Genomic DNA, 144,179 nt, shown 5'->3' with positions numbered 1-144,179 from the left:
TCAACATGCATTATATTGTTAGCTTTGCTCTTTTTTTCCTCTTTCTCTCTGAAACACAATGTGAAAAAAAAAATCTATATCTTAAATAGAAAATGCTGACACTGTAGGTTGCATTTGGAAACTCCAAAACAATTAGAGAAGGGAAGGTACAGTTGAGATGGTCTGTTGTCCCTGCAGAATCCATTTGGAAACATGCGTGCACAGAACATGGGGGAGAAAAAAAACCCTTCTGGTTGTTTTCTGTCATTTTCCTTGTCTTTCATTTTTGTCTTGTCAACTATTTTCAATCAAAGGGAGTGTGTGAGAAGCGCATTGGCCTGGGTTCAGGAAAGAATGGAAGGATAGTTAAGAAATAAGAACAGATCTGTCATAGAAAAAGCTACTTACAATTCACTCAATATAATAAACTTACTTATTCATCATTTCGTAATTAGAATACTTTTGAATAATGTTTACATATTTTTATCTTAGAAGAGTACTGCATACCAATTATATCAAGAGTTAAAAAGGAGGTAAATCAAGGTAAAAATTACTCATAGTTCCAACATTTAGAGCCGATTGTCCTTGACATGTTGGTATCTTCTCTCTAGCTTTTATTTATTTTTTTTAAGATTTTATTTATTTATTCATGAAAGACATAGAGAAAGAGAGGCAGAGACACAGGCAGAGGGAGAAGCAGGCTCCATGCAGGGAGCCCGACGTGGGACTCAATCTCCGGTCTCCAGGATCAGGTAAAGTTGGCGCTAAATCACTGAGCCATCTGGGCTGCCCCTCTCTAGCTTTTAAAAAAGGTATTTTGCAGACTTTCTTTTTTTTTTTTTTTTTTTACATTGTTGGGATAATTTAGCATCCTTGATGTTTTATATTACAACATAAGCTTTTAAGTTTCTTATAAGATTTTCATAGAGATCAATATTTTTAGCATGGGATGCTACACTTCCCCCTTGCCTGAGGATGTTGGAATTGTGTGAGGGTGCTTTTGGCTCTACCATGGATTGGGGATCTTTATTACCAGCATTTAGTACCAGAAGTCTACAAATGCTAACCCTCCTGTAATGTGCAAGACAGTCTTGAAAAAAAAAAAAAGAATTCTCACTCCAGTGTTACCCATGCATCAGTTGAGAAACACAAACTATAAGGTACAATCATGATTGCATAACTCATTCATGATTAGTTGCGATGCAAAATGACACAGCACTTTGGAAGATGGTCTGTCACAGGCTTCTGAAAGCTAAACATGATCCTACCATGCAATAAAGCAATTGCACTCCTAGGTATTTACCCAACTGATTTAAAAACTTACATTGACACAAAAGCCAGTGGATGAATGTTTATAGCAGCTTTGTCAATAATCACCAAAAACTGGAAACAACCAACATGTCCCTCAGTAGGAAAGTGTATAAATGAGCAGTGGTTCATCCAGATACACAATACTAGTCAGCTGTAAAAAACAAAACAAAACAAAACAAAACAAAACAAAGCAAAACAAAACTATCCAGCCACACAAAGATACAAATGAGCCTTGAATTCATACTTCTACGTAAAGAAGCCAATGTGAAGAGGCTACAGAGTGTATAATTACATTTATTTGATATTCTGGAGAAGGAGAACTCTAGGGACAGTGAAAAGAACAATGGTTTCCAAGTTGAAAGGTGAAGCACATGAAAATTTCTCAGGGGGGGAACTATTCTGCATGATATGCTAATGGTAGAGAACACCATGCCTTTGTCAAAAGCTATTGAAATTTATAGCACAAAGAGTAGACTTTAATGTAAACAAATTAAAAAAAATACTTAGCAGAATGAGGGATCCAGGGATAGAATGTGAACTTTGGTCTAGTAACATAACTATATTACAAACAAATGAGATAACCTTAACTAAAGGGGTTGGGGAAATGTGTGGACTGGCACTTTGGAAATGAGTAGTGTCTGTAAGGCTAAAAGCACAGGGAAGTATGCTTTGTTTTGTTTTGATTTGACTCATTCATTTGAGAGAGAGAGAGCACAGGTAGTGGGAAGAGGCAGAAGGAGAAGCAGACTCCCCACCGAGCTGGGAGCCCTACACAGAGCTTGATCACAGAGAACTATATAGAAAAGCACTGTGGGGACACCTGGGTGACTCAGTGGTTGAGCGTCTGCCTTTGGCTCTGGTCCTGATCCGGGGATCCTGGGATGGAGCCTGCTTCTCCCTCTACCTATGTCTCTGCTCCTCTCTGTGTGTCTTTCATGAATAAATAAATAAAGTCTTTAAAAAAATAAATAAAAGTACTGTATTCTAGTTGATAAAATTGTTTTCACTGGTACAAATGAACAATTCTGATGCCACTGCACATACATATTAGAATTGAATGAGCCTACAGCATCCTGTGGCCTCAGAAAGTAAGGAAGTGCTAAGATGAAGAAAGGGGAGGAAGAGAAGGAGAAAGAGGAAGGGAAGAAGGAGAGGGAGGAGGAGGAAGAGGAGGGGAAGGAGGAGGAGGAGAAGAGGAAAGAGGAGAAGAGGGAGAAAAAGAAAAAGGTATTTTTTCATGATGTTAATATGCAATATATAATGCATTTATTGCATATATTGAGGGAGATTGTAAATCCTTGTCTTTGGAAGTTTACTAAGACTTATTTACTATAGTGAAAAATCATGTAACCCCAAATCTCTGCTACTGAAATTTTCATGTCTTATACAAAACACAGAAGTTTGTCGCTGTCACACACGCAGCGATTCTACAAATATGCACAAGTAACTCATAATAGTCTCTTAGGGTAGTTGTTTCTCAGTATTTACGTCTTGAAACATCTATTATCTTATTACAAGTTTCTTTTATTTCTCCATTCTGTTGCATGAAAGAGTTCTATTTGCTTTTCGAAAATTTGTGTGTAGGTAGATTATGTAATTTATGAATATATTTCCAGATGGTAGAGAAAGCATTCAACTATTTGTTATAAAACAGGGACATTTGGATCTGACAGGGTTGAGAACCACGGATACTGTAAATAGACCTTGGATGGAATCTCTGATAGACACAACTAATTGTCTATCAAAAATTTGAGCCGCCTTTCCATACATACAGTTGTTTCTGGAAAGTTGGCCCCCAGCCTGGAACTACATTTTGAAAACTTCTTGCCTCTACCTGAGACTATGTGACCAGTTTTAAGCACTGGCATATTGCGAGGCAGGTAAATTTCCTCCATCTCCCCCCTTCCCTGGTTAGAACCAGGGGCCTCCACAGACACAAGGGATAGATCAGCTACAAACCAGAAAGGGTGAAATCTCAGAATTAAGATAATGAAGAATTTCTGACCACCAGAAACACCCACATTAGCCTGTTCAGGAGGGATAATTAACTGTGATGTCATTGAAATTTGGGGATTTTTGTTATAATAGCTAGCATAACTAATACACACAGACTACCAGTTTCATCACTCATTCATTTAAATGAGCCATTTACCAAGAATAGGTCTTTTTAAAAAAATTCTTTAAAAATATGCTAAATATAACAATAGTCAGGGTTGTTGTGAGATTTATGTGGGATCACACTTAGAAAAAGCACTTGTAGTTTCTAAGCCCCGATTAAATCCCTTTGTCCATTGCTGTCCTTACTCCAACATGTCCATCTATCTACCTGCCTTTTAATTTGTAACATCCGCTAATAAACTCCTAGACCTCAATGCATAACTATGGTAGATCACGATTAGGGCTCTGAAGCAGTTCTTTCTACTCCAGAATCTTCCTAGCTGTATCCTCCTCCTCTTCCTTTGTATGAGATGTGTCATTGGAAAATTGTACAGCCATGACTTTCTTTCTGAATCAAGTTCACATACCAGGAACTCTGTTGGATTGTTTTCTTATTTCATTCATCAGAAAAAAAAAGCAGTGTTTATTTCTTGAGGAACACTGAAATTATTGCTAACACGTATCACATTTTCCCTAACTCTGGAAAGCTTGCAAATTCATGCAGTGTGGATGGAGAAGAAGTTCAATGTTCAAATCCTGTGTAAACCCCTTGCAAACTTGCGTAAGTTCCCAGGGGGCCCTTTGGGCTTCAGATTTTTGCCCTTGATAAAAGTACTAGCATTTGTTTAAAAATCCTGTAGAAGCTATGAATATGTAAATATGCAGAGGTTAATGCCAGTGGATGCGTCAGCCATTCAATGTTCCATTTAGGGCCGTGGCCCATGGCCCACAGACCTAAAGCCTATGTGACAAACTTTTTTCCCAAATGCCATTCTTCCTGTAGGCAAGAGTTGCCAATCTTTTCAAATAGAGTACTTTGTTTCCAAATAATACCTTTTCAGTATTTCCCAGATTACCCATTTCTGGAGAAATAGAGAAGTTGCCAAAATTTAAGGAGTCTTGAGTATCTAGTCAAAAATCTTTCCTTTCTTGTAGTTTATCACAAAGAGTATCTTTCTGCACATCATGAAAACAATAACTGAATTTATGCATATTAATTACATGGGAGCAAATGGTTTCAGAGCATGTTAAGAATTTCTAAAGCACTGACTTGATCATTTCCCCTTCATCTTAATGATCCACAATGGTACATTGTTGCCTAAAGAAATGGTCTCAAAATATGTTGAGTCAAGAATGTCTTTGAAAAGCTCACCAGAGTATTGTCTCTTTCCCCCAAACTGCGCATAGAGAAAATATGTGACATTTTAGTTGCCTCATGGACATCTAACATCAGCATGTGGACCCAAGCTTAAGATCTTCTGGCTCTTAGCATAAAGGTCAATCTGCTCAGACTGTCAAACTCTTACCTACCCTTAACTTGGTCTCCAAGGCCCTTCTCACTCTGATCTTTCCTATGCCCCCTTGACATCAGCAGCACCACACTCTGTCAGGCTCCTTAACACACCCAGCACTTTCAAGCATCTGGGCCTTTGCACATCCTACTCTCCTTAACCTTGAGAAGCCACTACCTCTGCACCAGGCATCTGATTCACCTGTTATTCTTCAAAATGTTAGTTCAGATTTCCTCCCCTCTAGGAAATCGGGTTTTCCAGGTACATTTTCTTCCTACCTTCTCTGTACCCTGATAGTCTGGGCGCCTCTGTAACAGCATCCATCACTCTATGTTATATTCATTCTGCCTCTCCCTGGGGAGGGCATGATGAAATGAAGAAATGAATGGCCTTCTTTATATTTTAAAGGCAGAGAAGACTAAGCTTCAATTTGGACAACTGAAACAACCACTTCCAGCATCAAGAGCAAGGTGTCAGCACACTTTACCAACCAACAGTGACTGCTGAGCTAATTTAATTAGTTTATTTCAGATCAGTCAGAGGCTGGGTCAAGAGATGAGAACATGAACAAAGTGCCTATGCTAGATTAAAACATAGTGGCCAATAAAATTGTCAGGTGAAAAATGAATAGCAATTTTAATGGCTTTCAACAAGATTTTATGAGACAAAAACGTGCTACAGGCAAACTTGTTAGAAAAACAAACAAACAGGCACACACACGCACACACACACAAACCTAATAAGCAGGAAGGCTGAGTTGAGGTCCCAGGGAAGGAGTGGGTTGTTGTCCTCACTGGGGTGTAGAAGTTGGATAATAGCACATATTCTTCACAGATCTACCTCTCTTACTGACAAGAGGGTGAGAATATAAAGGAAGATCAGTTTCCTCAGCTGTATGCCCCTCTCCTCTCTCATGCCTCCCACCCCTGGGCCTGGTGCACGTCTAGCTTTCTAGCCCATGACTCCCACTTCAAAGGCTGATGAAGAGAGTTGGCGAGCACTAGACAAGAAATCAGAGGGCCCGAGTTCTGGTGTACTCTGCTGTTTCCTTGCTGTGGGACCCTGGGTAGGCTGCACATACTTGTAATCCTGCATTTCTTCATCCGACAAGCTGGGCCATTCATGCCCTCCTCACTGAAGAGGGGAAGAGAACAGGAAGCTCTTTGCACAGCAGGTGGCACTCTGAGCATCTATTGTATGCAGTTGGTTGAATCCATGGGTGCTTCTTCCATGAAAATAGGAGCTCCTTGAAGGATCTTACTCATATTTACTTTCTGAGAGCCTAGAATATCATAGGCAATTAGTTCTCTCTCTATATATATATTTATGTTTATATTATATATACTTTATATATAGTATTTATATATTTATATTTATATAAATTTGTATAAATGTATAAATTTTATTATATAAAATATATTTTATATTTATATAAAAATTTATATATACATATATAAATGTAAAAATATATATAAATTTAATAATATATAAATTCATAATATTTAAAATTCATAATATATAAAAATATTATCTTATATTTATATAATATAAAAATATATATTAATAATATATAAAATGTATTTATATATTTTATATAAAATGTATTTATATATTCTATATATAAACATGATTATATATACACATTACATGTGTGTATATATGTGTACATGTGTGTATACATTTAGTGTGTGTGTGTATATATATATATATATATATATATATATATATTTAGTGCAGTTTTACACTAAAAAGAATTCTTTACTATGATAGTTCCTGGAGAATAAACTATGAAAAATAGAGAATAAGCCATGGTTTATGGGTGCCTAAGAACACTGGCATCGGACAGCCTGGGTGGCTTAGTGGTTTAGCGCCTGCCTTTGGCCCAGGGCGTGATCCTAGAGTCCTGGGATCGAGTCTCACGTCGGGCTCCCTGCATGGAGCCTGCTTCTCCCTCTGCCTGTGTTTCTGCCTCTCTCTCTCTCTGTGTCTCTCATGAATAAATAAATAAAATCCTTAAAAAAAAGAACACTGACATCTATCTATGTAGATAAGACATAGGCTGCATGTATAGCCTTAGCAAGCAATATAAGATGATAGGTCAGTTAGTTCTCATAATATAGAGCAGGAGATATTTGTAATAGTAATAGAACAAAGTGAAATTCAGGCCCCTGTTCACACAGTTTTTCACACATCTTTTTCAGTAAATGAAGAATATCTTCCAATGACAAAAAAATTCCTATATTTATCACACTTGTTATTCTTTCACTTCATCAGGCAAACTATATGAATTTGACTTTAATCCACTGGATAGAAGTTCTTTGAATTCCAAACACAAATACAGAAGCCTAGTTATTAGTTTAGCTGAAACATCTGTTTCCAACTTCCTGAAAGGAAAAGGAGAGGTTGCCAATGTATATACATATTTGAAACAGGGCTTGTACTGCACACATGGATACAATATGCATTTGTAAAAATTTTCCAAGTGGTCTAATGTCCCATTTGGTCAGGAGAAATAAGATGATGGAAGCATGTGATATAGGAAAACCTCCCCCGAGCAATTCTGGTCCCTAAGAGACAGCACCGAGGTCACCTCTTAATGGCCAGCACCAACCAGATTCTGGTCATTTGATCTGACGTTGACCTGTGGGTAATGTATACCTCCGTGTGGATGTTATCTCTCAGAAAGGAAGAAAAGGGTCTAGTTAGAGTGTGTGTGTTCTTGTGTGTGTGTGTGTGTTTGTGTGTGTACGGGAGGCAGGGGGGGTGAGTTTAGATATAAGGCTTCATAATTCTGAGTTCTGGCCCATTTTTCTTTTACTAATTTTCTCTCTGACTTTGGAAAAGACACTTCATTATTCCATCACGCAGGATCTCAATGATTTCATCTGTAAAATGAATCTGTAAAGCCGACAGGAAATGGGTCAAAGCTTCTGGACTCCAGATTTCTTGAAATAATAATATTCTTTAAGCCAACCAACAAACAAGCCCATAGCAGTGAGATTGCAATTCGAATTTCCAAAACAATATCCTAATTGTTTTAACAGGTTTATTAGCTGGCACTTGATACATCCCAAGCTTCTCCTCGCTCCAGGCAGAGGGATGCGGTTTATCTCAGAAGTTGATGAAAACAATCACACTCTCTTCTAGGCTCCGGCCTGACACCAAAGCCCCAAAATCCTGTGTGCTGAATAGGAAGGAAGATAAGCTGAGAACCCAAATTGGCCAGGTGTGATGCTCCCCCAAGAGAGATGTTCTGGATGGGGAGTCATCAGTGCAATGACAAGGGAAAGCTACCTTTGGGGGAAAATAAAGCCCAACAAAATACAAAGTGAGACTGTCCTAAGAAATCTTGTTGGAACTTTTTAAATCTGGTCAAATCAATCCACTGAGCAACAGGACAGTGAAAAAGATCTTTGTCTTGCCCTCTGCCACGCTTCTCAGCCGCTGTATCGTAGAGAGCACTGCTAAAGGAAGAGTAATTAATACGGGGACATGTTACCTAACATCTCTGAGCTTTCATTTTCTTTCTTTTTTTTTGAAGGATGTGATAGGTTTATGTTTCGAGTTGTTACATTTTGAGTTGACATAAAAAAACTGGTTAAACATAACAATGATTCTAATTATGTAATTACATTGCATAGAATCTGGGAAGGCTATCACCGAAGTATGAAGGTAGTTCTATCTGCCAACAGGCAGTGTGACATTCTTATTTATTTATTTATTTATTTATTTATTTATTTTATTGGAGTTCAATTTGTCAACGTATAGCATAACAGCCAGTGCTCATCCCATCAAGGGCTCCCCTCAGTGCCCGTCACCCAGTCACCCCCACCCCGCCCACCTCCCTTTCCACCACCCTTTGTTCATTTCCCAGAGGGGAAAGGAGAAAAAAATGAGTGGGAAATATCAGAAAGGGAGACAGAACATGAGAGCTTTCATTTTCTTATCTAGCATAAAGAGAGAACAACAGTTACCTTAGTGGTAGGTGTTAAATAAAACCAGTAAATGAAAGATCTAGCAAGGTGCTTATATTATATAATGGATTAGAAACCGTTAGCTTCCCCAAAATTAATAATACACCATGTGTTAACTAACTTGAATTTCAATAAAACAAAAAAATTTTGTTAGCTTTACTCTCCTACAGAATCATCCTAGCAAAACAATCCTTTTGAACGAAACGTCATCTAGTAACAGTCTGCTTTTTCCAGACCTCGGCTGCCTTTTCTTGCTGTGCTGCTTGTCCGCATCCGGCACGTAGGTGTGCCTGGCCTCTGCTAAGTCATATTTTAAAATTCAAAAACGATATCCTTAAACATGGAATCCTGAGATCTATTTCATTGTGTTTATCTGGCCCTGGGGTTACCCACTTAGGAGCATCAGATTTTCTCTCGGTCCACTGCTATCATCCAGGGAAGGAAACATTTCAGATGAGAACATTGAGATGAGGAAGTGTGGCAAGAAGAGTCACAGAGAAAAGGTACAGACCCTCCTGCTGCATAGGTGACCCCGCAGGGCGAGCAGAGATGGAACCTGGCCAGCTGACTCAGAGAGGGTGGGGAGTCACCGAGATGCCCCGGGTGGGTGCAGGGGGGTCACAAAACTGGGGGTGAGGAAGCTTCAGGAATCTCTTCAAAGCCCTGGGACCCACAGAAAATACCAGCAAATAGAACCTTCTAGGATTTCCTCTGTCTCTTTACAGAAGTGTTTGTCAAGTATTCAAAGTAACTCATGGCTTGCAATCGATCCAAAGAGGAGGCTCATAATATTATGAATTCTCTACTAATTTTGATAGACATTTGAATGAAATGGGACACAAACATATTCTGGAAGCCTTCCGGTACTGAAAGAAAAAAAACCAACAGTGAATGAGTGGAGGTTTGGGAGAGAATAATTTCGGATGAATCTAACAGTTTCAGAGACAACACATAGTCTGACAATGGGGTGGGTCATTTTAAAAGATATTAAACTCAGTGTCATTGCTCCTTTAGTCAGGGAGCCAACAAATTCAAATATCAGGCGAAAGTTGAAATAGATGCTTTAATTGGTTCTTGGCAACTTAGGGTTTTTAACGTTCTTGGCTCTTCCTAAAAATGAATATACAATATCATAGAGAGTTGTGAGGAGACTTTGTTGGGTCTCGCATTCTTTTCGAGTGATACATATTTTCAGGATATCAGCTACCACCAGATCTGACGTGTAGGTTGCCCCTGAATTTCAGCCCTGTCTATCCCAAGCTTGCTGGGCTTCTCCACGAAGGTGTCCCACAAGCAATTCAAACAACATGTCCAATGTTACCATGTGACCGATGGCTCTTACTATTCCCACGTCCTTCGAGCAGGGCTAGCAAACCCACTGACTGCATTTCCCAGACTTTCTTACAACCACAATCACAGATGTGAGACTAGAGCAAACATTGCATTCGGCAATGCATGTTATTTCCAGAGAGACAAGCTAAAAGACGTCTTTTTCTGATGTAGGAAGTGGACCTATGATGCCTCAGCTCAGGGCCAGCCTCTTCTAGAAACAGTACAAGAACCTTTATTAAATCCTTTATTTTTTTTTTAGCTAGAAAGCAGGGATTCTATTTTCTTTGTCCAAACCCTGACTAATGGGATATTAAGATAGTATTTCTACACTGCACCTATTTCTTCTCATGTATTCCTTGCCTTGCCAAATGGCACCACCAACCATATACACCCAGCCATCTGATTGGGATATTGCCTTTCAAGACTCAAATTTAACTCCATCTCCCCATGAAGACCTTTCCTGACTGCTCTCCAGTGTAGACGTGACTGTTCCTTTCTTTGGGCCAACTGTCCAGACATGGAGACATGGACCATAGTTTGTTAATCACCTCTAGTGGCTCCCATTTCACTATGAGGTAGCAAGGAGTGACCATGATGGTAAACTGAATAAAACAAATTTTCAGAGTAAAATGATGTCATTACTTGCCACAGCAGGCCACATACTTGGTGAAATCATACAAAGAGGGTATATCGGCCTGAAGAAATCCTCTCACTGTGCACCCTCATTACAGTCCTGTTTACAACCTTGCTCATATGTCATTCTGTCTGTCCATAGACAGAAGTTTAGCCCCTTGAGGCAAGGATCAGGTGTTCATTCCTGCATTCTGAGCATCTAACAGAGGCTTTGCCAAAAAACATATGTATTTGAATGAATATACAAAAGTATATGTACTTGAATGAAGAAACAATTTCTCTCCCAAACCACATACATTCATTCATCAATCAAAGTGCTCTTGAGAGAATTTATGAGGTTTGAATTACAAAAATCAATGTAATATGAGTATATTTGTGGTGGGCAGATTCTGACGTGGCTCCCAATGATCTCCCAACTCCCGCTGTTCACACTCTTGTGTAATCACCTCCCCTTCACGCTGGGCTGAATGCAATGACTTGCTGTGAGAAGAGAGTGCGGCACAGAGATGAGGTGACACTCCATGGTCAGGTTATAAAAGATCGTGACTTCCCTCCCTGGCCCCTGAACATGATGACTCTGGTGCATAGAGCCACCTGGCCAGGAAGTGAGCTCCAGTTCAACAGCCAGCATGGAAATGAGGCCCTCAAACCCACAGCCCTAGAGGAACTGAATCCTGCCAACAACCACTGAGTCAGCTGGGAAGCAGATCCTGCTCCAGTTGAACCTTGGGATGGCTATGGTCCTTGAGTGCAGCTTTGTAAGAGGCCCTGGTGCAGAGGCCCCAGCTAAGCCAGCTCCCCAACAGCAGAACTGATGAAAAAATAATTAAGCATTGTTGTAAGTCACTAATTTGGAAGTAATTTGTTTAGCAATAGATAACTAATGAAGTGTCCACATATTTTGATGTAATCAAAAGTAATAAAAAGAAAACATTAGAAAAAACTATTATCATGATAGATTTTGGTTTTGTTATGACAGGCTAATCATTACACATGGGTTCAGTGCTTGTGGACATGTATATAATAGCAGTAGGGCATAGTGGAAAGAATTGATTTTTTTTTTTTTTTTTTTTTTTTTTTAGAGTGAGTGGGGCGGGGGGAGGCTTTGTGCAGATTTAAGCTCTGCTGGTAATGGTCTATTTGAATTTTGACAAATTTCCAAATTGGTTCATACAAATATTCTTTCTCTCCCTGCTCTAAGGATCAGTGGGAGGAAGAGGGTGACAATAGCTCTTGAGTCATAGACTTAAAAAGTGTCAGAGCTTGAGGAAATATTGGCTTGATAACCTGAGGTCAAAGGACCCCTCAAAATCACTGCAAAATGTTGTGTCCATGATGCATACATTTTGTGAAAAGAAAGTCGCAGACATAAACCAAAAACACCTTCATAAATAAACACCTAATATAATGTTAGTGGTAATTTGTCATCTGGCCATCTCACATGTAGCTGTTCCCCTCCTTGCGATCAGGGTTACCACTTATTCCTCTGACCCTGAAGAAAGGAACAGCCTTTCCACCAGGGGAATCCCTCTGAAATCACAGTGCTCCTAGGATAAAGTAGAATGACACAGAGCCCAGAAAAGAGCTTAAAAAATGAGCTTTTATAGGAAATGGCATTTAGAATATGAGATCTGATCCAGTAGAGTACAATTATCTCTCTGAACGGTGACCAATAAAATTTGATTTCATTGCAGTAATATTTCCACTTGCTGTCTATTTTAGGGGTTGCCATTAATCATTTGTTCAGATAATAACAATACTCCCAGAAAAGTGAAGATTCAAATATGTAAGGATGGCCTCCTGAAAATTAGCCACAGAAACAACTCTTACAAAATGTCTGCATCATGAATGTGTGCGTCATCCTTGCCCAGAGGCCAGGTAATCTACCCTGTATCATTCCAATCTTAGTATACGTTCTGTTAAAGTGAGCACTACAAAATATCTACATCAGGGAGAATGAATTCTGTTCTTTAATGACTAGATTAAAAGAAAGTAACTTTGTATTTATCAAAGTGTTCACTGGAATACAAGTATAGTTTGACCAGTTAAGATTTTTTTTTAAAGTAAAGTGATACGTGTGAAAAAGTGAATTAAGATATTAGACTTTGTGTGGCAACTATGCAAATGTTTGAATTTAATATAATTCAGACGATGAGAAGACATCATAACCAAGAAGAGTAGGAACTACAAATTCAGATGTATGGTTGGACACTGTATTAAAAATGTTATGATAAATAAGAACCAAATACCCTTAATCTCAATAAAAGTAAATTATAGACAGTCCAATAAGGTAAAATGAGGAAATCTGATATTTAGTGCTGACATAATTCTCTGTTTGTTATGGCACTGGATGACATGATATCACAGAAAATATATTGCTTATCTCGAAATTCAGTTTCCAGTGCCCAAATGACATGGAGGCAATATCCTTCAATAGACAACATCCTAAGGAACAGAGTGCAAAAATAAATAACAGTGTAAGAGGCTGTAGTCATGGGTGAAACCCATATTCAAATTGAATCATATTCAAGTTTAATACAATCAGAAATTCAGATATAAAAGAAATCAATGTGATATTTTCCCATTTTCTTATCATTCTGCTATGCACAAATTACATGTGTGAGAATATGAAACAACTTTTAATGTTTCTAAGTTTCAAATCTCTGTCCTGTGTGTGCTTACAACAACTAAAATTTCAAACTGATGTAATACAATGCATTACATTGAAATACAACATAGATGCCATAACCGGTAAAGCTATTTTATACGCTATGGTATATTCCATAATAGTGAATAGCTCTTAGTAAATCGCCAAAGAAAATGGTCCCCAATACACACAGTTTCATTTCAGGAAATACAATGCATATAAAAAGTTTACAAAATAAATTTTGTATTTATATGAAAAAATTATTTATGTCCTAGGCTCAGATAATTACAAATAGATATTTCACCTACATTACTAAACACCTGTCTAGAAGAAACGTTTCACAGTTGACTTCTGCCCTCTAAATAAAATCCATAAGTTCTTTTCTAATCATTGTGATGAGAGGCAGGAAAAATTAAAAAAAAAAAAAAAAAGAATCCTCTTCGACGGAACAGCATCCCCCCGTAGAGCCAACCATTACTCTGCAAGTTCTCACTGAATAGGTAAATAATACTCAAATCTACAGCCCCAGATCTGATCATTTTCTGAATTTCTGATCCACAAATCTTACTGACTAGATACATCTATTTACATATCTGACTAGTGTCTCAAGTTGATTATACCCCAAACAGGGTATTTTTTAACCTTATTTTGGCATGTTTTAAGTAATTCTTAGGTTTCCAGCTTCAAAAAGGCTGTCACCTTCCATCCAGTTTCTCAAACCAGCTGTCAAGGACTTGCCTTGTTTTTAATCCTCTTCCTTGCTCTTCACATTCTATCAGACCTGATTAGCCTCATTCTATTATACTTTAGCCTAAATCTCTCTCAAGCCCTCTTACCTCTCCATCCACTTGTCCGTTATCAAAGTTCAAGCTATTATTTTAAATGATAACTTTAAAAGCCTCCAAATTTCTCTCCCTTCTCCTGGTTTTGCTCCATCTGTCCCCATACTGATGCATTTTTTTTTTTTTCTCTTGCTTCTGGATGGATACTTTTTCTAACAAAAATCTCCCATCTAACTATATTCCTATTGGTTAGCAAGCCATGCAGTGGTATTTAAATGCCTCTCAGATAAAGGAGGAATGCGACCTTCCTATATGCATTTGTATAATTTCTCTTCCTTATACAGTTGGCCTTTGAACAACATGAATTTGAATCGTGCAGGTCCATTCCATGAAGGTTTCCTTCGCTAAATACAGTACAGCGCTATGTGCTATAAATGCACTTTCTTTTCCCTATGGTTTTTTTTTTAAATTTTATTTATTTATGATAGTCACATAGAGAGAGAGAGAGAGGCAGAGACACAGGCAGAGGGAGAAGCAGGCTCCATGCACCGGGAGCCCGACGTGGGACTCGATCCCGGGTCTCCAGGATCGCGCCCTGGGCCAAAGGCAGGCGCCAAACCGCTGCGCCACCCAGGGATCCCTGTTTTTCTTTAATAATATTTTTCTCTAGCTTACTTTACAATATATAACATACAAAATATGTACCAACTGACTATTTATGTTATAGGTAAGGCTTCCTGTCAACAGTAGGCTATTAGTAGTTACGTTTCTGGGGACTCATAAGTTATATGTTGATTTTCGACCTCATGAATGGTTGATACCCCTAATGCCCATTTGTTCAAAGGTCAATGTATTCCCTGTTTCAATCAATCTGGTCTTTTTAAAATTCCTCAATTATGGCACGGCATGGTTGTTTGCTTCCCTCAAAAGCAGATCCTGAGACAAAAAACTCACATGCATGTATTTTAATTGGGAGTTGATCTCAGGATACACCAGTACGGTAATGGAGAGCAGAGATGGAGAAGTGGGGACTGGATTATTAAGCAGAGTGCCGCTGTTGTTTATAAAAGCTAAATCTGGCTGTGGGACTCTGGCATCAAGTGTAGAATATGAGCATTGTAGTTAACCCTTCTCAGGGGCAAGCGATTCAGAATATTCATATACCAGATCCTGGGGAGGGAGGGGTATCAGCTTCTTGGCACTTCCAGCCTTTTGCACAGTAGCAGATCAGATTCAGGCAACCAAAGACAGCCTCAGGGAAAGAGCTACAGATGTAGATGCTTGAAGAAGCATAGGACACTGACATCATAAAGACTAAGGATATATTGGTGGGGGATTCTGTCTGCTACACAGGATTTTTTGTGCCTCTGGGTCTCCTTCCCTATTCCTTTTGCTTGGATAGTGTCTTGCCCATGACCCTGATGCTCAGCTAGCCTTTATTTGTTACTTTAGACATAAATATTCTTAATGCTTTCTCTGGTCCCCCAAATCTGTGATACTTACTCCTCTATGTACACCCCATCTCTACAATTTTAGAATTCATTATGTTAACAGTTAGTAAAGAGAAAAAAAACAACAACAGGTATATACAGATACAAACATATTTCCATAAGCTTATGGGAAATGGAGAGATTAATTTATGCTCAGAAGTGTCTAGGGTTTTGGTTTCTTTCTTTCTTTCTTTCTTTCTTTCTTTCTTTCTTTCTTTCTTTCTTTCTTTTCTCAGTTCTGGAAGTAGTAACATTGTCTAGAACCTAATCATATTATACACTCGTAAGGAAGGCTGAGAAATGAGGTTGATTACCTGGATAACCAAGAAAGAAGAGGAAATTGTCACCAACTATCAGTTTCATCTTCCCATGTAGGGACCAAGTTCAGCTCCTACATAAGGAAGATAATCTAAAGTCACATCCAGTCACTGCACCCAGCTCAAAATCCAGGCCTTCTGGGCATTATAGCCATTCTGTCCACCAGATATGGAGTTAGCTCCTCATATTCCAGAGACCTGTAATCTATAAAAAAGCCAAAGCAAAAAAAAAAAAAAAAAAAAAAAGCCAAAGCATCTACTATCCACTTTCAATACATATGCAAAATACAGCAGCAGAGTAAAGGCAGGATGAAAATATTATAGATTCTTATTGGAAAACGTAAGGATAAGAGAGACCTTGATTCTCAGTGATTGTGATTCTTGGTAAACAGAGGTCTCTCTCTCTGTCCGGGCAGTACAGGAAATTCCTTTTTTTGAAACCAGAAGTTCAGCAGAACTGCAGGCTCTTTGGGGAGAGTTCCCTTGTCTGTCATCTTCCTTGGTTGAAGCTAAAGTGAGTACTGGGGAGAAGGCTCTCCTTACAGACTGATCCTATTTTATAGCTTCTTTCCAGCATATGCAAGTTTGAAGGCCAGGGCTTATTGAAAGCTTGGAGCCAAAGGCTTTTCAGTCTCCACCTGTGAATTCTTTGAAAATTTATTTCTCTCATAAACTCTGCAAGACTTCTGATCAATTTTCTTCTAAGCAGTTCCATGTCCTTACAGCCACAGTCAAGGCCTTTCTTGGGACATAATTCTCTATTTTAATTTAATGTATATATATATATATATATATATATATATATATATTTTTTTTTTTTTTTTTTTTACTTATTTATCTTTTTTCTTTCTTTTTAAACCTCTTCTGATTCTTTTTCTCAACTGAATGGTGATTACCTTGATGCTATGTGAAATAATACGTGGGAAGGTCAAACTATTCAGGAAAGGCTGCTTCAGACTTGAGCTATTTTCTTCAACTAAGAATATTTACCTAGCTTTAGTCACTAAACATCTCCTTCAATCTTATCTGTTACTACTTCAGATCTGACAGTGGCTTGCTTTCCAAACATTGTAGAATCTTGTATCTCAATTGTCATGGACACCTCTTTGGAAAGCAGTCTATTCTTCTTTGGAAAGCAGTTAAGAATAGACTCTCTTTTTTTGTAAGACTGTGCTAAGTCAAATCAATACAATTTGATACACAATTATTCTGACTTTTTCCAATCGCTTTCTTTCGAGGTAAGGAATCAAGTAGGTTGCCTTCTAACATTAAAGGCAATCAAACATTTTGTCACAACAAAACAAAACTCTTTCTCTTCTGGTCTAATTTCTCTCTTTACTTGCCACCCAAAAACCAACCACTAAGCTGATGCCAATGTATCGATTTCTATAACAGTTGGTGGTAGCATATGCTTTTGAAACAAATAAACCCCCACACTTCAGTAGCTTAACATTATAGGTTTTCATTTTTTAGTCACATAAAATCCAATAATGTACTCAGTGGTGGTTTTCCAATAGTAAGTCAGAGACCTATCTGGGGATCTTTACTTAGTCTTTCCACTGTCTCCGAGGATAATAAGTGCTATGTGCCAGTGGACAAAGGAGGGAGACTGGGGCACAATATATAGGAAGCTTTTATAATGCAGGCCTTGATGTGGTGTATGTCAAGTTCACCTGCATTTTCTTCTAGAATTGAGTCACTAATGGTCATATGTAACCATTAAGGAAGGCTGGGAAATATTATCTAGCAATAGGTTCAGGGGTAAGAGGAAATCTGTTTGTGAATACCCAAACTCTACTATATTTATCAAAACTAACTAACTAACAACTAACTAACTAACTAACTAACTACTTCATCTATCAAAGGGGGAGAAAAATAGAACTTTACAGAAAATCCATTAGTCACCTCTCTTTCTCGTTCTCCCCCTCTCCTCCCCTGGGGCCTCTTCTTAGAACCTGATGAGCTGAATTAAGCAGGGGGCTTTGGGGTCTGGCCTGGGAAGTCTAGAGAAGTAGGACCAAGTGTGCTTTAAGGCTGGTTTCAAGAACAGAGAAGAAATTGAAACCATGTTGATCATCCTATCAAGGCTTAATTAAAACTGGCTGGGAGGAGATATAAAAAGCAATTTTAAAAGTCAGAGAGATTCTTAAGGATATTAAAGATCAAAATACAAGGGTTTAGAATGAGAGAGCCAAGTGGGGAAGGGTGTCTGAGGTGTTGCCATGAAGTCAAAGCCATTTTCCTAAGGATCCTCTAGTTTCTGTGGGAGAAGGAAGAAGCCATTCAGAACTCCAAGCTGATCAGGAGAATGCCAAGTGTAAGTGACAGACTTTTGAGTTCCTCTTTGTAAATATGTAATAGAGTTTCAACATCTAAGGGGGAAAATGTTCCTGAGGCCTAACATTGCCTTTGCTGTCACATTTTTCCTGGCTTTGCAGAGGTTAAAGGATTATGACATAGCAGCTTCCAAGCATGGAAAAAAGAGGTAATCAAATTGGCACACATCCCAGGGAAACTGTGAGGTCTTACTGAGCAGGAGTGCCAGTGGAAAGAAGCATTTTGAAATGCAAACTTCAGGGGAAAAAAATCCAGATAGTCTCTGTGACCAGGAGCTATCTTTAGGAAGCTGCTTTAGCCACAAAGTTTCCACCCAACTCACAAAGGTTGCTCTGCTCTCTCCTTCAAGTCAGATAGAAAATAGGGCCTCTTCCCTCACACTGTATCTTCATCCTAAGTTTGCCAGCCATCCAGACAAGATTTAAGAAACTCAGGAGGAGCAGAGTAACTTCCTGGGCATAAGCCATGGAGCAGCATAGATGGGAAAGAGGGCCACCACGATAGGAATTGGAGGATCTGAGCTGAACTCCAGGCCCACCGGTGTTTGCCCAGTGGCCATCGCTTGATCTTGCTGAGCTTCAGCTGTTCCATCTCTAAGATGTTCACAGGGAATTCCTCAAGAGCAGGGATCGTATTGCCCTGTATGTGTCCTCAGACACCGAACGAGTACTCAATAAATAATTTTTGAAATAATAAACAAATAACTATCCAGATCACAGATTTGTTAATGTTCAAATTACAATAAAATTATCAGGGATCCCTGGGTGGCGCAGCGGTTTGGCGCCTGCCTTCGGCCCAGGGCGCGATCCCGGAGACCCGGGATCGAATCCCACGTCGGGCTCCCGGTGCATGGAGCCTGCTTCTCCCTCTGCCTGTGTCTCTGCCTCTCTCTCAATCTCTCTGTGACTATCATAAATAAATAAAAATTAAAAAAAAATTATCAATAAAACTTTTTAAAAAGTCATCATATGTATATTTTGACTATGAATCTGTACCTGGTGGCACTTGTTCCTTAGAGAGGCAGATTCCATGGTAAATACCTATTTCCTCAGTTGTGCATTCCCATCCAGATCTTCTCTGTCCACAGAATGTTTTGAATTAAACCAATTACCTCTGGCTCTATGGCAGGTCTTAGGGCCAGGCACTCCAAGAAGGGTCACCTCATACAGGATTTGGAGCTTCTACCTGGAGGCTAAGCCACTGGCAGAGCATGACAAATCCTTTTCTGCCTGACAAGTTCTTCTGTCCTTTTTGGTGGGCTACACAGCTTTGGGACTGACACTCAAGGGTGAAGGAAGAAGAATTCTGATAGGATTCTCTTGCCCCTACAATCAAGAATGCATCAGACTCCCAATCACATTGCTCTTGCAAACTATATAATTAAAACATAGGCTCAAAGGATGCCTGGGTGGCTCAGTAATTGAGTGTCTGTCTTCGGGTGAGGTCATGATCCTGGGGTCCTGGGATGGAGTCCCACATCAGGCTCCCTGCAGGCACCCTGTTCTCCTTCTGCCTATGTCTCAGCTTCTCTTTGTGTGTCTCTCACAAATAAATAAATAAATAAAATCTTTTTTTAATAGGCTTAATTCTCAATAATTGGTGAGATCGGGATGTTCTCATGAATAGAAGTATAAACTAAGTAGTAAGGAAATGCTTATAATGATCAAGACAGGATACACATGCTATGCTTAGAAGAGGGGGCTGATAAGCCTGGAGTTGTCAGAAAATGCTTCCTAGATGCAGAGAGTCTTGATGTGGATCTTGAAGTATTCTTTGCATTGGGAAATAATGAGACTTGAAAACAATTCTGGAGGAGGGCCTTGGGCAAGGAAAAAAATGAAACATAAGTTAATGTATGATACATGCAGGATGTGCTCAGTGACTAGCAGGCAGTTATGTAAGGAGAAGGTTGACGATAAGAAAAGGCAAGTCAAATGGGATCAGAATGTGGTGCTGCTTTTTCGTGGGTGATAGGAAGCCAATGATTGATGACTTTTAAGCAGAGGAATGACATGATCAGATTAATGATTTAGAAAAAAAAATTATTCTGGTAACTGTGTTAGGAAAATGATGACATGGGAAAAGAGTGGAAATAGGAAATGAATACAGTTGTGGTGTGTTACCCACCTAAGCTCTGGAATGCATTCCTGGACCAAAACATCCTTGGGGTCAAACTGGTCAGGTCAAGGAACATGGTCAAAACATCCTGCTCATATTATACAACAGCTGCTTGGGAATCCAAATGATGAGTCAGTCATTACTGGAAGGAGTCTCAAGGGTGATGTTTAGGAAAATTGTTTGCACACAGTCTGTTTAAGGAGAATGAGAAGGGCATAATACTTGGAACAATGATGACTATGAAGTAGTCCAAAAAGTGATTATCAGGGTCTGGGTGAAAGTTCTTCTAACTCCTGAGTGAACTGCCTGGGTCCAATGATCATCTGGCAGCCAATCTGGGCTCTGGTTGACACAGAGATAAGGTGCAGTCAGTGACATCGAGAATATATGTGCTTCCCAGAAGCCTTCAGTGGGTATACAAACCCAGCCTATGCCAGTCCCTTCCTTTTCAACTTCTCGTGCAAGGTTTTGGTTCCAGGTATCGTTTGAATGAATAAACTGGGTCAGGTGAAGTGTATATTGCTACAGTCTGTGAGAGAAAAACCAATCCCAGTGCCAAGATCAGAAGAAAATTCTCCTGGGGAGTGAGCCAATGTCACCGTCTTTGCTTGGAGAAGTGTGGCCAATAATTATATTCGAACTGTGAAATAGAACGTTTTCCCCTCCTCCAGCTGGCAGAGGGATTTGGACCACATCTGTTAAATATTTATCAGTAGCGCATACTAGTTTATCTTAGTTTTACTTTCATGCCCTGATCATCAGGATTTTTATCTCATTAAGCTAGAAAATTGCTGGTGGGACCGGGTTTCTCTTACGGAGACCAGTGTGAGTTGTAGACAAGGGTTAAAGACAGAAAGTGACCTCTGGGCAGATGGAATGGTGCATATAGTGAGGAGATTATCCCTTAATTGCTATGTCAACATTTTAATTCTTTTCCTAGGCAACTGGGGTCTGAATTAGACACTTGGAGCCTTAGTTCACTCCCGAAATTTTGAGGTGACTTAAATATAAAACTTTTCTTGGAATAATTTATGCTTCATGATGTAGGGTTATGGTATTTATAACTCTTTAGAGTCGTTACTTTTGATGAGAGAAATTTGGTAGTGAGTCAAGCTCAATGAGTTCAGAATCATGCCTGCATTTTCTGATTTTTTTTTCTTCAAATTTTAAATATAGCCAGTATGGCTCTAAACTAGGTTATTTGAAACCACCATATTTATCTAACTGGTTACTCTTCAAAATCTCCACCTACTTGATTTCTGGCAAGAACATAACATGCAAAAGGAACAACAATATTTTTCCAATCTGCCTGTCTACATGATTCAGCTCATTAACTTTCCTTTCTGCCAACTTTTTTCCCCAACTGGAAGAATTTTCTAACATGGATATGTTGAGACATGATGGCAAGGGAAAGACCACTGTACAGAAGGTAGAAGAGCTAAAAATGTATTGCAGATCTGTTACATTCAACCATTTATCCCTACTGAGCCCTATGGATTCCCCTCTACGAAACTGGGACAATCACATCTGCCCTGGAGACTCCAGCAGGCTATTAGAAAGCAAAAGTAATAATGATAACTATGATGATGATACCAATAACTACAATAACATTTGATGAGCACTTTCTCCATTATAGGCGCTGTGATATAAATTGCAAACATTCATCATTTAAAGCTCATAAGGACCCTATGAGGTAGCCAAGTTTCCCAGATAAAGTAGTGCCAACTTCAGAACTTTGATGCATTTGACAACTTTAACACGTTGGAAGTTTTTATAAACTACAAGCACAGAGCACTATAGTTATATAATTATAAACACAGATATGCTTACATTTATGTATACTTGAGGCTCAATATCTGTTTCATATCAATGCAAATCATCAATCATGTGTTGCATGTCTATGCAACCCAGGTCCTTGATAGAATGAGGGAAACCACACACCCAGAAAGGGCTTGGGGCCCAGGTAGGTCACAGTCAAGTTTGGGTTCCCTCTAAGCAAAGTACAACACTTTGTTCAAAAACCTTTAAAAGTCACAAATTGATGATGTTTGTGTGAATAACCACGAGCGCATACAGAGGAGGTTAATTGTAAGACCTCTAGACAAGTCTACTGCATCTGTAAAATCACCAGTAATGATTCTTATTCAGCTGGATTGCTATGCAGATCGGCCGTTCGGAAAAATGAATAGTAGTGTGTAGCAAGGGTGGCTGCTTCTGTTACACCAATGTGGAGACAGCAATGGGGACAGACATCACCCAGGATCCCAGAATAAGTGTTGGGACTAGGATCTGTTGCAGAGCTCCTGAATCAGGTCCACTTCTCACACCTGCCGTGTGCTGCCTCCTGTAGGCTTTTGATTCTGTCAACCCCACTACAGTTGGGGTTGATTCTGTCAACCCCGCTACAGTCACTTCTCTGTTCTTCTACAATATTTGTCTTCAATCCCCATTATCCCCTCGCGTGACTTACAACAAATGGCCCCCTACTCAAGACACCAATATGGCTTCGTCTCTATGTTCTTTTCCTCAGTGTAATTATGGCCGAGCTCCACTCGTAGGCTGGCGTCACATCATCCATGTCACCACCATACTTGTGTCCTTCTGTTCCCTGGACTTCAATTTCCCATACCCTCATCCCATCCACTAGCTCCCCAGATGACATCTCCGGGTATCAATATCCTTTTCCTTCTTCAGAACTGACTCCAAATACTCTTTCCTCCATCAATATCTCCTTGAGCTCAGCCACCAGATTTAATCTCCCCATCCTTTGAATTTTACTAGAATTTGCCTCTACTTCTTTCATGTGCTTATCATTATGTCTTCCATTTGTCTATTTGCTTTAACTAACATGTTACTAGTATATTAGATGGCAAGCTCCTTGAGAGGAAAGGCTATTTCCTTGTCTGTCTGTTGGCCACCTCTGTGTCCTCTGCTTCACCTCCACCTCTGGAATTCCTACAGTGTCTATCACATGCTATCTTTTTTTTTTCCCCCCAGATTTTGATATCTCTAGTAGGCTCCTAAGGTGATGAAAGACTCTTTTTTTCTTTCTATGGGTCTTTTTTTTTTTTTCAACTTTATTGAGGTATAATTGACACATAAAACTTACATAAAATTTAAATTTCTATTTTACATAAACTTATATAAAATATATTTATCTAAATATATTTAAATAAAATACATTTAAAGTGTACATCTTGATGACTTGCTACATATATACTCTGTGGAAAGATTCCTACCATTGAGCTAACATATCCTCTGTTTCTCATTTCTCATTTGCTTTTTGTTTTTTATTATGAGAACATAATTTCTACTCTCTCAGGAAATTTCAGTTACCCAGTATATAGTACTATCAAGTATAGTCACCATGTCTACTTTAGATCTTCAGACCTTATTCGCCTTTATAACCACACATTTGCATCTTTCCATTGGTCTCTCCCTATGCCTCCCCTCAACTTCCCAGGCCCTGACAACCACCATTGTGTTCCCTGTTTCTAGGAGTTTGACTTTGACTTTGTTTTTGTTTTTGTTTTTTTTGAGTCCACATCTAAGTGATGCCATACAGTATTTGCCTTTCTCTGTCTGGCTTATTTCACTTAGCATAATATTCTCCAGTTTCATCCATATTGTCAAAAATGGCAGGGTTTCCTTTTTTCTTTTACAATGTTATTACAATATTATTGACTACATTCCCTATGCTGTACTTTTCATTTCTGTGATTTATTTATTTTATAACTAGAAGTTTTTGCTTCTTAATCCCCTTCACCTACTTCACTCCCTCATCCCTCCACTCCCGTCTCTCTGGGAATCAGTAGTTTGTTCTGTGTGTTTATGAGTCTCTGTCTGCTTTTTTTGTTTGTTTGCTCAGGGATTTCTTTCTTTTTCTAAGGCTGAATAATAAGCATTGTATATGACATATGAATATTACATATTCATCATATACATATAAATATATAAATATATTGGTTCTGAAAGTTTTTGGTGGAGGGGCACCTGGGTGGCTCAGTCAGTTAGGTGTCTGACTCTTGGTCTCAGCTCAGGTCTTAATTTCAGGGTTGTGAGTTCAAGCCCCATATTATGCTCCACACTGGGCATGGAGCCTACTTAAAAAAAAAAAAAAGTTTTTGGTGGAGTCTTTAGAGTTTTATATATATAATATCACATCGTCAGCAAATAAAGATAATTTTACTTCTTCTTTTTCTATTTGGATGGCTGTTGTCTATTTTTCTTGCATAATTGCTCTCGCTAGGACTTCTAGTCCCATGATGAATAAAAGTGATGAGGGTGGGTGGGCATGCTTGTCTTATTCCTGATCTTAGAGAAAAAGCTTTTAACTTTTTACCGTTAAGTATGATGTTAGCTATGAGCTTGTGATGTAGAATCTTATTAATAGTTTTTCTCAGTGAGCATATATTGAGCTAAAAATAGAATTGGTCAGTCGGAGAAGGACAATTATTATATGGTTTCATTCATATGGGGAGTATAAAAAATAGTGAAAGGGATTATAGGGGAAAGGAGAGAATATGAGTGGGAAAAATCAGAGAGGGTGACAAAACATAAGAGACTTGTAACTCTGGGAAACAAACAAGAGGTAGTGGAAGGTGGGTGGGGGGATGGGGTGGCTGGGTGACGGGCACTGAGGGGGCACTTGATGGGATGAGCACGGGGTGTTATACTATATGTTGGTAAATTGAACTTCAATAAAAAAATAGAAAGGGAATTGGGAGTTATAGTTCTGGAGATTATGATATAATTGGTGCACAGCATACAAGTGGCACAGAGGATAAAGAGACTATTCATCTGAGGGAGAAAGAACTTCTGAAGACGTCTCCCAGAGTGAGTGGCATCTCAGTTGACTTCTGAGGTAAGAACACGAGTGTACAGAGGACAAGTAATGAGAAGACATTTCACGAAGAGCAGTTAAGTTCAATCTATCAGGCATTTATTTTGTCCTTATTATGTGGCTGGTGCAGAACTCTTTGCTGAACTTGAAATGGTTCATGAGACCAAGCTGATCACAAAGGTATCAAAACGAACCACAACAATGGGTGGTTTGATGAAGACAAGAGGATTGGAAAGCTTTTTAAATACTTTGACCACTGTTTCTCACATGTAAAATATGAATCAAGATAATGATGACAAAAATACCTAATTTTCACAGTGTTTTAAAGACGGTTGGGGATATAAAAAAGTAGGAAAGAGATCTTCAAAATTATTTATAAATACCAGTTCTTATGAGCCAGCAGAGAAGAGCTCTCATTATCACAGGACTCATAATTTCCTGTGATTGCATATATCTTTAAGAATACTCTTAAAACCTAAAGGAAAAAGTCATTGTCTGTGTAAGACATGTGGCAGGTTCTGAGGAAAGTCAGAAGGAAAATGAAATTATGAATCTAGTATAAGAAACTGAAAGATGGATGACCTGATATATTCAGAGGCTATCTTTAGCAAAGATAGGAATCTCATTTAGGTAGTAATTAATTATAGGTGTCTCAACATTTTCATTTGTTATGATTAACTTGGCTTGGGTGATCAATCTTGGTTGTCAGCTCCAGTAGATAGGTGGAATTTCCAGCCTGAGATGGAAATTATTTCAATATTAATCAATCCTTAGCAGTTCTCAGATGACAGTTTTCCCCTGTTACCTTTGAAGCTCGATTAGTAACCTAGACATTTTATGTACTTTCCCCAGTAGCAAAAGGAAAATCATGAATTATTTCAAAAAATTTTAACCAGGTGCCGAGACTAAAGCACAGCCTTCCTTCTTTGGTTTTGAGAGAGAGAGAGAGACAGAGAAAGAAAGAAGAAAAAGAAAAAAAAGAAAGAAAGCTGATGCAATAATCCTTGGCTTCTTCCCTGTGCTAGCACTCCTCTCCTTGGCTCACACTCTTCCAGAAATTTTGGCTTCCTTGGTCTTCTGCTCTTTGCGGATATATCAGGCATGCCCCTCTATTGGATAGTTTGCACTTGTTATTCCTTTTGCTTGGAATGCCCTGTGCACACACCCTTTTATCTGTGAGGTCTTTCCTTGCCAAGCTATTTAGAACAGGATGCCCCACCCCCTTTCAAGTACTTCCTGTCCTTCCCTCCTTTGTTTTTTCTCCAGAGCACTGACCACTGACATTATCTGACATTTCTCCAAAGCACTGACCACTATCTGACATTCTACATTATTTTCCTCCTTTATTGTTGATTGTCTATCTCCTTTCACCAGCACATAAGTTTGTGAAGGTGGAGGGTTCTGTCTCTGTTCCCTGATGCATCCCCAGAACTAGAGCAGTGCGTGCCACTTAGAAGGCATTGACATGTAGCCTGTGAATAAATGAATGAATTTTCATATGTAAGAGCTTTACCATGCTATTAAAAATATTTCACTGATGTAAAAATTAAGCATCTGCACGACAGTGCTGATATGCAGCTTATCTATAACTTGCCAGGTTACAAATAAACACGTAAAGGTAATTTCTAAGAGCTAATTATTTAAGTTTCAGAAGTTTCACTTTTACTTTATCTAAAATTTAGGTTTGAATTTAAAGTTAAAAATATCTCTACCCCCACCCCCACCCCTCCAAATTTGGAATTTCTGGATCAAAATCATTACCTTTTATGTCAAAATAAAAAGATAATAGAGCCAGTTTAGTCATCAGCCAATTGGTACATTTTTTGGCGCACCTACAAAGGCTTTTTTTGTTTTGTTTTGTTTTGTTTTGTTTTGCCTATGCTGGGACCTGGAGTATAGGATAAATCTAAGCTGCTTGCCCTCTAATTGCTTTGGAACAGTACTGAGCACTAAGGAAATGCTACTGGGATTAGGAAGCCTGGCCTTTAATATAGTTGGTATGAGTCAGGTACCCTCTCCTCTGTGAGCCTCAGTATCTCTCCCTATTAAACAGGGGTTGGAGATACGGATAGGCAGAGGAGCCCCACATTCCTTCCCAACAGCAAAATGCTAGATTTTAAATCAAGAGCTAGAACAGAGCCAAGCACATAGCTGGCTTTGGATAAATGCTGCTTGGCTAGCAAACCTGAAACTCTTGTTTCGTCCCAGTGAGAAATAGCTCCTGCAGCTGGCGAGAGGGATCCTCTTTCTGCTGAAGTTGAGCAGGTATGGTGTAATGAGGATAGATAAGATCAAGGTGATTTGTGGGACTAGCTTGGATGGAAGATCTAGAGAGGCTGCACTACCCCATCAGGTGCCTGAACACAAACACCCTATTCCTGGGAGTCGCCTTTAGGTGGCATTGTAGTGTGGCTCTGCCGCCACCTGGTGATTGTTATCGGAATTTCCCTGCCACTGGAAGGAGACTCGTAATAGACTCCTAGAAAACACCCCTGAAAGGCTCAGCTGATGAGTCCGTGAAATTGGAAGGATTCATTCATAGCATTAAATATGTCGTTCAGAGAACTGGAGGCAAAAAGAGAGACTATTCAGTTAGAATAAAGAGAAAGAAATGAAGAACAAGAGTATTTATGTTTTTACTCATTTGTTTTATGTTTTAAACTAACATTCACGTAACAGCCAAGACTAACCCCAGCCAACTGTATAACCAAATTGAATGAGCTGTTCTCTGCCTGGTTTAACCAGTTTAATAAGTAAAATATAATATATATTTACTGCTGGTTTTAGTTCACAACAGCAAAAGCTATGCTGCTCTTCAACTTTCATGTTTGGCGCTGTGAATGACAGGGAGAAGCACAGTACTGGGGTCCAGGCCCCAGGGAGCTCAAGGTCAGATGGACTTTGTACCCAGCAGATCAGCAAATGGCATGCAAACTGTGACAGGTGTGTGAAGTGGCATTTCTGCAAGAAGTCCCGGAATGTTCTAGAAGCACACAGGTGACTGCTAGGTATCAGGTGGAAGGCAGCATGATGCCAGAGCATGGAGGCCAGGAAGCTCGGGCTGGCCTCCAGGGGCTTGGCTGGGTGTACCTGCTGGAGAGTTCAGGAGGGCGCCTGAGAACCCTACCCCTACATCACCTTGGGCTTACTGCCCTCAGGGAGCAGGGGTCATGGGACACTGGGAATTCAAGTCGGGGGTAGAAACCCCATACAGATTCATAAAAAGGAAAAGCAGCCAGTTTTTATTTATTTATTTATTTATTTATTTATTTATTTATTTATTTATTTATTTATTATTTTTTTAGCAGCCAGTTTTAAAAAACATCTGCAACTTTAGATTTATCTCGAAACTCTGGGAATCTCCAGCTCCAGGGAAGCATATTCATCACACCCGTGCTGATGTTTTCACCTTAATGATTCTTTGGGTGGTCAGATATACTTCCCAAGCTATTAGCCCTCCTTCAGAGATCTCTGGGTATCAAAGAAGTGGGAATATACATGCTTTGTTGGGAGTAAGTCAGATGGGTGAAAGTATGGCATTTTCTAGATTTGTGGATATTTCTGACATGGTCTGTGAGTTTTTTTGTTTTTTTTTTTTTTTAGGGAAATTAATGAAGTGATTTAGGTGAGCAAAATCACAGTGCTGGCAATAAGGAGGACTGCGGGGCATCTGCTCATCACCTTAAAGTATGAACAACTTAAATGTTTCCAATGGAATGAGCGTATGTTGGATATCAGAGCAGACCTAGGAGAAATAGTAAGACTGGTTGTGTTCAGGGCCTTTGAAAGTCAACAAAATGAACAGATCAGAAAATCTTTGTCTTTTTTTAGATATTGGTCATCTTTGTCAATAATTTTTAAATGCTCTGTGAAAGTGTAGAAATAATACACATTTAAGAAATTCATTGACTGTTTAACATCTCTATGTTATGCTTATGTTTATGTTATGTAACATGCTTAGCATGTTTCCCAAATGTACTTTCTTAAAATAGATATTCTACAGAATATTCCAGATGTCCTGAATCAGGGCAGACTTTCCAAGTGAATTTTATGGACTGGTGATTCAGAGAGGCCCTTTAGTGTTGTCTTCTCAAAATCCTCATCAAGTAGCTGACAGTGATTCCTGCAGGTCAGTAAGGGACAGCTGAGAGAGATGAGTGGTCCAGGTCCTCAAAGATGGTGCTGATTGCTAGGATGCTAACCCAAGTCTATCTAGGCATCTCCAAAGTCCAAAATCACCCCAGTATTCTTCACTGTCCTTCAGCAGTGATGGTTTTATAATTAGAAGTATGGAAATGCCTCTGTAATATGTTCTTTCCACAGTTCCAAAGGCAGCATCTACACTGGACCAGTGAGTTGCAGGAAAGTTCAAGACTTGGGTCACTGACCACACTCTCACCAGGAGGGCTGGGTCACAGAGCATCAGAAGGCTCAGGGACCTGTATGATGTTGGGGTGGGGGAACTGTCTGGTTGACTGGTGATTCCCGAAGGAAAGCTCTCAGACCTTGGACTCTGGTGTTCCCCAAAGCTGATCTTCAGAGGGCTGGGAGAAGAAGGGACGAATTACTGGCCCCTCTCGAATCAGACAGCATTCATAACGCAGGCTGATCCTCTGAGGCAAGCATTCTGTGCAAACCAACTTCTTCTGAATCCCACAACAAAACTGTATGGTTCCTACTTCACAGTTATGCACTCTTCCAAATAATGTATGGAATTAATTCTGGCCCAAATTTTATCACTTCTGAGACCTACAGGGAATTAACACATCTTTTAAAGATCGAATAGAACCAAGTTAGAATAGGAATATATGTACATAAAACTAACAACATAAAATAGAAGTAAAAAGTAGTCAGGGGGGAAAGAAACTAGCAACACAGACTAGACTTTCTTAAACAAAAGAGGAGTGTATTTCCACTCTTACTTGGGCTGACTCATGTGGTCTAGCATGTCCTGAAGAGCAAATAAAAAAGTCCCTAAAGTGAATCACTCTGTATATGATGGATGGAAAATAATTTTCCTTCTCTGGTTCTGGAGAGGACACTCCCAGAGGTTTAGGACCTGAATTCTGAACAGGTGGCAGGTGACGAGGCTAGTGAATCTAATGGATTAATTTTTAAATAAAAACATGATTTTGGAAACAATCTGACAGGGTATACCTGCTCCATTCTCAAAGCAATCACATCAGTAGAACAAGGGAATAGAGAATATTTATTTTTCATTATTTGATGTTATTTGATGTTATTTGATAATATAAGTGTCCAAACTGGCTGGTTGGTCAGAAATGTGTTTCTATTTTTTTTTTTTTTTTTAGAAAATGTGCTTTAAAAAAAAAAAGGAGAATGTGCTTTTGTGGATACATGTATAGGTGTATATACATATACCGGTACACACAGGTATACATGGGTATGACTACTCTATAGTGTACTCTCCTGCAGAGTATTATACCATGCACACGATACTATATACCAGCGTATTCACCTAATTGGTATTACAGATCAAAATATTTTGGTTCTATAACTAAAGAAATCCTAATTTTGCCAGATGGATCTCATGTAGAAAATTTTATTGGATTATTTAGGCACTTGGTTATGTGCATATCAATCTAACTTCGACTCACTGCAGTTGGGGTATCAAAGAGAATGAAAACAGAGAAGAGGCAAGAGTCCAGAGAAGAGGCAAGAGTCCAGTGTGGAGGTTTCCAAGGAAACTCCCTTTTAGATAAATAATTCAGACATCACTCAGATACATAATGAGTTCTTGTTTTCTCTGTGGAAGATGGAGAGGAGGGGTGGGTGGGAGGCACAACTGGAGAAGGCCACCTCAAGATGAGAGCACCCCCCCTACCTGGCCACCCTGGCTGGCAGCACTATGATTTCCACTGATTTAGTGTGTTAGACACCCACATATTTCACCATAATAAATCCCTAGCTGTTGCACAGCACTGATGGGGATGTGGCAGGAAGTATGGACTCTACTGCCCCCCCACCCCACCCCCATGGACCTGGTGCTCACAAATGCCACTGGGTGGCAGACTTGATGGAAAGTTCTTAACCTTTCTGTATTCCCTCATCTGAAAGGTAAGATAATGGAAATTACTTCACAGGACCGTGAGGAAAATTAAAGATAATGCATGTAATACATCCAGCACGTGCCTGACACATGAGAGGCACTCAGTAGGTTCCCTCTCTCTCTCTCTCTCTCTCTCTCTCTCTCTCTCTCACACACACACACACACACACACACACACATACACACACCACAAGCCTTGTTCCAAGAAAACAACCAACTGTGACATTCATTCCCTCTTCTGGTTGTTACTACAGCTAAAATCACTGCTCCCCAGGTCAGACCACTAGGGTTAACTCAGGGATTAGGCACCTATTTCCCTGTAGCTAAGCAGATCAAGGAGTATGACTCATCTGGCAAGATAAACAGGTATGTGACATATTACTAACCCAGAGGACATTTTCAAATCATCTGCATTATCTGCTATCTTTTATCAGTGGAGATCTTAAAACTTTCATTATTTGTTCTCAGTGAAGAGGTTGGTAGGGTTGAGATTTTTTTTTTTTAACTTCTTGGCTTTTGTTTAAAAGCATTCCCTCGTGAAGACACTCGTAACGTGTTAGCATGTTGGCAAGGTATGTGACAGTTTTCAGTACGTCAGCCTTGGATTGCAGAGGGGCCTGGCACACACCAACGTCCCCTATGAGCTGCCAAGGAGGTTTCAAGCAAAGTGGTGGTAACCAGGGGTAGCCACCAAAATGGTGCCCAGATGGCTCCGGAGGTTAAGGTACTGCCTTCGGCTCAGGTCATTATCCAGGAGTCCTGGGATCGAGCCCCAAATTGGTGGGGGGGGGGCTCTATACTCAGTGCAGAGTATGCTTCTCCCTCTGCCCCCCACCATGCTCATGCTTTCTCTCTCACAAATAAAATCTTGACAACAACAACAAAACTATAAAAAAGGTAGTAACCAACCTGCAATCCCCAGTACCTATTTGGGGCTTAATTAAATGTAGTTTCATAGCCCTATTTCATTTTTCTTCTACTCTGTTGTTAGACTTATTTTCTAGAATAACCTTGTTCTGCATAGTTTAACTGGTCTCTTTGCCCTGGGTTTCTGAAGAGGTTTGCAGTCTCTCCCATCTGCCCAGAACCAGACTGTCCTTGCCATGTCCTTATTTAGCCTTGATTTCTGCATATGAAACCCCCTGCTTGTGGCTCTTGGCTGACATCCCCCCCCCACCAACACACACACACACACACACACACACAATTCCCCGGAACCTTCGTGATCTCCAATCTCTGACAGATTAACTGCTGTTTCTTCCTAGCAGCCATTCTCCAATTTCTTCCTTGCTAACAGAAACCTGATTTTGTGCAGATATCAGATGAGGAGCAGGATGTGAAAGGAAGGAAGGCGCTTCCCCTAGTCCTAATATTTATGTTTAGTATAAACCATTCACGTAACTCCAGTGTTCTTATCCAAGGATGAGCGAAGCTGACTGAATAGCGCGGTCTAAACGGTCCATGTTTTGAGTGTTCTTGGTGGATTTTCTTTCTTCTTAGAATAAAAAGTTGTAGGGAAGACGGCTGCATGCACACACACATTCTCACTGCCTCTTCCCTGTCCTCATGAAGTTGGTGTGAGCAGCTCTTGTTTGCTGCTGCACAGCCACCATTTTAGACCCATGAAGGAAGTACCAAGTGCCAGGCCACCACCAGCACCTCCCACCACGCTGGCTAACAAGCCACCCATCTCTAAGCAGCAAAACACCATCATTGGATGAGGGATTGTTATTTGTGGGATCTTGTATTGTCTTTCGCTTATACCTCAGCACCTGATGGTAAGGGTGTGCTCCATCAGCACCTGATGGAAACGGTGTGTTACCCTTTCTTGAACTACAGCCCCAGGCCACTGGATGCCTGTGGCCTGGGAGCTGATGGTCAAGGCAAGAGAAATCTGAAGTCAACGGACTGAGAATAACCTCCTGGGATGAGAAAATTCCTGAAAAAATGCTTCTCGTTTGTAACAGCACTCTGCCTTCTACCTACATCAACGATTGGCATGATTAGTCCTATTTTAGAGATGAGAAGATGGAGGATTAGAGAATTGAAGTGATTTGCCAAAGGCTTCAGCACTTGTAAGTGATGTCCGGGTTGTTTAGTTATGAGGCTCATATTTTATACGTTTTACAACTCTGTGTGATAGGAAAGCAATCTGAATACTTAACATGGCTTACATGATGTTATCTCTTATCACTCGCTCCCACTAACAATTTTTACTTAAAATTCCTCAAATATTCGAGGCTTCCTCTTCCTTCTGGGCCTTTGCTACTACTGCTCCCTCTGTCTGGAATATTTTTCCTTCTCTCCATCTGGAGGAGTCTTATTTCTCAGAACTGTGCTAAGATATCACTTTCCCTTGAAAACATTTTCTACTCTTCACATCAGTTGGGCACACTACCCACTATATTTAAGTTGAGCATTTCTGTGCCTACTTCTTGCATAAATTACCAGTACTTTGGGAGCTAAGACTTGATCTTATTCACTGCTGCATTCTCTCGGCCAAGAGCAGCCTCACTGGGTAAAGGTCCTTATTTATCCTTATTCATGGGAACACAGCCATTTTGACCTAGGCTTAAAGTCCATATAGCATGTTATGTATTCTAGGGCTTGAGGCAGAAAATGTAAAATTGCAAAAGCTCCACTGATGATTCTAATGAACATTCCTGGTGATAAATCAGAATATTACGCACCCAAAATTATTTGTTGAGTAAATGCTCTTTTCCAGTTCCTTGATAAGTAAACAGAAAACAAAAACACAGACAAAACAATAACAACAACAACAAAAAAAGTTCAATATATTCCAACTGTTGTTATATAGATCGATTCAGTTCAGTTACAATCATTGAAGCCACTGTATTGTCTAGAAATTCACAGTAAAACAAGGGAAACAAAACACAAATTATCCAGGAGTATCCACAGTATTCCAACTCCTGAGGGTCATATGGGGATGTTTCAGTATCTGTCACATACTTAAATAGTACAGAAATGAAGTAGGTCAGTTTCCACATGAATCTCCTGATCCCTGACAAAACATACAAATTAGATATTTTTATCAGAGTTTAGGAGGAATTGATGATTTAAGAAAGAAAAACAAGAGACCAGAATAAGAATGTGGATGAGCTATTTAAAAAGCTCATTTTATTCGACTTTAACTTTTCTATTTCTGATAAAATCACTTGGGCGGGGTGTGTGTGTGTGTGTGTGTGTGTGTGTGTGTTAAATTCCCTATAAACCAGAGTGTTCTGGAGAACTAGGAACTTCAGAATGGATAAAACAGGTCATTGGCAGATGTATTGCCTTGAGACAGAGAACAAAGAGCAATTCCAGATGGCATGCTGGAGATGGTACAGGAAATTCACTAATAATTATATATTAGAGGGGTAAACATTAACTCTATTGAATATCCCAGCAAAACAGAGTCCTTTAATAAACAGTCTGAGATGGTGCTGATAATTTAAAATAAAAGAATTTAGACATGCTTAAATGGAAAAAGAAAAAAGAATTGACTGGATTCACAGAGCCAGAGTTAGAAAAAGGAGGCAATATTATAAAATTTATATGAAAATGGACACAAACTCGGTTTTCCATGTCTTAAGAGGATGTTATATTCTTTTTTAAAAAGATTTATTTATTTATTCATGAGATTCACAGAGAGAGAGGCAGAGACACAGGCAGAGGGAGAAGCAGGCTCCATGTAGGGAGCCTCATGTGGGACTCGATCCCAGGACTCTGGGATCACGCCCTGAGCTGAAGGCAGACGTTCAACTGCTGAGCCACCCAGGTGTCCTGGAATGTTATATTCTTAAAAGAATCTGAGAGGATAGAAAAAAGATACTGAAACAATCATATAGCATAATCCTAAAATATCAGTGTACTATGATGGAAAGAACACATAATTTGGAGTTATTGAGACTCTAAGTTAAAGCCTGGATCTTCTATACTAACTAGGATATGATACTTAAGTCTTCATACTTTCATTTGTAATGGTAACAATTAACCTTTTTGTTCAAGTTTGAATAAGTTACCATAAGTAAACTGTCTGAGACAGAATCTCAAAAAAAAAAAGTCTTTCAAAAATCACAATTATATATTACTCTACACATAGAGACGGAAGGATGGAAAATAGTTCCCTAAATTAAAAATTGGTCTGATTAGGTGTTTGACAAAGTTACCACTGCCACAATGCTCTGGTATTTGAAAAAATAAAACATACCATCTGAGGGTTTCCCTAGTATTAGAAGGCCTTCCTCAAGAAGCAGATATTGGCATCAAAATATGCCATACAAAATGGAAATAAGACCTTGCTTGTTTATAGCATTTTAATTCTCAAAGAACTCTTCTTTGTTTAATTTGATTTTCACAGGACTGACACTCCTCCCCCCTCCCCCATAGATTCAGAAATGGATATACAGATTAAGAAGAAATGAAATTTCCAGGTCAGAAAATAGCTTAATAGACTGTCTCACTGTCATAGTTTCTGGCTTTTACCATATGTTCCAGGGTAGTGAGGCAAAATCTGGGGGTAGGATAATATTGTGGGGAGAGATTCTCTAGTGTCCAAGGCCTTTCCTGAATGCAAGACAATAAATGACCCTCTGAGCACTGGAATTAGATCCAGAAAGTGAGGTTATATCACTCTGAGATACAGCAGTTCTTCACTGCAATGGCTCTCTGAAAACTGGAAGCAGAGCAGTGGAATTAAAATAAATATTATAATGCATAGCAAGCCAAAGGGGGGAGATGAAGAGGGGAAAAAATAATCCATAGCAATTCAATAACTGTCAGGCAGAATATAGAGAGGAGCATATGTTTTCTGAGTTTAAAGCTGATGGCTGAAATGGAAGACAAAAAGAAATCTTTAGAATTTTGTTAGTAGGCAATTCCCAAAGTCAAACTGAATAGAAAATTTTAATTCTGCCTTAAAAATTTTTGAAGCAAGTTGAGAACTAAAGAAAGTTGCAACAAATCCCAGACCTAGCTTAACTGCAGATGGGATCACTCAGTCTTCATATTGGCAATCTGGCCAAAGAAGAGTCACGTCCTTCTCTGGAGGATAAATATTATTTTCATCAAGTATCTGTTGTTCTTTCACATATAACCTCTGGCATACAATTTTAAGCCAAGAGAAAGCAAAGGAGTGGGAAAATATAGCCTTAAAAAGTAGTTAATACAAACACGATCAGAGATGACTCAGATGTAAAAATTGTCAGACAATGACTCTAAAATAACAGTCATAATTATGTTAACATGTATAGTTGGAAAGAAAAACATGAGCAAAGAGGTGATTCCAGCAGATCCATGAGAATTAATAAACTGACAACACTTGAAATGGAGAGATAATCAGAAATCAAGAACTTATTTGGTGGCTAAAGAGCTGACATGACACAGAAGGAGAAAGTATCAGCAAATTTGAAGACAGGTCAATTGAAATTAACTAAGGAAATCAGGATCTCTAAAGGACAGATGAATTTCCACATTCACTAAAGAATTTTTCCCACTACTCAACATATGGATACAATCTAAATGACCATCACAGATGGATGCATAAAGTGTGATCGATCTATCTATCTATCTATCTATCTATCTATCTATCTATCTATCTTTCCAAGGATATATATATGATGCTCACATGTCCATTACACATCTCCTGTTTGGCTACAACACACACAATTTCAAAGTTCATAAAACTATTTCTGATAAAATCACTTGAGAGGTGTATGTGTGTGTGTCTGTGTGTGCATGTGTGTTAAGTTCCTTACAAACCAGAGTGCTTCTGGAGAAATAGGACCTGCTTCAGAATGGAAAGAAAAACAAACAAATGGTGTGTGTGTATGTGTATTCATGTACACATATGAAAACATATGAAAGCAAACATGAAAACAGTTTTTTTTAAGATTTTATTTATTCATTCATGAGAGACAGAGAGAGAGAGACAGAGACAGAGACAGAGAGACAGAGACAGAGAGAGAGAGAGGCAGAGACACAGGCAGAGGGAGAAGCAGGCTCCATGCACGAAGCTCAACATGGGACTGGATCCTGGGACTCCAGGATCACGCCCTGGGGCCAACGGCAGGCATTAAACCACTGAGCCACCCGGGCCGCCCTGAAAATAGGTTTTAAAAAGAAACTGCCATTTGTGATAATGTGGATGAACCTGGAGGGCATTATGTTAAGTGAAGTAAGTAAATCACAGAAGAATAGATATTGCATAATTCCAGTTATATGAGGTAACAAAATATTCAAGCAGAATACAAGCAGAGAGTAGAACTGTTGCCAGGGTTAGAGGGAGGAGAAAATGGGGATTTACTGCTCAATGGATATAAAGTTTCAGTTATATAAGATGAATAAGCTCTGGAAATCTGCTGTACAACATCGTACCTATAGTTAACAATATCATATTGTACACTTAAAAAAATGTTAAATGGGTAGATCTCACGTTGTGTGTCTCTCCCACAAAGCAAGACAGAACAACAAAAAGTGAAAAAACAAATAAAAACATCTAAAGCAGAAAATGAGAATTATTTTCATATATATGATCCAATTGGGACAAAAAGTAATGGTTTAACATATATGAAATGGGAATCTCAAGTGAAGAGCAGAAAGAGAAGAGGTTACTGGCAATATCTGAAAACATAGTGCTTAAGAAATTTCAAAATTGAAATATACCAACTTAAATATCCGAGAAGCACGGTTACCTCAAGCAACATAAATACAAGAAAATTATACCCAGCAAAAGCTTAATGATGTTGAAAAAAATTCAAGATATAGAAAAAGTCTTCAAAGCAACAAGAGAGAAAAAAGAATGCTTACACAAAAGTGCTGATAATAAGAGTTGTAAGTGCATTACCCCAAGAAACAATGATGAAGAGAAGGCAATGGAATGACTCATTTAAAAATACTGGAGGGAAAAAGGAACTTTTGGCCTAGGATTGGTAGGTAAAAATATCTTTCATAAAAACATAAAGTAACAACATTTAAAGAAGATGCTAACATAGTACATTCCGAGCAAAGCTGTGTATTAAATGAAGATATTTTGGATGTGTGTGTATATATGTATGCATACACATATCTGCATATGTATGTATACTTATTCATATATTCACGAATATGTATACACACTTCTGTAAACTTATGAATATATATGAATATATCTATATCTATCTATCTTCATACATGTAATGCAAAGGATTCATATCCAAAACATATAAAGAATTCCAATGAATTACTAATAAAAAGGAAACAGAGGCAAAAGTTTCGATTTGATAATTCACAAAAGAAGATACCTATGGTCAATAAGTACATCTAAATTTGTTCAATGCCATTAGTTATTAGGCCAAATTAAAGTAAAACCATAATAAAATGCTATTTCACATGTACTAGAAAGTTAAAATTCCAAAGACAAAGTATAATCAATTACCTGCATTTTTTTTAAAGATTATTCATTTATTTGACAGGGGAGGGGGCAGAGGGAGAGAATCTTCAAGCAAACTCCCTGGTGAACGCAGAGCAGGGCTTGATCCCACAGCCCATGAGATCATGACCTGAGCCGAAACCAAGAGTCCAGTGTTTAATCAATTAAGTCACCCAGGTGCCCCAACTGACAGCATTTTTGATGTTTGATGACAGTTTTCAAGTCCCATTACCCCCTTTCTGGTCCATATCCCAGCATACTGACAAGAAAGCCTGGGTGATCCCTTTTGGGAAACCAGCTGGAGGTTCAAACCATGCAAGCTCTTGCCTACAGGAATCTGTTCTCCAACACCACTCCTAAAAACCATAAAACCTTAAACCATCCCTTTCTACTCTCTCAGGCCATTTTTATTTATTTTTTAAAGACTTCATTTATTTATTTATTTGAGACAGAGATAGTGAGAGAGAGCATGAGTAGGTAGGAGAGGGAGAAGCAGACTCCCCAGTGAACATGGAGCCCGACATGGGGCTTGATCCAGCACTTGAGATTATGGCCTGAAGGCAGACACTTAACTGACTGAGCCATCCAGGTGTCCCCCTCAAGTCATTTTTAGATCTACTTGGAAGCCTGCTTTGTCCTCCAGAAGATGGCTCATTATATCAGTAATAAACCTTTTTATATCTTTTGGTGTGTGTTATCATCATTCTTGACGTTGAACCAGTTTTGCACTGGAGGATTCCATCCTACATCTGTCCAACTACAATACAAACAATACCAAACGTCATCAAGCTTATAGCAAATGGACACCCATACATTTCTCTTGGGTGTGTAATATATGAGGAGCAAGAGAATTTCCCAAGAGGAATGAAAACAGATACCCCAAAAAGACTTATTCAAGAATTTTCATGGCAACCTTAACCCTAATACCTCCAAACTGCAAACAACCTGAATGTTCATTGACAGCATAATAGACAAATAGTGCTATATTCATGGAATTGAGTACGAATAAAAATAAGTACATAACTACTTGGATGAGAGCTCAAAAATATGTAGAGAGCAAAACATCAAAAATACTATATAGAGAGCAAAACACCAGGCACAAAGGAATACATAAGGTACAGTTCCACTTATCTGAGCACCAAGAATAGGCAATGCTGAAAACAGAAGTTATTGACTCTTTTAGGAAGCAGGCAGCTGGAATTGTTGGAAAGGGGTCAAGGGAGTTTCTGGCATGGTGGAGGTGTTCTATATTGTGTTTCTTTGGGGGGTTGCTATGAGTATATAAAGTTACAAAACTTATTTATCTGAACACTTAAGATCTATACAGTTTGGTATATATAAATTATGCTTCAATTTTATTTATTTGAAAAATAGTCAAGTATACTATCCATTGGGATAATTAATATGATTTTTTAAAGATTTATTTATTTACATTTTTATTTACGAGTCAGAGAGAGAGCACGGGAACAGGGGGAAGAGCAGAGGGAGAGGGACAAGCAGACTCCAAGTTGCACGCAGAGCCCAATGCAGGGCTTGATCCCAAGGGATCCTGAGATCATGAGCTGAGTGGAAACTAAGAGTTGGATGCTTACTCGACTGAGCCACCCAGGTGACGGGAATAACTAACATGTTAACTTTGCAAACAGGTGCTTCTTTATGCAGCACATGTATAGTTGCTTCAAGGGCACCTTAGTGCCTGGGACATAAAGCTGTGAAGGAGGGATCCCTGGGTGGCTCAGCAATTTAGCACCTGCCTTTGGCCCAGGGCGTGATCCTGGTGATCCAGGATCGAGTCCCACATCGGGCTCCCTACATGGAGCCTGCTTCTCCCTCTGCCTGTGTCTGTGCGCCTCTCTCTGTCTCTGTGTGTCTCTTATGAATAAATAAATAAAATTAAAAAAAAAGCTGTGAAGGAATTTAATATATAGACCTGTCTGCCATATGAAGAAACTGAGTCCAGAAATGCAAATAACCTCAGTTTATATGGCTACTTAATGGGGGGAGGCTGGAAAGAGAGAATTTTGCTCCTTTAACTTGAAATCTCATGAAAGCTTCTCTTATGGGAAGTGGACCATTGGATGCTTTCTACCCGTGTCTTTTTCTCAGTACAGCTCTGAAAGCTGATGGGTAAAGGGCATGGGTTCTGTCCATAGACATTTGCATTGCACGAAGAATTCTCAATGCAAGTGACATTGCCTGGGATTTATGATTTTAAAAACTAAAGACTTTCTGGAAGTATTTTCACTGACTAGCCAGCAAGCATGAGCACTGAAGTCTAATGGCATTTTAGAGTATGAGGTAATGATTTACATGACAAGTTCCTCAAGTGTTAAAAATGCTGGCAATTCACTTCCATGAAGCCACATGCATAGAGCTTCTCTCTTCTGCCATGGATTACTGATAAAACACTTTTAATTATATTATGCAATCATCCCAAAGAAAATAGATAGCTTTCAGCTGCTGAGCTTCCTTTCAATGACCTGATTAAAATGCATCAAGGGAGATAGGACCCAGATGTTCTTGTCATTAGCTGATAAGATATTGCTAGTAATCTTTACTGATTGCTGGAATTATAGGAAAAATGCAAATAACAGGAAAAGAACAATGTCTTAAATAGCAGAATATAAACAGTGTCTCCTGCGAGCTATATCTTTGGAGGATTTATCTTTCTTTACCTTTTAATGTTCATATGTATTTTCCCTGGGGTTTGACAGCTATGCCATGCTATCTCTGTTTATTCACAGGAGAAAAAATTACAGCAGTGAGGCAGGCATGCTCTTTGAATTAAATTTATAAATAGTGTTGAATCGAGGCAAAATTGTGAGGTAAGATAACTTTACTTCTGATGCCTCACGTGTTCATAGAATAATTATTTTTATTTTGAGTTTCTTAACAGAAATAAATTCTTACTCAAATTGGTATAATACCTATTATACTTGCCTCCAATCTCTGCTTGCTTCTATTATTGAAAACACCACCACATGATATTTGTAGGACATGCAAATCACCATACCTCCAGTCTGTCCAAACACCTGTAAGCCTACAGGATAAACTCATAGAATCATACAATTCTGGAAATTGGGAATGGAGAGATACTTAGTGATTCAATATGCTCGAGGTCAGCAACCTTATTCTGCAAAGATTCAGAAAATGAAGTTTCAGGCTTCATAGGCCATATAGTCTGTGTTGTCGTAGCATCCACAGACAATGCATAAATTTATGGGCCTGGCTGTGTTCCACTGAAACTTTACTCACAAAATCAGGAAGTAGGTCAGATTTGACCCATTGGCCATACCTCTGTGACACACTCACTATGGTCTGATACAGAGTTGAACTTTTAAGATCCTGGAAAATTTATTTTCTGTTCTCCAAAAATGAATGCCAAAGTCCCTAAACTGACAAAAACAAAAAACAAAAAAACAAACAACAACAACAACAACAACAACAAAAACCCTCACAAACTTGTCCATATGACTTAAAAACAGTCAAAGAGGCACTGCTCACATGTTAGGGCATGGCTTCCATTTAGTTTGTTAGTCATCAAACTCCTCACTCCTAACTGGGCAAAATACACATTCAAACACAATTATACACAAGGACCAAGTGTTCAACCTATTTTACAAAAGAAACTTGGAAGGATGCCCCAGACAACCTTACAATTTATGGATCCAATATTAGAATGCTTACTATACTCTTTGTTGACAAAATACAGTGTCCTTACATTAGGAAAGAAGGATTCGGGGTCAGCTGTATGATCACAGCAACCTGAGCTGGCTGTTTATCACATATAATAATGATTCTGTTTCATGCTCACTGTTGAGGATGACAGCACATTTTAAATAAAAACAGGAACAACAAAGACAACGTCAATATCAAGTCACCTACCTGGATGTTTCATGGTTACTTTCAAATCAACACAGGCAAACCATAATTTTTCTCTCCCCCAATTTTTTCCTCCAATGGGTTCCCCATTCATCTGGTATAAATGTATTTATTGAACAAGTATGTGGGGAAGGGAGGAAGGCATGAATTAAAATTAGAGGGCTGCTTGCATTGGTTTATTTTATTTGAAGGAGAGGCAGTGTTCCTTGTGACATTCTAATTTTTTTTGCTAGTTTTTTTTTTTCCTCAATCAAAAGGAGACAAAATCACTTCAGAATTTTCATCAGTGAGAATGAGCATCATCAGTGTGGATAATTTACTGCTCTTGGCTCTGTGACACGAGCACAGTCCCCTGTGTCACAGAGAGCCCTGATCACAGAAGGGTGGGCTCCCTGTCAGAGATGACTTCATCAGGGATTAAGCCGCTATGAAAGATGTTTTCAAAGGTGATTCTATAATCCCCCACTTCCTTCATACTCTTTTGCAATGTGATCTAGACTCTCCCTCCATCCAGAGATGAATTCTTCCCCTCCCCTGGAATCTGATTTGACCTTGTGACTTCCTTTGTCCAGGAGAGTGCAGCAGAGCGATGTTCTGTGGCTTCAGGGCCAAGCCTTAAGAGGCCTTGAAGCTTCCATTTTCACCCATTTGGAGCCCTGTGCCATCATGCATAGATGTCCCACTATCTCACTGGAAAGACCATGTGGACAGAGAGGTGCCTGGGTATTTTAGCCATCTCAGCTGGTGTGCCATGTGATGAAGGCCATCTTGGATCACCACTCCAGCTGATCTGCAGATGATTACAACAAGAGTGAGCTCGGTGAAACCAGAAGAACAGCCCAGCTGAGCCCATTTCACACTGCAGAATCATGAGAAAACAAAGTTGTTATGTGGCAGACATAATGGATGTGGTTAATTCTCTGTGACTGGTCTGCCTGTGCATCAATAAAAGCATATTTGCAATTTCAAGGCACTAAGAAGATGATGAGTTGAGCCTCTGCTCAGCATCTTACTGAGCCGATGGTATGTACTTACCCAGCACGGATCATTCAGAGAGCTTTGTAGATACAGAAAAAGAAGTGAGCAATTACATTTTCTGGCATTTTATGATTTTCAAAGAAATTTCATGATCATTATCTAATTTCTATGAGACATGTACCAGTGAGATTCACAAGGAAGGTATCATGGCCCATATTAAATATTTGAGGGCCTGGAGGTTAATAACCATTTTCTCAATAGCACAGGTAAGAACTGGCATAGTTAAGATTTGAAGTCACATGTTCTAAGTTCAATCGCTTTGATCTTATTACTCTTCTCTAGGTATTAAGCTAGCTTTGCGTGGGAAACTAGGAGATGTATTTGTTTTTTTTTCTTTGTTTGTTTGGTTTTTTTTATGTATCAGGCATTGATTCATTGATTGATTTTTTATTGAAGTTCAATTTGCCAACATATAGTATAACATCCAGTGCTCATCCCACTAAGTGCCCTCCTCAGTGCCCATCACCCACTTACCCCAACCCCCCACCTACCTCCCCTTCTGCAACCTTTTGTTCATTTCCCAGAGTTAGGAGTCTCTCATTGTTTGTCTCCCTCTCTATTTTTTCCCCCTCAGGAGATGTATTTGAAACAGTCTACCATGCAGTCTTTGCAGTTAATGTTCTATCACCACAAATGTTTGCCAGCGTCTAGGCTGAAAAAATGACAGATGGCATAGAGGTCTGTTTTCATTGATCTGTGGGTAAATTGAAGCATATAAAGTGATGAGCATAGTGCCTGTCATGTAGTAAGTTCCAAAAAAAGTAGTGATCATTATCTTTGCTATTATTCATTCTTTACTATAATTATATATATAACCTCCGCCATTCCCTCCAGTACACATACCACATCAGAAACACAGGGCCCGAGGAACTTAGTGTTCAATCTTCAGGAATGAAATCACATTTTGGTGCAAAAAATGCACATTATTTTGTATTTTTGGCATGCTAATATTTTCTTTTTCTTTTTTTAAATTTTTATTTATTTATTTATTTATGATAGTCATAGTCACAGAGAGAGAAAGAGAGAGAGAGGCAGAGACACAGGCAGAGGGAGAAGCAGGCTCCATGCACCGGGAGCCCGACGTGGGATTCGATCCCGGGTCCCCAGGATCGCGCCCTGGGCCAAAGGCAGGCGCCAAACCACTGCGCCACCCAGGAATCCCGCATGCTAATATTTTCAAGTGAGTTTTGACTTTTACCCTTTCTGTAAATGGTATGTGAACCTCTTATAACTTGAATGCTCAAACATATGAGCAGAAATGGTTATTATACCAGGTTTAATTTTAGCAAAAAGAAATTTTTTCACTTTCATATCTATTTTTCATTTTCTATTTCATATCTATTTTTTAAAAAGTATATAATAATCCTACATAAGAGGTTATAATGAGATTTACATAAGAAGCTTGGTTTAGCTTTTATTGCTAACTCTCTTGCATTTTAGGCTTTAAAATATTTTAGTGATTATTAGTGATTGAAGGTAGATGAGCTTCCATGCTTTTTTTCACTCAGTGATTGCCTGCACTGTTCACTCCTTATGCTTAGCCATATCTCTGCTATATGCCTGACTAAATAAGGCAGTGGTTGTATAACCAAATCCTCTCACTTGCACTCGTGCTCATTTTCCATCCAATATCTGAGTTCTTTTTCCTGTCACGTAAATCTTTCCATTCTTTTCATTATGGTTTGCTTTCTAAGATATCCTGGCCCTTCTTTTAGAATTGAAATACCCTACAACTAGAACATTGAATGGCAGAGAGAGAGACAGGAGGAGGATCTGAGAGCTATTTTCAGATGAGTTTTATGATTTTCAATTTGGCCTGTACTTGGAATAGAGTTCAGGCAAACTGTGGGTGTGCTTGAGATAAGAAGTAGCATTCAGGTCCCTGTGGTCCTTTGCAAAGACAAGCTCTTTTGGGGGCTGACCTCACTTGGTCCTATTGTGGAAGGTTATTCTGACAATCCGTTTCCAGGTGAGAGGAGCTCAGAATGTGTTCTGAATATATTTTTAAAGACTCAGAGTCAAGAATTACTGAATTTCTACAGAGTCTTGTTCCTTTCTATCTGTAGGGTTTCTGCTGCAGGACAGATGTGCCTTGATGTAAACATCAGATCCCAAATGTGGAACCAAGTCTCAGAGGCCAAAGTTTCTTGATTAGATGTTTTAGTTGAGGGAAGATAAAAATACTTTTCTACAATGAAAGATATTTAAGGTCCACTCTGAGCATTTACTATAATGTATAATATTCTTTGAGGATGATATTCAAATAAATGTCATCGAATGTACTGGATAAAATTAGGCAGTTATGATCTAAGGTAGGAGAGTAGAGGCATTATTTAAGTCTGAACTCCCCAACTCAAGCTTCAATCAGTTCAAAAATCCTTAAAGTCAATAGACTGTGTAGGGATGGGAGAGAGACCCCCTTGGCATTTGGTACACTGGATACTAAATTCAATAGATAGCAGTGTGTGTGTGTGTGTGTGTGTGTGTGTGTGTGTGTGTGTGTGAGTGATTGGGTGGGGAGGCAGAGGGAGAGGGAAAACAAGGCTACCCCCATGTGTATTACCGACTACAATCCACAGAATGAGCCTCTTTGGACCTTGAAGCCAAACCAACCTGGACTTGAATCTGACACTTCCCAGCTGTGTGACCCTGGGAAGGCTGCCTATCCGTCTCCAACTCAGTGTTCCCATCTGTACAAGAGGGTTAATGAGAGAATTTTGTTTATATGGTTGTTGTGGCCATGAAATGAGTTCATTTGTTTAAGAACCTAGTGCCTGCCACATAGTAAGCTCAATTTAGATGTAGAGCTATCTTTATAATCTAAATTACACAAGATATCTGAAAGAGCACTATGAAGACCTGTTTAATGCAGAGGGTCATTACCGAATTAAATACCTGATATTTCTCCCCATTTCTTTTGAATCTCCACCCAGTGTTTCTGTTTTGAGTCTGTTTCAGATCAATCCTCCATCAGGCAGCAAAAATCATTATGCTCTTTGGGAATACTCTAGATCATTGCTCTTCTTTCAGAAACCCTAAATCATGTTCCATTTACAACCACACCCAAACTGCTAAACATGACACTCAAAGCATCCCACAATCCCATCTCAACTTAGCCTGTGTTCCAGCTTCATCTCTTATACTGCATTACTCTGTACATCTCCTCCTGCATTGATGCTCCTGAAACAACTGTTCCTCTTTGCCCTCATGTGTCATTTATGGATGTTCGCATTACACTCTTTTTTTTCCTTTGGCTTAAAACTTTCTTCTCCTAATGTTTACTTGTGGAACATAAGTAATCTTTGAAGAGATAATAAAATTAAAATATAAAAACATGTTCCCTGTTGTTGTTCAAAAGTCTATATGAAGATATATGGAAAGCATATCTGCATTTATTTCTGACTTAATTCCAATATATCAATCTGGTAAGTATGGTGTTTACTGCATTGAGTGCCCAAAAGGGGACATGTCTTCCTTCACGTCAACTCACCATTAATTCAACAATTCCTCCACTTCTAAAGCTTCTCTCTTTCTCTCCATATCTCTATTTGATACCTACATCTATTCAATAATTCCTTCTTTGCATTTCTAAAAGAGATCCTTTCTTCTCCATTGCCAGGGTCAGGGCCTCATTGTTGTAATCCTGAGCTCTGACAACTCCCCCTGCATCCAGTCATTACCCTGTGCTTTTGACAGGTCTCAGGTTAAAGAAGGAAATTGTTAAAATGTTAATTCACTTTGCCTATCTGCTGAATATCCTATAGCAGCTTCACTATCAATAGAGTACAGTGCAAACCCCTTTAACAGGTGGAGCCAGTTCCATTTTAGGAGTCTCAGTTACATCTTTGATGCCAGGCATGCATGAAGAACTGTGATGGCTAGAAGGTGAACCCTGTAGCCACCTATTGGAAAAGGGGTTTCCGGAAAAGACCAGGAGCCTAAGCATGCAAGCATGACCCTGTCACATTGTTTCCCCTCTGGAGAGAGAGGGACAGATGAGGAAGGGATAATTCTGAATGCAGCCCCGGGTCTATATTCAGAATATCATCTCATCATTTCCCCTGGAAACACAACTCAGCTTGAAAGGAAGTAGCTGCAGTAAGATAATTGCGTATTTTAAAGGTTCTTAATTAGAAGGGAAAAAGTAATCTTACAGATATTAAGAGAACAAAGTAGCAGCATATATGAGAAACTTAGGTGCCTTGACTTTTATTCAGTGTCATTACAGCTTTCTCATCTTATGGACAAAACAAGACAAGAAGTGGGATGATAAATGTCACTTACAAGCCCATGACATGATTTAGGAGAAATGAAGAGGGTTCTTCTCTTTATATTTAGTCTAATGGAAAGATCTGAGATCTCCTTCTATGCCTTTGCTATACTTTTAATGTGAGCAAGCTATTTCTCCTCCGAAGGCCTCCATCTCCTCATCTGTCAAAGAGTCTTAGAAGTTCGGATTATTTACACACTTTTTTTTTTTTTTTTTTTTGTCCAAGGAAGAGCATGGATTCTGAGTAGAATTCCAGCTATATTTTTTTTCCAGGGGTTTTGAGTACATCATTCCACATTGATGCAACTGATGCAACATTCCTCTGTGGCTCAGTCAAAGCAAGGGTAACCCTGCACGGAGCCAGCACACGAAGGGATGCTCGCACAGGTATCTCTATCACAAAGCTCCTTCCTTATTCATCACATCTTAAAATGTAAGAATCTGCTTTCTTTCAGTCAAATCCCCATCACAAGAAAATACTGGGAGGTAACAAAGTTCTTGGCTTACACAGGATGTGACATGAAGTCTGTGAATCTACTAAGATTTAAGACAAATTGTGACCAATGATTTGGAGGGAAAGTGGGAGAGAGGGAGGAAAGGGAAAGAAATATATCCCCGTAACCCTAAGTGAATCCAGTTGAAATAGAGACAAAAGAGCTGTAGCATACAAAGATATATGATTAAAATAAGGGGATCACTAACTTAGATTTAATATTGATAACCATAATCCATTCAAATAAACAGATTTTGACTTACGATTTGTCTGATCATAGACCAAAGTCTCTTTACTTAGGATCTATGAACATTGTTCTTCACAGGAATTACTCTGTATAACTTGTTGTTTATTTATATCTGCGCTCTTGCCCTTGCTTTTTGCATTTTGTGAACTTCTTTTAGTGCTTGTGGAGGAAGGAAACAAGACCTATCTGAAAGGCAGTGGACCGAGTTATTTTGCCTGGGTAAGCAGAGCAGGAATATATCCTAGAATTGGTGAAAAGGGTATGCCATGGGATAAAAGGAAAGTGAACATGGAGCCAGCCTTCGGAAGTTGTGAGCTAAAAGCCACTTTTCCAAGGAATCTCCATCCTTCCTTCAGTTCTCATCTCTGAGCAAGTATACATAGTAATTGCTCAATGAATATTACACTTTGCAACAACCACTAAAAAAAAGTGATTTTATTCCTGCTTGTTAACTTGCCTATTCTCACTCCATACTTTAGCATTTTCCAGAATGTCATATAGTTGGAATCATACCACTGATACAGATTTCGTGTCCTCAACTTTAATTAAAAGCTAGATCCATGTAAAATTGACATTCAGGCATATACCATGGATGGCAGATGTGAAACTCCCCTCAAATCACTGCCCTAGGGGATTGCCAGAACCATTTTTTTTTAGTATTTTTTTTCAAAAGTTTATAATTCTAAGGACATGGAAATTTCCAAAGAGATATCTTAATATCCAGTTAGTAATAGTTACAGAATAATAAGGCCAGTAAAGTCTTAATAATTAGTTATTGGTTATCTCTCATGGTACGGGCACTATGGGAGTAGGCTAATACTTATCATTTGAAGTATTTAGAACAATTCTGCAAATAATTATCATTTTATAAATAATAAACTGTGGCGAATTGACAGTGATACTATTATTAAGGTCACTTTATAGTTGTTCATTCACATTAAGCATTTGGTAACGTCTGATGCCTAGACCTTGTTCTTTTTCATAATGTAAGCTTCATCTTTCTTCTTAACTCAAATCAGACCTTATTTTTGTTGTCTCTGATGCTTTAAAAATGTTTGGGACCTCCTCAAGACTAGTTTTTTTTTTGTTTTATTTTTTTCTGGCTAATTATAACCTTGAATATGAAGGTCGCCAGTTGTCCTACAGGGGCCACTGAGAAAATATCTCTACATATTCTGCTCCTGTATTTATACAATAAGTAATGTATATAACATGGTCTATATCAAACCTCATTTAAAAAGATGGAGTTCCCAACAATTTACCCAGCTGGTTACCATGGTTACCATGTAACCAGCTTGGGATCAATAACACTGTATGATTAACTACATGCTCCTACTTGAAGATTATCTTCTCTGTGCAGCTATACCACCATGCTGTTATGGTGTTGATGAAGGGGCTAGGAGCTATGTTTAATGTGCAAAGTAATAAAGGACAAAACCAGGGCTGTGGCTTCAAAAACAACTACTGATTTGGCAAATATAAATGAGGAAATCAAGGTATTTTCAAAAAACCATCTGGTTTACCGCTGTATCCAAGCATGGTGGAGCATGTTTCTGCAAAAATGACTGGTTGGGGAACCTGAGAGTCTGTTTAGAGGAAGCTCAGAAAATCTTCTAGAACTTAAGAGAGTATCCAAGTTTAAAGTTTATCTCAAGGACAGTACATTGAGTTTTACAGAGAATGTATAATTTGGAAGCATTTTCTTATCTGTTTCTTAAAATTTTCCACTTCTCAGCCCCGAGGGGACTGTACTTAAATTCTGATAGTGTTGTGCTAAGGGAATAAGTAGAAGAAGATAAAAAAGCTAGAAAACTGTGAGTGCATCCTAGCACTTTCTGCAACAATTAGGAACCAACACCCTTGGCTAGACATGAGAACCCTTGCTATGGGCATCAGGAGCATAGGCACTGATATTACTGTTTATATCAACAGTGGTACTGATGTTTGGAACCAGCATGGTGGAGTTTGCCAGTTTCTTCTATTTCTGTTTGTGCTCAAAAGAAGAAGAAAATGGGTCATCAAAACAACTAGTTTAATGATGATGCAGGAGACACTTTTTTGTGACTCACATATATATTTAGGATAAAAATAACAATGATGGATGAGTGAACTGAATTTTCACAGAAAGTATGAGAGCCAAGTCAAAGGACTAATTACAGGCAAATCTGAAATAAATACCTGCAACATGTTTAGGAGGGATATTAGTAACATGTAGCATATTTTATTTTATTTTTTTATTTTATTGGAGTTCAATTTGCCAACATAGAGCTTAACACCCAGTGCTCATCCCGTCAAGTAACATATTTTAAAAAACACAGGATATAAATCAAATGTATCTTTTAATTTTTTAAAATATTTTGTTTATTTATTCATGAGAGACACAGAGAGAGGCAGAGAAAGAAGCAAGCTCCCTGTGGGGAGTCTGATGTGGGACTCGATCCCAGGGTGGCAGGAACATAACCTGAGCCAAAGACAGATGCTCAACCACTGAGCCACCCAGGCTCAAATGTATCTTTTTAAGTGTAGGGATTATTAGTAATATTGGCTTTCATTTTATTGTATATACAAAGAGAGATGAGCCCAAGATTTCAGTATCATCCTATGGTATTTACTGTTTGAACAGATTGAATTCATTTTGCAATAATTGTTTCACCTTAAAATATACAGAAAATTGATTAAGTATATATGTTAAGTGATACCAAGTGGAAGATTTTGGGTCTAGAATACTGAATATCACTAACTGGCTAAGCATAATTACTATGCCACTTTCCAGTTCATAAAATATTCTACATACATTTCACATTTTGGATTACGTGTTTTATTTCATTTTATAGAAAAAGAAATGGAGGTTCAACTGATTTTTTCCAAGTTTGAATGGCTAGTAACAAAGATTATTTTGGAGTTTGCAATCCTGCCTTCCAACTTCATAATCTTTGTTTACTGTATTACATTATGCAGGAGGTAGAATCTTGGATTAATCCTTTCTGTATCTGTTTTAATTTTTAATAATTGTGTAAGAACATAATGTAATAAAAAATTTGAGCCTGACAGTTATTAAGTATATGAAACTATGATCAAGTGTAGGAGCACTCATTATGTTCTTTTTAAGATCTTTATTTAAATTGTACTCAAGGAGGGGGAGGGGCAGAGGGTGAGAACCTCAAGCAGACTTTGCACAGAGCATGGAGCCTGACACCCCGCTTGATCCCATGGCCCTGAGATCATGACCTGAGCTTAAATCAAGAGTCAGACACTTAACCAACTGAGGTACCAAGGTGTCCCTCTTATTATGTTCTTAAATTTGCCCATATGAGCTCTCTTACAGAGATTGGTCATAAGAAAACAAACCCAAAATAGCACCAAAACATTATTTTTATTAATATTTGAGTAGCAAATACCTAAATAAATATATTTAAATATATAAGGTAGATAGCTTGAACCCAAAGCAGAGACTCCAACTAATTTTATTCTAGAACTAAAAGAAGAGAGGATGTATAAAGAGGAATATCTCCTTGATATCAGAACAAGTCTGAGCATCTTGATGGGAATACAGCTAGACTTAGGGTCCTTCCCATGGAAGTCTGAAGGGGAATCAGTTCATGAGTGTTTATCTGGTTTTGGTGGGCTTGCTCTATAGAATAGGGTCATTATGTAGGATGACATATTTAGAATCCTGGGCTATTTGGTCTTAATCATGGAAGTTCAAAATCTTATATCTACGTATCTCACTCTTCTTTTCTGAGTAATCAACTTTACATATGGCTCTTACACATGAGAAGAATATTATTCTTGTCTGGATTCATGTAGAAAGCCTGAAGTTGGTCTTGGGATACCTGAGCTTTAAGGAGGAGACATTGAGTGATGAACTAGAGAGCTAGAGAGGATATGGGGAAAAAGAGAATGGGTTTTAGAAATAATTAGGGAGTAGATGCTTTAGGTGATGTGGACAAAGATAGAGAAGTACAGAGAAAGGCCCAGGATTCTGGCTTGGGTAACTCTGAATATGAGTGTTGTTTCCTGGGGTAAGGATGATGAGACAGGAAGAATTTGAAAACTGAGATTTTATGCCCCAATGAGATATCAGTGTGAATGTATTTGGAAATAAATTGTCTGAGGAATAAATGATAGAAGTGAAGTGAACAGGTAAAATTTTGAGGCAGATCGTAGTTGTACTTATGGAACTTACTGGAATTGTCTAGTAAAACAGTACAGAATAAAGGAAGGTAACCTAGGGCAAATATCCGAGAAGTTCCAATGTTTAAAGTCAAGTGCTGAGCATGAAAATGACAAAAAGAGTGAGGAAGAATGGCCAATGGCATGAGGAATAAAACAATATCGAGTGACTTGACTGGTAAGGCAGGATGGCTTTAGAGAGGATGGCCACCCAGAGTTGGGACTTAGTGGTGGCAGCAGCCTATCCATCCCACTGCAACAGCAAGAAAAAGCTAGAAAACTTTAAGAAATCATGGTTTTAAGACTTCACAGAACTGTGGAAACAACATGGACTAGATATATTGTAGTTCAGAGGTACGTGAGGCTCACAGGCCAGCTGCCTCCTTTCCTAGGAGTATTTGCTGTCCTGGGTGTGGACTGAGAAGGAGTGTGTCCCATGTCCAGTGACTCATCCAGGGAAGGTGATCCCAAGAACCTTCAGCTGTCAACTGAGATCAACGTGACAGATTAGGAACTGAAGATCCCTGAAGGTACTCCTGAAGACTTGCTGAGTTCTGAGGCTGTGCTTGAGACTTGAGAAGGGGTGTCAAGGGGTAGTGGCTAACAGCTTTAAAAAGCCAGAGTAAATCTCCTACAGTCCTGAGATTCTTTTTTTTTTTTTAAGATTATTTATTTATTTATTCATAAGAGACCCACAGAGAGAGGCAGAGACACAGGCAAAGGGAGAAGCAGGCTCCCTGTGGGGAGCCCCATACAGGACTCAATCCCAGGACCCTGGGATCATGACCTGAGCCAAAGGCAGATGCTCAACTGCTGAGCCACCAAGGCATCCCAGTCCTGAGATTCTTGAAAGACAAAATCTGTGAGAGGGAAGTGACCTGCCTCAACACAGAGGGGTTGTCCTCCTCAAGACATTTCCAAGTGAGTGATGTTAAATCACAATATGTCAAACCTTGTGGAAGCAACTAAAACAGTACTTAGAAATGAAGGTCCAGTGTCCATAGGAATACTCTATGGAATAATATATTTTATACATAAACACACGTAAACAAGAAAAAGACAGATAATTCAATTTAAATAACAATAGACAAGAACCTTGAAAAGCTGTTCACTAAAGATAATTTTCAAGTGGCCCATATGCATATGAAAATGTGTTTAATATTATTGGTCATTTAGGAAATTAGATTTGAAAGCAAAATGAGGTAGCCCCAAGAGTATCTAACTTTAAAGTGCTAACGATACCAAGTTTTAGCAAGGATATACAAGAAGGAGAATTTTTACATATTGTAGATGGAGGGAAAAATGGCTGTCACTACTTTTGAGAACTTTTAGGCACCTTTTAAAACAAAATAAAAATAAGCTCTGCAGCTCCATGATTCCACTTCTGGAAATGTGTGCTTAGATCCACAAAAACACAACCAGAAAGAAATGCTCAGAACTCAGAAAACAGCCTATGTTTGCATCAGCTGTAGAATGGTTAAATAAATTGTTGTCTTTTCTTACCAAAAGGACACACAACTATGGAAAAATCAAGATAGATTTTGGATGCACAATTGAGTAAAAAGGCCCATGCAAAAGAAAAAATACCATACGATTTTATTTATATGAACTTCAAAACTAGAAATAACTAATCTAAAATTATAGAAGCAACTATGGGTAACTTTGGGGATATATTGTCTCGAAAGGGGTGTATGACTGATGGGATGCTGGAAATGTCCTATTTTTTAATTTATGTGGTAGTTTCATAAATGTATATGTATTTAATATTTGTTGAGTTGTTCACCTAAGAATTGAACACCTTACTGATGCTAAGTTCTCACCCCAACAAAAAAGGGGCAGAGAAAACAGTTACTTATTGAGGAGAGACCTATCAACTGATTTTAAATGCTGCCTAAAATATATATAAAGCCCGGTCAGAAAAGTCCTTTGGATTTAATAACGAAAGTTGACTTTTGATTTTTGAGAGAACAATTTGAGAAAAATTGTTCAATATGAAGGTGGATGTTTGTGGAATAGAAAGGAAGTTGAGTGAGTAAGCCTGTCTCTTGGACTTTCTGGCTAGAGAAGGGAGGAAAGAAATGAGGAACGGCCACCGAGTAATGGAGAAGAAGGTGAGGTTTTGTTTGTCTTGTGTTGGAAACAGCTGAGATGTTTTCATAACTATATGTTTGTGGGAAAAACTTGAGGGAATGAAATATGTGAATGGAGGGCTGGCTCTCCACTTCCCAGAACAGTCCTTGAGAAGGTATGAGAGACTGGAATCCATTATTAGGTCAACTAAATTGGCCTTAGAGTTGCGAAATAGGAGGGAGGGTCTGGGAGTGATGAGGAATAGAAGCAGAAAAATGTTCCCCTTTATCCTGGAAGCCCGACCTAGAACCTACATAGTTCTGATAAGGATCAAATATGTACTTGTTGCTATACTCTTAAAGGGTCTTGTGACTGCCTATATATCTCACCAATAGTTAATACTGAAGAGCTGAATGACAAGCGCCAGAGCAATCCTGTGGAAGTGGTTTCAAGAGTAGAAATTCAAAGAGAACATTTATGATCCCTGCATGTCCCGTCCCCCCCTGAGCACTGAGCATATAGCCACCAGCTTCACCCAGCAAAAGTACAGCTCTGTCTGCCCATGGGTCCTGTCCCTGTGCTCCTTAAAGACCCTTGCTCATTTGCACTGTAAAACATCTCAAGAATTCTTTCTTGATCATGACACACAATGACCCCGCAACAGGAGGAACTCCAGATTTGTGCCAGGAAAGGTTCACATACTACCTGAAATTCACAGGGGCTCACTCACTGAATGAATAGGTGTGTAAGGATGTTTAGTTAGATTTCTAAAGCTTCATTCTGTGGAATCCTGTGGATTGAGATGTGAGGTTGGGCCGGTGGAATGAAAACCAAAGGAATTAGCACTCAGAGGCTAATTATCCAATGAGAAGGGCATTATTTGAATGTATCATTTGAACAGTTAGAAAATAATTAATACCTCACAGAATTAAGAATTAAGATCCAGCAGAGATATAGGGAATTATAAAGTGAAATTGCAAACTTTTTTTTACATGGATAATGTAAAGGATAAATTTATGTAAAACAGAAGGATTATCATCAAAAGAAGAAATGATCATTGTAACAATTTAAGTAAAACAGCCCCACGCAGATACAGAACAGCTAAACTACAATGAAAATACTTTATTTTGAACAGTGAGTCAACCATTACATGTTTGTATATCTTTTTTTTGTTTCTTTATTTTATGAATTTATTTTTTATTGGTGTTCAATTTGCCAACATACAGAATAACACCCAGTGCTCATCCCATAAAGTGCCCCCCTCAGTGCCCATCACCCATTCACCCCCACCCCCCGCCCACCTCCCCTTCCACCACCGCTAGTTCATTTCCCAGAGTTAGGAGTCTCTCATGTTCTTTTTTCTTTCTTCTTTCTTCTTTTTTCTTTCTTTCTTTCTTTCTTTCTTTCTTTCTTTCTTTCTTTCTTTCTTCTTTCTTTCTTTCTTTCTTTCTTCTTTCTTTCTTTCTTTCTTCTTTCTTTTTCTTTCTTTCTTTTTCTTTTTTCTTTCTTTTTTTCTTTCTTCTTTTTTTTTGTCAGCTAAATTTGAACTTGGTTATTTTTTCCAATATATTTACATATACCTACATCTGTGGGTGCTCAGCCTGCTGAGTTTAGGAAAGACTCAGAGGAGAGGCAGCTCCAGGATTGGGGAAGAGGAGGTGATAATGATGCTCCCCGGGAGTGGATGTGATGGGTTATCAAAGACTAAGACAGGGACAGAAAGGTAAAATTTCTCACCAGATAGAGTTTCTAATTAGCCATTCTTCCCATAAGCCCCGAGTTGATCTGGAAATGTTATAAGAGCCATAGCTATTAGGAGTCATTTTCATCAAACCAGAACCGTGAATGGGAAGAGTCTACAGCATTTACCAGTTTATGTTCAGGACATTCTGTGTCTGAAACGGTGCCACAGCTCTTTCAACGTATAAACTGCTACTTAATTTTATAGCTTCTATAACAGTTATGAAGGACATTGGGAATGCTGTGCAACAGAGGCACAGCCTTCCATGCAGCAATCTATGGGTCAGTGAGGAAGATCACAAGTCAAGGAGAAACCATAATTTAACTTAATAAGAGTTTTGGTAAAAGGCATTTCCAGTTACAATGAAAACATTGAAGGGCAATGAGTCCAATTGGACATTGCGTAAGAATTCCTTGAAGAAATTTCACATAAGTCATATGATAGGAGACATCAAAACTGACAGCAGAGAAAATGGGGCAGATTGTTGGAAATCTTAACTCGAAGTACTGATGGGATGTGTGTACCCTCTACTCTGTGAACGTGAAATATTCCCTGACAAAGTTACCTCTAGCAGGTTGTAAATCTGCTAAGCAGCAGATCACCTCCAGCAAGGTCAAAGGAATGAAGGTGGCAAAGGATAAATAAACACCCACAATTTTAAAATGAGTCCTTTTTTTCTAGGAGGTAGATTTATTTAGCATTGAAAGTAAGAAGGCAGGGCTCATAGGGTTTCTAATAAGCTTACATGCTGTTGACTTGTTTGGCTTTGTTTTCTTTTTAAATTATTATTATTTGGTTGGTTGGTTGGTTGGTTGGTTGGTTGATTTTGGTTTAGGCCAAGACCATAAAAAGTCAACCATGTAAACAGGAACTGAGGGGAGCTTGATCTTGAAAGGATTCTTTAAAAATGGATTATTTTAACTCTACCTAATTAAATGAAACTCAAGAATATTTTCTCAAATATTGGCTGGTCGGGCTCCAGAATGCAGAGGCCACAGACCTGAGTGAAACCACAGCTCAGCTCTCCAGGCCTTTCCACGAGAACTTCTTCCTTCAGGGGAAGTATGTGGACAGCTTGAAAATGTTTGAACAATAAGAAGAAAAGGAAAGAATTAAGCAGTAATTCTCAAAGGGCTTAAAAAGATTCCTTTTAAAAAATGGCATTATGACTAAATTTCATATAAGCACGTTTTATGTATTTTTGTTAAATGGACGTTGGTGTCTCCTTCATCACAGACATGTGACTGGGTGTGATCAGGAAAGAAAATCTGCTTATTTATGTCAAAAGAGATTATGTGTTTATTTTCGCACTGGGAGGGAGACTAAACATGAGTAATTAATTGGTTTTGCATTGAAACAACTGAGATCTAAGTGTTATAAGAAATTTCCAGTAAGTGAGTTTAATAAAACAGCTATTCTGAAGCATGTATTTCTAAGGAATACAAGCAATACTACTAGCATATGTACTAGAACTTTTGAAATGCTGCTCAAGAATGAAACTAAAATAATTTTTCAAGAACCTCAATATCTATAATCATTAAAGATCCCATAGATCAAATTGGAACCCCTTAGAACAGATTTGGTCTTTACAGATCTAGGTTGGAGTGCAGACACCCCCACTGATAAGCCTGGCAACCTCGGACAATTTATTAACCTCTACAAATGTCTGTTTCTTAAATTGTAGGATGTGCATAATATGCACTGAAATAGTCTTCCAAAGACTACAAATAATATATGCTTTATCATCATGTTCTTGGCCCTGTTAATGTGTGCCAATATCATATTTCCCTTAGTACCCAACCTATAATAGCTCAATTTTGCCAAATCAACAGCAACTCCGGTATTTTTTTAGGGCTGACTGCCCTCAGGATCCTTGAGAATCCCTCTATTTGCTTATATTGTCTATACATCTGAAATTCTTGTTGCTTCTATGCTGCCATCTGTAAAATAATAATAATAATAATTAATAATAATAATAATAATAATAATACACTCTGACATAACGACCTTAAGAATGGACTCTGCAACCAGACTATCTAACACCAGAAAATCCCATCATTTAGTCTCAAGTCAAACTTAGCTGTGTCTTAACTAAGTGGGGTGCCAAGGCCCGGATCCCTATGCCTTATTAGCGGTGATAACGGTGATGATAGCGGTGTTACTGAGCTACTCACTCTAGCCTGGTACTCTGGTCTTCCAGGTTATTATTTATTCGGGTTTTGCTGATTCTCAGGCTGTAAGAATTCCACTACAACTACACTGCCAAGGCCCTGATCTTAGAATCTGTGTTATAATTGCAGTGTTCCCTGTGGGAGAACCACCAATATGCTTTCTGTCTACAGATCTGTCTACTCTGAAAATTTCATACTTGGAGAAATGATATAATATGTGGTTCTTTGTGATTAGCGTTTTGTTTTGTTTTGTTTTGTTCTGTTTGTTTTTTTACTTAGCAATCTGGGTGAATGTTTTCAAGGGTCATCCATATCATGGCATCGGTTACCTAATTCCTATGGTTGGCCTTATATTTAATATGATAGTCTACCCACTGGGACTCACACTGCTCAGGCACATACTTGCCAAAGTGTATCTCTATCTTCTATGATCAGAGAGGCCAGATAACATGGGAAAGCCTTGAATCACTGAACTCTACCTTTGAAACTAATAATACACTTTTTGTTAATTAATTGAGTTTAAACAAAAATATGGTGGCAAAAAAAAAATGGGAAAGCTTTAACTAGAGTTTAAAGATTATACATTGGGAAATTTGGATTCTGGTCCTGGATCTGCCTTTAACAAACAATGTGTGCTAAGCCACATTATTTTCCTTCTCTGGAGCATAGTTTTCTATTCTGTAAAAAAGAGCAGATTTAATAACATCAGTAGTTCCAAAAAAACCCTCACTTTTTTTGAATTAGTGGAATCTTGTTTTTTGTTTGTTGTTTTCTTTTTTAGTTGAACAGAACTTCTTTTGTCCCCTAACATATAAAACCTATGAACTGCTCTGGTTGAAGCCTATACTTTTTAATGAATTTCCTGCCTGTTGGCTCCAAATCTATCCTTCACGGTCTGTTCTGTGATAAGTGAGCTGGCCCCTGTAAGTGTTTTAATTCTGCATCCAGCATGACATTTGGATTTCTCAGTAACAACATCTCAGGAGGAAGGGGTTTCTCTTCCTGGTTCTGGTATACTTCTAATTTATTCTTCTCACTCACTTTCCATGGGCCAGTGGCATGTCTGGAGGAGATCCAGCAATGCTTGCTTTAGTCACATTCCAGCCACACCTTTGTGGCCTTTCCATTGAATTTCAAAATCTTCTGGCTACATTGCCAGGAAGAGTCCCAGCCATTCCAATGTTGACTTCCTGGACTGCAGCAGACCCCATCCTGCAGGGGCCTTTCCTGTGTGCCACGTCCAGCTGCAATTTCCTGGCGTCCAGCCCACCTGCAACAGGCAAGGGTATACCCTCCATGCTGCTCCGAGCTGTGGTTCCTTGTTCACCAGCCTTGGGCCAGAAGCAGTGGACCAGTCCTGGCCCAGAACAACCAAGTGAACATCATCTATTGAGTTTTGACCACAGCTTCTCCAGCAAGGTCTAAAGCTCAACCTTGATTAAGGCTTCTCACTTCCAAGTTTATTTTTCCCTTGGGTACTTTTCCTTGAATCTAAGTTATTTAGAGTTCTCTTTACTCTTTGAGGTCAATCCCTTGTTACTAGATAATAACTATCGATGTTAAACATTCCCTGTTTGTAGGTATTGTGTTGTATCTATTCCCTGAGTGGACCTGGTCTAATACAAAGCTGATATAGGAGAAGAGGCTGGAAATGCATCCATTCACTACTCCTATTTACCTGTGGGAAGACTATGAAGGATTAGCAGAGAATACATTTTGAAAACCACTGGACTGAATAGTTTTTCAATCTTCCTACCCAGACACGGTCAGGTCCATAATGATGGTAGGTATAGTGAACTCGGGTTGACAAAGGTTTTCTTATGCAGAGATTGATAGGATCCATCACCACCTCACCAGTAGCAGAAAGTCTCCTTAACTTTGAATCAGGAGATGTGGATTTACAACTTTGATCCATAACTAAGACATGTATTTAGTCAAAATATGGGATCTCTGTGAGCTGTAGTGTCCTCATTTATAATTTGGGATGTGTAACCTTGTTCTGTGATTTCACAGGATTTTTATAAAGATCATTATGATAACATACGTGGCATTTAATTATATCCCATGGTCATCAAAGATAATAATGGTTGTGATATCTCCTGCTTTGGTTATCACAATCTTTCTTATTCCTCATATTGAAAAACTGAGGCCTAGAAAAGATTTGAAATTTATCTAAGATCATATCACTGAAAGACTACTGTATGTGTCTGTCCCATATAATATGCTTTCCTCATAACAGGTTTTAATGACATATAGAAAAATCATCTGAGTATGTATGATCTAATATACAATCGTGTTTAGAATTAGTATCATTAAGGAAATATCACTTGTAAACATGTGGAAACTAATTCTCTATAATTTATTCAAATTTTATATTAAACAGTTATTTTTTATTTTTAGCAAAGATTTCTGATATTCTCATTTTCACCAGAAGAGGCCACTATGATCCAACTTAATGAGTTTATTATCACATTAATTCTTGGTTTAGAAAATTGCCAGGCACTTTAAAAGGCAATGATTAGGAATGTGGCTTGCTTTTCTCTTTACTCTCCTTTTTTTTTTTCTTTTTTTAAAATTTTCACTCAGTTTTAATTACAATCATTCATTTTAAATTCAAACAGGTGACCAAAGGTGAAGCATCTGGAATGATCTGATTACAAGCCTGATTAACTGATAACAAAGACTTCTCCACAAAATATACATAGTTTTCTATGCATTCCTGTATTTAAAATAGAGCTAAATCCACAAACTAACCTGATTAACAGATGAACATTAATTTCTAGGGCCATGTGACATAAGTAAAGGGAAATGGCTTAGTTCTTATGGATACACTAGTTTTTTTTGTTTTTAAAGATTTTTATTTATTCATGAGAGACACAGAGAGAGAAAGGGAGAAGCAAGCTCCCCTGTGGGGATGCAGGACTCGATCCCAGGACCCCAGGATCATGCCCTGAGCCAAAGGAAGGCACTCAACCACTGAGCCACCCAGGTGCCCCTGGATACACTAGATTGAGTCCGCTTCTTCATCTGTTTACAAAAATAAATATCAATATATTGTCTGATTTGTAGGTTTTCTTGCCATGTCAGTAAAATGAAGAGCTTTTCCTTACTGGTTTTTCATGCAAGTAAATCTCATGCCATTAGCCAGAAATGGGTTATACCTTAGGAAGGTTATGGCAAACTGGCCTCTCTCCAGGGGTAGACAGCAACCCCTCAGTTAAAACAAGGTGGCTAATCGGTGACATATATAGCACCATTATTATTCATCAACCCCTAGGATGCTGAGTGAGACTGTCAGGTTCCGACCAAGTAATTTCCCAGCAAATATTCTCTCATCTGTTTGGAAATTTTCCTTTGCATCTCAACCTCTCCAGGTAACAGCTCTGTTACACTCTTGACAGTCACTGTTCCTACCACTGGGGCAAAGTCTTCCAAGTCTTTACTCTCCTTTTAAGTGACAGCCACTTCTTCCATCCGAGAGTAGGGACTGTAGACACTCCCTTCTGATTCCCTCAAAGAGCCAAGGTTTTATAGGTAGACAGATATAGATTCCAATCTTGATTCAACCACCAAAACAGACTTCTAGTTATAAAGAGAAAATGACAGTATCTCCTTTGTTTGCTTTTCTACAAGAAGAGATGAGATGGTATCATTAAAGTACTGGAAACAGTACCGGTTCATGGCCTGGATTGTTGGTTCTAGGTTTGGATTGCTGGAATTTACACATTCTGCTTTTCTTATTTTTGTTCTTTGGTAGGAGCATTCATGTTTCTCTGGTAAGAAATGGAAGGGAATACCAGCCTAGGGACCTTGATCTGGCTATCAAATCTGTGCTTAAAATGAGCTGATTTGCCCATAGAAAAGCTTATTGAAAGTCAGTGTTTCTAGCCAAATATGGAAGAGTATGACAGGCTTCAAAATTCATAGTAACTTGTTTTTGATTTCGAGGAGATTCTTTAAAATTACTTTTTGAAACATCCCCTGCATGCCCAGCACTGTCTTAAATTCGGAGCAATGTGTAATCATGTATCAATTTTTTAAAAAACTATATATTCCATTTGAGTCAATCCTTTTAGTCAATCTTGGCATTTTTTCATTATCTTGGAAGGTTATGATATCTGTCATACTATAAATATTAACATTTAAGAATAAAATTAGCTCAATATTTAATTGTATTTAGTTAAATATAAAATTCTCCAGTGATTTGATACACCCAATATTAATTTGAAAATAAATGAACAAGTTCTTCCCCAACATAGAAAACTTACATTTTGTCTTCTCCTTAGAACTCATTGTTCATTTCCAATTTTTCCATAATTTCCATTCTCATGTCATCTAAGTTTAAAAATCTTTTACTAATCACTCCATCATATAATCAAAATGTATACATTAATTGGAATTTTTTATATTTCTTTTATTTCCTGAGACTTGTACATTATAAATTTCCTCTGAATTGAGCTAAATAATTATCATTGTCAATAGTACACAGTTTACCAAAATGACATAGGTGTATGACAAAACCTTATTATTGTGGAAGTAGAGATATATCTCTTACTGAAATAAAACTTTATCCGAAATTTCATTTACTAAAAAGAGGTACATAGCAAAAAACCTCTAATCATCTGACAATGATCATATTATCTTGTTTTGGAAGTAGAAAAAGTAATTATGTTTGGGGGCACCTGGGTGGCTCAGAGTTTGAGTGTGTCTGCCTTTGGCTCAGGTCATGATTCTGAGGTCCTGGGATTGAGTCCCATATCAGGCTCCTACAGGCAGCCTGCTTCTCCCTCTGCCTCTGTCTGCCTCTCTCTCTGGGTCTCTCATGAATAAATAAATAAATAATAAATAAATAAATAAATAAATATATAAATAAATAAATAAGATCTTTTAAAAAAAAGTAATTGTGTTTAAGAAAAAATAAGAGGAAAAATAACACTAATTGAACTATTTAATGGCATAATTTGATAAACTGTTTTTGACTACTTTCTTGAATAAAACACAATGAATCTAAAGATAATAACCTGCAAACTTTATCTTTGGGTATTATCCAATGTAATATACAAATTTGGTAATCCTAGAAAACATTCCAGTTGAATTTTAAGATTCTTAGGATTATATTTCTGCTTTGAAAAATCAAAGAAAAAATATTTTTTAAAATATTTTATTTATTTATTCATCAGAGACACAGAGAGAGAGAGTGAGAGAGCACTGTGTGAAGGGGGAAGGGAGGGGAGAGGAGAAGAGGGAGGGAGGGAAAGAGAGAGACAGACAGAGACAGAGACAGAGACACAGGCAGAGGGAGAAGCAGGAAGCCCGATGTGGGACTCGATCCTGGGTCTCCAGGATCAGGCCCTGGGCTGAAGGCGGCACTAAACCGCTGAGCCACCCGGGCTGCCCAGGAAAAATATTTTTAAATGATGACTGGTCCAAGGGATGAGTCTTAAGAGTAGTTGGAAATAGGAGCACAGGGGTGGCTCAGTTGTTTGGGTGCCTGACTCTTGATTTCAGCTCAGATCATGATCTCAGGATCAGGAGATAGAGCTGCACATTGGGCTCCATGCTCAGTGGAGAATCTGCTGGAAATCTCTCTCCCTCTCTCTGACCTTCCTGCCTCTTGAGAGTGCATGCTTTCTCTCTCAAATACAAACATACATATATACATACATATATGTCTTTAAAAAAAGAGTAGCTGGAAAAAATTTCTTAGGTGTAAATTAATGAAAAATTACTGTCTTAATGTGAAATAGTTCTTACAATAGGGTCCTTCTTTTGTTTTGTCTAAAGGAATATTTTCTTTGAAAAAGCTCAGGAGGGGGAACCCTGGGTGGCGCAGCGGTTTGGCGCCTACCTTTGGCCCAGGGCGCGATCCTGGAGACCCGGGATCGAATCCCACGTCGGGCTCCCGGTGCATGGAGCCTGCTTCTCCCTCTGCCTGTGTCTCTGCCTCTCTCTCTCTCTCTGTCTCTCTGTTACTATCATAAAAATAAATAAAAATTATAAAAAAAAAAAAGAAAAGGCTCAGGAGATGGAGGAAGGAAAGAACATAAATGGGTAGTATCAGTATGTCAGTAGTGTTCCATCACATATCTGAATTCAGAAGATGTGAAGATACGTTTCTATTACTAAGCTTTGCATTCCGCATTCCACTTTACCCCCAAATGCAGAAATCATAGGACCTTCCACATCCCAGGAAAAATCACCAAAGTAAAACTTATAATAGAAATGGCATATGATTTTTTTTAAAGAGGAGAAAAGACCATTTGTGAATTCAAAGATATCTACAGGAAAATCTATTGTGAGGGATTTTACCAACGAAAATTAAAGATCTGAAAAATGATTTCTTCCAGACCTAGGTTTTCAAATGAAGATCCTCCCTTTGGCACAATCTTTCTACAAATATTTAAGGTAAGTACGATACAGAACAAAGAGTAATATTTGCAAAAGAGATGAAAACCATGAGCTGAATGTTTTAAATACTCATTCTGCAGCTCCAAAATTAGTACTAGCATTTCCAGATCAGGATGGCATTAAACCTTGTCCAAATCTGAGCTGCAATGTTTGCCTCCCTTGAATATGTCACGCCTTCTTACCAGTGAGCACTTCTCTTCACGTGAGCCAGGAAGGATCGTATTCTGACAAAGGAGAGAAGTCTGAAAACTGTGTTTCTCTGAGACTCTCCGTGTGCCCTGGAAACCAATGCTCAGCCAAGTTGTACACGTGATGCTGGAATATAGATCTGAGAAGGTGTAGCCCTTGACCTCCTAAATCCACAGTACACCCATGCTGGCAGCTGGCAGACACACAAGCTGATGAAAACTATACACTGTTGTTTTTTTTTTTTTTTCTGGTTCACACTGAGCGTCACTACAAGATGCAAGGGTGCAAGGGCAGCACAGAACAGACATCTCGGTATCTCTCAGGTGTCAGGGGAGTGTCCCTCATCGCAAATTTCATTTGCTTTGATGATCTACATTGCACATTTTTCAAGAGGGTATGAGCATTCGAAATCAAGAAATGTTGCTGCAATGCTTTCTTTGATAGAGCCGTATCTCAATACGATATAATAATTTAGACTGCATACATGTAATTATTTCTTTGCTACTACCTATGCCTCTGTATTCTTTATGGAGCTTTATGCTGTGCTGAAATTTAATATTCCTTTTGAATAATTGTCATTCCTACTAATAAACTAATTTGGTGGTTCTCCTGAGGCCAACCAAGTGATTGGTTTTGTCTGACTCCCATGGAAAAAGCACATTTACTCCAATAGATGGCACTGTAATATAAATTAGTAAAGTTATGAAATTGAAAATTAAAACAAAATGTAACCACTATCTTTTTGTTCCCCTCAAGCAGATTTTATGAAGCATTAATCAATTCAGAGAAGCTAATAAAATGCTTGGAAAATGAATCCCAATGTTATTTAAATTATGCCTGTTTATCAGTAAGCAGACTAAATGTATGGGCCAGCTATTGGAGTAATCCAAAAGGCAAGCTGGTCAAAATAGATTTGACCCCTGATAATGTTTGGGGCTTTTTTTGATGCAAAGAATACATTTCAGATTTGTTATTATTTGCAGGATGAATTCCATTATTATTATTTTTTTCTTTCAAGGAATCAACTTTGACAATCCCCATGTTGAAATTGGGTAGTTTTGCAGCAACTCCTTTTGTAAATTTTAAAATCCTGCCAGCTCTTGGCCTGAGACACAGGTCTCTGATGTCAGAGGACTGTTTGTCTGCCAGAGTGAGCTAACATTTATCTTTGTTCTAAATTAGAAAAACAATAGACTGAATCAGCTTGACATGACATTTCACTGAACACCACCAGGGATGTTTTCATTGGTGAGGATGAAGAAATAGAAGGAGATGAGCCCCCAAGATGCAGTGTGGGCCACAGTCAGAAAGGCAGTGGGTGAGGTGAGGCTGGCCAGAGACCTGGGGCCTTTTTTCTGATCCTCAGAAACCCTAGATAACAAGAGTATGGGGAACATAGTGCAGAGTGTTCATGGTCAGCCTGTCTTTTGGTTCTCAGCAGCAGCATTTTAAGTCAGAAATTAGAAAGCAAAAGAGAATGACGACTACCTTGTTCTGATGAAGACATTGAGTGACACAGAAGTTGGTCTTGCTGTAGGGCACAGCCTGCATTTGAAGGAGTACTGGACACAAGTACAAATCCCACTTTGTTGTTTTTCATTGTGAGGATCTGTCAGTGATAAAAAAGAGAAAATCTTCACTTTAAGAAGTCCGCTTCTATTCAAGTTCAATGTTCTGCAATGTGGGATGAGATAAGGGTTAGAAGTTATACTCCTGTAAATGCAGCATCCCTCCTATATCACCTTCCATGCCCTGGCAAGACAACAGGATAGAGAGGGTAAGACACAAAGCTGGGGGTTAGGATGCATGGATCCCGCCACTTCATCTCTCTGGGACTAGATTTCTTCATTTAGACAACACAAGGGAAGAAAAGATTATTTCTAAAATCTCTATTAGCACTAAAAGTCTATTATTATCTCATTTTTCTAATGCTGAGCATTATAAATGATGTAAAATTTAATGACCTCATTACCACAAATGGTAAATTATATTTTAAAATAAAGGTTGAATCACTCATTAGTAAGACTGTGAACGTAGAAGTAGGTATCTAGGTTTTCCTGACATCATCAATGTTTTTGGAAGTAGGTTCATTAGAACAATTCAACTTAATTAATGGACTTTGGCTTTGTTTCCCTCCCTCCATGCTGTTCTCCATCCCCCCATTCCTTCTTTCCCCAGGTATTTATTGATTGATAACTGTATGCTAGAGACTACATGAGGCACTGGGGATAAGGCAGTTATAAGTCAAACTTAGACACTATCTTTTAGAGCTTATAGTCTAGTAGACAATCAAGTTCACAATTTGAACATAGAAAGATGTGCTGAGAGGGGTGGGAACATGGAGCACCTCATTAGGCTGCATCCATTTAAGTTGCAAGCAGAGATCTCCTTTCTGTGTCAATTTATTTCTTTGCACCTCACCTTTTCCAGGTGTGAGGATGGTGCCTTCACGTTCCTAAATACTCTTGTGCCAAGGGGCAAAATCTCTAGATACTGTCCATGCTCGTTTCCTAGGGTTCCATAACAAAATATCACAAGCTGGGTGGTTGAAGCCAAGACAATTTATTCTCTCACTGTCACAGAGGCTAGAAATTCAAAATTAAGGAGTCAGCAGGGCCATGCTCTCTCCAGAGGACCTAGGGAAGAGTCCTTCCTTGTTTCTTCTGGCTTCTGGTAGTTGCTACCAATCCCTAGAGTTTCTTGGCTTGAGGCAGCGTAGCTACAACTTCTGTCTACATTTTCATGTGATCTTCTCCCATGTTCTCCTCTGTGTCTTCAGATCTCTCTCTTTACAAGGACACCGGTCACTGAATTCCAGGCCCACCCTACTCCTGTAGGATGTCACCTAAAATTGATTAAATCAGCAAATATCCAATTTCCAGATAAGGTCACATTCACAGTTTCCAGGTGGGCTTGAATTTTTGGAGGATATATTTAACCCAGTACCAGACTTAGCAGTCTAAGGAAAAAGGAGGTATAAAAGAAGAAAATGGAAGTAGAGACTTTATTTGTTTATATATCACAGATACTTTAAATGATGATGTATATCATATGCGTTTATTAAGAGAAAATGGAATATGGTTTAGTAAAAACATATGTTTATGCATTTATAATGAATTTTTTTCCCATTTAAATGTTTACAGTACACATTGAATTCACAGAGAGCTGGGTTCTGGGCTGATTACAGGCAATTGCAATCCTGGAGTGTTTCCAAATCTCACATGGTCAGTAGCCTCATCTTCATTGCCCACCAAGCCAGACTAGAGTGCCCTTTCTGTTCCCTGGCCCATCCTTCAGAGAAGACACTAATGAGGTGGTCAAAAGAGAAAGGCCACAAGAAGATGCAAAATGCAATGTCTGAGCAATCAGAATAATTAGCCTTTGAATTATTGAGAATGTGAAGAATTCTTGACAATATAATGATTCCAGTAAATCCCTTCCAATTTTCTTCAATTCAAAATCAATTTCAAATTTACTTGTCTTACCATTAAAGATGACATATTTAATATGAGGGAGTTTAAACAATGACAACATACAATCCTTTTATGGTAGATCTGTTGCTAAGCCCTCAGACTATAAATCAAACATCTTAAGACATGATTTATGTTCTTTTGCATATTTTCAGTCCTTGGAGAATTTTCATTGAGGGAGAATTTGCTTTTGTAAAATACAAGTAAAACTCATGCTCTGAAATGTTAGGCTTTTCCCTTTGATAGGTCAGACCCCAATTGAGTGAGTATGGTCTCCATTCCATAATTTATATCTCCTCCCTTCCTTCCTTCCTTCCTTCCTCCCTCCCTTCCTTCCTTCCTTCCTTCCTTCCTTCCTTCCTTCCTTCCTTCCTTCTTTCCAACCTCCCTCCTCCCAACTCCCCTTCCTCTCCCCCTTCCTTCCTTCCCTTCTTTCTGTTTCTCTATCTCTCTGTCTATCTTTCTTGCCTTCAGGGACTACAAATAGTCTTACAGTGAGAGCTTGAAAGTCCTTCAGTGTGTGAGTCTTTTCCTAAAAGACTCCAGCACACAGAATTCAAGCTTTGCATTCTAGCTTTGCATCCAGAAAATAGTAACTATGTGAGGTGATATACATGACAATTAGCTTGATTGTGGTGATCATTTCACAACATACTCATGTATCAAAACATCAAGTTGTATACTTTAACATATGTAATTTTTATTTATCGATTATAATTCAATAAAGCTGAAAGAAGGGTAAAGCTCATTCTGTAAGTTCAAGTGCAGTGTCTAGAATCATGTGCTTAGGTTCCCAAATGGAAGGAGTAAGAAGAAGTTAAAAAAAATAGGCTTGTCCAAGATCACTCAGGGAGTTCAGGGCATACCTGAAAGTTGGGTAGAGATTCTTTCTAGCTGGATCCTTGGGTGAATTTTATAAATTTCACAGCTTGCCAATTCAAAAAGTTGCATCCTAGGTTTAGAAGCATTGCATGAGGTCCCCTCCCTCCTGTCCACGCAGGCTGAGAAAAGCTGGACTTAGTTCTTCATTTACCCCCTCAGTCGGGGATCTCCTGCAGCTACAGCTCACAAACCTACAAAGGTCAGCCCTGGGTCTGACTTTCAGGACAGACTTTCTTTTTCACTCTTCATGTTCTTTAGTTTTGCTTACTAGTCCTTACTTGCTGTGATTTCCCTGATAGAGGCAAGGCATTTTAGATGTTTGGGAAATACCAGTTGCTTATATTTATCAGTAACCATTGAGCATGTGATTATTCAGCAAGTGTCATGAAGGGACTAGGTACAAGGAGTCCATGGAGCCCAAGGGTTATTAGTGGAGACTGGCTAGGTTTGGATTTTGACTGGCGCCACCCCTTCTAGTTGTAAGACTTTAGATAAGTTATGAAAAGTTATTATTCCTCTCCAGAAAGGCAGATTTTAGCAGCCCCAAATAGGATTATATGGATTAAAAGGGTTAATACATGTAAAGATTTTTTAAGTGAAAAAAAGTGTCTGGCACACACCAAAAATTAGAATGAAGTGTAAAAGCAATAAGACACTTAGACACTCATCATAATGAACATAGCGTCTCATGAATCCTACCTTAGATATTTTGGAAATAATTATTGAGTAATCTCCAAGGATTAGTAACTGATTTTACTAATGGCACAGAGGAGAAATCAATGAGACAATGTTTGCCCCGACTAACAACTCTTTCTTCATTCATGAACACACAGTTATAATTCTTAAATCTGATTTTGGCAAGTCTAAGTTGAATATATTTGATGCTCAAGCAAAGAACGTATCCGGGGGTTTGTACACTAATTCCATTAGAAATAATATAGTATTTCATCTGCCTCCAGTGTATGTGTGTGTGTGTGTGCATGTGTATGACAGAGACAGAAGGAAGGGAAGGTGGGTAGAAGGAAGGGGGAGGGAAGAGCAAGAATGAGAGAGAGAGAGAATTTTGAAGGTCTTATTCAATTTCTCTTTTAATCTCACTTAAAGTGAATGAGAGAGGCTTCTGAATTCTTTCTCAGGGAGAAATAACTTTGACCCTGCTGATAATCTCTGTACTCAGCCCGTTAATTTTACACCTAAAAAGGTCATAAATATTTTCCAGAACTAAATCTGAGAGGATATTAGGAAGAAAAGTTTCCATTAAGATAAAAATCCAAACTCTTTTATCACTTAAAGTTTTCATTTTTTGTTTGCTTGTTTTTGGAAGTAAATACTGTGATCAGATCTATGGATATCAAGTTTCTCCCATGAAAGACTGACCTATAAATCTGCATGATTCTTGCAGAAGCTGCCAACTGCATGCCAGTATAACCGCTGAGTATCCCCCAGGGTGGAGCTCACTGCTGAGGCTCTCCACCGACCATTATTATTCTGGAAAACCTTCTAAGGCTCTGGGTCCAGCCTTCATGCCTGTGGGCTCAGAGGATCATACGGGTCAGTATGCCCAGCTCAGATTCTATCTCTATGACAGCTTTACATGGACTGACCTGAGGGCTCTCACCTATGGGCCAGAATGCTAATTTTTTCATTTGCACTAAAAAGAGAACTGTCCTGAACACGGGGAGGCTGACAACTCCATGACCTGAACTGTCCTCAACTAATGGCAAATTGTTTTGGAATGCTAAATAATCAGAAGGTGACTTGGTGGGTTTGAAATGAGAATAAAGGAAATCTCTTTCCTTACATGGAGGGTAGACTCCAAGAAATGGATTTCCTATGTCAAATGGAATGTATTTGACTAAAAGCACTGTATGAAAGGATATCTTTTCTATCCTCAATGAGCATTGAGAATCCTAATTATTATTATTATTATTATTATTATTATTATTATTATTATTTAATTCGAGAGACTGGGAGAGAGTGAGAGAATACGAGCCAGGGGAGGAGCAGAAGGAGAGAGACAAATAGGCTCCGAGTTGAGTGTGAAGCCCAAGGCAGGGCTCAATCTCAGGACCTTAAGATCATGACCTGAGCTGAAACCAAGAGTCAGATGCTTAAAAAACTGAGCCACCCAGGTGCCCCTTAATTTTTTTATCTTAAAATTGTTTTTTAAACAATTTCAACTTGTTATAACTTAAAGCAATGATATATCACAACACATCTATCATAATGGCTGAAACAATAACATGACAACACCAAATGCTGGCAAGGATGTGGAGAGACTGAATCCTCATACATAACTGGTGGGAATGTAAAGTGGTATAGTCAATCTGGAAAACAGTTTGGCAGCTTCTTATAAAACTAAACATGCAATTACCATATGACCCAGCGATTGAATTCTTGGGCATTTATCCCAGAGAAATGTCACACTGCTACTGAAATTACACACATATATTGAGTTGCAGTGATGTTGCCAGTAATTATTAATGGAAAAAACTCAATCATAGAAACTGAATAATAACAATTTCATAAAGCAAAGACAAAAAGGTGTGTAACAGATGTAGAGAAAATTGTCCAAGGGAATGTATACCAAAATATTAAGTTGTTATTGGGCAGGCAAACGGTAGGTAATTTCTTTCTGTTATTCTAAAATTGTTCTGAATTACTTAGATAAAGCAAAATAAAATTTTTTTTATGTATTTCAAAAGGAGCATTTTTTGATTATACATACATTCTAAAAATCTTTCCTAGATTATTTTAAATCATCATTAACATTAAACATCCCACTAATGTCATTATCTTTTTTCAAATTAAACTTTTTATTTTGAAATAATCATATAGTATAGTCATATGCAAATATAAGAAGTAATACTAGGGGATTTTGAGTACCTTTTACAGAATTTCCATTAGTGGTAACATCCTGCAATATTGTAGCATATCACAGCCAGGATATTGCCATTGACACAATCTGAAGATCTTATTTATTCAGATTTCCCTAGTTTTACTTCTACTTCTGTATATGTGTGGATTTCTAATTTTACTACATATAGATTCATGTGTCCACCACCCCTATTGTGCTACCCTGTTATAATCACATGCATCTTGCTCCTACCACGCCTATCATAATCTCAAAATCCTGGCAACCACTAATTTAATTCCTATTCCCATAATTTTGTCATATCAAGAACATTATATATATATGTATAACATATATAAACTATATATACTAACTATATATATATAGTTATACAACTATATATATAGTTATACACAATTGACCTTTTCAGAATGGCTTTTGTCACTCAGCACAATTCCCTAGAGACTTATAAAAGTTATTGCTTACATCAACTGTTCATTCCTTTTTTGTTGTCGAGTAATATTCCACTGAATGGATGTACCACCTTTTGTTTATCCATTCATTCGCTGAAGGACAGCTGGGCCATCACTGCTTTTTGGCTATCGTGATAAAGCTATTATGCACATTTGTATACAGGGTTTTGCATCATCATAGTTTTTTTTCAGTGAATAATTATTGGTAATGTCACTGCAACTCAATATATTTATCTCTATTGTGTAATTTTAGTAGCTGATTGAAACTGTATATATACATAATATTTCTATTGTGTATATATATCATATGTAAATTGTGTTTATATATACTATATATAAACAAATAAAGAAACATATATGTATATTATATATGTATATACAATATACACACTTTATATATATTATATACACACATATATTTATTTCTTTACAGAGGAAGAATTGGTAGGTGGAGTAAGAAACAGGTTTACAACTGGACACCGTCTGGTCTGACATTCCAGTTTGGCTATGTACTGACTGTATAATCCTGAACATGTCACTCAGCAGTTGAAGTCTCAAACTTCTTATCCACGACCTAATTACAGTGGCAAATTTGTCCTAAAGGTACATAGAATTTGGTACATAGTAGGTACTCAATCATGACTGCTGTTTTTGGAGGTCAGAACAACAAATTCATGGGTATCCACACAGCAACAGTTTTGTGTTGTGTTAAGAAGGCCATCGATTCCCAGAACAGCAGCGTTTGGCCATTGCCAGGCTGAGTCATTAGGAGATTACTAACAAATGAAAGGCCACTGAAATCTCTGTGCAGTTCTGTTCATAACCCACGGAAACGTTTATTCCCATTTTGGCAGCATGATTTAATGATTTTTTTCCAGCACGCACCACATGTAGACGCAAACAGTTTTACTTCATTCTTAGGGTAATTACTGAAGGTTGACCGCCTCCTTGGAGAAGTTCACTTCCAGACGTTTGATAGGAATTTCTGTTGATTTCTCTGGTGTCTTCCACCTCGGTTCAGGACTTCATTAAGTCTCCTGTAGAATGTTCCATCAGCCTGCTAACCTATCTCTACACTTTCCCCAGATCAGTCTGCAGCACAGCCAGGGTACAATTTCTAAAAATAAGGATTTTTCTTATTTTTATTATGCAGCTTTTGATATTTGAAACAATTATCCCAGTGAATAATGAGATGTCCTGCAGGATTATTGTTTGCAAAAAGAGGCTTGTGAGAATTGAACAGAGATGAAATTGACTTTGATGCTTACTTAGAGTGCTTTACTCCCCCATAATGCAGAGTAAAAAGGTCCAAGCCCACTTTGTAGGGGGAGGGATGAACAACAACTCAGGACATAGTGGGTTGGGGTGGGGGAATGCTTTCTGGGAAGATTGATCTCCTAAAACATCACCTTTTCCAAATCATCTCTAACTATTCTGTTGCATAGATAACTGTGATATGCTTGGTTAGTATGAAACATTGGGGGAAGACATGAAATGTAGAGCATTTCTAAGTGTGTATAAACAGGTTAGGACACTAGAGGACAACAACAAAGGACAAATACGTTTTGAATATTGACTTTGAGCAGCTGCTTTCCATATGCTGTCTCATCTAATCCTAATAGTGATTTTTTAAAATATTTTATTTATTTATTCATGAGACACACACACACACACACACACACACAGGCAGAGACACAGGCAGAGGGAGAAGCAGGCTCCATGCAGGGAGCCTGATGCGGGACTCGATCCCAGGACTCCAGGATCACGCCCTGGGCCAAAGGAAGGCACTAAACTGCTGAGCCACCCAGGGATCCCCATCATAGTGATTTTTAAAAATATTTTTATCTATTCATTGAGAGAGAGAGAGAGAGAGAGAGAGAGAGCATGAGCAGGGGAGAAGTTCAGAGGGAGAGGGAAAAGCAGACCTCTCCCTGAGCAGGGAGCCCAACACAGGGCTGGATCCCAGGATCCTCGGGATCATGACCTGAGGTGAAGCAGATGCTTAGCTGCCTGAGCCACCCAAGCAACCCTCACCCCACCCCATAGTGATCTTACAAAGCACATACTCTCATCCTTCCCGTGAAGACCAGAATGTAGAGGCTTGGAGATGCGCAGTAACCTGTCCCAGAAAATTTCCCTGGCAAACGTACAACCCAGGACTCACTTAACCCCTTGACATTATGCTTCCCTTGGCTTCTTACCTCACAGTAGTAGGCATCTAGTCCTTATATGTGTAAGTTTTCACAGTAGCTTCATCCCAATGAATATTTATTGGATGTTCATAGTCCATCCAATAGGCTTTTCCTCTCTCCAACGTTTAACGTTAAATAGACATTGCTTGCTGTTTCCCCTCCTGTATGCCTATTTTCTCAATGCAATGGTGTTAGCAGCCTGCCATGAAATGTAGGTAGGAGCAGAAGATGTGAACTTAAAATTCTAGAATGTACAGAGAGGGCAGCTGCATGGGGCATTTGAGATCATCTAGTCCAAATACTCAAACTTGAAGCAGACATTTCAATATTTTCTCCTGGGCACCATAAACAGTTAAACTAATTAGTTCCACAGTGCACATAATAATGACTAAAATACAGAACCAAATTAAGTAATATTTTTCTTTAAAGTTTCTTAGAAACGTTGAAGTTATATTCTTTCATAATGCACAAATCTGTGATCTGAGCCACAAGCATAAATTTTCATTAGTTCGACAAACTATAGAAATGACCTCATAGTTCTTTTGTTAATGACCATTTCTTTTTTTGTTTTTTGAAAAATATTATTTATTTATTTATTTATTTATTTATTTATTTATTTATTTGAGAGAGAGAGAGAGAGGAGGAGAATATGAGCGTGAACATATGCAGGGGTGAGGGGAGGGGCAAAGAGGGAGGGAGAGGTGGAGGCAAAGGATCCCAAGCAGACTCCAGCTGAGCTTGGGAGCCCAACCTGGGGCTCAGTCTCCCCACCCTGATATCATGATCTGAGCTGAAACCAAGATCAGACACTGAAACAACTGAGACACCTAGGTGCCCCTGACCATTTCTTATTTGTTGTGTGATCTTTTACTATATATGATTAATAATACAAGACAACTGGCTATAAATTTAAAGAGTATAGGAAAGATTTATGCTTATTTGCTAATAATTTTCTACCTCCCACCTAGTACCCCATACCAATATAATAAGGATCAAGCAAACAAAGAAAAACTTCTACAATATATTTAGTGATCGATCATTGTAGATCATTAATGTCCTAGGCACATAGTCAAATTCTAGTGGAAACACAGACTACTTTACCCAATAATCTCATTTTAACTGTGCAAAATGAGGGCTAGATGAACACTGAAATGTTCTGACTTATGAAGATGATTACTACTGGTTTTAATCCTCTTATTATTTTTCAGGGGGAAAAAGATACTTTGAGAGACTACATTTTGGGGTTCTTTGCTGGTAGGAAAGGAATGCTTGAACCTTTTCTGCCCTATGTACATGCACTCACACACACACAGAGTTGTAACTACTTAAAGAACAGTTTATGTTTTTCTTTCAAAAAAGCAAGGTGTGTTTCTTCCCAACACAATTTGGAAAGTGATCAAAATATGCCAACAATAAAAATCATCCTTATTTTCCTACTAATTTTATCAGTAAATTCACTTTGGGCAAAAATGATGGAAATTAAAAAAGAAAAAAAAAAGGAAAGGTCTTTTACAGTAGGTTGTAACCATACTAATATTCGCCAAAATTTCAGGCACTTTGTCAAAAAGTTATGCCTATAGTATATGCTTTTATTTAATGTTTTTACTTATATTAAACAGGATCTTTAGAAAGGGAAATAAAGCCAGTTATAATGACACAAACACCGAGTTTCAGTCTACAAATCTCTCCACTTGAGAATTAACCTCTGTGAAAGATAAGCTTCTCGTTAGTGACCTCATTCATCTGTCAAATACCCAAAGATCCACTGCACAGTCAATGCATGTTATCTTTTCAAATTAAATCCTCCTGTAGTGAGACTGATAAAGATGATTTAAGGAGTTGGGAAAACATGATTTTATCTTTGTTTCCTACATTTTATTGAAATGAATGTACTTCCTCTTCCTATTTTCTTTTTATTTTCAAGCACCATGGTTTAAAGTTGATTAAACACCATTATTAAGCTAAAGTACATGTAAATGAGAATAGATTTTCTTCTGGGTGGAAATACTTTTAATCTTCAAAGAAGTACTTTCTGCTACTCAGATCCATCTGAGAAGACTGAGAAAAATCTGGCTTCTTTCTAGGAAGTCAGAATGAGGCCCAAATTCTGCATATTCCAGGAAAGAGCTAGGACAAAGAAGCCAGTGAAATAGGTGGCCATGGTGTCATGGAGACCTGGATCTGGGGAAAAGAGGAGGTTTGGTACCGGGGAAGCCTTCTGATGGTCAGTCATTGGAATCCCTAGAAACTCCTCTTCCATTAAAAAAGTCAGCAACGGAACACTTGGGTGGCTCAGTGGTTGAGTGTCTGCCATTGGCTCAGGGCATGATCCTGGAGTCCTGGTATCGAGTCCCCCATCAGGCTTCCTACCTGGAGCCTGCTTCTCCTTCTACCTATGTCTCTGCTTCCCTTTCTCTGTATCTTTCATGAATAAATAAAATCTTAAAAAAAAAAAAAGATGGTCACCAACAAGTTATATAATCTGGTTAATTCGTTGTCATTAATTACATTAAGGCATTAGTTGTCTAATTCAAAACAAGGGAGCTTCCGTAGAGACAGAGTCTTCCATGGTTAAAGCTTATTCAGGACAACACTTTACTTATTACTAAGGGGCCAGGCAATCTTCAATCTATGGAGGAATATGTCTTTCAGAACCAAAGGTATACATGGGATTCTTGGTAGGAAGGCTAATTGCCTGGACTACAACTCACCAAGACCCAAGATTATATGAAATCTTACCCTGTCACCCTAGGTAGTGTCAGATAGCATCACCTGTTGGAGCTTGTGAAGCTGAGGTAGATTTCCCAATTGAGCTATGTGACAAGTAGGTAGGTATGATTACCACAGCCAATCTTTGAAAGAGAAGTTACCATCCTCTTTATAATTCTGAGAAAGTAGATATGGGGAGAAGCTGATAGAGCAGAGTTTTTTTTTTTTTTTAAGATTTTATTTATTTATTCATGAGAGACACAGAAAGAGAGAGGCAGAAACACAGGCAGAGGGAGAAGCAGGCTCCATGAAGGGAGCCTGATGTGGACTCGATCCTGGTTCTCCAGGATTAAGCCCTGAACCAAAGGCAGGCACTAAACAGCTGAGCCACCCAGGGATCCCAAGAGCAGAGTTTTAACTTCAGAATGAGAGCTCTGTGGGACAGGGTGACATCAAATGCTAGAGAATCAAGCCAGGCAGCAACAAAGCCAAAGGCAGAAAGTATAACCGAATTGGTTGACGTGATGTCTACTTAATCACCCTTCTCATCTCAGTAGAGGCAAAGTAACCAAAGACAGAAGTGAAGCAGAGATAGAGGAACTAAGTAGAATGAAGCTGATTCATATTTTTCTGCAAAACAAAACAAAACAAAACAAAACAAAACAAAACAAAAAACCCTCTTCTTTATAATGACTCTATAGAACAAGTGGGGGGTAGAAAGGAGAAGATAGTTCACTGTCAGCAAAGGCAGACTGCAGGAAACCACAAGCCACAAGAGAGGGGGTGACATCTTATTCCAGGTTGAATATTTGAATGAAGCATTCATTTGATCCAAGTACTGGTTGGAAATATTAAAATTTGTGTTATTCTTGTCTGAAAAACAACTGTAGGATTGCATCACTACTTAAGAATGAACTTGAAAAACTTGTATGGGATCTACTCAAACTTCCATCCCAGAATGAGAAAAAAATTATTTCCACGTAACTCAAGTTAAAGTCATGGTGGGAGATGACAAAGTGAAGTTGTGTTTTGTTGTATTTTATGAGTTTTCATTAACAACTGTTAGAAAAGGAGGAAAGGAATGAAAGGGAGAGAAGGGGAAATGAAGAGAAAGAAGGAAAGCATATAGATGAATTTTCTTTGTTCCTTATCTCACATGGATTCAAACTGAGCACCAAAGGATTGACTTGTCAAAAGTTTCAGAGTATATCTGTGAGATCTATTTTATATCCTAAATTCTATTCTATATATCTGTGGTATCCAGGATAGTGTTCACATCCTCTTAAACCTTAATCTTATTTTTCTCATTCTGATTCTATTCAGATTTTAAAGAATAATACTTTAAAGGAAGCCAGAAATAAATAACATATGGGAATTCAGACTTTCCATTTTCTTCCCCAATCTTCTCTATGACTCATAATTTTAAAACCATCCCAGTTTAAAATTCAGCTAAGCATCAATGAGCTATTAAATATACTCTAAAAGTATCGGAAACTAATTCTTCCAGCTGGCAAGAAACCTAAATATACCAAATTAATAGCTTAGTTCTTCCCAGGAATCTATGGTACATTAACAACAAAACACGCTTACCGAAAATGTAGTTTGGGGGTATTGGAGAATTATCCCAAAGAGCAGTGCTGTAATTATAATTACGAATTAAAATAACAATAGTTCCTCTGAGGACAAAAAAAACAAACAAAACAAAACCCTCTTTTCTGAGAATTTGTTATGATTTCAGTCTGAGCCTAAAAGTTTTCACCCAGAGTCAAAGAGAAGAAGAAAGGAGCAGTTTATTGATAATAAACTAGGAAATGAATTATAAGAAATGCTCAGAGCTAAAAAACCAGATGTACAATTACCAACAGAGAAATTGGGAGAGGAGGAACTTCGCATCCTCACTATGTATTTCAATCAGCATCAGATTAAGGAAGAAATTCGAGATGATAGATGGGCCAATAGGTCAAACACTAGTGGTTAGTCAAATGTTATTATTAAGGTACTACCTTATGACCAGTTCCGAGTTAGGGTACTACCCAAGGAACAGAAAGAAAAGACCTAATATTTATGCTACTGAGGAGCCTATAGGCGAGTCAGGAAAAAATGAAGCTCTATTTATAGTTTAAGTCCTTGATGAAAGGTTAGGCTGTGTGCCAATCAGATAAAATGCTGTGGGAATTTGGGGAGATAATGAGAGCTGGTTAAAGAGGCCAAGAAAGACTGACATAGTCAGAGGGGGCTGTTTGAAGTGTTGTCTGGTTTGAAGAGTGGTTACAGTAGAAGAGTAAACTACTTTGTTCAGTCAGGGGCTTGGAGGTTTTAGAGGATCTGATGTGGTCACTGCCTCACCCACACCCCTAATCTCAAAAGCACAGAGGAAAGTCCCTGATGCTGAATTCCACAGGTTCTCTTCCATTTCTACATTATCCCTGCACATCCGTGGATCAGGTTTAAACATAACAAAGCCCTTTTATAGCCACTCTTTTATTTACCCTTAGGCCAATTCTGTGTCCACTGGGTGAAGTGAGGGCCCAGGGAACATGGTATCTGGCATCGCCCAATGACTTAGGTGTCAAGATGAACTCAGTGGCGAATGTGGGGGATGGGGTTGTTCCTCGTGGCTCCAAGACCACTGAGAGAGGCGAGTTCAAGTCAGCAGCCACACACAGCACTTAGAAAGCTCTCTGTAAAGACCTGGATGCAATTGCCCTGTCCCAACACCTGCAAAAATAGTAATCCGCTGATGAGAGAGAGAGAGAGAGAGAGAGAGAGAGTGTGTGTGTGTGTGTGTGTGTTTACTTACGTGACTGGTTAATATTTGCAAAAAATGCCAGACACACATATGTATGCTCATATAAAACTGTCTCTCTAGGGTCACTTCCAATAATAGAACATACACATTTAATTAAATTATGGCAAGTCAACTGCCATTTTTTACGGTAGATGCCTCCAGGTTTTAAAAGGCTTAGGCAGGAAATCAGCCACAAGAACTTGTATGCGGATGACACAATAGAATTATTTTCTTCTTGGTAGCCACCACGCTACTTGACAAATCCCACTGCACTACCTGCTACAGCTTCTGAATGACAAACTTAGATTCCTGATAGTAAAAGTTATAGAAAAAAAAATAATTCATTCAGAGCATGGTAAGGAACTGCTTGTGCAGTACACAAAGTTATAATTTGAAGCTATTAGTGTAATTAAGATCTCCATAGCACTGTCATACATACTGAGAAATAGCCACTTGTCCAATGAGGAATATTCTCCAGCTCATTCTATGCCAGTTAGAAAGCAACTGTGTGTTCTTAATAATGAGGAAGATATGCCCATAGTTTCATACTGAAACCTATGATCCTTCTCTGCTCCTCTACACATTTCTTGCATGGGTAAGCACCCTATACTCCTGCTTTCCCACGAGCCACCCCCAGTGTCGGCATGACCTCCCCCAAGCTTGGAAGTCACTCTCTCTCTCTCTTCCATTCTTTCCCAAAGCTGTCCCTACCTCCAAATTCTTGCAAGATCAGCCCTGGCACGCCAGCCCTGCCAACTACACATCCCCTAGCTTCAATTTTCCTTCTGCGGATGTCAGTTACTTGTGTATACCTAGATGCCATCTCTCTGGCTTTCTTGGGGCTCATACCCTATATGCTTTCCTCTCTTTCAGCTCTAATCATCAAAATTCCTTTCTCTACTAGATGCTGCCTCTTTGGTGGTGCAGTGATCTGTTTTATGCTGTGTCCTGTCATGGACACTTTGCTGTGACAAGGACACAAATGTTTTTCTTTCTTTTTTGTTTAAGATTTTATTTATTCATGAGAGACACACAGAGAGATACAGAGACACAGACAGAGGGAGAAGCAGGCTCCCTGTGGGGAGCCTACTGTGGGACTCCATCCCACGACCCCAGGACTATGATCTGAGCCAAAGGCAGACGCTCAACCACTGAGCCACCCAAGTGGCCCCGGCAAGGACACAAATATATATGAGGAGTCCTATTTCTCCTTTCTCAATGTATGTGGGCCATCACTGTAGGTGATCACATCTGGTGAATTCCTTAGGGACAGTAAGTATATTTGCCCCAGGACAGTACTTCCCACAGAGCAGCTTGGACTACTCTACCTGAGTTTCTTTGCCCCTGTTCAGTCACAGCTCCTCGCTTGAATGTCTGGTTCTTTTTAGGGTCCTACTGACAACCAGGTTCACTGGTCTTCTTGCCCAACACCTCATTTCTCCACAGCACCAGATCCTTTTCCAGAACTATAATGCTGAAACATGCTCTATACCTCTTTCATGACAAGGAGTGGCCCAGCAGAGCAGGTTTCTTGAAATGCCTATGGGATTGGGTGATTCTGGTCACCACCATGAGGTTTGAGGTTCCTTTATATAAGATTCTCATAGTTGTTGTCATCACTCCCTTTGCCATTCCTATTATCACACAGGGTGACATTGTCGGGATATAGGTATCCTTCCCTCATCCACATAGTTCTTCCATTTTTAGCCTGGAACAAAAGCCTGGTTGGTCACTGCCATCACTCAACCATCATTTCTATAGTAATGACCTATGTGCTTCTAACTCTTGTGTGTTGAGTGCATCATTTTGCCTCGACACTTCTGGAACTGTGAAGAGGATTTCACTGGACAGGAACTCACCCACAGAGCCCATATCTGTAGTGGGTACCGTTCTTTAGGTGCTACCTAACTACTTCTGGCTGACTTCTGCTGGTCAGAGCCACATGGCTGGCATCTCCAATGCAGTCCCTGCAGAGCAGGGGAACAGAAGACTACACTGCGGTTGTTTCCAAGATGGTGGGAAGAAAGTCAGCAGCAACATTTTATGTGACTCTCAGGTTGACTTGCGTTCCTGTGGAACGTAAAGAAGCCAGGGGATGTGGATATTTGGGTGGGTTGTTCTATTCACCTCATGTTTATCTCCCTCTGAGAAATGTAGTCTTAGTTCCCAAAACAGTATATGCAACTACATGTGTGCCTTTTCTACCTTTATTCTATTCATATGTACTTAGGTCTTCAGTGATGCAAAGCAGTGCATATTTCTTTTGTCAGCTTTATTTTTTTTAAATCATTATTTGTATTTTTCATATATTCAGTTATAAAAGATTTAGAAAGCAGAACCTAATAATGTCAAACCAAAATGCTGTTTGCCGGGAAAACCAGAAATATGCTGGCCACTATGAAGCCACATGTGCAAAGCAGCAAGAGGTACTCAGCACATAATTATGCAATAGGTTGGCTCAAGCACACATGCATTCATTAACAAATGAAGATTTTGAGAGGTTACGTTAAACGGCCAATTACTTATTTGGATGGAATTTTTCCTGTCAATTACTTACTTGGATGGAATTTTTCCTGTGCAGAGAAGAAACACAATGGATGCAAAGTGTCATCTGACTGCCCAGAAGAGAGATAGCTGAAGATATGCCAGCATGGTTTAGTCAACAAAGATAAAATTTGGGGATTCCATTCTTCAGGGAGCAGGAGTAGAGTACAATGTTCATATGATTTAAGTCAGCTATTGACAAAAGCTAAAAATAAAATATTTCCTAAGGGGCGCCTGAGTGGCTCAGTTGGTTAAGAGTTGGTTAACTCTTGATCTCAGCTCAGTTCTTGATCTCAGGGTAGTGAGGATAAGCCCCAAGTTGAGCTCCATGCTGGCCATTGAGCCTACTAAAAAATGAAATAATGAAATGAAATGAAATGAAATGAAATGAAATGAAATGAAATGAATAAATAAAATAAAATAAAATAAAATAAAATAAAATAAATAAAATACTGTAATGTAAAATAAAATGAACAAATAAAAATAAAAAGTGTCCTGCAGAGCAGTGTATGGTCTGGAGGACAGAGGATATTGCTAGAAGGCATCCTGTCCTCAGCTCCCCATGTTATCCAGACATAGAGACATGTACCTCATAGTGCTACTCTGTGATCAAATGAAACCCAGGTATGCAATGTGTGTAGAGCATAGTAAGTGCTTTGTAAACTTTTATTTTCTCCACATCACCATGCAAAATTTTAGCATATGAGATTAGTCTGTAGCCACAAAAATGGCTGACCACCCTTCTAAAAATGTGTTTGAGGCAGTGTGGTGTAAAGGAACAGTATTTGGTTCTGTCACTAACTCTGTGACCTTGGGCATGCTGTATGTAGTCTTTCTTCTTAATTTCTTTTTCTTCAAACAGTGATTTGGATACTTACTCAGCCTCGCCACAAGAATCAGCACTGAGTAAGTCAGGTTTCTTACAGAATGTTTCCAGAACATTCTTACATTCTGTAAAAAATGCTACTAATAGTATTTAGTAAATATTAGCAGCATTTGTTATTGTTATGATTTTTTGTTTACTATTTTTGCACCAAAATGGAAGATATTCCCCTTGTCAGAGTATACCCTAGATGGCATATTTTCTGCACCCTAGAATGTTTGTAGAGAAAAGCAACTTACAAAACCTTCTAAATCATAAAATGTGGTAAGCCTGAATTATATGAAAAAAAGATGTCTAACATCACTCTAGTGGTCTCTGTTTTTCCATACCTGGGACATATCCATCTTTTGGCAGACACCAGTCCTTCCTCAAATCCTATGTCCTCCAAACCCTAACATTTTTAAAAATATTTATTTGAGAGAGAGAATGGGCAAGAGAGGCAGAGGGAGAGAATCTCTGGTAGATTCCCTGCTGAGCATGGAGCCCAACGTCGGGCTTGATCTCACCACCCTGAAATCACAACCTGGACCAAAATCAAGAGTTGGATGCACAACTGACTGCACCACCCAGACACCCTAAAACCTGAACATTTTCATTACCAGTCCTGTTAAAAATGCTTAACGTTTTCTCATGATCTGCTTCCACAGTGGGAAATGTTTTCTTTCTCCTTGGAGGGAAATATCAGTGAGATAGAAAGTGGACAGGAGACCCACAGTTCTGTTGAGATATTCTGGATCCCTGCTCCCCTTCCTCTGTCCTCATAGAGTGCCTTACTTAGGTAGGGGTGTGATACGAAACATCTTAAGTACAACCCAACCAGCCTCCGCTCAACCAGTGAGAATTTTGTCAGAAGCTCTTCCGGACCTAATGGATTTCACAGGCGTGTGTGTGTGTTCATTTGCGTGGTGTTTATTTAATGTAGATTTTAATATATTTCTTGGCCTGTTTAACTTCCGTACTGCCCCCTATTCACATTGAAGCACTTTCCCCATTTCAACACTCTCAAACAATAATTACTTTCCATAGTGTATTCACTTTATAAATCATGTTCACATCCATGAGTACATTTGATCTTCCCGGCAGCTCTATGAGTTTGGCAGGGTAACAATTATTTTCTCCTTTCGTGGAAGGAGAAACTGAAGTTCATTGGTGCTACAGATTCCTGCAAGGTTAAACAGTGAGGGAATATTTAGGCTAGATCTCAGACTTAGGTCCCTTAGCCCACATCCAGGCTTATTTATTGTAAAAAAACACAGCTTTCAAATTCTCTGTTTTTCTAACCACCTTTATTACTACTACCTGAGGAAAATTGTTTTAATTTTATTTCCTTCAGAGCAGAAATATCATTTCCTGTTTATAAATGTAATACCATAATTTATATTATGCATTCTTTAGGGCTTCATTCACTCATTAATTCAGTCAGTCAGTCTTGCACTAAATATTTATTAAGTGCATGTACAGACCTGGTATAAAGATAATCAGAAAAGACACTAATAACCTTTGAGCAAGCAACTGTATTTAAGAAGTCACTGTGTGAACTAAGGTTCTATATAAAAGAATCACTTGGCAATCTAAGCATAGCATTATATATTGATGTACAACTTGGGAGTTGCTAAATTTAAAATTCTTCTGCTTATGAAATTCACCCTCCCTGCCCATTTATTTCTTTATTGTCTATTTATATTAGAATGGACTCACACATGTTTATTTTACACCTTTGGTTTATTTTACACAAGTCAATTTATTCTTTTGTTCAGATTCTTCTACTTTGGCTTTTGGGAACCCTTTCAGTTGGCTCCTGTCTCCCTTTGACATATCCCAATAATTGTAGGATTGTGTGTGTGTGTGTGTGTGTGTGTGTGCTTTCTTACTTTTTGTCCATACAAAATGCTCCAGACTCATCATGTATATTTCCTGCTCCAGTCTTAGAATCAGTCATTTCTCTAAAGAGCCCCAGTGCCCTTTTCATTGGAGAAGGAATGGTATTAGAAACCAAGCTCTGGGTCCTAGGTATGCTCATTACTACTGAGATGTCACTGCTTTTAGGCCCTTTCAATTAACAGAGAAAGGAAATATATGTATATACGTTAATCTCTGTGTGCTTGCATAGCTATATTTTTATATGTAATTTTCTGTATCTATATTAAGCTAAACATGTTCATTTTCAGAATTCTGTCCTTTCCAGTATATCATATAATTGGAGTCATACAGTAGGTAGCTTCTCTCCTACAGACTGGCTTTTTCACTCAGCAGTATGCATTTATCCATATCTCTGTGTGGCCTGATAGCTCATTTCTTTATATCATGTGCAGATATTCATGTGGATAAGATTTTCACATAAGTTTCCTAGGGTTGTTGTAACAAAACACCACAAATTGAGTGGTTTAACAAAATAGAAATTTATTTTTTCACAGTTCTGGAGGCTAAATGCCTGAAATTAGGATGTCAGCAGTTTGATTCCTACTGGAGGCTCTGAGGGAGAATCTGTTCTCTGCTCCTCTCCTAGATTATGGTGGTCGCCATGAATCCTTGGCATACCTTGGTTTATAGACACATGATGACTCTAATCTCTGACTCTGTCTCAATATGGTATGTGACTCTCTTCTCTTCTTCTTTTAAGGGAATATATCACCTTGGATTAAGGACCCACTCTACTTGAGTAGAGTGCCCTTCCTCAAAGGGACATGTTGAAAAGACTTGGTCAGATTTTCTGAGTTTGTGTTCTGCTTTGTTCAGATAAAATAACATTTGTCTTTAATTTCTTTAGTGAATCTATAGTTGTTGTTCCATATTCTGGCCTTAACATTTACTAATTATGTGACTTTGAGTAACATAGTTAACCTTTTCTTTGCATTTCTATTTTCTCATCTGTAAAATGGAATTACTAGTAAAAGTTCTTTCCAATACTACCTATAGAAGAAACCAAGATCTGAAGGGTCATAGGCCATCAAACAAACAAACAAACAAACAAACAAACAAAAAAACAGAAACTGAAACAAAGCTACAGTAAAATAATATCTCCTTGTCTGATAAAAAGCACAGTTTTTTTCATTTGATCATAGATATGCAAAGAGAATGCAATCCCCATCCCACAGAGACTCACTCAGTTGGTGGCCTTTGCACACAGCAGGCTGTGGTAGGTCTGGAGAGCTGGCTACAGTGAACTCACCTATCTTGTCCTGCTACTTAATATTGTTGGGAAGTCCACACATATTGTGATCCTGCAAGTCACCACAGTGCTAAAAAATAACAATAAAAGTAAAAAAAATAAGTAAAAAAAATTGATTCTCATAAACCTGTGTTTTATGGAAAATGTTTATCTTCAAGACATTGCTGTTGGAAAAGGATTCCATAAATTACCTACATCAGAAGGTTGCCATGAGGTGTAAATAAAATGATGACTATAAAGCATTGTGAACCTTTTAATGCTTAGCAAATAGAATTCACCAGAATTTCTGTTTCTGAAATTAGATCTTTGTAGCTATAGGTGGAAAAAAATTAGTCATCATTGTTGCTGTTGTTCAGTCAATTCTTCTTAGGTAAACAACAACAACAACAGAATTATTATTAAAAATATTGCTTCCTGCTGTATATGCCACAATAATGCTATGCTGAATTTGTCCTTTTGGGAAAAGTAACTTCTAGATTGGGATGAGATCAAAATGTATCTATTCGTCTCTCTTATACCCAGCACTTATGACAATAGCATGATCAGCATGACACTTGCATGCATTCCTTCTGAGTAAGGCAAGTTTAGGCCATTTCTCGTGTAACCACACCCTGCCTTATCCTCCGTGTGCCTTATCAGAAGCAAGAAGTGACTCAAGAACAGAGGAAGGGAGATACAGATGTGAACCAGATGAGGGCTCCAACCTCAAGGCAGGCATTCATTTATTTATTCAGTGAACCTTATGATGTACCTGGAAGCCTAAAGTTCCTTTCCTGTGCTGAGTTTACATTTTGGCAGAGAAACCTACAGTAAAAACCATGCAAACCATACTCTCAAACAGATCGAAGTGAAATAGAATTTTGATTCTGGAATATAGAGTTGGATGTGAATAAACACTATATTGTCTCTAGTGGAACACGGGAACGTATAAGGAGCCACTCCGTTAGTCCAGGGCTGGCCTATGCTTTGCAGTTCAGACAGAAAGCTGACTTGGGAAGGAACATTTTCTGCTTTTCTCTGGTGTCCCTGCAAATGGAAAGATTTTAAGGGTTGACCCAGGGCCGTGTGTGGCACTGGGGTCTCTAGCTGTGTGAAGGAGGGGAACCCAATTATTTTCTATAGCAAAATCCAATTTCTCCTGGCTCCACTGCTCTAAAACCAAGAGTTATTTGGCTTCATTTGGGAATTTCCTTTTCTCTAGGCAAAACAAGTTTCATATTCTGAAAATGGTACTATGAGGCATAGTATTGCTATGAGGTGTGAGAATGAAAGTAATACAACTTTAAAACAGTACTATGGTTGCTATTTGATAAGAACTCAATAAATGGTAGCCAATACTGTTGCCAATCCCTCCTCCCTTTTTTTTTTTTTTTGCCTAGCACTTTTGCTTTGCCACTTCCCCCATTCAAACTGTAAATTGTATTGAGACGTAATTGGCATATACCTTTGTGTAAACTTAAGATGTACAATTTTGATTTGATACACTTATATATTGTAATACAATTGCCACCTCAGAGTTAGCTAACACATCCATCCTTTACATAAATCAAATTACACAATTATCCATCACATTACATAATTATCATTTCCCTTTTTCTATGGTAAGAAGATTCAAGATCTACTGTCTTTGCAACTTCAAAGTACATAATACAGTATTATTGACTATAATCACACTGTTGTTCATTAGATCCCTAGAATTGATTCATCTTCTCACTGGAGGTTTGTACCTTTTGACAACATGTCCCCAATTTCCTTTGCCTCTCCCAGCCCTTGACAACCACCAATTCTACTCTGCTTCTAGGAGTTCAACTTTATTGTATTATTAGATGTCCCATATGAGTGAGATCATACAGTATTTGTCTTTTCCTGTCTGACTTATGTCACTTAGCATATAATGCACTTAGGGTCCATCTGTGTTATAGCAAATGGTGGGATTTCCTTATTTGCCATGTGAATTATGCCACTTTTGCAGAAAACAGTGAAGATTAATTTCTCAATTCATGTACATATTTCTGCTCCTTTCTTGTGAAAACATTTCAAGAAATGTTCTTTTCTTCTTTGTCTCTTCTAATATTAATTGAACTAGTTCTGCTTCCTCTCTCACATAAATGTACCTTCTCATCTTCTAGGGTAAAAATTCACAAACACAAAATAATAATTTGTTAGAAAATACTTGGGAAAGGATTTACCATCTTGTGGTTGATGCAGCTCTATTGTGTCACATGATTGAACTGGATGTGCCCAGATGCATCCAGGGTTAAGCCATGTACTCTTAGTACCTTGAGTACTGAAATTGGACACTTAGTTGTCAGACATGCCATAATATTTATTGTTTCTGGGTGTTCTGGGAGAAATGTGTCTTATTTCCCAGAATTTCTTCAATATTTGAAAGACAAAACAATGACAAGTGCAAGGGTGTTTCTCTGAGACATTAAATCAAATGTGTTAGTGATGATACAAGATTCTGAAAAGGTTTCCTTGTCCCATTAAAAATTGAAATATTAGTGATATGCAAGGAAATATACTTCTATTAGCAACAGCAATGACAGATGAGCATCAGCCTGCAATAAAGATATTATACAGTGCATGTATTTTCTTTTAAGAAATAAAAGTAATTATAGAATAGCTCCTTCTAAGGTACAAAATCACTTATTATTAATTGATAATCACAATTTATAGACTGAATGAAATTCTGGAATCATTATTCAGGTCAGAAATCTGAATAAGAAAAGCATAGATTCCTTTCCTTATGCAAGAGAGAGGCTTAATAATTCCTCGGTCAATCTTTGATTTTTTAGAATTTCTGATACATTTATGTAGTCCTTTGGACGGGTAAACATTCCTTGAGAACCCAGAATTTTTAAGAGCTCTCCTTAATACAGCATGAAGCACTTCAGGTAGTTTAAGCAAATGGTAATTCTGCATAAAGCCATTAAGCTTCAGAAACTAGATAGAAAAAGGCAGATCTCTGAGCACTGGATTGGACCAGGAAATATTGGAGCTATTGGGGAAGATATCGGCTTGTCAACCTTGCCCTCTTCATTCTGGCCCCTTCTGACCTCATATGAAGCTTTTATATAGAAAAAAAATTCCTCTAAGTGGGTTGTTAAAAATAGAAAGTAAGGAGGCCCCTGGGTGGCTCAGTTGGTTAAGCGTCCAACTCTTGGTTTCAGCTCAAATCATGATCTCAGGGTTGTGAGATTGAGCCCCGAGGGTGCTCTGTCTGTGCTTAGCTCGGAGTCTGCAGGAGATTCTCTCCCTTTCTTTCACTCTGCCCCTCCCCTAGCTCACACTCACACTCCTTCTTAAAAAAAAAAAAAAAAAAAGGAAGTGGGACTTACTTTACTGATTTTTGAATCCCAAAGTTTTGAAACTGATTGAATTCACTAAGTCTAGTTATCTGTACACAACTATATTTGTCTCTAGTTTAATTGTGCACATATAATTGTACATATATAATTACATATAGGTACTAGTGTGATCACACTATACACACTGCTATTATTATCACTTTATGTTTGTTCTTTTTTTTTCACTTTGCTTAGACCTCCCCCCTCTACTTTGTTTTCCCGACTCCAAACCTGCCCTTCAGTACAACCAGATAATTAATAATTCATGTCAATAAGCTAATATATATTGTATAAAGTTATTTATATATAACAGAAGATATAAAATTACATATGATTAATAAACATAAACATATCTCTATATTTGTCCATACATTAAAGTGAATAAGAGCATCGTTCTCTGCTTGTCTTTCCTAGTGAGGCCATATTATATGAACTTTCCTGTATTTTGCTTTAATGACTACATGCTATTCAATATCTCTGTGTTGATTGCAGCATGATTTATTTTGACAATCTCCAACTGATGGACTTTCATTGGTTTTCTAATTTTTCCCTCTACAAACCAATGTATTAATATCGATTCTATCATGTGTACTCTGACATATTTGTGTTTTCATTTTGTGGAATAGATTCCCAAGAGTGAGATTTCAGGGTCAAAGGAAATGTTTAATTTCATGTTTTCATGGACGTTGCTAGACTGTTGTCTAAAAACTCTGTAACAATTCACATTTCTGTCAAAATGTATGAGGGGATCTTTTTGCAGCACTCCTGACACCACTGTGTCTTGCAGAACTTTAAAATTGTTACCAGTTTTTAAATGTAAAGCATTATGGTATTGTTACTTTGATTTGCCATGTCCCTGGATACTAGTAACTTTAATTATTTTTCATATGTGTATTGGTCATTTGCATACGCTCTCTAGTTATTGGATTTTGCTGAATCCAGAGTCTCTAAATTTTCAAAATGAGACTTATTCTTATAACTGAAAAGTAACTGGACACCTCTAAAGTAGGTCTGAAACAGCATCAGTAGGAAGAAAAGAGAAGATCTACAGATCATGTCTCAAGATGGAAGATGAAAAAAAATCTTAGCTTTTGTAACACATTTTGTCAGCATACATTTAAATACATTTAAAGAACATACAGAACATGGTGTCTGTTAGACAGGAAAATCAGCCTGTTAGAAGGAAAATTTAGTAGATCCACTGAGGGAGTACCAAGTAGCCATGTAAAATATGAAACATGAGTGCACTATTTTAGTTTTACATTTTAGTTAATTTGTCACAAGAGTGGACCCCAGAAAACTGACATGGAGCTCCTTTTTTTAAAAAAAATATTTTATTTATTTATTCATGAGAGACACACACACACACACACACACACACACAGTGGCAGAGACACAGGCAGAGAAAGAAGCAGGCCCCATGCAGGGAGCCTGACGTGGGACTTCATCCTGGGTCTCCAGGATCACACCCTGGGCTGAAGGCGGCGCTAAACCATTGAGCCACCACAGGCTGCCCTAGAGCCCCTTTTTCACCTCAAGGGAGCATTTCTAGGATCCACCAACCTCATCATGAGAGCTGTTGAAAACAAGTCAACTTAGGGCTACCCCTTTGAGATCAGAAGACTGATCACAACTCAAGCTTCTGAGTATCCCTGGTCTCAAGAGTACCCTTTTTTTTTTTTTCCATTTGATTGCGGATTCAATACCAAACTGACGTGAAAGCATTCTTGGTCAAGTCCAAATTGTCATTCTCACTAATCCTCTCTCTGGATTAACCTTTGTGGTTTGGCTGGGCTTAGTTACTGGGGTGCAAATTTGTGGTCAGGTTAACCATAAGACAGATATGATAGAACTTGGATTACTTTTATCATCACCATCAAGATGAATCATATCTATTGCTCTTTGTTCAAGAATTGATGAAAAAGCCTGTTTCAAGGGGCACCTGGGTGGCTCAGTCACTTGAGCGTCTGACTTCAGTTCAGGTCATGATCCCAGGGTCCTGGGATAGAGCCCTGCTTCAGGCTCTGGACTCAGCAAGGAGTCTGTTTCTTCTTCTCCTTCTGCCCTTCTCTTCTCTCATGCTCTCTGTCTCTCTCTCAAGTGAATACATAAAATCTTAAACAAAACAAAACAAAGCCTGTCTAGAACATGAATAATATCTTTCACAAACTTCCCTAATCAAGACCACAAGGAGAAAGAGAGCAGAGCTGTATCCCAGTTATTAAACACATGGAGAAAGCGCTCAGGAATGATGAACCTAAGGAAGGGATGAGGAGAAGTCAAGCATGCCATTAAACAAAAGCCTTCTCCTAGCTCAGTGCTCTGTGTATAGTTCCACACCACCACTTGTCTTGTGCAGAGAGTATCCCCCCTCCTTTCTGTGTTGCACTCTGCCATCATGTTCCTTCTCCTCACAGGGATCAAGGTCTAGGAGGGATAATCTGACCAGTAAGGGAACGCTTCATCCAAGTGTCATACTGACAAAGATGGTAACACAAAAGGTCTCTGTGGTAAGTCCTCCCAGAAGAAATGCTTTCACTGAATTTTGAATAATGAGTATATATCAGGCAGTGCAAGTGGGAAGAGAAGACACCTTCCTGGGTGTGCGAGGCTCTGGGTGGGAGGAGCACTGTACTGAAACACAGCCCAGGTTGTGACCTTGGGCAGCTCCCTCCATCTCTGAGGCTTGGTGTCCTCATCTGTTATGTGCATAACATGCATTTTTCTGCCAACCACTTACTGGTTGTCTAATAATCAAATAGGTTACCACGTGTGAAATCACATTTCCAAGTTTAAAGTTCTATCGATGATAGTGATGATGACTTTTATTGAGCTCTGAGTGTGGTTGCATAAAGAGTGAGGAACTAGACTGATTACTTTTGGGATCCCTGGGTGGCGCAGCGGTTTGGTGCCTGCCTTTGGCCCAGGGCGCGATCCTGGAGACCCAGGATCGAATCCCACGTCGGGCTCCCGGTGCATGGAGCCTGCTTCTCCCTCTGCCTGTGTCTCTGCGCCTCTCTCTCTCTCTCTCTCTCTGTGACTATCATAAATAAATAAAAATTAAAAAAAAAATTAGACTGATTACTTTTTAAAACCATGAGCTTAATGCTGAACGCAGAAAGAAATCCATCTCTACAAAGTAAAAATATACTTGCTGCTCTGGAAGGTGGGGAAAATGGATGAGATTACAAACACATTATAAATACATTAAAAGGGCTTTTATTTATCATTTGAACAAAGCTCATCATGGGCCTCCTCTTCTTTCCTTCACCTGGACAGCCACCTCCTCCCCATCCCCACGTCTGTTTCCTCCTCCCCCATCCTTGCTCCTCGTAGCACATCATACACATGGAGTGCTATGGATGAGGACTTGAACTAACCACTCTGAATGCACTGCATCACCACACTTCACTATAAAATAAAATGTAGAGGCTATTATTATGCACATTATTATTATTATTATGCACATATTATAGGTGAGAAAGGAGAAGTTTAGATTTGATCAGTTTACCCAAAGTCCAGGACTTTGGTTCTAGCACCGATGTGCATCCATGTTGCATTATTGGCTTCGGGTCTAGCTTATACACAATATATGTTCAGCTTTAAAATTCTTACATTTTCTGCCCTTCCAAAGGAGCACCAAATCATCTGTATAGCAATGAAGATGTCTACTATTTCCCTTTTTTGGAATTGAACACAGTGCACAGTGGTGATAGTAAGGAAAAGGTGGCATAGGGTTATTAGGTGTAACCTATCATGATACCAATCGTCCCTCCCATTTTCTGATATCAGCAATTGACATTTTCTCATATTGTGCATAGGCACCCTCAATCTCCCATCCTATCAGGTCACTGTTATTTAAACCCTCTTTCAAAGAAATTCTGCTGCTCTCACTTCCTGTTTTATCAACCTAGAAAATCAGCAGGGTATTCAAAGTAATGGTCCTCTTATTTTCTATGGTTGGACTCTGTTCACTTCATAGGGCTTTCTTAACCAAGTACCACAAACTGGGTGACTCAAACCAACAGAAGTGTATTCTCCCACAATTCTGGAGATTGCGAGTCCAAAATCAAAGTGTGATCGGGGCTATGCCCTCTCCCCTAGTCTCTTTGTTTCCAGCAACCCTTGGCATTTCTTGTGTCAGAACTGCATACCTACTGTCTCCCTCTCTCCATGGTCATAGGGCTGCCTTCCCCATGTGGCTGTGTCCTCATGCGGTGTCCTCTTTGCATGTATCTCTCACACGGAGTTTCCTCTTATAAGGATACCAATTGGATTGCATTAAGGCTGCACCCTACTCCAGTGTGATCTCATTTTAACTTAATTACACCTACAAAGACACTATTTCCAAATGAGATCACATCCACGGGTACCAGGGGTCAGAACCTCCACATATCATTTGGGGGCCACAATTCAACCCATAAGAGGAACACTAAGAAGCTGATGTTTTCCTTCTATCCTTTTATGCAGTTGCAAAAAGAGGGGTTTAGGCCAGATAATCTCTATTTCTTTCTAGTTCTAATAGATCATGACCCTGAAACCTAGGATACTGAAGGTATGTTTGCAGTCTGGAGAGTTTAGTTGAAAGGAAAAAAAAAAAAAAACTACTACTGCACAGTTATGCCTGCACACACATTCCAGGACTCGCAAAGTACAGTTTGAAGCATGCAGTGTGCTTGCCAGGCCAGAAAAGAGAGATCTTAAAACATTGAGCCCACAATGGACTGTCAGAAGCTTATATACCGCCTTGTCTCTGAGGTCACCTGCTAAAAAGCTTACAGGAATTTTGTTTGCACAAAGATTAATTTAGAGATTAACCAGGTGACTTTGCAAAATCCCCTGAAGGCTTTTCATGAAAGCTCATAAAACATATTTGTGGGTGATTGTTAATGTTTATGAGAGAGAGAGAGAGAGAGAGAGAGAGAGAGTGTGTGTGTGTGTGTGTGTGTGTGTATGCAACCTCAGGCCCAGCTCTGCAAGAATGGATTTGCATTATCCCTTAGCTTTCTTCTTCCTGAGATTTCATTATCTGAATGACTTTGTATATAGTAAAAAACAAAATATTTTAGGGGTGCAATCATCTCTTTATTGGATGTCAGATATATGGTGTATTGAACACCTGGCCATAGATAATGAAAGTTTATGATTAATGTTTCCAATGACAATAAGCCAAGGAACAATTGAAAATTGTGAGTGCTCAGAAGACATAGGAAATCCAAAGGTTTACAAAAGGGATTTTTTTTCCAATTATTGCACATTTCTCTTCATGGGGATGGTCATAGAGGCAAGGGAAAAGAAGCAGAGAGAGGAAGGAGGAGTAAAATAATCTTGTACCCATGAGGATTCAGGGAAGGCCATGGTATTTACAGTGGTTTTCACATGACAAGTGTTTGGATACCTCATCTCATCGAGACTTGTGGGTAAGCCCCTTACTGCTCCCATTTTACAGAAGAAAGCATCAAGGCCTCTGAAGTTAAGCCATTGCCTCTGATTACAAGTAGCAGAAAATGGAGCAGGGATTTGGACTAAGATCCACGAGACTCACATTGCCTAGTGGTTTTCTCTGGGCTGTGATATGTGTGCACACATGTTTATGAAGAAATCAGGGCACTATTAGTCCTCACCCTCACCCCAGGAAAACTGCTAGGATCACTTCCTAATTTGTTTCTTGCTCCACAGATTCATCTCAGGTTACTGCTTGTGAAACGTTGGAGTATTTCAAAACGCAAGTCCAATAGTGGATAAAGAGCAGCTGGAGAGTGGGTCAGAAAAGAGGTCCTTGACACCTGAACTAGGATTCTCCATAGAAACAAAACCAATAGTGTGTGTGTGTGTGTGTGTGTGTGTGTGTGTGTACATACACAGTCTGCTTTAATCAGTCTACTGGTTTAACTGTTGAGCTCATCCAAGAATACCCTCATAGAAACACTCAGAGTAATCTGTGACCACCTACTTCGCACCCCAGTCAAGTTGACATAAAATTCACCTCCACGCCACTCTAAGTCCATCTTTTTGAAAAAAAAACATTTAAATCCATTCCATTTGTAAAATGTATAAATCTTAATCCTACTTGGACCTAAGGGGAAAATAGATATAACTGGAAAACTAAGAAAAAACTTACACCATTTCTGCAACAAAGCTTTTTTTCTTCCCCTTCACATCTAATTAGAGTTCTCTGAAATTCTCTGTAAGCATCGTATCCCACTGTTTCTTCCCACTCATGCGATGTGCGAAGAAAGCCAGAATGCTCATATTCCCTGAACACCCCGTGTAGCCATGCACTCGTTCGCCCCCAAGCCTTTGAGCCTGCTGTGCACCTTGCATCACGTGACCTTTCTTGCTCCCATTCTGCACCTAGCAGAAACCCGACTTTCAAAGACTAATATATACATCACCTCCTCTGTGAAGTCTTTCCAGTCCCCTCGACCAACAACATTGACCTGTCTCCTTATTTGATCTGAGAATACTGTTCATAGCAGTAGCAAAACGTCTTCTCCTGACTATACTTGTAGGCAGTCTTGCTGTCCACGCTCCACAACCTATCGATCGACAGGAATTCAGAGGACCACTCCAGCTTATTCTACAAGAACCCCTCAGGGCTCTGTCACTCTGTTGCCAACATACTTCTTTTGACTCAAATCTCAGCCCACTCCTGAGTTTTGCTTCTGCTTATACTTTGCTTATTTTATATTGGCACTTGTTCCCACTGATTTTGGCTGCCGAAAATTCCTGAAAGGATCATGAGCACTAGCAGTATATAGCTAATCCACTATTCTGGATTGCTCTGAGGAAGACCCTCCTGGAGGGCCAGATTCCCATCAAGGACCCTCTTTATCCCCATATGTGTGGATTTTATTCACAGAGAATCATTACTCCAGGCTCAGTCTGTGCAATTATTGCTCTCCTGTTGGATGGTGAGCTCTTCTCATGTAGAAATTATATCTTATTCATCTTCGCACCTCTTATGATTTCCTTATGCCTGGAGTATTTTATATGCTTAATAAATAAGTGTGACATGAATTGGTGAATGAAATTAAACACATTCTTATCTTAAGTGTCCACTTTGCTTCTCTAAGCTTCTAAATTCTCGCTCTCCTTTTAAGTGCTAATTCTAGCCTTCTCAGACTAGCCCCAGCTGGAGGTGATTTGTTCCTCACTGGGCTCTTATTTCCCATAGAAACCAGATATTACTCATTTTACTGTGTGTGGTCATATGCTGTGTCTCTCTGCTGAGTGGGGAAGCTCCATGAGCAATCAATGTTTTGCTCTTTTCCAATGTCTGCATGCTGCTTAAGAGAGTACATGTTTTAAATAATAATTTTGTACTGAAAAATTGGTTCCAACGTGCTTTCTTTAACTCACACTCTGTGCTAGATACAGATAAGGTTATCAGCAGATAGCTGTTATCTAAACATTTGTCGCATCTGTGACAAATGTTTATAAGTCTGTTTCGCAGGCATCTGTGAGCATTTCTGAGGGTGGGACAATGGCCAATCATCACTATCCCCCAGGATTTCACATGTGCCTGGAACTGAACAGAGATTAAGTCAACGTTAGATAATGATTGGTATATTATGACAATCTCCAAATTGTCTCTTAATTACTTAACAAAAGGAAAAGGATAATTCATATTTATTGTCTATCTTGTTGAGCGCACGTTGTTTAGTACTTTATATTTCTGCTCTCCTTGAGCTATTTGGGAAGCTACTAATCCCTCCTGGCCTCAGTGTCAGTATCTATAAAGTGGGGCTGATATTAATACTAACTCTATAGATTGTAAGGATTAATTGAGTTGAATAACTTAAGACTACCAAATGGTACACTTTCAAAAGTATTTTGTGAATGATATCTTAATAAACATGTTATTAATTTTTAAAAAGTCTGAGTTTATGTGAAAATAGCCCTTTCATATGAGGGAGGAACTTAGCTTCTTGAATATGATAAAGCTCTACCTTTCAGTCACAAGATGTACATAAGTCTCATAGAAAATCAGCCCAATGGGAAAGAATGAAAGATACTAATATTAGGATTTTATCCCCATAGGATAAGCTTAGGTAGATGATCCTACAATAAAGAAATATGTTTTTTTAAAGATTTTATTTACTTATTTGAGAGAGAGGTATCTCACATCTAATATTTCAGAATACCAAGAAGATAAAGTTAAGTAAATCTCCAAAAAGCATAGTAGAAATAGGAGAAAAAAAAAAAAGAGAGAGAAGGAAATGAGAGGATCAGTATAGGAGTTGAGTATCTGAATTATCTGAGCTCTAGGAAGATAAGCCTTTAGAAAGAAAGGAAAAAATATCAAATATTTCCAGATCATTTCTCAGAAGGAAAACGATGCTGTTTCACATTAGAAATGTATAGATGGTACTTAGTTCAAAATATGAATTTAGGACCATACCAAGGGAATAAAATCATGAAATTGTAGGATAATAGGAACAATGGGGTGGCCCAACAAATTTCCAGGGAGTGGGGGAAAAACTGACTCTAACAAAATAAATAATAAGCATCAGAAATGCAGTGCGCTTCTTATTAGCAACACTGGATAATAATGCCTCTCCAACCTAAATTTCTACAACCCAACTATCTCTTAAGTGTGAGAGGAGAATAAACCCATTTTTAGGTATTTGGAATATCACAAAATTACATGACATGTACTTTTTCTAAAGAAACTTCCAGATGCTATGCCGTAACTAACAGGGAAATAAAACCAAAAAGAGAAAGCTATGAGATCCAGGAAAGAGGGCGTCAAACAAATTAGAGATGAAGAGATTCCACAGGGGAACTGTGAAGGGAGAGCCAAGGATAACAGCTGGTCCACACCAAAGTTGTTCAAAGGCTCTGGGAAACATTTCCAAAGAGGCGACGTAACAGAACACCTAATGTTTTTGGATTTAGGTAGAGAAAATTGTACATACCCAGGGATATGTTGGGGTTGGGGTAGACAGTGAACTACACAATAAGCAAGGAAAATAAATTAGAAAATTATCTCTGAAATAACATTCAAAATTTAACAAAATATTTCACAGAAAATGAATAATAATTGTAATGTACTGTGTGTCTCAGCCATGAATAGCATTTACCTCGTCATAATAACCTGGGGACTGACTATTCATCCAACACAAATCACAGCATGATTGTATTTGCAGGATTGGGAAGGGGACGCGAGGTATGCGCTCTATGTAGTGGAGTATCCTCTGGCAGAGTCTGTAGATAATGCCTCAGAATGCGAATCCACAAACAGCAATGTCTTCCTGCTATTGAGAGATGTGGAGAAAAAACTGCCAAGGAATCAACTAAAAGTCAAAGAGGCTGCCTCTGGGGATTGGGAACCTGGTCTGTGCATAGCATGATGGACTGCTGGGTGTTTCAATAAGCAGTAGAACTATTCCCTTTGTGTCTTTTGTTTCTTTGTTTTCTCTTTAAACTGGAATATAATTTGGAAAAAATTTGGATATAATTTGGAAAAAAATAATTTGGAAAAAAAAACTTCATCAAAAATTAAATGCTGTATAAATTAAATATGTATTTTAAAACAGCCCTACTCTTCATTTGCTCCAATTTGTAGATCTACCTGCATGTAGAAGCATGACTACATGACCGTATGTCTGTGACAAATTCAAGCATTCTCTATGGCCCTCCATTACCTATCAGGTTGTCAATGAGAGATCAATGAGAGTGGAAGGTGAGTATTTGCCTCTCAGATGGCTTCCTGTTTGCATCGTTCACAGATATGTCACCAGCTCATAACACTGGCACCTTTTCCAGAGATGGGGCAGAGGAGCTACCATAGATCCTTTATAATAATTGGTGGAGAGACAGTGCTCTGAGCTATGAAAGGCCAGCAGCTCTGTGCCAAATTTGCGTCATCTTCAGCAATCCAGTTCCCATTCTGGGTCAAGGGCAGGGTTTATTCTAGAGCCCTAAAAGAAACAAAAAGTACAGACACCTGCAAGGCACACAGGCATTGTGCTATTAGTCACCACTGCATTTCTTTCTTCCACTAAAGAACATTGAAATGTAAATGTCTGTATTTGAAAAACTGGGTTTGGTTTTTAATTCTTCTTCGGCTGAAAAGAGCATAGAGTTCCTCCAAACACAAAGGGAAAATTAAAGAACTCTGGGGGAAAATTAGAAATAGCAAATGCAAGATGTGTTTACAATGCCACTTCTGGCAGTTTTCATGAAAGCGGAGAATTCTCTCTCTCCTGTTTTCATCTAAAAGTGCTTTCTCTTTTTATCCAGTGACTGGGATGGGGAGGGGAAATACATACATAAGAGAATAAATTTGGTAAAATAAGAGCCTTTTGTAATATTTTAGGAGAAAAGTAGAAAAGGAAAAAGAAACCTTCATTCTCAAACCTTTTGCTGAGCTGTAAAAACAAAATATCGATGCTGGAAATTCTCAGCATCAAATGTGAATGCTTTAGGTGGCTATTTGAGTTTTCATTTGAGGAGTAGAAATGGTCAGTCAAGAGCCACAGATTTCCTTTCAACTAATGGTGAGAGTACATGCTGCTCTGAAAACGGTAAGCCCATTGGGGGTTTTAGGACAATCAAGAAAGAAAATTGCTATCATAGTACCATTTAAGTAAGTAAAACTGTTGCATTTCAATAGGAGAGATAATATTTCCTGCAATAAAAATAATAAAATAATAAGACTTTAGTAAATGGTGACCAATTGCCTTTAAAATCAGAATGTTAATATGATTATTGGATATACGTATTTAAATGTAAGAGCATGGTTTGATATTTTTATTTTTTTACTTACAAAGGGATGGAAACTAATGCTTATTAAAGGTATATACATATATGCTCTATGTATATAGAAATGTTTATACACACAAATGTGTATATATATAATATCATATGGGAGAGAAGAGGAAAGCTATGTTTATTGAAATGTTACTATAAGTCTTATTTTATATTTCTTTTATTTATTGTACATAATACAATACTCACATGAGAGAGATATTATGATTTTTGGTTTACACATGTAGATTTGAAGCATAAAAATATGGGGGCACCTGGGTGGCTCAGTCTGTTAAATGGCGGACTCTTGATTTTGGCTCAGGTCATGATCTCGGGAATATATGATCGAGCCCCACACTGGTATGTAGTGGGGAGTGAGGGGATCAGCTTCAGATCCTTTCTCTCTCCCTCTCCCTCTGCCTCTCTCCTCACTCATGCTTTCCCTCTAAATAAATAATAAAATATTTTATAAAAATATGTGAAATGACACAGTCGTAAAACTAATGTGCTTTGGAACCAAAATACAAGCCCAGGCATATCTCTCTCTGAACTCAACAAGCTCTGCTGCAGCTGGCACCTTCTGCTGTGGGACCAAGGGGAGACAGTGTATGATACAGAAGCAGACAACCCTTGAATTTTAGGAACATGTAGATCTAGGTTAGTGAGGCTATCACAAAGCCACAACTAAGAGTGATCTATATGACAATTAAAACTACAATTCTTTATTTGCAGATCGTACATCAAAAAATCACTGGTCACTTAATTTTTTTCAATTACCTAAGAATGCATAAACAGGACAGATAAGGTAGTGAATGCAGTTATGCATTTAGATTTAACAAGTATTCAGCTGAGTGTCTGTCTATGTTCCCGAGACCATGCAAGGCACTTTCATATTCATTGTTTTTATTTACATGCTCTATAAAAATATTGTCCTCACTAATGTGTTCCACAGGGAGGCACATTTGATATCAAGCATACAGTGAATTTGTGTGGCACCACGCAAGATTTTGGAATAAAAGACTTGGATTTCAATACTGGTACTGCCTTTTATTAGCTTATGAGGCCTTGGACAAGTTCATTTCTTCAAGCAGAAAGCATTAGACCATGATTGGGACTACAGAGAGGTTCATGCACTGTTTTCTGTTATGTCTTGGTCAATTAGTTCTTCATGGGCACCCAGCTCATAAGATACACTCCCTGTTTTTTCAGATGGTTAATCCTATTTTTGCATTTTAACCCTTTGCAAAAACTCAGTTCAAACAAGAAGCATGCAATTTGTACTCCATTTTACAGCCTCATTGGCCATATTTTCTCTTTGACTCTTCTTTTATCTTCTGATTTTCACACTTCCTCCCTCCCCCCCCCCCCCCCACATATCCTTCCATACTCTTGCTTTTGGTCACTAACACATTCTGCATTTTAACACCAAAAAAAAGTTACTTCCTTTGCTTGCCTATCGGTAGAATTTGGTTTCTTATCTCCCAAAAGGAGAAAAAGTAGATAATGGGGAAACAGATTTCCAGTTATTTTTAATTTATATAGCACTTGCAAATTTTGAGAAACATAAAAACGATACAGGCTCAACTGACCACAGAAATGATGTCATAACAATATTCGTTTCCCACTGGAGAGGATAAAGGGGAAACTCTCTATAGGCTCCTAATTAGGAAAGGTTGATATCTTCTCAATAGTGCTTTTTAATGAGACCATGGATCTAATAATGTTCTATACAATGTAGAGTTATAGTTATAGAGGAACTGTCCAACCTATGATTATGTTTAGTATATGTTAAAGCACTTTAAAAAATAGCTAAACATATAGTCACTGAGTAATCCCCCACTATGTGCCATATATTTGCACTTGTGTATGTGTGGTTCCCATTTAGTCCTCCAGAAGCTCTTTTATTCTTCGCTTTACAAATGAGGAAACCAAAGCTTGATGCTTTGTTAAATCGTATACACCCAGCATCTTAGGTTAGCCTCTGTGGAATCTCCCTGAGATGGAGATCTTTGTGCAGGGACTTCTTTGGAGTGTCTTCTCAGGAAGTACACAGGGAGGAAGGAAGAAAGTAGGACTGGGCAGAGGAAAAAGTTGACCCACAAGGGTTCCAAGTGAGGCTTCCACTGTTCCTAGGGGGAGATCTGGAGCTAGGATGGCCCTTCCATGATGTCCCAAATTGAGATGAAAGTGCTGGACCTAGAGGGAACATTCCTCGACATCTTAAAAGCCATCTATGAAAAGCCCACAGCAAATATCATTCTCAATGGGGAAGCACTGGGAGCCTTTCCCCTAAGATCAGGAACAAGACAGGGATGTCCACTCTCACCACTGCTATTCAACATAGTACTGGAAGTCCTAGCCTCAGCAATCAGACAACAAAAAGACATTAAAGGCATTCAAATTGGCAAAGAAGAAGTCAAACTCTCCCTCTTCGCCGATGACATGATACTCTACATAGAAAACCCAAAAGTCTCCACCCCAAGATTGCTAGAACTCATACAGCAATTCGGTAGCGTGGCAGGATACAAAATCAATGCCCAGAAGTCAGTGGCATTTCTATACACTAACAATGAGACTGAAGAAAGAGAAATTAAGGAGTCAATCCCATTTACAATTGCACCCAAAAGCATAAGATACCTAGGAATAAACCTCACCAAAGATGTAAAGGATCTATACCCTCAAAACTATAGAACACTTCTGAAAGAAATTGAGGAAGACACAAAGAGATGGAAAAATATTCCATGCTCATGGATTGGCAGAATTAATATTGTGAAAATGTCAATGTTACCCAGGGCAATATACACGTTTAATGCAATCCCTATCAAAATACCATGGACTCTCTTCAGAGAGTTAGAACAAATTATTTTAAGATTTGTGTGGAATCAGAAAAGACCCCGAATAGCCAGGGGAATTTTAAAAAAGAAAACCATATCTGGGGGCATCACAATGCCAGATTTCAGGTTGTACTACAAAGCTGTGGTCATCGAGACAGTGTGGTACTGGCACAAAAACAGACACATAGATCAGTGGAACAGAATAGAGAATCCAGAAGTGGACCCTGAACTTTATGGGCAACTAATATTCGATAAAGGAGGAAAGACTACCCATTGGAAGAAAGACAGTCTCTTCAATAAATGGTGCTGGGAAAATTGGACATCCACATGCAGAAGAATGAAACTAGACCACTCTCTTTCACCATACACAAAGATAAACTCAAAATGGATGAAAGATCTAAATGTGAGACAAGATTCCATCAAAATCCTAGAGAAGAACACAGGCAACACCCTTTTTGAACTCGGCCATAGTAACTTCTTGCAAGATACATCCACGAAGGCAAAAGAAACAAAAGCAAAAATGAACTATTGGGACTTCATCAAGATAAGAAGCTTTTGCACAGCAAGGATACAGTCAACAAAACTCAAAGACAACCTACAGAATGGGAGAAGATATTTGCAAATGACATATCAGATAAAGGGCTAGTTTCCAAGATCTATAAAGAACTTATTAAACTCAACACCAAAGAAACAAACAATCCAATCATGAAATGGGCAAAAGACATGAACAGAAATCTCACAGAGGAAGACATAGACATGGCCAACATGCACATGAGAAAATGCTCTGCATCACTTGCCATCAGGGAAATACAAATCAAAACCACAATGAGATACCACCTCACACCAGTGAGAATGGGAAAAATTAACAAGGCAGGAAACAACAAATGTTGGAGAGGATGTGGAGAAAAGGGAACCCTCTTACACTGTTGGTGGGAATGTGAACTGGTGCAGCCACTGTGGAAAACTGTGTGGAGGTTCCTCAAACAGTTAAAAATATACCTGCCCTACGACCCAGCAATTGCACTGTTGGGGATTTACCCCAAAGATACAAATGCAATGAAACGCCAGGACACCTGCACCCCGATGTTTCTAGCAGCAATGGCCACGATAGCCAAACTGTGGAAGGAGCCTCGGTGTCCAACGAAAGATGAATGGATAAAGAAGATGTGGTTTATGTATACAATGGAATATTACTCAGCTATTAGAAATGACAAATACCCACCATTTGCTTCAACGTGGATGGAACTGGAGGGTATTATGCTGAGTGAAGTAAGTCAGTCGGAGAAGGACAAACATTATATGTTCTCATTCATTTGGGGAATATAAATAATAGTGAAAGGGAAAATAAGGGAAGGGAGAAGAAATGTGTGGGAAATATCAGAAAGGGAGACAGAACATAAAGACTGCTAACTCTGGGAAACGAACTAGGGGTGGTGGAAGGGGAGGAGGGCGGGGGGTGGGAGTGAATGGGTGACGGGCACTGGGTGTTATTCTGTATGTTAGTAAATTGAACACCAATAAAAAAAAAAAAAAAAAAAAAAGAAAGTGCTGGACCTAAGTCAACACACATCAGCTTGCCACTGGCCATGGGCCACCCTATAGAGAAGACATAGCCTTGTGGGCACAGAATCTGAGTGACTGAGAGCATGGCCCAGATATGCCTAGTAACTAAAAATGTGTGCATCAGCCTGAAGAGGAGGTCAGGGGAGAGGTTCTGTGTCTACCGTATCTGTCAAGTATGAGAGTAAGGACTGGACTCCAAGTTCAAATATGTTTTCACTGTTATAGACTGGAAAACCTCATCTTAAGATCTTTGTTACTCCTCATGCAACAATACCATGTTTTATATCATGATTATCCTGGCTGCACTTCTGAGCAGACCATGGGTTTATTTTGTCCCACTGTCCACTCAGCTCCAGGTGGAATCCAGTCAGTGTTGAAGGGGATACAACCACTCCCTTTTTATAAGAGTCTCATAAACTTTGGGGATGTTCAGTTTAATAAGGTGATACACATATTCAAAATATCTTTCAGGCCACTTTTGTTTGACTTGAAGGGAATATTTGGAAGAGCCCGTAATGAAGTGATTCTCAAGAAAAAAATATGACTTTGGAATCATAGAGAGGTTGTTCTTCTAAGCTTCAAGTTCTGGTTCTTTCTTATCTCTTATATTCTCTGCTTATTGTCCTCTTGGTACTTCTGGGTGGCTTCGTCAGTTAAGTGTCCAACTCTTGATTTCAGCTCAGATCATGATCTCAGAGTCATGAGATTGAACCCTGTGTCAGGCTCCTGCTGAATGTGGAGCCTGCTTAAGATTCTCTGTCTCCTTCATCCTCTGTCCCTCTCCAACCCTGACTCACATATGCTCTCTCTCTCAAAAAAAAAAAAAAAAAGATAAAGAAAAAAGAAAGATAGGAAAGAAATCTACTCATTGTCCTCTTTAGGCATCAGATATTGAACCATTCAATGGATTAGATGGAAAGTATAACTGACCAACCAGTGGCTGAGACACATCATCAAAGTTACCTTTTAAAAACTACAAATTTATCCATTCCACAATTGAGGATTTTGATTCAGTAGCTCTTCTGGAGACTAAGAATCCATAGTTTAACTTTTTTCCCAGGTGAACCTCAGAGAGCTAACTTAGCTCAGGTGTCAGGGCCAGGTGTCCAGAACTGCTGGGCTAGTTAATCAGTAAAATCCTTTTTGTTATACAATATGGACTCCTAACGAGCAGGAAACACTCATCTACATTTAATTTTCCCCCTCTGATGTCTAGAATAGGGTTTATCATACAAATCCTACCCAATGAATATCTTTGAATGAGAAAAATAAACTCAACAAATTTGTGTCAATCTAATCAAAATTCAGGACACTGCTCTGTTTGAGAAGAAAGTACAATAGGTATAGAAACAGAAGCATACATCACCATTCAGAAAATCAGTAAAATATCATTTCAACACAAATGGATAGTACGTAATGATATTTCCTATTTAATCAATTGGCATGGTGCAATATAATAACAGATATTCTGATATTAAGTGATTCTCACATTGCCAGGAAAAATCTTTAGTTTCCCATAACTTCAATTCCTGTAAAATCTATCAATTCCTGTAGGCTTTCTAGTATTTCATTAGAATGTTTATGTTTACATTCATAGTAGAGAGTTATAGGTCGATTTTCTTACCTCAAATCCTGCATTTTTTCACTACACCCTGATTTAATTACGCGAAACGCAATAAAACAGAAAACCAGGTAATACAAACTAACATTTATGTTACCACATCCATTTTAAAATAAGACATTAAATAAGCTTACAGAAACAACACACAAGCTGAAAAGAGAAAACAAGATCACGAAAAGGAGGAAATATGTTTGCCAATATGATGTGTCAAGAAATACATTATGAGGGTTGCCTAGGTGGCTCAGTCAGTTAAGCAATCGACTCTTGGTTTTGGCTCAGGTCATGATCTCAGGGTCCTGAGATTAAGCTCTGTATCAGGCTCCACGCTTAGTGGGGGGTTTGCTTCAAGATTCCCTCTGCCCTTCCCTGCCCCCCCTTTCTTTCTCTCTCTCAAATAAATACATAAATCTTTTTGAAAAAGGATATTCATTATGACCAAGGAGGTACTTAAACGTAATCTTCATGCCTTTAGCGTAGAGAAGGTCTATTGTTCATTAAGAAGCTCTTAGTAGAATGATTGAAATGGAGAAGCTTCTCAGAGGTAGAGGTTTTGTCATTATTGATATTATTATTTTCAAAATATCCTTGACTAAATTTTGAACAAATTTTTTCCCTTCATGTGTTGTTTTACACAGAGGATGAAAACATATGTGAACAACCAAGTCTTCTCACAGATTTGCACAGTAAATGAAGAACCCGAATTCATATACACACATTTTTTTCAAATGTATCTCTCGATAAAAGTGAAGAGTCACACATATTTAAGCGTCACCCGGAAAAAGTTCTAAAAGACCCATTGCTATTTTAATCTGGATGCCAACTTCCTGGTGCCTTGGCAAATTAAAATTAGCAAGCAAAATCCTGAGAAATAAAAGACCAGAGGATAACCCAGCATGGGAGGGATGAATCAGAGTGTTCCTCTGTGAGCAAAACTGAAAGCATTAAAAAATGTCAGTGGTCTTATAAAAACACGATCTTTTCCCCAGTGTATGCCGCCTGGGCTGGGGAGACAGAATGCCTATGATCAGTATTGGATGACCATTAGTTACACACAGAAACAAGATCCTTGATGAAAATGAAGAGCCAGATAAATAATGTAACATTAAAATTATGTCATCCTTCATTTACAAGAGCCTATGAACTGCTCATATCTTAGAGGACTCAGCATGCCCCCAAAGGCTGAGACTTTAACTGGTCTCCTGTGTGATTTTAGTCACCCACAAAGATGACAACAAAAACTATAGTTGCTCAGATGACTTTGGGAATGCTTTCTACTTCTCAACACGTTCTCATTGAGCTTTCATTTTCTCCAGAATTTCTATATCATGAATAACACTTGGGTAGGTGGTATCTCATTGTGGTTTTGATTTGTATTTTCCTGATGGCAAGTGATGCGGAGCATTTCCTCATGTGCTTGTTGGCCATGTCTGTGTCTTCCTCTGTGAGATTTCTGTTCAACCACAATGGCAACCATCACTTACCATCAGGGAAATACAAATCAAAACCACAATGAGATACCACCTCACACCAGTGAGAATGGGGAAAATTAGCAAAGCAGGAAAACACAAACGTTGGAGAGGATGTGGAGAAAGGGGAACCCTCCTGCATTGTTGGTGGGAATGTGAACTGGTGCAGCCACTCTGGAAAACTGTGTGGAGGTTCCTCAGAGTTAAAAATGGATCTGCCCTACGACCCAGCAATTGCACTGCTGGGGATTTACCCCAAAGATACAGATGCAGTGAAATGCCGGGACACCTGCACTCTGATGTTTATAGCAGCAATGTCCACAATAGCCAAACTGTGGAAGGAGCCTTGGTGTCCATCAAAAGATGATCCTTTAAGGTCAAGTTGTGCTAAAACCTTTTTCTTCATCTCTTGTCACTTTGCCATACCCTTGGCATACCAAACTTTACACACCATCCTATTTCATGTCTCCACTCTTATACTCATGATCCTTCCTCACTTTAAATAACTTAGCCACTGACTCCTTCTTATGGTTAAGTCTCGTTCAACTGCCTGCCTGCCTTCTTACCTTCCTTCCCTATCTCCTTCTTCCTTTTATTTCTCCCTCCTCGCCAGCCTTCCTTCCTTTTTTCCCCATTTTGTTGTGTGAATAAATGATGTTTGAATGTATTATGTAATATATCAAAGAGCTGTTAGGAACTTGGCAATGAAGAATAAGACACAATCTTTATCCTGGAGAAGCTCTATTTAGTGGGGTAGATGGACTTTACACAGATAATTTCAAGAAGATGTGATAAGGGCCATAGTGAGGTGAATACAAAGCACTTCACATAAATTGTTTACTTCCTTATCTAGGCATCTTTAAAAAAAGAAGAAAACAATCTCAGTTGAGTGTGGGGTCTAAAAATATGTTTACCCTAGTTTCAGGGGGAAGTAAGAAGGGAGAATGTACAGAGATGACAGGTGTTTGGGGAGACTGTGAAGCAAAATGCCAGTTAAGAGCAGAGAGTTGAAGTTAAGGGGGGACGATGGCATAACTCATGATGACCAGAAGCTGCGGGCATTTGTGTTCAACCAACCAGCACACCCATAACCACCTTGTATGGGCTGGGTTAGAGTTGTGATGAACATGAGGCCAGTGAAGTCACTGTTCTTTACAATTTCCCTGATGTTTCCCACTCGTGATTTTGAGGATTTCTCCATGCTTAAACAGGGCCTTAGAGGAAGAGGGAGAAAGAGAGAGAGAGAGAGAGAGAGGGAGGGAGGGAGATTGAGCATAGAGCACAATAATTAATTGAGGGGAAATAGAAACTTTGTAGAAACTTTGCAAATAATGTACAATATTTTCCATCAATCTTAAAAAATTTTTCCCATTGCATTTACTCTACACCCACGTCAAGAAAGTAAACCTAAAGGCATGAGTCTCAGTAGCCTGAGGCAGAATAATAAATATTATTCCTTTGGGTATTACTTTTTTTTTTTTCAATTTTACTTCCAATTTTTATTCGTTCACTGGCTTTTTTGCTCTTAGAGCAACCTCCATTTCATTTGGATCCTTGTTCTGTTTGTTATTTTATAATGGCATGTAGTTTTAAGTGTTTATCAAAGTTTTAAAAAACACATAGATTAGTGTAATTCTATTGAGAAATGTTGGCATTTCTCTATAAAATTAGTGAACTCCTTTTAATGATTTGTCTTCCAAAATTGCCTTGGGAGGAAAGGAGAGCAATTCCTATTTTTCCTTGCATCGTTATAATTTAAAATCAGCCCAGTGTTTGTGTGATCAACTTTGTAATCATCTGTCACTCCTGGCAGAAAAGAAAATTAAAGGAACCAATTTATTACAAAGAACAAAAAATGATATTTTTTTTCCTTCCACAGAAATAATGTTCTAGAGTTGCTTTAATATCATTTTCATATTTTTGCTGCAACAACAGGCATATATTTTCAGGGTGGAACTTTATCTCTTCACAACATCTGCAATGAAAATTCAATTTCTCAGAATCAGATGCTTTATATATTCCCTAATTCACTGTTCTGTGCTTTGTGGGTATGACTGTTTTTTTAAATCTTCAACTTGAATGGATGATCATCCTCTCCCTCTTTTTCTGCAGGTCACTATCTTCCTTGGGAAGAGCTGAATATGCATCTCCTCATGTTTTAGCACCACGGGAAGGTCAGAGGATGAGAGAAGATTGCTCCATCTCATGAATTTATGGACATATTCTCCACACAAAAATTAAGCCTGCAGTTAAAGCTTTAAATAGATAACTTCAGTAAACCTCTCTCTATTATCAAGAATAAACTGTTAATGGATGGTAGAAAGTAAAGATTTGGCCTGCGTGTATGGCTCTGGCAGTAATTAACTGCTTACTTACACTGATATATATTCAGTGCTTGAGATAATTGGAAAGATACAGAACACTTCTCTCTGGTCTCCCTCGATAAACATCCCTCCACAGCTGCTGAAGGACAAATATAAATGTCTGTTTCTTTTAGCCACAATCCAAATGAAGAGAAATATGTTTATGAACATAGCTTCATGGACAGGTGAATGAAGGTCCAATCCAGCCTTAAAGATTATATCTCTTCACATCACCTTTCTTGAATTTACCAAAAGTTATTTACAGATTTTGGTATCAAAGACTATATTATTATTATTATTATTTTTAATTTCAGTGAGTCTCTGGTTTAATAGTGTCAGTTCTTGCCAAATTAAACTATTGCTTAAATAAAATTCTAACCTAAATCCCAACAAAGTTTCGTTTTGTTCCCCCCCCCCCCCCACAGAATGTGTCTCCTGACCCTAAGATATATATGGATATACAAGCATTCAAGATGAGTCAAAAATTCTTGGAAGGAAAACAATGAGGGAGAACTTTTTCTATTGTAAAGAATTCATAGCAATCACGCTTAAACTAGTGCAGCAGGCAGTGGACATGGTGGTGTCCAATGGGACACAATAAAACCCTAGAAACACACCCACTGATGGATGGTGATTTCATATATGACAGACCAATAGGTAGAATGAGTTATTAATAAATGGTCATGACAATTAGCTTTGCATATAAAAATAATATAAAATTAGATTCCAACTTTAGGTCATACACTAAAATATATTCCAAGGATGTTTAAAATTCTAAATATAAAAAGAATATCTTTAAATTTTAAAAGAAAATGTAGGGATCCCTGGGTGGCGCAGCGGTTTGGCGCCTGCCTTTGGCCCAGGGCGCGATCCTGGAGACCCGGGGTCGAATCCCATGTCAAGCTCGCTGCATGGAGCCTGCTTCTCCCTCTGCCTATGTCTCTGCCTCTCTCTCTCTCTGTGTGACTATCATAAATAAATAAATAAAATGTAAGAAAATGTATATTTTCTTTATTTAGTACAAAGTAGGAAAAAGATCATTTTACATTAAAAGGCAGGGGGATCCCTGGGTGGCTCAGCGGTTTAGCACCACCTTCCACCCAGGACGTGATCCTGGAGACCCGGGATCAAGTCCCATGTCAGGCTCCCTGCATGGACACTGCTTCTCCCTCTGCTTGTGTCTCTGCCTCTCTCTCTCTCTCTCTCTCTCTCTCATGAATAAATAAATAGAATCTTAAAAAAAAATAAAATGAAATAAAAGGCAGCTGGCAGGGGTACCTGGATGGTTCAGTGGGCTGATTGACGGCTTTTGGTTTCGGCTCAAGTCACCATCTCGGGGTTCTGAGATCAAGCCCTGTGGTGTTGTTGATGGGCTCCCAGCTCAGCAGGGAGTCCGCTTGAGGATTCTCTCCCTTTGCCCCTTTTCCACTTGTGCTCACTCTTTCAAATAAATAAATACGTCTTTTTTTTTTTAAGGCAACTGGCATTCTTGCATAAGACAGCTACATACAGACGGCTGTTAAATTAATATTTAGACTATATAAAGAAGCTCCTAAAATTAAGGAGAAAATATAAATGCTTAAATGTTCTAAAACATACATGAGCAATTAAGTCACCAATTAAGAGGTCTCAAAGGCCAAGAGACAGAATGATGTTCAGCCTTATAGTAAATGGAGAAAAAAAAATCAACTGAAAAACACAGGTGATTATAATTTTATACCCATCTGTTTCTCAGCAATTGAAAAAAAAGTCTGCTAACAGTAAATGATGGCAAAGTTGAAGAAAATCACCAACTGATGCCATATTGTTTGGAAAGTAATTTTGTATAACCACCTTTAAAGATAATTTTCCCAAATGCAGCAAAAATATTGGTATATGTGAATTGCCAATCAGTAATTGTACTTCTGGATATTAATTAAACCTGTTATTATTAAATTTCTATATAGTGAACATCTTTCTTTGTTCTGAGGCTATAGCGGCTAATAAGATGGATGGATTTTTTTCTATGCCCAAGAAACTTGCATTTTAATAGAAGACAGATTTTAAATCAAAACAAGTAAGTAAACATATACTATTATAGCAAAGTGTAATAAGTGTTCCAAAGAAACATTAAAACTGAAAAAAAGAAATAAATCATGAGGGATGTGGTACTTTAATTTCGGTTGGTCCAGAATGGCTTCTCTAAGCAAGTGACACTTGAGCAGAGGCCTGAAGAGAATGAAGGAATGAAGTCAAAGACCTGAAGACATGGGTAGTTAGGGCATCATGTGGTTAGGGCAGGACTCAGAGGAGGGAAGAGTGGCATGACATGATCAAGTTGGGCAGATGGACTGGTTGCAGACCATGTGCAGTTTCTATGTCACCACACATTACTTGCTTTTTATTCTCAGTGTTATTGAAAATGTATTAAGGGGTTATTTTATGCAGGTAAATGTTACATTATGATTGAAGTTTTTAAAAGCTCACTCTGGTTGTTTTCTTGATAATGGACTCAAGAATTTTGGGAGCTTAGAAAGAAGATAACAGAGCAACTATTGCTATAGGATAAACCTGTATTCATCTCAATAGTGTTTAACTTAATACTTAAAACTTAATACTTAAAACACATTTCAACTCAAACGAACCACATTTGTGGTCAAAGGGAAAGTGATGACACTATTGGCTACTGCAGCTTTATGGAATGTACAGCTGACCCATGAAAAATGCAGGTGTCAGGAGCACTGGCCACTTGCATAGACAAAAATCCACATATAATTTTTGGCTCCCCCAAAACTTAACTAATCAATAGCCTTCTGTTGATTGGAAGCCTTACCAATAGCATTAAGAGAAGATTAGTACATATTTTGTATGTTATATGTATAATATACTGTATTCTTATAATAAAGTTAGAGAAGAGAAAAAGAAAATCACAAGAGAAAATACATTTCCAGTACTGTATTGTATTTATCGAAAAACATCTGTATGTAGTGTACTTCAAACCCATGTTGTTCAAGGCTTGACTGTTTTTTTTAATCTATGTGGCATGCTGATACAACATTGATTCCATGCAACATTTCATCAGCTCTAAGATACCATTAATTGAAAGATATGTCATTATTTTGTGTACTATGAAGAAAGAAGACAAGGATGACAAACTATGACACAATTCTAAAAACCAATGGTTGTACTACCCAAGAGTATTGAATGAAAACGTATCAGAAACAATAAAATCATAGAGATATTTTATCACGATTCTTTCAGTGGTAGTTGACAGAAGTCTATTCTAACAGGCTAACCAATGAAAGGGAATTTATTTGGTTGTATGAACAGCAATCCAGAGGCGCTTCTGGCTTTATCACAGTTGGAATGAGGGATTAAGATGATGACACTGAGGCTCTGCCTACCTTACTCTTAGATAGGCTCCCTACTTGATGAGCAACATGGTCAGTGTCATCCATCTTCTGCCCTGCCAGCGTTATTGACCTCAGTGGATAATTTTTTCCTGATACATACAAGACAAAATCCCAGAGTTATTCTGATTGGAGTTTATCATGCCCCAACTGTCATTCATTCACTGTAGCTATGATGTTGAAGTACTCCAAACAGCCAAGCTTGAGAAATGGGCCCCTCCCTGTAGCTGATCAGCAACTTCCACACAAGAAGGAACTGAACCTCCAATGAAAAGGGCATCTTAAAAAAAAAAAAAAGAAAAAGAAAAAGAAAAAGAAAAAGAAAAAGAAAAAGAAAAAGAAAAAGAAAAAGAAAAAGGAAAAGAAAAAGAAAAAGAAAGAAAAGGGCATCTTAGGGAATAAAATAGCATATACCCACTAAGAGGAAGTCACATATACAAATAAAATCTCAACAAGTTTTGATTTGTATTCTCTGTTCAACATAGTACTAAAAATGTAAAAATGAGTAAGGCAGTAAAGAAATACAATTCTGTATTACAAATTTCCCCAATTATTAGAAGTTAAAATGAGGGCTACCTTCATATCTACTGGGTCAATGAGAAAACCCAAATTTTATATGGATAGATAGATAGATAGACTCTTTCATAATCATTTCTCATATTCAAAGTCAACCTTAGTTCTTAATCCTTAGGAATATATTTGATGCGTACTATTAATTTACAAACAAATATTAATTAACCAACAACAATACAAATGTCATGCTTTGGCTTTCTATGGAGATTGAAGAAATGTGAGGCTGTACAACTCAAGTCCTAAGAAAGCTAAAATATTACATGAGAAAAAAGAGCCATATGTCTGACTATGAAAATTTAATTAGCGCAGTGTAGTTAAAAACACATATTAAAGGGGCACCTGGGTGGCTCAGTTGGCTAAGCATCTACCTTTGGCTCAGGTCATGAACTCCGGAACCTGGGATCAAGCCCCACTATGGACTCCCTGCTTAGTGGAGAGTCAATCCGCTTCTCCCGCTGCCTCTGCTACTCCTCCCCCCCCCCCCGTCACCCCCGCTCTTGCTCTCTTTTGCTTGCTCATGCTCTCTCTCTCAAATAAATAAAATTAAAAAAAGACACACATATCAAGCAAAGAGCGAAATTATAGAGAAGCATAATTGCATACTAAACAAGTGGTTTCCAGATTGAGAAGGCACATTGCTCACCCCACCAAAGAGCCAGAGCTCATTCTCCAGTCAGGCTTGCTGTGTCCTAACTCTGGAATGGGGCGGTTTTCTGCAGAGCAAGAAACCTCATGTTCTAACGCTTCCTCCAGCTCAGAAGTGGCACAACAGATGACAGTCCAAACTTGTTGGGCATTTGCGCTAAAGTGTGAAGGATGAGGGCGGATGTGAAATGGATTTTTAACTATTTTTCTCCCTTCGATATAAGCGAATGTTAGCAAAAGACTTTAGGGTTCTCAGAATACATTTAGTCCAGAAATCATTTGGTTGGGCAATCTAGGGACACACGTTTTCTTTTTCTAAGGGAGAGGTCTCAAGTTTATGCCAGCTATATTTGAGATTTCATCTTTTCTATGTAAGGCCTTCCCCCCACCCAATTCATTTTCCATCCCATCCTTCATATAGCTATCCATTCAGTACTAATTTGTTGATCTACACTATGAATCATCAGTGTGGTACACAGTCTAAACAGAGAAAAAAAAAAACAAGTCTCAGTCTCTTCCTCTGGAAATTTACATGAAGAAACATGGGCAAGTATGTCAAAAATTCAGTGCAATCAAAGTAATTATTTTTTAAAGAAGTACAGTCATTAGGCACAGCTTATTGAGGGGTATTTGGGAACAATTTCTCACAGCTAAAGGAATTGAAGATGGATTGTATAGGCTGGTAATCTTTGTTACCTAATGCTGAAGAAAATCTCTAAATGTAGGTAAGAGTGTCACAGACTCTTGGCCAGAGGGACAACGGTGGACGAGGTTCTGGAAAGTTGGAAGCTCTTGGCATGTAGGTAGAGCAGGGAGTTCTTCACTGCAGCTGGAGTTCTTGTCTTGCACGCACACTATGGCTTCAAACTGTGCCAGGCATTTGTGCACACAACAGTGACTATGCTGTGCCCACTGTGAGCTTTTTTTTTTTTTAACCTTTCTTTTTTTTCATTTGCATGGGCCTACTTTGGGAAATGTCCCCACTAAAACACAGACAGATTCTCTCTTTCCTTTCTGTTCATGTAAAAAGCCAGAAAGCCTTGGTGTTAACCAGTTCTATGGAGCACCAAGGGAGGCTGCCATCTGTTCCATGAGCCCAGGAAATAGTTGCGGGATTCCCCTCTCTGGAAAACACTTTGCCTTGGTTTACAGCTATTTATTCTGTGAGCACCACAGAGGACTACTTCTGGCTAATTATTCCAGCGGATTGAGACTTCAAGTTATAGACTGAACCGTTAGCAAAATGGAGGAGGACAAGGCAAAATGTTGGTCATTGGAAAGGAAGGCACATTCTTCTTTCTGGCAAAGGAGGGTCCTTGGCGAGTTGGCCAGCTGATAGTAACAGGTTTGCACCATGCCTTTCAATACCTTGTTTCCAAAGCATACCAAGTGCCCCCACATATGGCACAGAGCAACATTAATGAGTCTCTCTCCTTAAGAGAGAAATTAACTAACTCACTTAATGTTTTACAGCCTACGAAGTGATTCCCAATATATAAACCTATTTAATTCTTACACAAACACAAGAGATGGGAAGAAATGTTCTAAGGCAGGAGCCCTGAATACACGTTTTGCTTCACTGCATGAACTTAAGAGATTTTTAACATCTTCATGTTTAAATAAGAATACTCGCTTATGCAAGTCTCTCAAGACTGCTTCGAGAATTGCAGGAGACAATACGTTCTAAAGTGCCTCATAAAATGTTATTTATTTCTAAAGATCCATTGACATGCTGTGGTAAATTTTGTTGGTGCTACCAATGTCTATTCCCTTCAATTTCTTCCCTCGTTGTGTAAGATGCTGTATCTCCAAATCCTTGCAGACAGGCAGGGTCCTGTAACGAGTTTTGGGCACTGATATGCGAGCAGAAGGGATACTGCAACTTTTTGGCTCAGGCAGTGAAAAGCTCTTACAATGATTCTCCTGTTTTTATTGCTCCTACTGCAAGAAAGAAGGCCAGGTGTTCTTGACGGTGGAGCTGTAGGATGTGGGAACTTCTCCCACCTGAATGTCTGAGTGGCTAGGAGTATGAGTCATGTTCTAATCAGAGTGAGCAGACATTCCCTGAGCAAGAAATATTTATGGATAGCAGTAGTCAATGGATGCAGTAGGACAGGAGTTCGATTTAATTCCATACATTATTTTCTTTCTTTTTCCCCTGAGTTTCTATAAGACAAGTTCTGATATATTCCAAAGCAGAGAGAATATAATAAACATGTGCCCTTCACCTAGCTTCAATAATCATTAAGTCATGGATTGTCTTATTTTAATAATAACCCCCAGCCTCCCCACTACTCATTTTATCTATAATATTTCACTGCATATCTCTCTAAAAATATGTCTCTTCTAAAGCATGATTAAAATACCACATGACATCTAAAATATAACATTTACTTAATATCCTCAATATCTTATCCAGTCAGGGTTCAAATTTCTTCCATCACCTCTCATCTTTTTTTTTTTTTAGTATTTGTTTCTTGTTTTAATCAGGTTGAAATAAAGTTCATGTTCAACAAATATTCAGCATCTTTTTATACATTTTTAAAAACTTTATAGGTTTCCTTCATTTTTTTAATTTAAAAAGTTTTTTTGTAATGTCTATATTTTATATGGCAGTTCATTTTTCCTTGGATAGTCTCATAATGTGAATTTTGCTGATCGAATCTATGATGATTTCTTTATTATGTCCCTCTATACCCTGTATTTCTCCTAAATTGATAGTTAGATCCAGGAACTTGATTAGATTCAGGTTAAGTTGTATGGCCTGACCACTTCATAGGTGGTATACTGTATTTCCATCAGAATGCACACATTGTTTTATCATCTCATTTGCCATAACTTTAATAGCTACTAATGACCACTGTCTTGATCAATTAAAGAGGGGTTGTAAAATGTTAATATTATAATTTTATCATTATTCATATATATATTATCTATGATACTTATGAAATAGAAATAACCTATTTCCCATCAACACTTTGGCTATCCTGGGGTACAGTTTGACAAGGAAAAACAGTTGAGATAGTTGATTTTCAAAATAAAGACTAGTTTTCCTAGCTTCTTGCTAAGGTGGCCAATAACATTTTTCTCTTGTTTTGCTTTATAGAAATCAAGCATTTATTGATTCAAGTATCTTTGGTATGTATTTTAATGTGAGTTTCCAGGATATCATACCCTAAGGCAATAGCTTATTTGCTACTATTTTATCGAAGAATGATCACATTTGCAGAAAAACAGTAGCAAATTATATACCCTTTTCTCTAGCTTGCTTTTATCAGAAGAGTTTATCCAACTATCCCTCATTCATATCTGCATAGTACTCCACTGTGTAACTACCATATTTTTTTTCTACTCATCCCTAGCGGACATTTAGGTTACTTTAAGCTCTTTGCTATTGCAAATACTACTCCAATAAGTAGATTTCTATATACAACTTTTCATTTTTTGGCAGTGCACCTTTATGATAGATTTTTGCTGGTGAAATCACTGGCTCAAAGAAAAAAACTGCATATTACATTTTGTTAGATATTGCCAAACTCTCTCCCATAGCACTCATATCCTTTGGCATTGCTATCAGCAATGTATGAGAGAAATCTATTTCCCCACAGCGTTGCCAACAGAATATGTTAACAATCTCAAATTTTCCACCCCCAAAAATAGTGTCAAGAAATTCTATCTCATGTAGTTTTAACTTCCATTGCTCTTAAGATCTTTTCCTATGTTGCAGGACCATTTGATTTCTTTGTTTTCTTTTCTTTTCTCTTTAAATGTGAGCTGGCTGTTCTTATTTCTTGCACACTTTTCTATCAGGTTGCTGAACAATTTCTTCTTTTAGAAACTTTTTCTATTAGGGTTATTCATATTTTAAATAGGTTGCTATTGGAAATTCTGACATCAATCTGATTTTTGTTTCTTTATAAGTAGGGCTTTTTGTTTTGTTTTGTTTTGTTTTGTTTTGTTTTGTTTTTAAGGGTGGGGAGGAGCTGGGATGTGCCCCTAATTTTTTATTAACTTTTAAAGTCCAGTAAAGTTGGGGCACCTGGGTAGCTCAGTTGGTTAAACAGCTGACTGTTGATTTTGGCTTAGATCATGATCTTAAGGTTGGGAGATACAGCCCCATCAGGCTCCATGTTCAGCAGGGTGTCTGCTTCTCTTTCTCTCTCTCTCTCTCTCTCTCTTCCTCCTCCCCATCTTCTCTCCGCCCCCACCTCCACTTGTGTTCTCTCTCTAAAATAAATAAATAATTTAAAAAATAAAAGCCAGTAAAGTTATTTGAAAATATTAATGCACGTTTTTAATATATAGATTCAAAGACTATATATTTCAGGGAAGTTTTATTAAATGATGCCTTATAATATGTTCCCTTTTTCATTGCTTTGGAATTCTTTAGGAAGTCCCATTTTATATGTCTGAGTTTCTTTTCAATTTCCTAAATCTCTGACTTCTCTCATGTCATTTTAATCTTTTTCTCCATTTAAAATTTTCATTTAAAATTTGTCTTCTTTTCTACATTTGCTTTTATTGAGGCATTATTTTTAATATTCCTTTGCTCTTATGTTCCTTGTAGTCTTTCTTTTTGAAATCATAGATTGATTCTCCTTTATTTAGTTCTATCAGCTTCCTTTCAAATTTCTTTAAGTTTTAAACAGCAGGCTAAAATCTTTTTAGAGGATGGCATGTACATTTATTGAGCCTTCATTCAACTTCTTTTACTTTCTCCATATTTAAATCATATGGGTTTTATTCTTAAAAAGAAAGGTTAGACCAAGGATAGCTTTCCTAGATTCATGATTCTGTTGTTTCTTCTCATGTTGCTAATGCAAAATATTAAAAAATTAAGCCCTGCAGTTTCTGAGATCCACCTTCTCAGCTCCCCCTCCTGCTTCATTAGAGTTTCTCCTTTAACTTCTAGTATCTCAGTCTTAGTCAATTAAGAATCTATTCCTAAGAATTTCCCTAGGGTTCAGGGCTCTGTCTTGTAAAGCACTTGGGTTGTTAGCCTCAAGTATCCTCCTAAGATGCCAATTCCTATGAATTGTCAGGCCTTTCTTGACACATTCTAGCAAAATAAAGGCATCAAAACCCCTCCTCTTTTCATCTGTTCTTGATTGGTACACTTGGCTTCCCATACAGCCTGTGGACCCTTTTGAAAGGCAGTCTGTGTTAATGATTAGATTCTGTGTTCCCCAGATCTCAGGCCTTCCTTCCATTTTCTTCTGCCCAGTAGATGATGTGGTCTGGGCTTTGTTGGTGACTGTTATTTGGTAACTCATTCTCATGTTTTAGAGTTCATGAGAATACCTGGCTGATTGGTTTTAATATATAAACTGTGCATGTATTTGGTTTCTTTGGTTGTTTTGTCTGCTTTTACCAAGGAGACAGAAATTCCAACAGTATGCTGCCATTGCCACTGGCTTGCTCAGACTTCACCCTTGGATTTCTCACATGCCCATGGTCTATCGGGCTTTCTATTAGACGTATAGTTGGAGGTGAGCCATCAAAGCATGAGGGTATTAGGTAATAGTGATATATGAGCCTGACGACATAAATAAAGGCCAGAACTTGACAATCATTGAATATTCTATTAAGGATATTGGAATTTAGCTTAGTTGTATAAGATGACCATCATATAGTTTTATTCAGGAAGTGACACAATCATCTACATTTTAAGAACACAGTGGAAGCCAGTGGAAAATAGAGAGAGTGATGAGTCTTAATGCAGGATTCTGATATTTCTAATCACCCTAGACTTCTTCATCAGTCTCCCACTATCAATAAAATTGTTACTAGAAAATACAAAAAAAAATTAAATATTGTTTTACAAAATCAAATAATATATGAAAATTCCAAAGGCTGATGGAAATCAAGTATGTTAATGGCCAATGATTTAATTAGGTAAGTATGCAAAATACATCTATAAAAAGAGATTTTTCCACAATTATCATGATTAGTAATGGTATAATGGTAAAGAATCAAGAATCAAGAACCAACTTCATAGTCAATTTTTAGATAACTCTTTTTTCCATCATCTTTCTCTCTAATTTCAGTAAAAACCTCTGTAAACCCTTTTCTTTCACTGAAATTGAGATATCAAGATATGAATAAGCAAAAGTAAAGACCACCATGACTCTATTTGGATTAACATAAAACCACAGGTATTTGCTGAATATTTGTCACATAAAACACTCCACATATAATATGAACATTTTATTTCTCACTAGTGTGCAAGTCAAGAAACATATTAGTCTTAACATATACTTAGATTTTTTTCAGATGAAATAGTGCAATTATAGTATGTTTTATAGAAAATTACTCATCACCTTCAGTATCAATAGCACATACTGTGTTGAATTACATTATTGATATCAATTTTACTTCTGTAGTGAATTGTCCAATTTACACTACAAAGTACACACTCTTTAAAGGGTATTATATAATCAATGCCATTGAGACAAATAGTCTTACTAGGGAATAAACAAAAGTGAACATGGTAATTCTGGAGGAAGTCATGATATAAAGTGTAGGCTATACCAAAAGATCTCTGTTGATTAGAGAGCTAATCATGTTTCAAGAAATTATAGTTAAAGTAATAACCAGTTTTAATTAAACATTTAGTATGGTTTATTCATTATACCAAGTCTTGGACTTAATTTTTTTTTGTTTTATCCTCCCAAAAATGACAGATTATAGATTCCATTATTATTTCCCAATTATGGTGAAGAAATTGAGATCTAAAAAAAAGAAAGTCATTTGATCCAAATCTTATACAACTGGACTATGACTCTATTAGTCAGGGTTCTCCAGAGAATTAGAAGCAATTAAATATATATAGATATGTAAGAGGAAATTTATTATTTGAATTGGCTTACATGGTTATGAAGTATGAGAAGCCCCACTAATTGTGGAAAACCAGTTTAAGTTTGATGGTCCAAGAATGAATATGTGTGGGGGAAGAGAGGGAATACTGATGTAAGTCCTGGAGTCTGAAGGCCCAAAATCAGAAGCTCTGATGTCCTAGATCAGGAAAAGATGAATATCTAGCTCAAGAAGAGAGCATGAAAATCCACCTTTCCTCTGCCTTTTGTTCTGTTCGGCCCTCAAAGAATTGGATGATTCCCACCATTACTGGTGAGGGATGACCATCTTCACTCAGTCTACTGATTCAAACACAAATCTCTTCCAGAGATACTCATAGACACATCCACAACTAATGTTTTACCAGCTATCTGGGCTCTCTGAATCCAGTCAAATTGACATATAAAATTAACCATTGCAATAACTGGCTTCTGTTTGAACATAGGTTTATTGGTCTCTATGCCTACCAATCTTTATTTGACAAAGATATGCTTAATGGCTTCTGTATTCCAAGTTGAATCTTGTTCTCATAGGACTTAACATTTCTGAGTGGGGTGGGGAGTCTGACCCCGGTCTGATACACTGCCATGTCTTCTTCCTCATATTTTAGGGGAGTGTTTTTGAGTATTTGTGGATAGTGTTTAAACTCTTCTGTTTTGGTGTTCAATTTGTCTATCCTGTACCAACATCACACTTCCCTTACTTCTATTTTTAAAGGTTTCAAAGTAAAAGGTCTTGAAGTTTGGAAATGGTAACTCTCTGGTTTTGCTTTTATTTTTAGGTTACCTTGACTAACATTGACACTTTGCAATTACAAGAAAACTTCAGAATCTGTTTGTCAATTTCCACACACAAACTCTGCTAGATTTTAGTGTTGTGCTTACTCTATGCATCAATTTTCAAAGAATTAATATTTTACAACACAGTGAGTATTCCAATATATGAAATTTATCAAAACTGACATGGCACAAAATAAAAATTCCCATTGGTTGATTTAAAAAATCCTATTTCATATTGGAAATTTCCCAAACTAATAAGCTGTGGGTCTTAATGGCTAGTCTCATGTATTTTTAGAAACATTTAATGAAGTAATAATACAACTCTTATAACAAAATCCTTCAGAGGACAAAATAGAAGTAGCAATTCCTAAGTCATGAGACTCGATGTCAAAATCTGACAAAGGCATTACAAGAAAAAAGAATTCACAGAATATTTTCTCTTACAAGCACAGATGCAAAAATCCTAAGCAATATAATTCAAATCATATCCAACAATGTACCAACAGAATAATATATTAAGGCAAAGTGTAGTTTATTCTAGAAACACAGGTGGTTAACATTTAACAAACTAAATTAATGCAATTCAGCAATGTGATTATATAATGGATAAAAAGGAGAAAAGCCATGTGATGATCTGGATAGATGCACAAAAGGAAATTGCTAACATGTAATACCGATAATAATAAATGTTTCTTTGTATAAAAATGAAAGGAAACTTAATTCATCTTATAATGGCTATCTATTTAAAAAAGTAAATCACAGGTAGTCATGAAGTAATAAAATAATTTTTTTCCCCTGGGGTTGACAAATGGGACAAGATTGGAAAGAAAAACATTAACTTTTTTTTCAGATAATATACATAAAAAAATCTAAAGTAAGTAATCTACAAACAAATGAGACTTAATATGTAAATATATCTTGATTTTTGGTTATAAGGACAATATAGCAAAAGCATTTGTGTTCCTATATGCCAGAGGAAAAATAGAAAATGTTAATTTAAATATTATACCATGTTAAATAGTATTTTAAAACATCAAATACAAAAGAATCAATCTAAAAGAAGACCTGAAAAACCTTTATGCTTTTTATGAATTCTATGCTTCCATACCTTTGTCACCACCATAAAATATCAGAACTATAGGAAACCTAAATACATGCAAGTTCATGTAATTTTCATATATTGAAATACTTGATACTTTTAAAATGTCAACTGTATCCAAATTGATCCATAGATTAAATGCAATCTCATGCTTTACCCAGCAGGTTCATTTCTATACAACAGATGTAACCTACTACAAATAACTGTGATTCAGTGTATGACCCATGCTTTACTCATTTGTATAGAAACCTTGAGATATTTTTATTTGACAACGGGTCTCAGAAGACTAAAGAAGGGAAAGAAAAATGAATTCCCCTCCTATTTCTCTATCCCATTCAGGTAAGTTGCCCTAACCTTTGGTGACTAGGTAATAATTAAAAGTGTTGATGGAAGGTGACCAGATATCATTTTCACTGTATGTTTTCCTATTTCAAAAGAGAGGTTCAAAAGAAGACTAACTGCCATCTGTCAAGGGGGCCTACCCTTCTAACCACCTTGCTTGATAGTAGAGTGTTGATTCATCCGCCTTACAGTGCTGGCTTTAGGATATCTCTTTCAGCATAATAAAGGAAAGGGAAATGATTTATATGGTGTGATATGCTTTTAATGAGAAGTAGGGGGAAGAGCTTCTGGGAGGCATATTAACTTACTTTTTCCACACTGTGATCCCTGAGAGAGAAATTACTCTTTATATTGGATACTCAACTAAGGAATTACTGAACCCTACACAAGTTATGTACTATATGTTGGTTAATTGAATTTAAATTAAAATAAATAAATAAAAATAAATTTTAAAATGAAATAAAATTGGATACACTTAGGTCAAAAATATTCAGTTCACACTTGGAGTTTGGAGTGGAATTCATGTTTAATAAAGGACAGTGATCTACTTATCTTTTTTTTTAAGATTTTATTTATTTATTCATGAGAGACACAGAGAGGGAGGCAGAAACACGGGCAGGGGGAGAAGCAGGCTCCATGCAAGGAGCCGGACGTGGGACTCGATCCCTGGTCTCCAGAATCACACCCCAGGCGGAAAGTGGCGCTAAACCGCTGGGCCACCGGGGCTGCCCTATTTATCTTTTTATATAAAACTGCTAGTCCTAATGCTAGGGAGAGAAGATGGTTGGCAATGATTCATGATTAGATATGATATGTAGATATGGGAGGCCCTACACAGCTGTTTCTTTTTACAAACATTGCTACATTCCAGACAATAACCTGTACAGTGTGCAAAGCCAAATAAACCTAACACTATAATTTTATATAGGTTGGGCCTTTTGTTCTAGTAAGCTGAGCTGGACGGCAAAAGAGCTGCAAGGGCTCATTTTGTTCCTTTGGCCAAGAACAAATGAAAATTAGGTCCTTTTATCTCCCTTATCTTTCCCTTTGGCTAATAACCATCCAATGAATATGAATCTGAAACACCTGAGAGCTTGCTAAAAAAAAAAAAAAAAAAAAACATACCTCAACCTTATCCCATCAGACTCTGAGATGAGGCCAGGAATTTTGAATTCTAAATAAGCACTTTAGGAAACAATAATTGTTATGATACTTATAATAGCAGCTAATGTTTATTGAGCACTCACTTTATATGCATCATCTGATGTGTTAGAACATCACTAAATAGGTGTAATTATTGCAATTATCAATGCTATTTTACAGATAAACCAACTAGAGTTTCTGTAGCAGTAGAGTCAATTTAATAACTACTATATTCAATAAAATTCCAAGTATTCATTGAGAAACACCATTACAAACTTTCTTAAGCCAAGGGCATCTCCCAGAGGTAGAAGATCACTTCAAGAGGATCTGTTAGAATGAGGATTATAGGAAAGCTTAGAAAACAGAAATTAAAGAAGCATATAGAAGCAAGTGATTAAAAGGCTATTATCCCTTTGTTTTTCCCATTATTTAGTTGCCTTGAATGATCCTCTCTTATAGGTACCTGGGCGTTGGGTTTGATGTGCTTCAGCCTCATCTGACTGGTTCAGTGTTTCCTTGTGCCAATTATACTGACATACAATTTTAGAGAAATGCATTGCCATAGATGATCCTAGCCCAATACCCTCTTCATTTTACAGATACAAAAGATTGCAGAACAAGAGCAACAAAGTGGTTTTTATCAAAATATACTATTAGCCACAAAATAGCAACAGAACTCTGGCTTCTTGCCTATGCAGTGTTCCTGAGCTTTTCTCCAGTTCTTGACTTCTTGACTACCTCTGTCTGGATCCTTGGGTCACGATTCTAGAGGTTTTAAAAATTCTAATCTAACTTTGTGTATCTACAGAAAGAGCACGGCATCAGAATAGGCTTATATAAAAAATAGAATAAATAATTTAGCAAATATAAAGTTTTATATGCAAAACTCCATAATTTCGCTAAGATCATAAAAATCGCTTCAGTACCTTGACTTTGCTATAAGAGAGAAACTGGCTTAAGACTGCTGTGATTTGGAGAACGAACATATTTTCAGGTTCCAAATCAGTTTCTCACTTTAGTTTCAGATTTTAAATATTAGAATCAACAGTACTGCTGGGATTGTAAAAACATTTTGCATGGATGGTTTCTGAAAATTCTTTCCTTTAATGTTCAAATTAATGAAAGTCAAAACTGTAGTAAAACTGAACATTCACAGAGGACCCCTGAAAGAGTATAATTAGAGCTGACTTCAAAGAAAATCATAGGAATTTACCTGACAGACTTCAGCTTATAATCCCACAGACAAAATTTATTCTATTTTCACTTATGATTCACCCAGGAAAAAAAAAAAAAAAAGTAAGAGTGATTTTTCTCAAAGGCCCTGTTCATAACGAATGTGTCTACATAAATGAGCTTTGGTTTCCATATTTTTTCACTTCCCTGTGACAGTCTTTGTCATTTTTTAACTCTAGGAGACACATTTTAAGTAACACCCCCAGGATACAAATATTAGGCAGAGATTTCTGACAATTATGAGTACTTCTTTTAAGCTAAAATAATCTGAGGCCATTTTTCTTTTATCTTTACAAGAGTTCTAATTGGATGTAAAGACAAGGCAATTTCAAGATATTCTCTGCTTTTTTAGCCACTGCATATGTATGTGTCTGTGCATGTGTATGTGAATTTTCTACCTTCTCCCTACCATCATCCTTACCAGGCATATAATTTACAATTAAGATATCTTATTAAGGGGCCTCTGGGTGGCATAGTGGGTTGGGCATGGTCTCTTGGCTTTGGCTCAGGTTGTGATCTCAGGGTCCTGAGATCCAGTCTTGCCTTGGGCTCTGGGCTCAGCTCTGGAGTCTGCCTAAGATTCTCTTCTCCCTCTGCCCTTCCCACCTCACAATAATTATAATAAATCTTTTTTTTAAAAAAAGAAATCTTATCTTGATGAATCTGGAGAAACTATTAAACTTAAAACATAAATATGGATCATTCTTTATGCATGTGTAAGGGCAGGAACAGAAACCATTTTCAATGTATGCCATAAACTTGTATAGTTATGTTTCATGTTTACTTGATCTTAATAACAAATGGTTACATAGAATAGCTGCTGTAGTATCAAGAAACCAAAGTTCAAATGTAGTAATATACCTAGTGTTGAAAATAGACTGTGTAGTCTAGTGTTAGCAAAAAATAATGGAGAAAAATTAAAAGTTCCAGGAATTGAAAAGGGAAGATGATCTGTCATTAATCCCAGAAAATACTTTTTCCAAAGAGCATCCCAAAGAAATCTCAGGACAATTATGAAATTAATGAAAGGATTGAACAATTTTTTAGATATATAATTATTACTAAAAAAAGTAAATTTCACTTCTATTTACCAGCAATAGACATAAAATATGCTGTTTAAAAAATACGCTATTTTCAATAGCAATAAAAAATAAGATCCCCTTGAATAAAAAATAATGATATGCAAGATCCTTAGAGAAAAAATTATAAAATTTATTTTATAGCCAATAAAGATAACCTAAGTAAATGAACAGATATACCAAGGTCATGAATAGTAGCACCCGCTATCATAAAAATGGTAACCCCAACAAAAAAATATAGAGACTAATTATAATTCCAATGAACTCAGAACAGACGTTTTTCTTATAACTGGAAATTTACAAGCCAATTTTCCCCCTTAAATAGAGTCAGTGTTTACTAATTCTCTAATAAAGGAAAATAACAAGCTTCTGTACCGGAAAGCAAAACTTAAAGATATAGTAATTAAAATACTCTGAGTTTGTGCAGTAAGAGGTAATTGAAGATGATAGTAAGTGGGGGCATATAAATAAATCTATGTTTGATTTTTGATATATCTTGCATTAATATCAGTGGAAACAGAATGATAATTCAAGAATGGAACAACCGATAATATATATGGGAAAATTAAAAGTGATCTTCATCTCATTCTAGTTCTAAAAATAAACTTCCATAAATCTAACAAATGTGAAAGCAAAGCTTAGAAAAAATATCAGAAAGTATATTTATGACCTTGAATAACAAACAAAATCTTAATTAAGACTTAAAAAATGGTAAAGTTAAAGCTTACTTTCATGAAATAAAATATAGAAAATAAAGAAAATTTATCAGAAATGAAAATAATGAAAATTCATTTATCAGAATCCATAAGGAGAGTGAAAAGGGGAACCTACAAATTAAGTGATATATTTTTAATATATGAATCCAACCAAATAAACAGAATATGTAATGAAACACTCTAAATCAATAAAGGTGATGGACTTCACTACCAAAGAAATAGCAAAATGTACAGACAGGGATTTCACAGATAAGAAAACAGAAATGTCTAGGAAATTAAAACAAAAACACAAGGTATCCAACCTCCCAAGCAATAAGTGAAATGAAAACCAAAATGAGTCATCACATCACCTTCAAAAAGATTGAGTTATTTAAAAAAAAATTAAGATGCCAGACTCCAACAAGTATTAGCAATATAAAGCAATGAGAATACTGATAAAATGAAAATTGTACTATACTTGAATTGATAATTTTGAAATACTAATAAGGAATTAATGGCAAATTGATTATCTCCCACCTATGACCCTTGAAAATGTATTCTAGAGTGGATAATCAAAAGAAATAAAAATTTAAAATTTTGCACATGTACGTCTGGAGACATACACCAGAAGGCTCAGAGCAGCAGCATCCACAACATACACAACAATAACAAAATCAATTATCAAAATGCAGATACATAAATCATGGCAGAGTCAAACAACAGAATAGTGTAGAGCAATGAAAATTAAATACAATTATAAATATGATTTAATATACAAATTTCAAATTAATTATAAATTCTATCTTCTGAAACTAATTTCATAAAAAACATGAATACACAATGCAAAATATCTGGGAGAAAATTCAATTATTTTTTATATTTATAGTGATTTCATTTATATGAAGGTAAAAATACATAGTTAAAAATATTGTATAGGAAAGTACATTTTATGATCAAACCCTAAGGAAACCAATAAAATAATAAGAAATGGAAATTGTATTCTGAGTAATCATTGAGAAGCTCACTGGAGTATTCAGTTATTGGTTATTTTTCATTTTTAAAGCAGGTTGGTGTGTATACAGGTGTTCATTTTATTAGCATTAGTAATTAAACTGCACACATATATTTTACATATTATCTGTGTGCATATTATATTCCATAATATAAAAGGGAATATATAAAGAAAGACCTTTTTGTTTTTTGAGAGAGAGAAAGAGAGAGGGAGGGGAGGGGAAGGGAGAGAAGGAGAGAGAGAGAATCTCAAGAAGGTTCTATGCTCAGTGCAGAGCCCAACTTGAGACTTAATCTCATGACCCTGAGATCTCAACTTGAGCTGAATCAAGAGTCAGGTGCTTAACTGACTGAGCCACCCAGGCACCTCCAAAAAGAAATACCTTTTGATAAATAATCAAGAAATAAAGCCTTTGCAATAAAAAAAAATCATATGTATAAAAAGCTTACAGCACAATTCCATTTATACATGGAGAGAAATGGGTAACACTGAGCTGTAAAGAAGATCCACAGAACTATTACACAAATATTCAGTGCAGGGGTTTTCTTTATGGGAGAGGGAAAATGATGATCCAGGAGTGTATTTCTTAGCCTGGATTATAGTTTTTTGACATCATTTTGTCCTTATTCTATAAACTCTACATGCATATTATATATACTCTAATGTATGCCTCTTTTAACATAAATTTTAAAATCAAACAATAGGAAAGAAGCAATGACGACCCAGGGTTTTACCCCACAAATAGTAATATGTCAATGTAGGTGGCTGAAGATATGCAATAATAACCAATTGTCCAAAATAAATGCAGGTGTATCACCTCTGTCCTTTCATCCTTCCATGATTTCACTATATTACCAGTTTGTGTTTGAAATTTAATGACCTTGGGAAGGTTTGTGCACTTGAAATCTTGTTGACATTGTATCTAATAGTAATGCATCCATATTACTTGTTGGAGTGCAGTTTAAGACGAAAAATTGCTGGTCTGTTTTTCGTATCAATAGGTTGTCTACTTCTTGTCCTTACTCTATCACTCTCCCAGACTAGAGCTGGATCATACTGTGTGTAAGAGGAAGTGAAGTTTCTTGAATTTGTTCCAAGGATGAGGCTTGAACAACAAAATGCTTGTGCTACCATAAAGAGAGCACCCCTATTTATAGCACAAAAAACTCAATGAAAATAATATCAAATTAATTCCTGCATAAATGAAGCAATTTCTCCCATTCCATATGCTCAACTGCCTATTGGGCTTTTCCTGTTGTGCATTTTTCTTCATCTCCAAGTCAACGGACCCTTTCAATTGCTGCTTTACTGTTTGGTGATGGCTTTGGCTCTATACTTCCTACCTCTGGCTTCCTTCCCATCCAATTCATCCAGGAATTTGCTATTACATTAACTTGCCTAGAACCTGAAGTAGCAGATGGGATACTGATCGCTGCGGGATGAATGAACCAAGTAACTCAATTTATCTTGCTGTAAACCATTTACCCTTTGCTTCTGAACTCAAAAAGCAAATGATCTCCACTTGCCATGAGGCATTAAGAGTATTCTATCTTAGACTGCACCTCTGTTTTCCCATCTGAATGTCACTGAAGATTAATTGGATTCTGATTTCATGTTCATCAAGTAATTTCCTGAGTAAGAATATATGTTCCACAGTGGGAGGTCTTAACCTAGAGTCCACGGTTAGAGTTCAGGTCATTCTTAAATGCTCTGCAATTCTGTGCAGATGTTCATTGATTTTCTTAAAGGAAGGTCAACGTGTTTTATTAAATTCCCGAAGAGGTTCATGACACCATAAAGGGTAAACATCTTTGCGCTACAGAGAGACAGTGTTGACAGAGCATCAATAGCAGTTACTTTCTCCTCCTTACCTTTCCCACCTAAAGCTAGATCATCTACATCTCACTTGAGATTTTCCTTCTTCTCTTAGTCTCTTTTTACACTGGTCTTTTCATTAGATTTGGACTTACCTTTCATCACCTTACAATCTATGTCAGAGTCTTCTTTTCCCTTGTGGCTACAGCTCTGTAGTCATCACCGTTCCAAATTCTGAAGGCTCCCACAATTTGCATTCCCCCTTTCCTGGGGCTTATGTGCCCATATTTTCCATCTTGAAGGTCAGTGTTACACTCATACTTGCTTTGAAAGATGAAAGTGCATTGTATAAGATCAGAATATTTGGATGAGATTGTAACATTTCTTAGTCTGGGCCAAGCCTTCTTCAGAAGGAAGAACCTATGGACTTTGGTCTCTGCATTTTTTAAAATAATTATTGAATACCTAATCTGTACTAGGCAAATCCATATGTTGTCTCATTTAATTCTCATGGAAGCAGCAAGGGTCACTTCTCATAGATGAAGACTGAGAGATAGGTCTCACAGAAAATCTCCAGTTACAGAGAAACTTGCTTGGATCTATTTCGGTTAACACCATTTATTTATTAAAGGCAAGAGATTGCAGGAGGAAACCAAAAGAATTATTACAGTAAGTCCCCCAAACAGCCCTTAAAACTGGGATTGTTGTTCTTATTATGAATGAAGAATGAGGGGTACCTGGGTGGCTCAGATGGCTAAAGCGTCTGCCTTCTGCTCAGGTCATTGTCTCCGGGTCTTGGAATGGAGCCTCACATCAGGCTCCCGCTCAGCAGGGAGTCTGCTTCTCCCTTTCCTACTGCTCCTCACTCCTCCTCATGCTCTTTCTTGCTCTGCTCTCTCTCTCTCTCTCTCTGTCTCTCAAATAAATAAAGAAAATATTTTTAAAAATAAAATAATAAGGTAAAAATACCAGACACGATATTGGAAAAAAAAAATAAAAAAGAGGAATGAGATGAGCTAAGAGAGCACATAACTTGATTAAGCCTCGTGAGGCAATGGGGGGGGGGGGTGAGAATACAAGCCAAGCTCATTGTAATTCTAAAACTTGTGCTCTTTCTCCTACAGGATTTCTCAGTCCAGTCTCTTGGCTATTCAATTAATGTTCTTTCCATTACTTATAATAGTTTGCCCTCACATTTAAACATCACACTTTACACTTTAAAGTTTTGTACTTCTACATATAGCAATTGAAGTTAACATACAGTCTAAAATTACAGAACTAATAATAGAAACAAAATAGCCTGATTTTCAATCCAATACTCTTTCCATAATATAGCAACACTTTCCATCTAATGAGCAACTATCTCGAAATAAAATACACTTTGAAGAGTATTTTTATAATGCAGTCTGTGCAGTTTTTCAGATGTTACTTTTACTTTTTCTTAAGTAAAAACAATTGATATGTTTTGTTTTGTTTTTTTTCAGAGCCCCTCTCTGCAAACTGTATTCCATGCTATTTCACATCTGGCTCTTCTCTTCACAGATGTTTCTAGTAGTAAAAATAGCTAAAGAGAAAGAAGGGTAAGAATACAGCAATAATCTGAGATTGGAAATAGGCTCTGTAATTTATTTTTAGTTTATAGTTTTCTATTTAACAGTAGACATGCTAGAGAGATTGTTACCAGAGATCTGGATTTTCCAAACGTTCAGAGCAGTGGTTTTCTGAAATTATAATCATATGCATGCAGAATCACATGAGTGCATTTCAAGAAGTAGCATCCATGAAGTGTACAAGCTCATGGAAAGGGTGGTGATTACCTTAGCTCTTCACCAATGAAAGGTGCTGCATTAGGGTCCTATTGATGCCGTATCAAATTACCACACATTTGGTGGCTTAAAATAGCACACATTTATAATTTTACAGTTTGTATATCAGAAATGTGATGCAGGTCTCATCACATCTTATGCAGGGCTAAGGTCTTGGTCGGGTGGCATTCTCTTGTGGAGCTCTAGGGGAGAATATCTTACGTTGTTTTTTCCAGCTTCTGGAGGCCATCCACATTTCTTGGATCATGGTTCTATTCCTCCATCTTTTAAGGCAGCAACAACAGATTGAATTAATCTCACATCATATCTCTATGTGAAGACATCTTCTGCCTCCACTTCCACTTTTAAGGAACTTGTGATTACACGTGGATAATTCAGAAAAATATCCCTATGTTAAGGTCAGGCAATTGGCAATTTTAATTCTATCTGAATCCTTAATTCCCTTTTATAAATATATACACAATATATTTAGTTTCCAGAGATAAGGACATAGACACCTTTGGGGGGCTGTTAGTCTGCCTACCACAGGTGCCAAGCAGTAATTTGCCATGCATATCATAGAAATGTTCCAATTCAATCCAGTCCATCAGAAATGCCAGCTGAGTGGTAGCTATGGAGAGCTTTACTGAGGAGAGATGGCTCTGAGCTCTTGTAAAACGAATATGGGTTAACTTTTTAGGTATAAATTTATGTATAAATTTAGGTATGAAGATATGTTCAATGTCAGCTTCTTTCTCCATTCAAGGCTGTTCTCAACCTATGCTAAATCAATAATGTATTCTCATCAACTTCTCTGTTTCCAGAAGAACCCATATCATCTCTTAATTATAACTTTAAAGTATTTTTCACTCTTGGAATATCTTATGAAACTGTCTTTACCATTTACTGAATTTACTGAACATTTACTGAATACCTATATGTCTCAGATACATAATAAAAGTAAAGATTCTACTGTCTGTGTAGCTTACATTCTGTTAGGATTGTAGGAGAGACAGACAAAAAATTCAATATAGCAGTATGGTATAGTATAGTAGAAGACAATAAATACTTAAGGCGGGATATGTATTTTAAAAGTAGACCATGTTACTGCAGATTCAAGGCATGATATGGGCTGTTGAAAGTTTAAAGAGAGGTCTATGTAGTCTTTTCAAGAAGGTGTTGTTTGAATAGAAACTTGGCGTTGAGGAAATTTTGTCCATGTAGAGAGCTGGGAGGAGAGACTTTTGTGAAAAGAATGTAGAAAGAGACATTGGAAAGTAAAAATGACTTCTGAAAATCACTCGACCAGCTGTTGATTGGGTTCCCAGTTTTATATTCAAATCATTAGGACATCTGTGACAGGTGAAGAAGCTATAGTCTGAGAGGTGGAAGAGATCTAGGGCTCAATTCAGAGGAAAAAGGGGATTCTGAGGCCTCTGGAATCAGGAGCAGAGAAGTGAGACCAGAGAATAGAACAACTGGGAGCCAGAGTTATTGACCCAAAGGAAGATCATGGAGACAGCCAACTGAGGCAGCAAGATGGGCCTGTTCACATCCAAATTATGGCTGGGCATCTGAACAGGAACACAAGGAAGAATCTGGACATGCTGAAATGCCACCTCCTCTTTTGCACTGCATTTTAATGAAAAGCTACATCTACTATGACCCTAGGGCCTCCTCAACTCTCATTCACATCCTTTCTCATCTGCTTCAAATCTTACCCTTTCAAACCTGAAGTGATTTTTCTGAAATTTAATTCTGTTAACATCTCTCACCATCTTATAAAATGTCAGGGGTCCCAAATTGCTCTCCACAGTTAGAATAAACTCCTTAATACTGCATTCAGTGGCTGCCATGATCCAGCACCAATCAACAACCTCCACATTATCTCCACTAACATTTCTATGCACCTTACTCTCTAGTTATTCCATGCTATGGGCTTCCAAAAGAGCTATCCTTTTCACCTATCCATGACTCTGCTTCTCTCATTTTTCCCACCTATCAAAGCACTTCTCTATTTCAAAGTCCATTTTTTAATGTGATTTCTTCTGGGATATCACTTTTTGTACCTAAGACAAAATTATCTCCAGCCTCAGGATGTTTTTAATCTCTATTATGACCATACTTTGTCATTATCAGTACCCTCAAAGCAGGACTCATATTTTGCTGATTTTTAGATCTTTCTAACATCTAGCAGAGATGTTAGGGAATAAACAATATGACTTTTCTTTAAATAAAGGATTTAAAGGAAGTGCTGAGCAAGGGTAGACTATTCCCTTCATTCTAAATCTGAAATTGAGAGTAATTAAAAAATAATAATGATAAAATTATTCTAATGCTTATAATTTAACCATTCAAGTTTTAAACTGTTTTAATCTAAGTAAATTTACATATATTGTCAAGAAATTGGCAAACTATATTAAATATGTTTGCTGAACTTTATACATTTGTAAATTCTCATTTAAATAATCTGATACTTGCTTATAGATTGCTATTTTACAAATTCTTACTTGCCGGAATTGTTTTAGGTTTATTGTCATCTTTCATGCCTTGAGATTTTATTTCTGTTATAAATTAAAGAATAAATTGAAAATTAAAATCATATCTGATTTCCAAATCTCATTTCCTTTGAATGTAAACTCAGAAGTGGAATTGCTTGAATATGGTAGTCCCATTTTTAATTTTTTTGAGGAACCCCCCCTACTGTTTTCCATAATTATTGCACAAATTTACATTCTCACCAATGGTGTACACACAGTGGCCAAGGTGTGGATACAGCCTAAGAGTCTGTCAACAGATAAATGAATAAAGAAAATGTAGTATATACAAATCAGTCTTTAAAAAAAAAAGGAAAGTCTGCCATTTTCAATAACATGGATGAAACTGGAAAGCAATATGTTAGGCAAAATAATCCAGAAATGGAAAGTCAGATACCACATGACCTCACTTACATGTGAAATCTAAAACTGTCATACTCATAGAAGCAGAGTAGAAGGGTGCTTGCCAGGGATAGGAGCGAGGGAAATGAGGAAAAGTTGGTGAAAAGGCACAAAATTTTGGTTATGCAAGATGATGGGTTCTGGAGATTCAATGCACAGCATGGTGATGACAGCTAATAATGTTTCCTATACTTGAAATTTTCAAAGAGGATAGACCTTCATTCAAGTCTATCCACCTACACGCACAGAAGTGGTACCTGTGGAGGTGAGGGTAAGTTCATTAGCTTGATTGCAGTGATCTTTTCACACTGTACGCATATTATCAAAACATCAAGTTGTATACCTTCAATATATGTGTCTTTTATGTCAGAGATATCTCAATAAGGTTAAAAAATATACATGATAAAATAGCAGTTTTATTTTTATATAAATCAGAGAAAGATGATGAATGATAACTATTTAATCCTCTATATTCATTGTCAGCAGTCCTCTAATTTCTGCATAGATTTGGCATTATGAATCTATTTCAAAGACTCAGAAATTGAAGCTCAACAAATTGAAGTAATTCCTAACTTCGCAGAGCTTCCAAGAAACAAAGTCAGCTTCAAGTCAGTAGACTGAGGGTTTTTTCCTCACTTTCCTATCATCACAGAGCTTCCACTTTAGCAGGGCACTGTGATGTCTAGAGTTCAGGATTTTCCATATTCCCTATCCTAGATGAATTTTCCATGGTCACTTTGTGATTTACTCCATGGACAGAACTTGATTCAAGGGTTAGTAAAAGTACCTTTGAATGAATACTGATAGTGAAATAGGCCAGTCATTAATTTGTTCCTGATTATCTATGAGATTGTTTCAAATTCCAAAGATGGTTATCATTATTTATTTACATTAAATCTACTAGAATACAACAATTCTATTAAGCATTGCTGGCTCAGTGGGTTTAGTTTGGTTTAAAAATTTTAAAGGCTTTTTGAATATTTCATTTATAAAGTAAGCATAGAAGAGAGAGCTGGTAAGTACTGTAAAGATTATGTATTCAAGGTCCCTGTTCTCAGAGAGGCTCTCAAGTGGAGAAATGACCTGCCCAAGGTCAATGATCTTGCCACTTGCCAGGCTGGGCCTAGAGCCAGTCATCTTTCGCCTCCATGATTCATGGTTCATCTTCCCCCAGGTAGCCCTGCCAGAAACCAGTGACTTATCTAAACTAGTTTAATCCCTAGCAGTGATAGTTAATTCCTTAATCACTTAAATAAGTGTGTTACAAATTCATGCTGGTTTGCAAATCTTCTGCAAGCAGGGATTTTCAAACAAGTTCTCTGCCTTCATCCATTTTTAGAGGTTTGTGTTTCCTGCCTCTTCCTTTAAGACAGAATAAGAAATTAGTTTGAACTTTGAGTTATTTATAGTCAGTAACTTCACTTTTCTACACATTAATTACCAAGCCTATTTTTTCCCTTGGTACCTTCTTTACTATGACATATTTGGAAAATGTATGTTTTTCCTCCCTCTTTTGTTTTACTTATAAATATTAATTAGCTGTGCTTCCATTCTGTGACTTTGAAAGTTTTCTCCCTAAAAATTGTTTACTTAGCACTGATCACTAATGTGTCATTTCTCAGTTTAATTTGTTATTTCAGTATACTTCACATGATGTAACAGCCAAGAGCATGGGCTCTAGGGGCAAACCCCCTGAGTTTCTTTCCTGAGTTCAGGAGGTGCTAGCTAACTATGAGAAAATAACGAGTTAGTTGATTTCTCTTTTTCCTTTCTCTCACAGTTGAAATGAGTGGAGTATCTCCCTCAAAGAGTTCTGTAAGGATTAATGAGAAATCCACATCTAGTGATATGTACAATGCTTGGTATTCTGTAGAATTTAATAATTTTATTATAATTATATTAAAGTAATTGAAATTGATGACTTAGACTTTTTCCAAAATTATCATTACTAGTGCTGTCTTTAAGGAAAAATATTTAATTATGTGTGAAAGAATAATAATTGGATGGCCATTTTGGTGATTACTGGAAGAAATCAATAAAGCCTCTTTAAATGTAAAGGAAATGGGTAAATTCTGGCCTGTATCCAGATGATGTAACTTGTATAGTATTTTTCCACCCACCATAAAAACTATAATATTGGGCAAAATACATGAGGCAGTGGCATTCATACATCACATAACAGGCAGCAGAGCAATGTGATCCCAGAGAGAATGGGAACATATACACTGAGGTCCACCTTTGCCTAGGCTATCTGACTGGGTACACCTTGTCTACTGTGACACAGGGAGGCAAAACCCAAGGCTAGAACTCTGGGATGATTGGAAGTCAGGCATATTGGAGCTCCACCCTGGGACTGGAAAGGGGTATGAGAAAGAAGAGACCCACACAGAGGAACCTTGACCCAAGAAGTGTAGAGGGAAGACCAAGGCTGGGAAGTTGGTCCAGCCTAGGTCTTTGGCCAAAAGTTAACTATGCATGCACTTATGAGGCTCCAAAGGCCATCAGAGAGTGCCAGCTGTGGGGCTGAGAGCTGAACACAAATACTGAAGACATGAGATGCTGTGAGATATTGGGTTTTCTGTCAAGCCAGGTAAGGGGACCACATTGGTAATCAAGGCATTAAGTTGAGATGTTAGAAAGGTCATGAGTTAAGAGTAAGAGTCATTCTCTATAATTAGAGACATTCCCTAGACTAAGGAGAAATGAAACAGACTCACTCTAACAGAAGATAAAGACAAACTCGTAGGATACAAAGGAAGTGTCAGTAATTCAACTGCCTATGAGAACAAAGTTCAACACCCACTACAGGCAAACAGTACAACCCAGTCTCTCTATCATGTCCAGGAAAATCAATAAAAAGACAGCACTTAAAACAGACCCTGAGATGAAGCAGATCTGGAGCCAGATGACAAAGACTTTAATAATACTATTATAAATAGCTTCAAAGACAAAAGGGAAAAGATGGGTCCAAATAAGGGAAGAGGTGGAGAACCCCATGAGAGAAATGGTAACTCTAAGGAAATTCTTGAAATAAAAATAGAATATCAGACATTTTTAAAATATCACCAGATGAGCTTAAGAGCAGATTATAAATGGAAAAAAATTGTTATTTAAACACAGATCAACAGAAAATTATCTTATTTGAAGCACATAGAGGAAAATGAGTAAAAAAAAAAAAAACCAGAGTGATGTGATGCACAATACTAGGTGATCTAATGTCTAACAACCTATTTAATTGTCCTGAGGAAAAGAAAGAATAGTTCAGAAAAAATATTTGAAGAATAATTATAAAAGTTATTCAATATATTATATAGTAGTTGTAACTATTAATTTTAACTACTTCTGGGCTGGACATTGGCAATAGTAGAGGAGGGGAAGGATAACATGCGGACAAGACCTCTTGTCCATGGAATCTGACTGACCAGATGCAGGAAAAATTGAAAGGCTTTGGATCAGTAGACCTCTCACAACAGATGCAGGGCATGTGAAGTAGTGATAGAGCAGACCTCTTTTAGACTTCTTTGAACCAACAGTAAGAGGTCCTGCTGTCAGACTTTTGGGCCCATCACATTTCAAAGGAAATACATGGGTGTAGACTATGAGATTCAGATAAGGAACAGGTTTCAGCAACTGTTAATACCAGACCCTGGTATAGAAATTTTAGAAAGGCAATAGAAGGTAGAAAAGATGCTTTTCAAAAAAGTGGTTGGGTAGCGGGGTGCCTGGAGGCTCAGTTGGTTGAGTGCCCAACTCTTGGTTTCAGCTCAGGTCATGATCTTAGGGATGTGGGATCAACCCTTGCATTGGCTCCATGCTCAGCATAGGGTCTGCTCGAGATGCTCCCTCTCTCCTTTTCCCTCCCCCTCTGCCCCTCCCGCTGCTTGCATGCGCTCTCTCAAATACATACATACATACATACATACATACATACATACATAATTTTTTTTAAAAGTAATTGGATAGAAGGGAAAGACAAAATTCATTTTTTTATTCTTCCTGTTACGGAGTTTTACACTGAATTCACAGGTGCTGGTCTGGAGAGTTTGTGTTTGTGTAACCCAGTCGTACCAGAATAGCACCTTATCTAAAAAATTAGGAGCCACAGAATATAGACCCTTCATCCTCCTATTCCTTTTTTAAAAAAAATAGAAACTCCATTATTTTTCATGGGAGCCTCTCACCTTTGCCAAGTCTACAAAATAGTAAATGGCTAACCAGTGCTTTTCTGTCTGTATGGGAGAGTTTTCTCTAGTTTTATATTTGGCAGTAATTCCTGACAGTAACAGTTGTGTAGCTGATGAAAAGTTCCCTTTCAGTTCTTGTCATAGTCCCCAACTAGGACAATACTACACATTGACTAGGGTCTATGATCTTATTACAGCATGCCCTCCTGTGCTCACGAGAAGAATGGATGCTGACATTTAAGGTTCTGTTCTTCTAATTCACATTAGCCCTTGATATTAACAAGACATGGCAGTGCTTAGGTTTGGTTGATAAACCAGAATGACTTGTTATCATTCTCATTATGGAATGTGACATAATAATGTATGATTATCAAGCTTAATCAGATGTGAATACCTAACACCTTCAAGACCTCATTGATATAAGAGCAATCACCATCATTCTGGGTACTACCATCCAGTCAAGGTAGGTTTTAGCCCACCTTACAATTGAAATGCTCTTCCTCCAGAGTAACCATTGCCCTGTGCACTGGCCCCCTTTAACCCCGGCAAACCCTACTAAAGAATGTATGTGTGTACGCCTGGGTGAGTAAGAGCAAGGAGAAGGAATAGTAAAATGTGATTGTTTTTTAAGCTAAATGACTTGAGAACCCTCAAGTATCCTAAGGATTTTTATAAACTTAAGTTGTTAATATTTATGAAATCGATATACAGAACCAACACACACATTACAGCTACCTCCTTAAGTGACTGTGAAAATGAATAATGATTGACAGCATTCAAACTTTCCTTTCATTTCCCATTTAAAATAGCTTTCCCAAAATACCACAGTAGACTTCTTACTTTTAATAAACTTTCCCAAATCTTTTTTTTAAATTATATAAATACTCTGAATATAGATTATGCCTCTCATGCAATTAAAAATCTCTACATATCTATCTTAGGGGCAACATTTAAACTTGATCTCTTATTAAAACAAGGTAGTGGAACATCCCTGTTTCAAAGAGCTGCCTCTACTTATATGTTTGTTGATGATCAATTTTTTTTAATGACATGTCTATTGTCCTGTGTTCAGAATCACTTTCTCTCACTCTCACCTTCCTTCTTTGCATCCCACCATATTCTTCTATTATTTTAAGATTTTATTTATTTATTCATGAGAGACCAGAGAGAGACACAGCCAGAGACAGAGGCGGAGGGAGAAGCAGCCTCCACGCAGGGACCCCGATGTGGGGCTCCATCCCGGGACTCCAGGATCACACCCTGAGCTGAAGGCAGGTCTTAAACCACTGAGCCACCCAGGGATGCCCCATATTCTTCTATTCAGACAAAACACATTTACTGAGTTTACTCTGTGCCACACAGAGATGTACCTTTAGCATAGAGTGAAGGGTCAGAGTCGCTCTTGTCAGAGACCTGCTTGGGGGCTGTAGAGGAAATGTACTGTGCTATGATATTTTACATTGTGAAAATTTCATTTTATTTAAAAATACACAAAATAGGGTCTCTCCTAGACTTCCACTCTCTAACAGCATAATTTTTAACATATTTGAGTCTTGGGTTCTTCTGTCAAAGAGAATGATGCCCTGGGGTGCCTGACTGGGTTAGCATAGAGTAGAGCATGTAACTCTTGATCTCAGGGTCATGAGTTCAGGCCCCATGTTAGGTGTAGAGCTTACATTTTAAAAAAAAAATTTTAAAAATGAGATAATGATGCCCAATTTACATGATCTTATGATAATCATGTAGCTTGTTTAGAAAAGCTTATTTTAAAAGATCATTATTTTATATCTTCCAAGTGTTAAATGACTACTCTAAGCCACTCATGAATTTGGAAAACATCCTCCAAAGTTCACACTTTGACACCAGGATAATATAAAATCTGAGGAATCTGGTTTCAAATAGGTGAATCCATGTGGCAGTGCATATGTTCATAAATAATTCTAAATACCGTAGTAATTTCTTTGGTTAGGAGTTAGATATAAATGCCAATCTGTAATAACTGGACTTTGTTGGGTATTACCTGTTAGGTAGCAAAAACAACTGAATGGTTCACAGTTATTTAGACTAGTCTTAAGGCAGATATACATCTTTAATACTTTAGCTTCCTAGATTGAGACATAGTAAATAAAGTTTTGTGTTTTGCAATGAATGTTTGTTCTTGTCATCACATTTCTACTAAATTTAGTGGAAAACCTCACCAGCATCATTTACGTCATGTGTCCAACAAAACACAGCAAAAGGGCTCTTGAGGCAGAATTTGGCATCAGGACCCCTGAATCTAGGTCCAACATTTCTAATAAAACAACATGTTACAGACTTAATGTAAATCCCAATAATGCCCACTAAACTAGAGACTCACGGGAACAAGTGATGCTAGTCCATGATAGAGGCTTAGCTAAGGGAAAGAAAAATTTACACTTATTGGTCATATTATGCATATATTATTTTGTTCACCTCTCCCTGCCGCCCCCCCCTCCAAAGGTGGTAATATTATTTTCTTATTAGGGAACTGATCTGGAAAACATTCAGGTAACTTGCCTAAGATTCCAGAAGATCCTAGGAAAGGCTCAAGCCTGCATCTTTTTCTAAGTTTGAATGATTACCAGACCTGTTATTTCCATTTCATATTATCTATTCTTCCAACCCAGATAGTCAGAAATAATAAAAGAACATGAATATATTAATATTTATGCATATTTCACTTACTTTTATTCCTCTCCAGAGGTATTGTTTCAATCCTAGCTCTTCCAGACTAAAATGTATTCATTTAAAGAAAGTTATTTTTCATAAAATAGACTGTATGTCTAGCAGAGCTTGTCATTCCTGTATTTGTAAATCTATATATATATATATATACATATATATATATATATATAAAAGTCTAAACTGGAAGTCTGAAGAACTTAAGAATTATGTTCTTTTATGCATTAAAGAATAAGACAGAGGAATTTGGGTACTTATCTACAAGTGAGAGACTAAATATTGGAAATCAAATTAATTCCTAGATTAAAATGAAAACTCAAGTATGACCTCTGATTAAATGCTTGAATTTTAGCTCTTGAATATGATAATAATTTATTAAAATATGGGAACCAAGGTCACCATAACCTCCCTTAAAATATAACTATAATAACTTGCATTTGCTTATAGAAGTGTAAGGCAATATTTAACCCACTCTTAAACATTTATTCACATTATGAAGTTTGAACTACTCTGACCCTCTTAAACAAATGGCCCATTTGAGTGCAGTGTTTGGAAAATGTTTTTGAAACACATACATCATCACAAAATTGGCAATCCA

General features: G+C 37.9%; 2 long non-coding RNA genes and 1 other non-coding gene across 10 annotated transcripts; 1 reads left to right on the top strand and 2 right to left on the bottom strand.

Moving 5' to 3' along the window:
- Positions 1-12,504: 12,504 nt before the first annotated feature.
- LOC144281420 (U6 spliceosomal RNA) lies at positions 12,505-12,610 on the bottom strand. The gene has a single exon (XR_013349958.1). It is a non-coding gene; the product is annotated as a U6 spliceosomal RNA (small nuclear RNA).
- A 30,417-nt stretch (positions 12,611-43,027) lies between these two features.
- Positions 43,028-111,256, top strand: LOC144281222 (uncharacterized). 8 transcript variants are annotated; one of them, XR_013349731.1, is made up of 9 exons: positions 43,028-43,598; positions 44,188-44,291; positions 44,613-44,793; positions 60,359-60,561; positions 65,126-65,183; positions 71,130-71,278; positions 73,488-73,657; positions 100,261-100,377; positions 111,041-111,256. It is a non-coding gene; the product is annotated as an uncharacterized LOC144281222 (long non-coding RNA). The 8 variants fall into 8 exon arrangements; XR_013349735.1 differs by lacking the exon at positions 44,188-44,291; XR_013349734.1 differs by lacking the exons at positions 44,188-44,291; positions 44,613-44,793.
- Positions 66,888-116,003, bottom strand: LOC144281223 (uncharacterized). Its single transcript, XR_013349739.1, has 3 exons — positions 115,897-116,003; positions 87,340-87,409; positions 66,888-66,984 (listed from the first exon to the last, which is right to left on the bottom strand). It is a non-coding gene; the product is annotated as an uncharacterized LOC144281223 (long non-coding RNA).
- Positions 116,004-144,179: the final 28,176 nt, after the last annotated feature.

The sequence above is a fragment of the Canis aureus genome, chromosome 12 (genome assembly GCF_053574225.1).
Source record: "Canis aureus isolate CA01 chromosome 12, VMU_Caureus_v.1.0, whole genome shotgun sequence".
Lineage (NCBI taxonomy): Eukaryota > Metazoa > Chordata > Mammalia > Carnivora > Canidae > Canis > Canis aureus.
The sequence above is the reverse complement of the archived record's forward strand: the minus strand, read 5'-3'. Positions and strand labels throughout refer to the sequence as shown.